Below are 144,179 nucleotides of genomic sequence, written 5' to 3' on the forward strand. Positions count from 1 at the left end.
GAACTCAAATTGCACCTGGCAGTGACCATCTCCACCCACCCAGTGCTCCAGCTATGCCAAGCGCCTCTTCAATGTCACAGAGGCTTCTATGAGTTGGTAACTTTTTCTTTGGCCCTTCAACTCTCCTTAACATGAACTAAAATCGCCATCCTTTAGCTGACAGGGGATCTCTAAAAGTAAAGAGAGACAGTGCTCTGGGATTTTCAATCTGGGGGCACAATCTCAGAGTGGTGGTGAAAAGACATTTGGGAATGTATGAGGGGTATCACCCCCCTCCTCCCTCAAGATCTCCTCCTGTCCCACTGGCTGCTAGTAGGGCCAGAGTCCACTTCCCTCCTTCCCGCGCAGGTCGGATGACCAGGAGCAGGAGGAAGAAAATGGGGAGAAGGAAGAGGAGAAGGTCAAGGAGGATCATGAGTAGAAGGAGGACCATAAGTAGGAGGAGGATCATGAGCAGGAGGAGGACTAGGAGCAGGAGGAGGCCTACAGCAGGTGGAGGAAGACCAGGAGCAGGAGGAGGATCAGGAGCAGGAGGAGGACCAACAGCAAGAGGAGGACCAGGAGCAGGGGGAGGAGGACGAGGAGCAGGATCAGGAGGAGGGGGAGGAGGATGAGGAGCAGGAGGAGGATCAGGAGGAGGGGGAGGAGGATGAGGAGCAGGAGGAGGATGAGGAGGAGAGGAGGAGGATGAGGAGCAGGAGGAGGATGAGAAGCAGGTGGAGGAGGATGAGGAGCAGGAGGAGGATCAGGAGGACCAAGATCAGGAGGAGAAGCAGGAGGACAAGGAGGAACAGGTGAAGGAGATGCAGGAGGAGGAGGAGGAAGAGTGAGAAAAGGAGTAGGTGAAGGAGAAGCAAGAGAAGGATCAAGGGGAGGAGGTGGAGAAGGAGGAGCTGGAGTAGGAAGAGGAGGAGCTGGAGCAGGAGGTGGGGCCGGAGAAGGAGGAGGAGCAGGAGGAGGAGGAAGATCAGGAGAAGGAAGTTGAGTTGCTGAGGAAGGAGAGGCCAGAGGTGGGAAAGGATCAGGAGGAGAACTAAGCGGAGCAGGGTAGGAGCTGCAAGTGGTCCACGCCTCCCGCCTGAGTACCCCTGGGCGCGGCCGACACTCGACACGCACGGAGCGGCCTCTGGACCTGGCTACCCTGCGAAGCGCAAATCGAAGACGGCGGCCCGCACCCCGCGGCGCCCGTGCGCAGTGGTCAAGGCCAGGCCCTGGGGCCCGCGAGGAGCCGAGCACGGTGAGCGTGCCTAGCGGGGCGGCGCTGAGTGAACGGCGGTCATTCCTCGGGCCGGTCCCGTCCCCCGAGCCCTATATCAGGGTGGCCCCTTTTGGGGGTTTGGGCTCCCTTCCCTGCTGCCCTCTGGAGAGGCCGCCGCGTCAGCGACCCCTAACTCTCCCCACTCGGGCCGGAGGAAGTTGGTGGCGAAAACGAAAGCGAATCCAGCGTGCGGGCGCGGGCGGGGCGCGCGTTCCCGGAAGGCGGGTGTGCGAGACGCGCCCTGGGGTCCGCGGCGGGCCAGGGCTGCGCGCCCCTTCCTCAGAGGAGGAAGTGTTGGTGTGGGCTCGAGTCCCGGATCAGGGCCGCGACCTGGTCTGGGGCGACCATCTCGATGGGACTGCGAACAGAGGCTGTGGTTGTTACTTGTGCTGTGTTGGTAGCGATGCAGGGTGTTATTGCAGAATCATTAAGAGTAGCGCGTGCTCTTGCCATAACAGGGTTCCTTAGGTGTCTTTGGCTGGGACTGCTCACCTACCCTTGGAAAGGGCCTGTCGCACAGGGAGCCTCAACAGGCTGCAAAGACGTCAGCATTTCTCTTTATCTTAGACGTGAGCTGGCAGATGGGAAAGGAGCGGTCAACAGCCACAGCAACAAGAGAGCGAGTGTGAGAACCCTAGAAGGAATCTTCTGTCGTCGTGGCTTTGGGTTTTGTGAAGTGCTCCAAAATCTCGTCAGCGTTCGGAAAAGTACACGCTGCATCATCCTCTCCTAAGCATTTGACAGAATCACAAGGCTCCGGGGTCTCTTGATTTCTTTGGCTCTTCTGTGTTCAGAGCTCTTGTTTATATTGGGCAGAGCACGGGGCTATTATAATCAAAGAACGCTGGAGCAAGCCTTGGGTCTTAAAAAAAAAAAAAAAATTTTTTTTTTTGGTCTTTAGATCACTATTAATTCTTCCTAATTTACTCCTGAAGTCACCAAGGCAAGGAGTGAACTTTGAAATACTGAGTAACTTAGTACTCAGTGGACTTTTTGTAACCAGCGTAGAGGTGCGTGAGTCGGAGAGACTTGTGGTTGGTTTAAAAATGTGGAAGACTGTGGCTCTTCTATACAAAAAAGGGAGGATTCGGCTTGCCTAGAATGAGATTTGGAGTGTATCGTCATTATTCTTCCTGAAAACAACAGCAGTAATGATTAATTTTTTTTCTTCTTCTTTCTGAAACTATGTTGAGCCCCAGGATCTGTTGTACTTCCAGGAATTTGAATGTTAATGAGTATTGAGTAAAATTGGCAAACTATCAACTTCCAAACTAGGTGAGCTACTATTTTGGGTTTATTAATCCATGACATGTTAACACTGCTGATATAATCTGGGAATTTGAAAAACAAATCTAGCTTCCCATGCTTTGGTTGGATATTTTATTCTGGCAAAAGTGATTGACTATGTATATTAACCTGAGTGGTTAATGAGCTTGGCTTCTAACCAAAAGGTTGAAGGTCCACCCCGAGTTGCCCGGAAGAAAGGTCTGATCTTCTTGTGAAAAATCAGCAATTGAAAACACGGTCCTACTCTGACATACATGGGGTCACCATGAGTCAGAGTCAGCTTCGTGGCAACTGTTATTTTAACTTGTATAATGCTGAGTTTTGAGCTATGTATTTTCATGTTTTTAGAATTTAGCCTGTGCATTCCCTGTGTTTCTGACTATAGCAGACTCATACAGGTGAGCAAGGCTGTCAGGTTGGGTCTCTGCATCTGGATTTTTCCAAAGACAAGTCACTGTTTGCGATCCAGAGAAACTAGAGAATGGATGATGGAAATTGGAGTGAAGGGACAAAGGTTTGATTCCTGATTGGCCATTCTGGGTGAATCATTTAACTTAGTTTTTTCATTTGTAAATTAAGAATGATGGTAAAGAACTTATTTCACTGGGTCATAATGGGATAATTGATATAAAGTTTTCAATCCTACTGTCTCTTACTGATCATTTGGCTCTTCCTTAGAATTCCTGTTTGTCTTGGGTTAAGCATGAGAAGATTAAAATAAAGAAACCTTAAAGAGAAGCCTTTTGGTTGTGTTGGATACCTGAGTAAAATCAGCTTCTGTTAATAAGAAGAGGGGGCGCAATGGCAGATAGGTAGGCAACCAGCATTGTCTGTCACACGCTTGTTATGTAGGGTCATAGTTGAAAAATAAAGAAAAAATAAATTAGGTGAAAAAATTGACCACTAAAAGGTAAATATGAATCTTTTGGTATTCAGACTTGCCCCTGCATTGGGAAGCAATCTGTGAAATTTCTTATTAACTTCAGTGGGAAAAAAATTTAACTGCCATTTTTGAATTAACAGTCATTTGCATAGCAGCCATTGTGCAGAAACACTAACAGATTCCATTGAAATGGACACAGTTACATCATTAGTTGAAATCGGTTATCATAACATGTTTTCACAAGCTAGTGTGCCGTCATTAACTATTCTTTATAATGCTGTTCTTTGCATGCCTACAGTTAGTGTTTATGTGTCTCTTGGGTATCCCTCATTAAACTACTCTCAAGGTCTTCCTAAGATATTCAGTGGTTACAAAATTGACTACAGGCAGCCCCTGGGTTATGAACATCAACTTATGTACAACATGTAGTTATGAATTTTATATTATATTAAGTGTATATTTAATATCATATAAAGCCATTATATTAAAAATTTGAGGTACATACAGTGGTTTGTAATAACAAACAGGCGCTACTTTGTGACCCGCATCAAAACATTATTATTACTACTGTATTATTATGTGAAGGATGTTTTAGTGTATCTGAAAGTGTTTCGTTAATGTTTTTTAAATATAGACGTCCACTACATACTGTATACTAAGACATTTGCCTAATGTTAGATACAAACTGTACCTAACTCTTCTGACTTAACGTACAAATTTGACTTAAAGACAGACTTGGGAATGGAACTCATTTGTAATCCAGGAACTGCCTGTAATTAATGGGGAGAACAGAGTACAAACAAGAGAAATAATTGGAAACCATGCAAAAAAACACGAGATTAAGATCAGACTAAACTAGCAACCAATAAGACTGTGTAAGGGGAACTGACTTGGGTCTGGAGCCCACCTCACAAAGTGAATTGGAGTGCTGGAGGCTCTCCTTCCCCTGGCTCAGCAATGTGTGCCGGGGGCACTGGAAATCCCCGCTGGTCTTGGCAGATTGGAGGAGATGCAGCCTGGGCTGAAGTTGTTGTTGTTAGGCACCATCGAGTCCCTCTGACTCATAGTGAGTCTGTATAACAGAAGAAAGCACTGCCCCATCCTGCCCCATCCTCACAGTCGTTGCTGTGTATGAGCCCATTGTTGCAGCCACTCTGTCAGTCCACCTTGTTGAGAATCTTCCTCTTTTTCGCAGACTCTATGTTACCAAGCAGGATGTCTGTCTCCAGGAACTGGTCCCTCCTGATAACATGTCCAGAGTTCTTGAGACAAAGTCTCACCATCCTTGCTTCCAAGGAGTACTCTGGCTGTATTTCTTCCAGGACAGAGTTGTTTTTTCTTCTGGCAGTCCATGGTATATTCAGTGTTCTTTACCAACACTATAATTCAGAGGCAACAATTTGGTCTTCCGTATTCATTGTCCAGCTTTTGCTTGCATATGAGGTGATAGAAAACACCATGGCTTGGGTCAGGTACACCTTAGTCCTTAAAGTGACATCTTTGCTTTTTAACACTTTAAAGGGGTCTTTTGCAGGAGATTTGCCTAATGCAATATGTTGTTCGATACCTTGACTGCTGCTTCCATGGGTGTTGACTGTGGATCTGAGTAAAATGAAATCCTCGAAAACTTGAATCTTTTCTCTGTTGATCATGATGTTGCTTATTGGTCCTGTTGTGAGGACTTTTGTTTTCTTTATGTTAGGTATAATCCATACTAAAGGCTGTAGTCTTTGATCTTCATCAGTAAATGCTTCAAGACCTCTTCACTTTGAGCAAGCAAGATTGTGTCATCTGCATATCACAGGTTGTTAAAGAGTCTTCCTGCAGCCCTGATGCCGCGTTCTTCTTCATGCAGTCCAGCTTCTTGGATTATTTGCTCAGAATAAGTGTGGTGAAAGGCTACAACCCTGATGGACACCTTTCCTGATTTTAAACCACACAGTATCCCCTTGTTCTGTTTGAACAACTGCCTCTTGGTCTCTGCATGAGCACAGTTAAGCGTTCTGGAATTCCCATTGTTTGCAGTGTTATCCATAGTTTGTTATAATCCACGTTTACATAGTCGGTAAAGCACAGGTAAACATCTTCCTGGTATTCTCTGCTTCCAGCCAGGACCTAGCTGACACCAGCGGTGATATCCCTCCTTCCATGTCCTATTCTGAATCCAGCAACTGTTTTTGAATTATCTTCACCCAAATTTTACTTGTGTGTGGTATTAATGATAATTTCTACATTCTGCTGGATTTCTTTTCTTTGGAATGGGCACAGATATGGATCTCTTGCAGTCAGTTGGCCAGGTAATTATCTTCCAAATTTCCTGTCATAGACCAGTGAGCACCTCCAGCGCTGCGTCTGTTTGTTGAAACATGTCAACTGGTATACCGTCGATCCCCGGAGCCTTGTTTTTTGCCAGCGCCTTCAGTGCAACTTGGACCTCTTCCCTCAATACCATCAATACTTCATCATATGCTGCCTCCTGAAATGGTTGAACATTGACCAGTTTTTTCTGGTACGGTGACTCCGTGTATTCCTTCCATCGTCCTTTGATGCTTCCTGTGTCATTTAATATTTAGGTCATAGAATCCTTCATATTGCAGCTCAAGGCTTGAATTTTTTTCTTCAGTTCTTTCAACTTAAGAAGTGCTGAATGTATTCTTCCATTTTGGCTTTCTAGCGCCAGGTCTTCACATATTTAATGATAATACTTTACTTTGTCTTCTCGAGCCACTCTTCGAAATCTTCTGTTCCACTTTTTCACTTCATCATGTCTTCTTTTTGCTTTAGTTACTCTGTGTTGAAGAAAACTCTCAGAGTCTCTTCCGACATCCATTTTGGTCTTTCTTTTCTTTTTAATGACCTTTTGCTTTCTTCCAGCTGCTCTTTGGAAACTCTGCAGGGCAGTTCTACTCTGTCCTGTAGCGTCACTATGAGTTGGAATCAACTTGATGGCAACAGGTTTTTTGTTGTTTTTGCTTTCTTCATGTATGGTGTCCTTGATGTCATCCCACAACTTGTCTGGTCTTTGGTCATTAGTGTTCAGTGCGTCAAATCTGTTCTTGAGATGGTCTCCAAATTCAGGTGGGATATACTCAAGGTCATATTTTGGTTCTTGTGGGCTTGTTTTAATTTTCTTCAGCTTCAACTTGAACTTGCCTGTGAACAATCAATGGTCTGTTTGGCATTCGGCCCTGGCCTAGTTCTGAGTGATGATATTGAGCTGCTCTGCCATCTCTTTCCACAGACGTAGCCAATTTGATTCCTGTGTTTTCTATCCAGTGAGGTCCACATGTATAGTAGCTGTTTGCTTTGTCAGAAAACGTATTTGCAATGAACAAGTAGCTGGTCATGGAAAATTCTAACATGCGATCTCCGGCACCAAAGCCATATTTTCCAACTAAAAATTCTTCATTTCCAACTTTCGCATTCCAGTCACCGGTAATTATCAATGCATTTTGATTGCATGTTTGATCAATTTCAGAGTGCAGAAGTTGGTAAAAACCTTCAATTTCCTCACCTTTGGCATTAGTGGTTGGTGCATAAATTTGAATAATAGTCATATTAACTGGTCTTACTTGTAGGCGTGTGGATATTGTCCTACACTGACAGCATCGTGCTTCAGGATAGATCTTGAAATGTTCTTTTTGATGGTGAATGCGACACCATTCCTCTTCAAGTTGTCATTCTTAGTATAGTAGACCATATGATTGTCTGAGTCAGAATGGGCGAATACCAATCCATTTGAGCCTACTAATGCCTAGGATAGCGCTCTTTACGTATTCCATTTTGTTTTTGATGACTTCTGATTTTCTTGGATTCATACTTCATACGTTCCATGTTTTGATTATGAATGGATGTTTGCAGCTGTTGCTTTTCCTTTTGAGTTGTGCCACATCAGCAAATGAAGGTCCCAAAAGCTTTACTCTATCCATGTCATTAAGGCCAACACTCCTTTGAAGTATACACCCCAAATGAAGCTCCTCATAAACTTGAAATCTTAACCCCAAATGAGCATGTTTCTGGGCATGACACAGTTCCTTTCTCTTTCTTTACTCTGTGAACTGAGTAGGCTGATACAACATCATTTTTTAATACCACTAGGTATGTTTCAGAGTGTGGATGGACCGTAATGTACTGCATCATCTCTCCCTGAATATGCCAACTGTCTGACATGCTTTTGCTCTTCTGTGTAATGTTACTGGGAACTTCCTTGTACCTAAGCTTTATCTGATCTGATTCCTCAGAATAAAGAACTACTGAGTCAAGGAAGTATCCTTTTAAAAAATACTTTCTAAATTATAAATGTAGTTTGTGTTTATTGTAGAAAATTTTGGAAAATGTAGTAAAAGTGTAAAGAAGAAAGTTATTGTACCACCGTACCATGCATATATAATCCTTTTTACCGTTTGGGTGTTTTTCTTTATGCTTTTTTTTCTACATATTTGTATGTATATATATATATATGTGTTTTTTTTTTTATATTTACAGACTTTTTCTTTGAAAACAATTCTGAATGGTGAAAAAAGTTCTGAATGGTGACACAGTGGTTAAAGCACTCAGCTGTTAATCGAAAGGTTGGTGGTTCAAACCCACCTGCCACTCTTCAGGAGAAAGATGTGGCTATTTGCTTCTGTAAAGATTTACAGCCTTGGAAACCCTATAGGGCAGTTCTCCTCTGTCCTGTGGGGTCACTATGAGTTGGAATCAGCTGATGGCAGTGGGTTTTTTTTTTTTTTTTTAATGTAATATTCTATCTTCCGGATGTTCTAGAATTCATTGAACTTTTTGACAATTAAATAGTGACAGTGTGCGCAAGACTGATATGTTTCATGCTGTCTGTGAGCTCATTAGAAATAACTACCAAATGACTGCTGTCTTAACTGTTTCAGGGAAGAAGTACAGGCGCTATGAAAATATCTAATGGGAGTCTCAAGGATGACTTCCTCAAGGAAATGACATTTTGCTGAGACCTGAAGGATGAGGAACATTTAGCCAGGCAAGAGAAGAATGTGGCCGAGGGTTGTGGGGCAGGGTGGGGACATATTACCTTCTTGAGGTGGGGAAGACTTGGCAGTTCTTCGTACTCCAAAGGATCTATAGTAAGTGAAAAGGAGCCCTGGTGGTGCAACAGTTAAGTGCTTGGCTGCTCACTGAAAGATTGGCAATTTGAAACTACGCAGGGCTCTGCAGAAGAAGACCTGGCGATCTGCTCCTGTAAAGGTTACAGCCAAGAAACTGTGAGGCCGCTCTACTCTGTCACGTGGGGTTGCTGTGAGTCAGAACTGACAGCACCTAACAACAACAGTGCAGTGTTCTGTCTGTCCCTCTCATTCTCACAAGAATTGATCACTAGAGAACTGCAGCGCTGAGTCTCAAGGCCCAGCTCTCAAAATCAGAGCATGGATAAATGGGGATTGGGAGGATGCAGGGCCAATCACAGACAGAGCCATGAAGCAAGCAACAAAAATGTTTTCATATTTTTTTTCCCTCATATAATCCTTACCCATAGCTCTGTGAGACAGCCCCTATTGTTTCCTTTTGTAGGTGAGGTCACAGAGCTAATAAATTACAGAGCTACAGCCCAAACTCAGAGGAGATAAGCCCGTGCATTGTCTCTCCACCTTGTTGATAAAATCCTTTGATGCGCAAAAGTTTTTAATTTTGATGAAGTCCAATTGATCTATTTTGCCTTTTGTTGATCGTGCTTTTGGTATCATATCAAAGAATACATTCCTAAAAACTAGGTCCCAAAGCTTTACCCTTATGTTTTCTTCTAAGAGTTTTATGGTTTTAGACTTACATTTAGGTCTTTAATACATTTTGAGGTAATTTTTTAATCTGGTGTTAGGTATGGGCCCAGCTTCATTCTTTTGCATGTGAAGATCCCAGCACCAGTTATCAAGTAAACTATTCTTTCCCCCTTGAATCGATTTGACACCCCTGTTGAAAATTACTTGGCCATAGGTATATGGGTTTATTTCTGGATTGTCAACTGTATCCTATTAATCCATATGTATCGTTACACCATGTGATGTGCGTCAACTTGGCTGGGCCATGATTGTCAGTGGTTCGGCAGTTATGATGTAGCTTAGCAGCTAAGTAATAATACAGTCACCTCCATGATTAGATCTGTTATGAGCAACCAATCAGGTGAAAGGGAGTTTCCTTCGGGGTGTAGCCTGCATACAATATAGGTGGACTTTCTGGCAAAAGTTGCTGGCTTTTGCTCTCTCTGGATGCTGTAGCTGACTCCCTCTGGTTCTTGGGACTTGAGGTAGCAGCTTACCAGCTGATCTTGGGATTTGTCAGCCTCCGCAGCCTGTGAGCCAGTGGTCTGAGGTTCTTACTTGCTGATCCTGGCATTTGTTGGCCTCCACAGCCAGTGAGCCAGAGCCCTGCTGTGACCTGCCAGTCAGGAGTTCACTAGCCCCTGCAGCTAGTGCAAAGACCCACGGACTTTGGACTTTCCGCCCTCTACAACCTTGGGAACCATTTCCTTGATACAAATCTCTCTCTCTCGGTATACACTTCACTGTCTTTGTTTCTCTAGAGAACTCAGCCTAAGACATACCAGTACTACACTGTTTTATCATTGTAGGTTTATAGTATGTTTTGAAATCAGGACATGTGAGTCTTCTTTGCTCTTTTTTTTTTTTAAGATTTATTAGCTATTTGCGGCACTTTACAATTCCATATTTGAGGATCAGTTTTTTCATTTCTTCAGTAAAGACTGTTGGAATTTTGATAAGGATTGTGTTGAATAAGGCTTTGAGTGGTATTGACATCTTAACAATTTTAAGTCTCCCAATTCCTAAACATAGGGTATCCTTTCATTTATTTAAGTCTTCTTTAATTTCAGCAATGTTTTATAGTTTTTAAATGTATAAGTCTTTCACCTCCCTGGTTATATTTATTCTAGGTATTTTATTTCAGATGCTTTAGTAAATGAAATTGTTTTCTGAATTTCTTTTTCGTATTGTTCATTGCTGGTATTAGAAATACAACTGATTTTTATGTGCTTAACCTGTACCCTGTGACTTTGCTAAATTTATTCATTAGCTCTTATAGATTATTTGAGATTTATTATATATAGAGTCACATTGTTTGTGAATAGATATAATTTTACTTCTTCCTTTTAAATTTTGGAACCCTGGTGGCACAATGGTTAATCAACTGCTAACCAAAAGGTTGGCAGTTTAAAACCACCAGTGGTTCCATGGGAGAAAGATGTGGCATACCTTTAATTTTTCTTTAATTTGAATTTATTTTTCTTGCCTGATTGCTCTAACTAGAACTTCCAGTGTAATGTTAAATAGCAGTACTGGAAGTATGCATCACTGTCTTGTTCCAGTTTTTAGGGCGAAAGCCTTCAGTTTTTCTCCATTGAGTGTGATGTTTGCTGTGGGACTTTCATAAGTGATTTTATTCTGTTGAGGAATTCCTTCTCTATACCTAGTTTGGTGAGTGTTTTATCATGAAAAAGTGTTGGATTTTGTCAAATGCTTTTTTTTTTTTTTTTTTTGCACAAATTGATTTGGTCATGTGGTTCTTTTCCTTTGTTCTGCCAATGTAATGTATTGATTCATTTTTTTATGTTGAACCATCCTTGAATTTCTGGGATAAATTCTACTTGGGCATGATGTATAATCCCCTTAACATGCTGTTGGATTCACTTTGCTAGTATGTTGTTGAGAAGTTTGCATTTGTGCCCATAAGGTATATTGATGTGTAGTTTTCTTCTGGTGGCTTTGGTTTTGGTGTCAGGGTAATACTCACCTCATAAAATGATCTGGGAAGTGTTCTCTCTCCTCTCTTTTTTGGAAGAGTTTGAGAAGAATTGGTGTTTTTCTTTAAATGTGTGGTAGAATTTCCCAGCGTAACCGTCTGGTCCAGAACTTCTTTGAGGGGGGTGAGTTATTGATTACTGATTCAATCTCTTCACTTGTTATGGGCCTATTGAGATTTTCCATTTCTTCTTGAGTCAATGTAGATAGTTCGTGTGTTTCAAGGTTATCTAATTTGTTGGTGTACAGTTCTTAGTGCTCTGTTATGATCCTTATATTTCTATAGGGTCAGTTGTAATGTCTCCAATTTCATTTCTTAGTTATTCGCATCTTCTCTGTTTTTCTTTGTTAGTCTAGCTAAAACAAGAAACCAAAAACGTTGCCTTCAATTTGATTCCATCTTGTGACCTCATGTATTACAGAGTGGAACTGCTCCCTAGGGTTTTGTTGGTTGTAACCCTATGGAAGAAGATCTCTAAGCCTTTCTTTTGCAGCACTGCCAGATGCGCTCAGCCACCATCCTTTAGGTTAGTAGCCAAGAGCAAACCATTTGTACTACCCAGGGAACACAGTCTAGCTAAACATATGTTGATCTTAAAAACAAAAAACAGCTTCTGGTTTTATAGATACTTTCTATTGTTTTTCTGTTCTCTATTTATGTCTGCTCTCATCTTTTTTTTTTTCTCATCTTTATTATTTCCTTCCCTCTGGTACCTTTCGGCTTAGTTTGCTCTTGTTTTTATAGTTCCTCAAGTTGTAAACTTAGGCTGTTAATTTGGTATCTTTCTTCTTTTTCAGTGTAGGTGTTTGCTGCTATAAATTTCCCTCTGAGCACTGCCTTTGTTGTATTCCATAAGTTTTGGTATGTTGTGCTTTCGTTCATCACTAAATATTTTTTAGTTTTCTTTTTGATTTCTTCCTTTACGCATTGGTTGTTCAATGGTGTGTTGTTTAATTTCCACAAATTTGTGTAATTTCTAGTTTTACTTTTGTTATGGATTTCTAGTTCCATTGTAGTCAGAGAAGATAACTTTGTATGATCTCATTCTTTTTAAATTTATGAGACTTGTGACCCAGAATATAGTCTATCCTGAAATGATCCATGTGCATTGGAGAAGAATATATGTATTGTGTTGTTTTGGGGTGGAGTGTTCTATACATGCCTGTTAGGTCTAGTTGGTTTATAGTGTTGTTCACATCCTCCATTTCTTTATTGGTCTTCTATCTAGATGTTTTATCCTTTATTGAGAGTAATTTATTGATATTTTCAACTATTGTTGTAGAACTGTCTATACCCACTCCTCACTTATCGATATAGTTAGGTTCCAAAGATGAGGTCGTTCTATGAAAATCAGCGTTGTGCAAAAATGTACAATGACTATAGCAGATTACAAAATGGAGGATGAATACATCGTTACATAACCACCAAACCACTGAGATCATTGCCCAGTCAAGTTGACACATAATCTTAACCATCATAGCCAGAGTTACTCTGTCCTTGTACCTAGGTGTTCGTTCCTGCCAGACACATGCAGAATAGTCAGATAGTAAGTTTTTTGCTACTGACGTAAATGCAAAATGGCGGATAACAAGATAGTAAGTGAGGAGTAGGTGTATCTCTCCCTTCAATTTTGCCAGTGTTTGCTTTATGTCTTTTGGGGGATGTGATGTTAGGTGCATATATATTTATGATTGTTATATCTCTTGATGGATTGACCTTTTATCTTTATATAATGCTCTTCTTTGACTTTTGTAACAAATTTTGATTTAAAGTCTATTTTTTCTGGCATTAATATAGCCACTCCAGCTCTATTTTGGTTACTTTGTGCATGGAATTTTTTTCATCCTTTCTTTCAACCTGTTTGTGTCATTGGACCTATGGTATGTCTCTTGTAGAGGCATGTAAATGAATTATGTTTTTTTTAATCATTCTGCCAACCTCTGCCTTTTGATTGAAGAGTTTAATGCATTTACATTTAAAGTAATTACTGATAAGGAAGGATTTCTGCCATTTTGCTGTTTGTTTCTTTTGAGTCTTATACCTTTTTTGGCCTTCATTTCCTTCTTTTTTGTTTAGTTGATTTTTTGTAGTGAGCCCTCTTGAGTGCCTCCTTCTTTTCCTTTTTTTTGACATTTTCTTTGTTGTTACCATGGATTTTACACTTTCCCTAAATTTATAACAATCTAGTTTAAATAGATACCAACTTAATTTCGGTAACATATAATGACTCTATTCCTATACTGCTTCCTTGTCTATGCTGTTATCAAAAATTACATCTTTATATATTATGTGCTCAATAACATAAATTTATTATTTTATGCATTTTTCATTTTAAATCATTTTTTATTCCTATACTGCTTCCTTATCTATGTTGTTATCAAAAATTACATCTTTATATATTATGTGCCCAATAACATAAATTTATTATTATTTTATGCATTTTTCATTTTAAATCATGTTGGATGTAACAGCTAGAATTACAAACCAAAAACTTGCTCTTACATTTGTCCACGAAATTGCCTTTACTGGAAATCTTTTTTTCTTTATGTGGCTGTGAGTCATTGTCTTTAATTTCATTCTGGAGGACTCCTTTTAGCATTTTTTGCAGGGCCGTTCTAGCCATAACAAGCTCCCTTGCCTTTTGTTTATCTGGGAATGTCTTTGATTTTGGCCTTGTTTTTGAAGGACATTTTTACTGGATGTAGAATTCTTGGCTGACAGTTCTTTTTTTCAGCACGTTAAGAATTTCATCCCACTGCTTCATGGTCTCAGTGGTTTCTGAGGAGAAGCCATCGTTTAATCTTATTGAGGATCCCTTGTATGTGGTAATTCACTTCCATCTTGCTGCTTTCAGGATTCTCTATCTTTGCTTTCTGAAAGTTTGATTTTAATGTTTCTCAGTCTTTGTGTCTTTGAGTTTATTCTACTTGGAGTTCCTTGAGCTTTTAGAATGTGTAGATTAATGTCCTTTATCAAATTTGGGAAGTTTTCTGCCATTGTTTCTTCAAATATCCTCTCTGTCCCTCTCTGTCTCATCTCTGTCTGGGACTCCCCTAGTGCATATGTTGGTTCGTTTGATGATGTTTCACGAGACCCTTAGGCTCTGTTCACTTTTCTTCATTCTGTTTTGCTCCTTAGACTAAATAATTTCATTTGTTCTGTCTTCTTGTTGGCTGATTCTTCTGCCACCTCAAATCTGCTGTTGAACACTTCCAGTGAATTTTTCATTTCAATTATTGTATTTTTCAGCTCCAGTAATTCCATTGGGTTCCTTTTTTTAGTGTCTTATCTCTTTATTGATATTCTTGTTTTGCTGATGTATTCCTTTCCTGATTGCCTTTGGTTCATTGCCTGTGTTTCTCTTTAGTGTTTAAGGATATTTAATGCTGATGTTTTAAAGTCTTCTAGTCTGTTCGTTATCTGGGCTTCTACAGAGATGGTTTGTCATTTCGTTTTGTTCTTTTGAACATGCTGTCCTTTCCTGATTCTTTGTATGCCTTGTGATTTTTTTGTTAAAATCAGGATATTTGAATATGTTAGTTCTGAAACTTAGATTTTCCCTTTCCCCCAGTAGTTTGGATTTTTTTTTTTTTTTAATTGATAAATGCCCTAATAGTCTGGCTGCTTAGTGACCTCCCTTAACTATTTTTGCATTCACTACCCTCCTAGACTTGTTTGAACACTGAGGACTCAAAACACCCTTGCCTGGCTGGTGTTTTGAAAGAGATTACCTTGTACTACAGGGAGGGGAGAACCCACTTCTCCCAGTCTTGCCAATTTGCTTGTGCTTGGGCTCTCCTTCAGCATTTAGACTGGCTTGCAGTGCACTTACAGATCAGCCTGGGGTGAAAGTGTAGGGTCTTCTTAGGTATTTTCTTGCATGTATTTTTCCTTGAGCATGTGTGTGACTTTGTCAATTCCACTATATACAAAACAAACAATTTTCTTTGCTAGAGGGCTACTTTACTTTTCTCTAGTCCATTCTTTAGTTTAGAAGGTAAGCACATTGAGGAGTATTATGTTAAGAAGATAAGGAGTTTAATTCCAACCCTCTTTTCTTGCATGCCCTGAATCTCAGGCTCTGTCCTTGATACGGCCTTACAATCCACTGTGTGGATGATGATATTGGCAGTGCCCTACATGGCTATCATAGGGACTTCTGCCCCACTTCCAGTGCATGCCCTCATTTGTTTATGGTTTTTGGATTTCTTTTGCTTTCCAGTGAGTTCAACTATGTATTTGAAAGAATGTTTGTAATATTTTATCCAACATAATAGGTGTTTTGTAGCAGGAAGTTTTTTTGGTTTTTTAGTCCTCCATGTTGCCAGAAACGAAAGTCATATCCTCCTTCGAAGGATAAAAATTATGATCTTTTGTAATTCTTAGGAATATGAAAAATAGCTCATCTTAGAGACTGTAGGTCTGTCTTCCAACAATAAAGGCACAACAGGCACAGGGTAGAACTTCTCAAAGAGTTTTTTGAATGATGGTATTTTGCACTGAGATATCTTCTCTGTTTTCTTTACAGGGCACTGCTCTGAGGGGGGGAAAGTGCTATAGTTTTGGGTATTCTTAGCATTCAGAAGGCAACCAGACATGTCCTTGGATGACATTAAGATGAAATCTACTGACTTCCTGCAAACGACGCACCTGGACAGTGGGGGCTTCGGAAAGGTGTCTCTATGCCATCACAGAATCCATGGACTTGTGATACTGAAAAATGTGTACACCGGGCCCAAGTGCACTGAGTGAGTTGGGAGCAAAGGTGGGGTAGAACAAACTGAGGACTTGCCCCAGAGAGTAATCATTGTGGAGGTGCAGGACAGTGTAGTGGGTAAGGGCAGTGCAGGCTTGAGAATGAGACAGATGTGGTTTAGACCTCAGTATGTGGCCTTAATGTCAGGTGGAAGAATAGCACCACAAGGTGGTTATTATTATTAACCCTGTGTCACACAGGGGGACTCTGAGGCTGGTGGCTAGTGAAAGCTCACAGCCAGTAAATAACAGAAGAAAAATGAAGGGAAAAGAAAGAAAGAGATACAGGGTGAAGAGGGAGGCAATGAAAGTAAAATAGGAGGGATCGTTGAAAATAGGCTTTATTTGCTTGTTTCACATTTTTGGTGAGGACTAACCCTAAGTATGAAAATAAAGGTGATTCTTTAGTTAGAGGTTCAAAGAACCTTTGCTTTGAAAGCAATTGGTGACATAATTTTAGTTCTCCTTCTTCTTGCCAAAGTGGTTGGGAGAGTGGCTGAATTTTTTTTTTACTATACTGTCCAGTGTAATTTTTTTTTCATGCTACATTGCTGCTACATATTTACTTTTCATTCATTTGCTCGTTGATTTAACGTTTATTGAATACTCATTGGAAACTGGGAATACAAAGATGAAAGAGAAATTGCCCCGCCTTCTAAAGCTTGTAGGCTGTGCCTGGAAGAGATTAATTCATACATAAGTAATTACAAAACATGTGAGACGTGATGGGTTGGAGGCGTATACAGAGTTTTGATGGGGGGGTGCTGAGGGAGAAGGGGCTGCCTCTGCCCATGTTTACCCAGCACCTTTCCTTCCCACAGATACAATGAGTCCCTTCTTGAGGAGGGGAAGATGATGCACAGACTGAACCATAATCGGGTGGTGAAGCTTTTGGGCGTCATCATTGAGGATGGCAACTACTCTCTCGTGATGGAGTACATGGAGAAGGGAAACCTGATGCAAGTGCTGAAAGGGGAGGTAGAGAACTCTGATGCACACTTCATAGATGCTGACGTGGTTGTTGATATGGTCATCAGTGTGGTAGTCTTTTGTAGCTTTGCATTTGTAAATTGCTAGATACTTCGGATTTTCTGAAGTCAGTCCCATGTTAAATCTTCCTTGACTTGCCCTGCCTAGAGGTGGTCTCTCCTATATCAATTCCTGCAGAAAACTGTATCACTGACTTGGAAGGTCACCTCTATGTCTTAGTGTTGGAGTTGGCTTTTTGCAATCCTTTCATCCACTCTGGGGTCCACAGTTCAGAGATAGGCCCTGTCTTCATGAAGTACATGTTCTGGTATGGTTCACAGTTACAGGTAGATTGGTTAAAGCATGCATGCTATAATTATACCACTGTAAGAGAAGAAGGAACCTTAGTGATTACATGCTGATACCATGTAAGGTACAATTTTTTCAAGTTAAATATAGAAAACTACAGGCAGCAGCACTGGATGTGATTAAACACAGGTAAATAAAATCGTTTATCAAAACCAAATAATTTTAAAACATTTTTTCAAGTTCATGCAGCCATGAAGAACAAGGCCTTGTGCTAGTTGCTCAGGAATCAGTAGCAAATACGACAGCAACAGGTAACAGGAGGCAGGCAGGTAAATAGAGATGCGGTAAGAGGGTGTTTCCGTAGATAGCTCACAGGATGCTGTGGGAGCAGGGAGGAGGGGCCTATCTAGCCTGGGGCAGATAGGAAAGGCCTCCAGGAGGAGTAAGTGTGAGGTTTGAAGGACCAGGAGAAGTCTTGAAGGAGAGAATCGAGAGATAAGTATTCCAGGCAGAAAATGGCCTATCCAAAGGAATGAGTTGCCAGATTTTGCAAACTGCAAATAACTGGGTTTGCCCAGAACGTAGATTGCCTGTGAGGAGTGGTGGGATATGACTGCTTTTATGTCAAATAGTCCCCTTTTTTTCCATCTTCTCCCCCCATCCCTTACCGCACAGTTGCCCTGTAAACCAAAAAAAAAAAAAACTGAACCCATTGCTATGGAGTAGAACTGCCCCATAGTGTTTCCAAGTTTATAAATCTTTACAGAAGCAGACTGCCACATTTTTCTCCCACAGGGTGGCTGGAGGGTTGGATCTACCCACCTTTCGGTTGGCAGCCAAGTGCTTTAACCACTGCGCCACCAGAGCTTCTACAACTGTCCGAGGCTATATCAATTCTTTTATGTCAACAGACATTTCTCAGAAATGCAAACACTCGGAGGAAGGATAAAAGATGACCACTTATACACAGCGTACTGTAATTTGATCAGATTGCCCTCCTCCCCCAGACTAGACAGGACTAGCTGCATGCAGTAAGTAGCCATCGTGATTGGAAGGGAAGTCACTTGGGACATGAAGCATCCTACAGGATTAGGCCAACCTAAGGAACTTTTTTTTTTTCTTATTTTAAGGAACACCAGTGGGGCTCAGGAAGAAAGTCAGAAGGATGAAATGAAAGAGAGAGGCAGAAAGAGGGTGGGAGGCAGACCAACTTTGCTTGCTTAGAATTTTTTCCTGAATCTAAGCGTATACCAAGGAAGAGGGAAAGGCATCTCTTCTGCCATTTTGGGTGGTGGTGATGAGGCTTTTAATACTGTAGTTCGGCTACATTAGGAGTCACATTTGGTTTGAGGGTTGACATGGCAATCTGGCTTCCATCATTTAAATTTTTCCTGTTTACAGACAACCAGCATATACATAAATTTTTAGCAAGCAGCCTGTTTATAAACTGGGGGCTATGTGTGTGTGAATGTGCATGTGTGTGTTCCAAAAAGACCAAAAACCTGTCACTATCAAGTCAATTCTGACTCATAGCAACTCTATAGGACGAAGCAGAACTTCCCCATAGGGCTTCCAGGGAGCGGCTGGTGGATTTGAACTGCCGACTTTTTGCTTAGCAGGCAAGCTCTTAACCACTGCACCACCAGGACTACATATATAACTAATGTTTTGTTGACTCACTAAAATAGAAACTAGAATTGTCTCCTAACACTGATGTTCGTATAACTGGAATACATGGTAAGTAAGGGTGACCTGAGACTATACAAAGACCTAAAGGATCTGATACCAAATTACCAAATAGATAATAAATTATCTTCAGCATAGGGTTTTTGGTTTTGTTGTTTTTGTGGGGGGGAGGGGGTAAAAATACATGCAGCAAAAGATACACCATTTCAACAATTTCTGCATGTGCAAATCAGTGACATTGATTACATTCTTTTAAGTTGTGCAACCATTCTCACTATCCTTTTCCAGATTATTCCACCACCATTAACTTAAACTTACTGCCTCCCTAACCTTCTCATCTAACCTTTTGAGTTGCTGTTCTCACTTTGTTTTCACGTAAATCTTTAAAAGAGCCCAATGCTTAAGACAAACATACTTTACTACTTAAGCTAAACCATTACTGAAGTTTTTATCAAAGATTCTATAGAAGAATCCTCATCAGAAGGGGAAAAATGTGGAACAGAATTCCAGATTCTTGATGGAATCCATATTTTCTGGAGCCACAGAGGCTGGATGAACTCCTGGATGAACTATTGCCATGAGACAGTCTTTAAACTTTAAACCAAAACTATTTGCTGAGGTCCTCGTTCAGCATAGTTTTAACATCATGTTATCTCGTAGATTAATTTTTACATGGTGTTGGAATCGACTCGATGACAAGGGTTTTTTTTTTGGTTAGATAATCAGTGTGAATACTTTCTTTCGTATTCTTTTTTTTCTTAATATTCATATACACATTTCTATGACATTGTTCTCATATTTAATATACATATAATATCACATCATTTTAATATACCATGAAGAATGTTTGTGTCTATAGTTATCCATTCATTCAACAAGCATCCATTGTTCCAGGCACCACGTGGTGTACTAAGGAAGTAGTCCTAAATAGTAATACTAATATATGGTTTTACTCCCAAGGAGCTTAATTTTATAGCATTTTTATATGTTGCCAGAATGGCACAGAATATTAATTTTTACACTGACAAGATACAGCGTAAATACCCGAGGCCCTGGAATGAAATCTGTCTTCAACAAGTGGCTTGTTCTGCACTGACAGCAGTGCAATGGTAGGAAGGCATCTGGCAGGTGTAGCCTCAGGTTCAGACCCCACTGCTCTCTAGTGGAACAGTTATTTTGGCCTGCTTGATTACTTTTCCATTTCATAGAGTTAATGTCACTTGTTTTAGGTCAGCATCCCCCTTTCTGTAAAAGGAAGGATAATTTTGGAGACCATTGAAGGAATGTGCTACTTACATGGAGAAGGTCTGATACACAAGGACCTGAAACCTGAAAATATCCTCGTTGACGACGACTTTCACATTAAGGTAAACCACAGTCTGTAAGCTTCTAGAAGATTGGGGTAATTTTAATTCTTCACTGTAAATCCATTTTGTAGATGGCAGATGATAAAGGAAGATCTGTCGCAGTTTATAACTGGTGGTGGTGATGCTGAAAGGCTCTTCTTAACAAGGCTTGGAAAGAAAGATACAGACTTGATGGAGTTGGGAAGTAACTTGTAAGGATATAATTCTTACGTCTTTTTGGGAGGAGTGGAATCGAATGTTTCCTAGATTTTTTTTTTTCTCTTCTATTAGAGACTTGGAGATAGGAGTATTCAGGGGTTGCCTTGTTCACCCTGGAATGGGTTATTTCCCTCATCATCTCCCCAGGAAATATGTGTGACTGGGAAAGTGAGGGGAGCATGAGGGCGTGTATGGAAAATCCTAAGTATTCAAAGATGGCCTGAGAGTCAGATTAGCAGCCAGCTGGCTATTTGGCATAAAAAAAAACTTCTGCTTTGAAATTTGGCTGCATTTATATTTTTTATTTGTATACTTCCATGTGTATTTTTTATCAATGTCCTTTTGAAAACTCAACTCTTCAACTCTTTCTGTTACAGTAAAGAGAACAAGGAAAGGGGATTTTTCTTTTGTTCACTCAAGGACAGGATTTAACTGGAGAGAGTATCATATTCACTTGGGTTGGCCACAGGAATCAGACTCAAGAATTTGAAAAGGGAGAGTTCCAGCCAACGTGGTGCCATAAACAGAAGCACCACACTGTCCCTCCACAGCAAAGACCCGAAAAACTAAGTAAAACTGAGAAAAATGTCATTCCGGGAACCTGAAGCATCAAATGAAGAGATAAAGAACTCTGCCAAGCCCCAAATGGAATAAGAAACTGACGGAGGACAGAGAGTGAGGAGAGATACATGCTAAAGGCCTCATTGCTAATGCAGCACAGACCCACCATCTTGGACTCCTGTTGGGGATCGGCAGACAGCACAGGAAAGCAGCTTCCTGGAACTCCCAGCAAGAGACAGAAGCACCCGGTAACCAATGATGTACGCTTTCCCACCCCCCATTCTCTCCCTGCTGCTCTACCGGTGGCTCAGCCAGTCGGGAAGTGCAGCATCCCTGCTGCCTGGATTCTCCCCACCCACGTTGAAGGTCGGCAGACAGGGAGTATGGGAAAGCAACTTCACGAAGTTCACAGGAGGAGATAGAGAACCCGGTAATGAGTGATATATGCTTTCCTAACGCCCACCAACCCCTTTCCCATCCCCCTTCAGCTTCCTCTGCTTCTTGCCAGCTGCAGTCTGTTGTCTGGGAGGCAACTGCTTTGGCCTGAGACTACTTGGATTCGCCCTGCTCACACTGGCTGGGCCCTCTGAGCTGGTGTTGGTTCTTTCTGTCTCTTTTGGTTTCTTCTGTACCTCCTGCCACCTCCCCCTCCTTTCTGTGGAACACCTGGCTCCATGTGCCATCTTTGCTTCTTCTCGAAAGGCTGTGAAGCCATGCTCATCCCGGTCCGTGACACCACACTGGTGGGATCCCTGGGGCTTTTTTCCCCTTATTTTGCTTTGTTCTGTTTTGTTTGTTTGTTTGTTTTCTTTTTCTTTTCGCAACTTGGGAGCCCCTTCTAGCCAGGCTGCATTGCACAGCTTAGGAGCTACTCACCTGATCTGCACAGTCGTGTAGGTGAGATCCCCGGGGACGTTTCCTTTCTTCTTTTTTTCTCTTTCTTTTTCCCTTTCTGTCTTCATTTCTCAGTTTTGTCTCTTTACACATACCGTCTTTTCCTGTCTTCTCAATACCTGGTGCTGTGTAACATCTGTACCCCCCTCTAGCCAGACTATACTGTGCAGCCCGGGAGCCATTTCCCCTGTCTTAACAGCCCCACCGGTGGGACTCTAGGACTCCTGGGGGCTTTTCTTTTCCAAATTTTTATCTAGTTTTTTTTTCTTTTTCCCTTTGCTTTTCTCCATTTCTCAGTTTCTTATCTATCCACTCCAATAGCAAGCTGCCTTAGCATTTTTTTTTCCTTTGCTTGTTTGTTTTTCGCTCTTGTTTCTCTTTCCTCTCTCTCCTCTTTCCCATACCCCTATTAGCTCCACTCATCACAACCTCCCCCCTCTTTCATGCCTACCTGCACCATGCTCTGAGCATCACAGCCCATAGCAGCACAGGCACGGCCTACTGGAACCTGCCCAGCACTAATTTCTGGCCCGCCATGTTGGCCCTACTATGTGCCATAAACAATCCATCGTATCCCCTTCCCTTCAGCTGGGCCTGCCCTGCTGCACCACAGCCCACTGGACAAGGAGGTGAAAATGATCGTGACTGTAGACAAGCAAATAAAAAAGAATGCACAGCCTGCCTGCTCAGTTAAACCAAATAAAACAAAAAAGCGGGATGAAACAAACAAATCTACAATCAAGAAGCGAAGAAAGTGATTATTGAATGTCCTGAAGACAGCAGACAATATCAAAACATATTAAAAAAAAAACAGGACAGTATGGTTTCAGTAGGTGTGCAAAATAAAACAGCATATGACTTTCCAGTAGAAGAAAAGACACTAGAACTACCTGACAGGGAATTCAAGTCTCTACTATTCAGAGCAATCCAAGAGTTGAAGCAAAAAGCAGACAAAAATGAGGAAAAAATAGACAAATTTATGGAAAAGGAAGACAAATTCATGGAATATACAGACAAAAAAAAATGAAACAATTCAGGAAAATAATACAGGAACAAAATGCCAAAATAAATTCACAACTAGAAACCATTCAAAAACAACAATTACAAATCCAAAAGATAAACAACAAGATTTCAGAAATGGACAGTGTCATAGAAGGGCTGAGGAGCAGGTTTGAAATGATGGAAGACAGAATCAGCCAAATTGAAGACAAACACTTGGCTACAACTCTGAGGAAAAATCAGAAAAAAGAATGAAGAAAAATCAAGAAATCCTGAGAATTATGTGGGATACAATCAAAAGCAAAAATTTGTGAGTGATTGGAATTCCAGAACAGGGAGAGAAAACGGAAAACACAGAGAGGATCATTGAAGAATTGCTGATAGAAAACATCCCTAATATCATGAATGATGAAAAGCTGACCATCCAAGAAGCTCAGTGAACGCCATATAGGATGGACCCCAAAAGAAAAACACAAAGGCATATCATAATTACACTTGCTAAAACCAAAGACAAAAATCCTGCACGCAGCTCGAGCAAAACAAAAAGTCACGTACGGGGAGAAACAATGAGATTAAGCTCTGATTACTCAGCAGAAACCATGTAGGCAAGAAGGCAATGGGATGACATGTATAAAACCTTGAAAGAAAAAAACCGCCAACCAAGAATAATATATTCTGCAAAACTTTCATTCAAATATGATGGTGAAATTAGGGTATTTCCAGATAAGCAGAAATTAAAGGAATATATGAAAACCAAACCAAACCTACAAGAATTATTAAAGGGAGTCCTTTGGTCTGAGAACAATCAACATCAGACCACAGCCTGAATCTAGGATGCAAGGTTGTACCAGCCAGATACCAACCTAGGAAATGAATTCTCAAGGACTATCCAAAACCAAAAGAATTGCAGCAGGGCACCAGAAAGGTTAATCTGTAAATTGTAACGTCAGAACAATAAAAGAGGGAATAAATGGTATAGGTATAGAACCTTCTAATGGAGAGGAAGGCAAGGTGATACCAAGTAATAATAGACTGGTTCAGACCTAGGAAGATAAGGATAAATTTCAAGGTAACCACAAAGAAAGTTAACAAATGTACTCATCAAAATAAAGAAGAAAAACATAAAGTCTCACTAAAAACAAAATCTACAAAAAGAAAAGAAAAAAATCCATAAACAAAAGGAACTCATCTGGAGGACGTCATGTTGATTGAAATAAGTCAGTCACAAAAGGACAAATATTGTATGAGACCGCGACTGTAAAAACTCATGAAAAGATTTACATACAAAAAGAAACAATTTTGATGGTTACGAGGAGGGGGTGGGGATGGAAAAAATGCTTAATAGATAAGTGGTAACTTTGGTGAAGGGTAAGACAGTACGCAGTACTGGGGAAGCCAGCACAACCTGTACAAGGCAAGGCCATGGTAGCTCCATAGACATATCCAAACTCCCTGAGGAACCGAATTTCTGGGCTGAGGGCTGTGGAGACAATGGTCTCAGGGAATACCTAGTTCATTTGGCCTAACAGAGTTTATAAAGAATATGTTTTACATTCTACTCTGGTGAGTAGCATCTGAGGTCTTAAAAGCCCTGTGAGTGGCCATCTAGGATACTCCACTGGTCTCATCCCTTTGGGAGCAAGGAAGAATGAAGAAAACCAAAGACAAAAGGGAAAGATTAGTCCCAAGGACGAATGGACCACATCTACCATGGCCTCCACCAGACTGGGTCCAGTACAACTAGAAGGTGCCCGGCTACCACCACTGACTGCTCTGACGGATCACAGTAGGGGGTCCTGGACAGAGCTGGAGAAAAATGTAGAACAAAATTCTAACTCAAGAAGAAAGACCAGACTTGCTGGCCTGACAGAGACTGGAGAAACGCTGAGAGTATGGCCCCAGGGCACACTTTTGGCTCAGTATTGAGGTCACTCCTGAGGTTCTCCCTTCAGCCAAATATTGAACAGGCCCATGGAACAAAACAAGACTAAAGGGGCGCTTCAGCCCTGGGGCAGGGACTGGAAGGCAGGAGGGAATAGGAAAGCTAGTAATAGGGAACCCAGGGTCAAGAAGGGGGAGTGTTGACTTGTGGGGTTGTTAACCAGTGTCATACAACAATGTGTGTACTAAGTGTTTGATGAGAAAGTAGTTTGTTCTGTAGACCTTCATCTAAAGTTCAGTAAAAAAAGAAGGAATCTGAATCAAGAAGGACTCAGGAGCTGTTTGCATAGGAAGGTTCTGCATCGAACTTTGTTCTAGTCTCAGGGGTTTTTATTCCTGTGTCTCTAAAGGGAGGTTCTTTGTTTACGTGAATAACTTTTATGTTCTGGGATGAATTAAGGTCAGATAGCCCCACTGGGGGTCTTAGATGATCACTTGCCACAATTCATCCCCAAATGCTTGCTTGGATCCCTAGAGGCACAGGTGGAACTGTCACCTCTGATATCTTCTTACCTGTGTTGTTCTGTCATCTTGCCCTACCACCTCTGTCTTTGTTTTGTGAATAACCTTGGTGTTTCCCCTCTGTGTTTTTATGTTTTTTCCTCCTCCCTATCCTGTCTTCTCTTAGGCTCAGGCTATCAGCTCAGAACAAATAGGACCACAGCCTTATCCTCAATGTGTCTTGGAAATCCTTGGAAACACATCCCTGGGCCTCTGGACATCATTTGGGAAAATAGAAGGTGTAGTACCCAGTCACCAACTGCAGCACAAATAGGAGTCTGCTGAGGAGAAAATGCTCATTTTTCCCTAGCCCCTGCAGTAGTCGGATAACACAGGCAGAGGACTTGGGGAATTAGAATAAATGTATTTTATTGCTGTTGTTCATATCAGAAATATCTTCTGCTTTTCTCCTCCCCTACCCCAGCAAATACCCTGCTCTTATAGCCTGAGAATTTAGATACCAGAATTTCACGTGGACATTTCAGGAGGAGGGAGGCATTTCCAGATGGCTTAGAAAACTCCAAATTTCAATGAGTCTGTGACTGGCAATCACCTTACATTTAAAACAGAAGTAGCTGTTTTAAGCCTGTCCAGTGCAGCCATTTCTGGGGAAATTCACTGTACCTTCCATCTATTGGATAAGTCCCCAATTTTAAAGCTAAATCTGATTTGGTTATAGCCTTCACAGGACAATCCCATTGGTTTGCTCTCTTTTGCAGATAGCGGATCTTGGTGTTGCTTCCTTTAAGACGTGGAGTAAGCTGACTAAAGAGGAACATAATGAGCAGAGGAAGGTGAATTGTACCTCCAAGAGAAATGGTGGCACCCTCTACTACATGGCCCCTGAGCATCTGAATGATGTCAACGCAAAGCCCACAGAAAAATCAGATGTATACAGCTTTGCCATAGTACTTTGGGCAATTTTTGCTAATAAGGAGCCATATGAAAGTAAGACATTTGTAGAGAAGCGGAATTTGGGTGCTAATCAAGATTGCTACATGAAATAATGGCCTTCAGTGAACTCAGTTAAGATTTAGAATTGTTTGTTCATTTAATGTGTGCCATACTTTTTTATACCCACTATAAGCTCCGTGAGGGCTGGGACCTGGTCTCACTTACTCACCACTGTTTCCCCGGCACCTACATACACAGTGCCTGGAGCATAGTAGGTGCTTAGTACTTTTTTGTTGAATGAATAATACGGATTTAGGAATTGGGGCTCATAGGACCAATAGGAGCCTTGATAGTATGTCTAACTTGGGGAGGCGCTGTAAAGTTCCAGGATTCTCCCCAGACAGGAAAGCTTGCTTACTCCTGCTTATATGAACTTGCCCTTCTGTGCTACAAGGCATTAACATACTTTCATTCATTCAAGTTTTTTTTTCCCATACTTGTCTGGGCACTGTGATAGGTACTAGGCCCATAAAGATGAATGAGACATGATTCATGCAGGAGAACAGATAGATAAATAACCATTCTTTAATTTTCTAAGTGCCTTAACTATTGGTACTTTAGGTACCATCAGCTACCATGGTTGAATGACCATCTCTTTGCTGATGGTTCTCAAATCTCTGTCTCTAACCCTGGCCTGGATATCCAGTTATCTCTTAGTCAGATCCATTACTTGTACTCGAAGAGCCTCCAAAGCAACATTCCTCCCAGAAACCCATCTCCTGACTGTTCTCCCGTAGCTCACCCATCTTTGCTGCTCCTCTTATGCTCAGAAAACGACATCTGCATCCACCTACCTAGGTTGCCCAACCAGAAAATTTAGGATTATCCCAGACTGAGCCTTGCCCTTCTTTTCCTGCATCCAACCAGATGTTAAAACTGTGAATTCTGTATATATGATCCAAAGTCTGTCATGAATCCACCCACTTCTGTCTGTCCCCACTGGCCTTTTTTTAGTTCAGGCCTTCCCTAGTTCTGCGGCAGACTCCTTGTCTGTCTCACTTTATCCTCATCCAGCCCACCATTTGCCCTGCAGCCAGAACTATCATCCCAAAATGACAAGCTCACTCACCTAGTTAAAATCCTTCAGAGAATCCCAGGGTCTTCAGTTTCTCAGCATCGAATACAAGGCCCTTTATGGTTTGGCCTTTTTCTTCTCTCTAGCTTTATCCCTTCCCATTCCCGCCTTTGTCAGAATGCCTAGTTTTGCTTGTATTTCAGGGACACATCATGATTTCTGTAACTTCCAATCTGTTCGTCTCCCACTTCCCTAGCCTGCAATCCTCCTCCAAGTCCTCCTTCCCCATTCTTTCCCTGGATAAATCTGACTTACTTTTCTGGACTCAACACAGCCTTTTCTGACCTTCTAGTCCTGATTGTGTTATCAGAACCCCTGGTACTTCCTTCTTTCACAGCAGTTAGCACTCAGTATTTCATGTCACTCTCATTGAGCTGAGCTCCTTAAAGGCAAGGGCTGTACTGTATTCATCTTTATATTAAAATCTGGATTATGTCCCTGGGCTTACCCACATACTCCATTTATTCTACCAGGAGGCAGCTTTGTGGCTAATTCTTTCATGTGCAGAAATAAGAATGTTGTTTGATCATCTCTGCAAAGGAATATGTGAGCTTCTTGTCCCAAGTTCATTCTGTCCCTGCTGAGTGAGGCAGCAACATTGTCCACGTTCTGTTACCTTCCTGCTGGAGAGAGGAGTAAGACCTGAAAGAGAGTCTCAGCTGAAGCTCCTCTTTGCCTTATAGATGCCATCTGTGAGCAGCAGTTGATATTATGCATTAAATCTGGGAACAGGCCAAATGTGGAAGACATCATTGAGCACTGCCCAGAGGAGATTATTAGCCTCATGAAGCACTGCTGGGAGGCAAGCCCGGAAGTTCGGCCAACATTTGCTGGTAAGAGCATCTATTATGACTGTAAGATGCCTCCTAGGTGGTGATTTCAGTAACTTGGTATGAGTCTTCGAAGAGCTGAGTCCCGCTTTACTCATGGTTTCAAATATTTTGCGCAATGAAAACATGCTGTACCTCCCCAAAGCATGAAACCTAAACAAATGGCCATTTTTCTATACATTCTTCTTGGATGGTCCCTCTTGGTTTTTACCTTCTGTTACTGCCTTTCCCTTCCTTTGTGTATTTGGCATCTTTGTAAGTGTATTTGGCCATTTAGATTGGACGCGCAGTAGAGGGAGAAAGAAAGGGACGTGATCTTTGCCAAGTCCACGCACTTCTTATCCACTGTCACATGCTACCTAGGACCCCGAGGGAGCTGCAGAGGAAAGAAGAAGAAAATCAGTTGAGGAAAAGAGAAACAGTTGGAAGGCACTACGGCACTTTGCCCCTGTAATTTCTGCTCTGACAAAATAGAATAAAAGCACCAAAGAATTCCAGGGATACTTTGATTTAGTTACCTGTTTTCTTTATGCACTTAGCCTTAATCTTCTGGTTTGTTTTTTTTTTCTCTTTTATAACGCCTTTTTCATTTTTTTAATTAAAGTTCTCTTTTGAGATAATCGTAGATTCAACATACAGTTGTAAGAAGTAATGTAGAGAGATCCCATGTACTCTTTACCCAGTATCCCCCAGTGATAACGTCTTATTAAACTGTAGTACAATATCACAACTAGGGTATTGACAAGGATACAGTCAGATACAGAGGAATCTCTCATGTAACCTTTTTGTAGCTGTACCCACCTCCTTCCCCTAACCCTCTCCTTGACTCCTGGCAGTCACCAGTCTGTTCTCCATCTCTGTAGTTTTGTCATTTCAAGAATGTTATATAAATGGATTTATCCAGTATATAACCATTTGGCGTTGGCTTTTTTTTTCACTCAATGTACTTCTCTGCAAGCTCATCTAGATTCTTGTGTGTATCCATAGTTTGTTTCTTATTATTGCTGAATAGCGTTCCATGATGTGGATGTACCACAATTTAACCATTCACCCATTGAAGGACATCTTGGTATCTAGTTTTTGGCTGTTATGAATAAAGCTACTATAAATATTCATGTACAGTTTTTTGTGGGAATGGAAGTCTTCATGTCTCTGAGATAAATGCCCAGGAGTACAGTGACTAGGTCGTATGATAGTTATGTATACAGTTTTTTTTTTTTTAAACTGCCAAACTGTTTTCCAGAGTGGCTGTACTAATTACATTCCCACCAGCAGTATGGGAGTGGTTAGTTTTCTCTGCATCCTTGCCAGCATATGGTGCTGTCACTATTTTTATTTTAGCCATTCTGATAGGTATGTAGTGATACCTCACTGTGGTTTGAATTTTTCTTTAATTGCTAATAATGTTGAATTTCTTGATATACTTATTTCACCTTCTTTGGTGAAATGCTACTTCATGTCTTTTGTCCGTTTCTAATTGGATTGAGTTTTTTTACTGTTGAGTTTTGTTTTTATTGTTATTATGCAAGTTTATTGAGCAGATTAGTTTCTCATTAAACAATTAATACACATTGTTTTGTGACATTGGTTGCTAACCACACAATGTGTCCACACTCTCTCCTTTTCGACACTGGGTTCCGTATTACCAACTTTCCTATTCCCTCCTGCTTCTAGTCCTGGGCCCTGAGCTGGTGTGCTCATTTACTCTTGTTTTTTTTTTTTTTAATGGGCCTGTCTAATCTTTGGCTGAAGGGTGAACCTCAGAAGTAACTTCAGTACTGAGTTGAAAGGGTGTCCTGGGGCCATGCTCTAGGGGTTGTTCCACTCTCTGTCAGACCAGTAAGTCTGGTCTTTTTTTTTGTGAGTTAGAATTTTGTTCTACATTTTTCTCCAGCTTAGTCCAGGGCCCTTTACTGTGATCCCTGTCAGAGCAGTCAGTGGTGGTAGCTGGGCACCATCTAGTTGTGCTGGAGTCAGTCTGGTGGAGGCTGTGGTAGTTGTGGTCCATTAGTCCTCTGAACTGACCCTTCCCCTTGTGCCTTTGGTTTTCTTCATTCTCACTTGTTCCACATCGGGTGTGTCTTGGTCGTTTAGTGCTGTTATAACAGAAATACCACAAGTGGATGGGCTTATCAAAGAGAAATTTATTTTCTCACAGTCTAGTAGGCTAGAAGTCCAAACGCAGCATGTTAGTACCAGGGGAAGGCTTTCTGTGTTGGCTCTGGAGGAAGGTCCTTCTCATCAATCTTCCCCCAGTCTAGGACTTTCTCTGCACAGAAACCTCAGGTCCAAAGGATGTGCTCTGCTTCCGGTGCTGCTTTCTTTTTTTTTAATTAATTTTTATTAAGCTTCAAGTGAACATTTACCATTCCAATCAGTCTGTCACATGTAGGTTTACATACATCATACTCCCTTCTCCCACTTGCTCTCCCCATTTTGAGTCAGCCCTTTCAGTCTCTCGTTTCGTGCCAATTTTGCCATCTTCCCTCTCTCTCTATCTTCCCATCCCCCCTCCAGTCCAGAGTTGCCAACACACTCTCCAGTGTCCACCTAATTTAATTGGCTCACTCTTCATCAGCATCTCTCTCCCCCGCGCTGACCAGTCCTTTTCATGCCTGATGAGTTGTTTTCGGGGATGGTTCCTGTCCTGTGCCATCAGAAGTTCTGGGGAGCATTATCTCTGGGATTCCTCTAGTCGCATTCATATCATTAGGTATGGTCTTCTTATGAGAATTTGGGGTCTGTATCCCATTGGCCTCCTGCTCCCTCAGGAGTTGTCTGTTGTGCTCCCTAGCAGGGCAGGCATCGATTGTGGCCGGGCACCAACTAGTTCTTCTGGTCTCAGGATAATGTAGGTCTCTGGTTCATGTGGCCCTTTCTGTCTCTTGGGTTCTTAGTTGTCGTGTGGCCTTGGTGTTCTTCCTTTGCCTTTGCTCCCGGTGGGTTGAGACCAATTGATGTATCTTAGATGGCCGCTTGTTGGCATTTAGGACCCCAGGCGCCACAATTCAAAGTGGGATGCAGAATGTTTTCATAATAGAATTATTTTGCCCGTTGACTTAGAAGTCTCCTCAAACCATGTTCCCCAGACCCCAGCCCCTGCTCCGCTGACCTTTGAAGCTTTCATTTTATCCTGGAAACCTCTTTGCTTTTAGTCTAGTCCAATTAGGCTGACCTTCCTTGTATTGTGTGTTGTCTTTCCCTTCACCCAAAGCAGTTCTTATCTACTGATTGATCAATAAAAAACCCTCTCCCTCCCTCCCTCCCTCCCGCTTTGTAACCACAAAAGTATGTGTTCTCCGTTTTTTCTGTTTCTCAAGATCTTATAATAGTGGTCTTATACAATATTTGTCCCTTTGCCTCTGACTCATTTCGCTCAGCATAATGTCTTCCAGGTTCCTCCATGTTATGAAATGTTTCAGAGATTCGTCACTGTTCTTTATCGATGCATAGTATCCCATTGTGTGAATATACCACAATTTATTTACCCATTCATCTGTTGACTTACATCTTGGTTGCTTCCAGCTTTTTCCTGTTGTAAACAGAGCTGCAATAAACATGGGTGTGCATATGTCTGTTTGTGTGAAGGCTCTTGTATCTCTAGGGTATATTCCGAGGAGTGGGATTTCTGGGTTGTATGGTAGTTCTATTTCTAACCGTTTAAGATAACGCCAGATGGATTTCCAAAGTGGTTGTACCATTTTACAATCCCACCAGCAGTGTATGAGAGTTCCAATCTCTTCGCAGCCTCTCCAACATTTATTATTTTGTGTTTTTTGGATTAATGCCAGTCTAGTTGGTGTGAGATGGAATCTCATCGTAGTTTTAATTTGCATTTCTCTAATGGCTAATGATGGGGAGCATTTTCTCATGTATCTGTTGGCTGCCTGAATATCTTCTTTAGTGAAATGTGTGTTCATATCCTTTGCCCACTTCTTGATTGGGTTGCTTCTCTTTTTGTGGTTGAGTTTTGACAGAATCGTGTAGATTTTAGAGATCAGGCGCTGGTCTGAGATGTCATAGCTGAATATTCTTTCCCAGTCTGTAGGTGGTCTTTTTACTCTTTTGGTGAAGTCTTTAGATGAGCATAGGTGTTTGATTTTTAGGAGCTCCCAGTTATTGGGTTTCTCTTTATCATTTTTGGTAATGTTTTGTATTCTGTTTATGCCCTGTATTAGGGCTCCTAGGGTTGTCCCTATTTTTTCTTCCATGATCTTTATCATTTTAGTCTTTATGTTTAGGTCTTTGATCCACTTGGAGTTAGTTTCTGTGCATGGTGTGAGATATGGGTCCTGTTTCATTCTTTCGCAAATGGATATCCAGTTATGCCAGCACCATTTGTTAAAAAGACTATCATTTCCCCAATTGACTGACACTGGTCCTTTGTCAAATATCAGCTGCTCATACATGGATGGATTTATATCTGGGTTCTCAATTCTGTTCCATTGGTCTATGTGCCTGTTGTTGTACCAGTACCAGGCTGTTTCGACTACTGTAGCTGTATAATAGGTTCTGAAATCAGGTAGAGTGAGGCCTCCCACTTTCTTCTTCTTTTTCAGTAATGCTTTGCTTATCCGGGGCTTCTTTCCCTTCCATATGAAATTAGTGATTTGTTTCTCTATCCCCTTAAAATATGACATTGGAATTTGGATTGGAAGTGCGTTATATGTATAGATGGCTTTTGGTAGAATAGACATTTTTACTATGTTAAGTCTTCCTATCCATGAGCAGGGTATGTTCTTCCACTTAAGTATGTCCTTTTGAATTTCTTGTAGCAGAGTTTTATAGTTTTCTTTGTATAGGTCTTTTACATCCTTGGTAAGATTTATTCCTAAGTATTTTATCTTCTTGGGGGCTACTGTGAATGGTATTGATTTGGTTATTTCCTCTTCGGTGTTCTTTTTGTTGATGTAGAGGAATCCAAGTGATATTTGTATGTTTATAACCTGAGACTCTTCCAAACTCTTCAGTAGTTTTCTGGAGGATTCCTTAGGGTTTTCCATGTATACGATCATGTCATCTACAAATAGTGATAGCTTTACTTCCTCCTTGCCAATCTGGATACCCTTTATTTCTTTGTCTAGACTAATTGCCCTGGCTAGGACTTCAAGTAGGATGTTGAATAAGAGTGGTGATAAAGGGCATCCTTGTCTGGTTCCTGTTCTCAGGGGAAATGCTTTCAGGTTCTCTCCATTTAGAGTGATATTGGCTGTTGGCTTTGCATAGATGCCCTTTATTATGTTGAGGAATTTTCCTTCAATTCCTATTTTGGTAAGAGTTTTTATCACAAATGGGTGTTGAGCTTTGTCAAATGCCTTTTCTGCATCAATTGATAAGATCATGTGGTTTTTGTCTTTTGTTTTATTTATGTGATGGATTACGTTAATGGTTTTTCTGATATTAAACCAGCCTTGCATACCTGGTATAAATCCCACTTGATCAGGGTGAATTATTTTTTTGATGTGTTGTTGGATTCTATTGGCTAGAATTTTGTTGAGGATTTTTGCATCTATGTTCATGAGGTATATAGGTCTAAAATTTTCTTTTTTTGTAATGTCTTTACCTGGTTTTGGTATCAGGGAGATGGTAGCTTCATGGAATGAGTTGGGTAGTATTCCGTCTTGTTCTATGCTTTGAAATACCTTCAGTAGTAGTGGTGTTAAGTCTTCTCTGAAGCTGTCTGGGCCAGGACTTTTTTTTGTTGGAAGTTTTTTGATTACCGTTTCAATCTCTTTTTTTGTTATGGGTCTATTTAGTTGTTCTACTTCTGAATGTGTTAGTTTAGGTAGGTAGTATTTTTCTAAGAATTTATCCATTTCTTCTAGGTTTTCAAATTTGTTAGAGTACAATTTTACGTAGTAATCATTTGGCTCTGTTGTGATGTGGTCCTTGTTGTTTCTCATTCGGGTTATTTGTTTCCTTTCCTGTTTTTCTTTAGTCAGTCTAGCCAATGGTTTATCAATTTTGTTAATTTTTTCAAAGAACCAGCTTTTGGCTTTGTTAATTTTTTCAATTGTTTTTCTGGTCTCTAATTCATTTAGTTCAGCTCTAATTTTTATTATTTGTTTTCTTCTGGTGCCTGCTGGGTTCTTTTGTTGCTCACTTTCTATTTGTTCAAGTTGTCGGGACAGTTCTCTGATTTTGTCTCTTTCTTCTTTTTGTACGTGTGCATTTATCGATATAAATTGGCCTCTGAGCACTGCTTTTGCTGTGTCCCAGAGGTTTTGATGGGAAGTATTTTCATTCTCGTTGCTTTCTAAGAATTTCCTTATTCCCTCCTTGATGTCTTCTATAACCCAGTCTTTTTTCAGGAGGATATTGTCCATTTTCCAAGTATTTGATTTCTTTTCCCTAGTTTTTCTGTTATTGATTTCTAGCTTCATTGCCTTGTGGTCTGAGAAGATGCTTTGTAATATTTCAATGTTTTGGATTCTACCAAGATTTGTTTTGTGACCTAATATGTGGTCTATTCTAGAGAATGTTCCATGCGCACTAGAAAAAAAAGTATATTTTGCAGCAGTTGGGTGGAGAGTTCTGTATAAGTCTATGAGGTCAAGTTGGTTGATTGTTGTAAGTAGGTCTTCCGTGTCTCTATTGAGCTTCTTACTGGATGTCCTGTCCTTCTCCGAAAGTGGTGTGTTGAAGTCCCCTACTGTAAATGTGGAGGTGTCTATCTCGCTTTTCAATTCTGTTAAAATTTGATTTATGTATCTTGCAGCCCTGTCATTGGGTGCATAAATATTTAATATGGTTATATCTTCCTGATCAATTGTCCCTTTTATCATTATATAGTGTCCTTCTTTATCCTTTGTGGTGGATTTAAGTCTAATGTCTATTTTGTCAGAAATTAATATTGCTACTCCTCTTCTTTTTTGCTTATTATTTGCTTGATATATTTTTTTCCATCCTTTGAGTTTTAGTTTGTTTGTGTCTCTAAGTCTAAGGTGTGTCTCTTGTAGGCAGCATATAGATGGATCGTGTTTCTTTATCCAGTCCGTGACTCTCTGTCTCTTTATTGGTGCATTTAGTCCATTTACATTCAGCGTAATTATAGATAAATAAGTTTTTAGTGCTGTCATTTTGATGCCTTTTCATGTGTGTTGTTGGCCTTTTCATTTTTCCACATACTTTTTTGTGCTAAGACGTTTTTCTTAGTAGATTGTGAGATCCTCATTTTCATAATGTTTAACTTTATGTTTGTTGAGTCGTTACGTTTTTCTTGAGTTATGGAATTGATATTCCTTTTTGAGGTTACCTTATTATTTACCCCTATTTTTCTAAGTAAAAACCTAACTTGTATCGTTCTATATCACCTTGTATCACTATCCATCTGGCAGTTCAATGCCTCCTATATTTAGTCCCTCTTTTTGATTATTGTGATCGTTTATCTATTGATTTCCATGATTTCCTGTTATGTGTATTATTTATTTATTTATTTTTTAGAATTAATCTTACTTTGTTTGTTTTTGTGCTTTCCCTATTTGAGTTGCGTTGACATCAGGACGTTCTGTTTTGTGACCTTGTATTGTGCTGGTACCTGATATTATTGGTCATCAGGCCAAACAATCTCCTTAAGCATTTCTTGCAGTCTTGGTTTAGTTTTTGCAAATTCTCTAAACTTGTGTTTATCTGTAAATATCTTAATTTCTCCTTCATATTTCAGAGAGAGTTTTGCTGGATATATGATCCTTGGTTGGCAGTTTTTCTCCTTCAGTGCTCTGTATACGTCGTCCCATTCCCTTCTTGATTGCATGGTTTCTGCTGAGTAGTCTGAACTTATTCTTACTGATTCTCCCTTGAAGGAAACCTTTCTTTTCTCCCTGGCTGCTTTTAAAATTTTCTGTCTGTCTTTGGTTTTGGCAGCTTTGATGATAATATGTCTTGGTGTTTTTCTTTTAGGATCAATCTTAAGTGGGGTTCGATGAGCATCTTGGATAGATATCCTTTCGTCTTTCATGATGTCAGGGAAGTTTTGTGTCAGGAGTTCTTCAACTATTTTCTCTGTGTTTTCTGTCCCCCCTCCCTGTTCTGGGACTCCAATCACTCACAAGTTATCCTTCTTGATAGAGTCCCACATGATTCTTAGGGTTTCTTCATTTTTTTTTAATTCTTTTATCTGATTTTTTTTCAGCTATGTTGGAGTTGATTCCCTGGTCCTCCAGAAGTCCCAATCTACGTTCTAATTGCTCGAGTCTGCTCCTCTGACTTCCTATTGCGTTGTCTAATTCTGTAATTTTATTGTTAATCTTTTGGATTTCTACATGCTGTCTCTCTATGGATTCTTGCAACTTATTAATTTTTCCACTATGTTCTTGAATAACCTTTTTGAGTTCTTCAACAGTTTTATCAGTGTGTTCCTTGGCTTTTTCTGCAGTTATCCTAATTTCATTTGTGATATCTTTAAGCATTCTGTAAATTAGTTTTTTATATTCTGTATCTGATAATTCCAAGATTGTATCTTCATTTGGGAAAGATTTTGATTCATTTGTTTGGGGGGTTGGAGAGGCTGTTGTGGTCTGTTTCTTTATGTGGTTTAATATGGACTGCTGTCTCCGAGCCATCACTGGGAATCTAGATTTTCCAGGTTATCAGCTAAAAAAAAATGCAGTCAGATCCCTATCCGAATTCTCTTTCTGGCTCAGGGTATTCGGATGTTAATGGAGCCGCTTGCGGAGGGTGGGGGAGGGATCAGAGAGCTAGGTGTGTAGCACCACAGAATATAGAGCTGATCCCCGCGTTCACGCTCCGCCCCCGTCCGCCAGAATCCTGGTAGGACGGCTCCCCGGCTGGGATGCTCCTCTCCCCGCTCCAAGATCAGTCACTTCCTCCCGGGGATTTCTCTATCCGGTGCGCTGCACCGCTCGCGCGAACTGAGTGGGCGTGGCCCTCATGAACAGCCGGGCCGCCCCCGGGGTCTATTCAGGGGAATGCGCTCACACCCTGCCCGCTCTCGCCAAGGTCCCAGTGGGACAGCTCCCCAGCTGGGACGCTGCTCTCCCCGCTCCAAGACCAATCACTTCCTCCTGGGGATTTCTCCCTCCGGTGTACCGCGGTGCTGCTTTCTTGACGGTATGAGGTCCCCATGTCTCTCTGCTTGCTTTTCTCTTTTATATCTCAAAAGAGATCGGCTTAAGACACTATCTTATCTTGTATATCTCATCAGTATAACTGCCACTAATCCATCTCATCACATCATAGTGATAGAATTTACAACACATAGGGAGATCACATCAGATGACAAAATGGTAGAGAATTATACAATACCCGGAATCATGGCCTAACCAAGTTGACAGATATTTTGGGGGGACACAGTTCAATCCATGACAGGTGGGACCAGTGGAATATCTTAGATGGCTGCTCACAAGCTTTTAAGACCCTAGACACCACTTACCAATGTCGGGCATAGAACATTTTCTTTTTAAACTGTGTTATGTCAGATGAGCTAGATGTCCCTCAAGGGCATGGGCCCCTAGCCCTCAGCCCAGTAGTTCAGTCCCTCAGGGAGTTTGGATGTATCTATGAAGCTTCCAAGACCTTGCCTTGATCAAGTTGTGCGAACTTTCCAAGTGTTGTGTACTGTCTTACCCTTCACGACCATTACCACTTACCTGTAGTCTGTTTAGTGTTTTTCCATCCCCCCTTCCTCTCCCTCATAACCATCAAAGATTGTTTCTTTCTGTGTGTAAACCTTTTCGTTTTTCAAGTAGTTGTCTCGTACAGTATTTGTCCTTTTGTGATTGACTTATTTCACTCACAGTAATGCCTTCTAGATTCATCCATGTTGTGAGATGTTTTGCAAATTCATCATTGTTCTTTATTGTTGTGTAGTATTCCATTGTGTGTATGTACCATAGTTTGTTTATCCATCCATCTGTTGATGGGCATCTAGGTTGTTTCCATCTTTTTGCCATTGTGAACAATGCTGCAGTGAACATGGGTGTACATGTCTGTTCGTGTGATGCCTCTTATTTCTTTAGTATATATTCCTAGGAGTGGGATTGCGGATCATATGGTATTTCTATTTCTAGCTTTTTAAGAAGGTGCCACATTGTTTTCCGCAGTGGTTATACCATTTTACATTCCCACCAACAGTGCATAAGAATTCCAGTCTCCCCGCAGCCTCTCCAACATTTGTTGTTTTCTGTGGTTTTGATTCCTGCCAGTAATGTTGGGGTGAGATGGTATCTCATTGTATTTTTGTTTTATATTTCTCTAATGGCTGTTGCCTCCACACATCTGTCAGTTTGTCACTGTAGGGGCCTGTGTGTTGGCTGTGATGCTGGAAGCTATGCCATCAGTATTCAGATACTAGCAGGGTCACCCATGGTGGACAGGTTTCAGCTGAGCTTCCAGACTAAGACAGACCAGGAAGAAGCACCTGGTGGTCTACTTCTGAAAAGAATAGCAGTGGGACATTGTCTGATATAGTGCTGGGAGATGAGCCCCTCAGGTTGGAAGGCATTCAGAATGCAACTGGGGAAGAGCTTCCACCTCAAAGTAGAGTCAACCTTAGTGATGTGGATGGAGTCAAGCTTTTGGGACCTTCATTTACTGATGTGGCACAACTCAAAATGAGAAAAAACAGCTTTAAACATCCATTAATAATTGGAACATGGAATGTATGAAGTATGAACCTAGGAAAATTGGGAATCGCCAGAATTAAATGGAATGCATAAACATTGATATTCTAGGCATTAGTGAGCTGAAATGGACTGGTACTGGCCATTTTTAATCTGACAGTTATATGGTCTACTATGCCAGGAATGACAGCTTGAAGAGGCATGGCATTGCTTTCATAGTCAAAAAGAACACTTCAAGATCTGTCCTGAAGTAGAATGCTGTCAGTGATAGGATAATATGTATACACCTACAAGGAAGACCAGTTAATACCGCTATTATTCAAATTTACGCACCAACCACTAAGGCCAAAGATGAAGAAACTGAAGATTCTACCACCTTCTGCAGTCTAAAATTGATCAAACGTGCAATCAGGATGCACTGATAATTACTGGTGATTGGAATGGGAAAGTTGGAAACAAAGAAGAAGAGGGTCGGTAGTTGGAAAATGTGGCCTTGGTGATAGAAACGATGCCAGAGATCGCATGATAGAATTTTGCAAGACCAACCATTTCTTCATTGCAAATACCTTTTTTCACCAGATAAGTGGCGACTATACACATGGACCTCACCGTATGGAATACACAGGAATCAAGTCGATTACATCTGTGGAAAGAGACAATGGAAAAGCTCAGTATCATGAGTCAGAACAAGGCCAGGGGCTGACTGTGTATCAGACCATCAGTTACTCGTATGCAAGTTCAAGTTGAAACTGAAGAAAATTAGAACAAGTTGACGAGAGCCAAAGTACAACCTTCAGTATACCTCACCTGAATTTAGAGACCATCTCAGGAATAGATTTGACATGTTGAACACTAATGACTGAAGACTAGACAAGTTGTGGAATGAAACAAGGACGTCATACACGAAGAAAGCAAGAGGTCATTAAGAAGACAAAAGAGAAAGAAAAGACCTAAACGGATGTCTGCAGAGACCCTGAAACTTGCTCTTGAGTGTTGAGTAGCTAAAACAAAAGAAAAAAATGATGAAGTAAAAGACCTAAACAGAAGATATCAAAGGGAGGCTCAAAAGGACAAGGTAAGTATTATGATGACGTGCAAAAAGCTGGAGATAGAAAACCAAAAGGGAAGGGCACGCTCAGTGTTTTTCAAGCTGAAAGAACTGAAGAAAAAACCTCAAGCCTCAAGTTGCAATAATGAAGGATTCTATGGGGAAAAAAATTAAACGACGCAGGAAGCATCAAAAGAAGATGGAGGAATACACAGAGTCACTATTCCAAAAAGAATTGGTTGATGTTCAGCCATTTCAGGAGGTAATATATGATCAGGAACCAAGGTTACTGACCCAAGAAGTCCAAGCTGCACTAAAGAATTGGCAAAAAACAAGTCTCCGGGAATTGACAGAATACCAATTGAAATGTTTCAATAATCAGATGCAGCACTGGAAGTGCTCACTCGTCTATGCCACAAAATTTGGAAGACAGCTACCTGGCCAACCAACTGGAAGAGATCCATATTTATGCCTATTCCCAAGAAAGGGGATCCAACCAAATGCAGAAATTATCAAACAATTTCATTGCTATCACATGGAAGCAAAATTTTGCTGAAGATCATTAAGTGGCTGCAGCAGTATACTGACAGGGAACTCCCAGAAATTCAAGCCGGATTTAGAAGAGAACACGGAACCAGGGATATCATTGCTGATGTCAGATGGATCCTGGCTGAAAGCAGAGAATACCGGAAGGACGTTTACCTGTATTTTATTGACTATGCGAAGGCATTCGACAGTGTAGATCATAACAAATTATGGATTACATTGCAGAGAATGAGAATTCTGAAACACTTAATTGTGCTCATGAGGAATCTGTACGTTGGTTAAGAGGCATTCATTCGAACAGAACAAGGGGATACTGCATGGTTTAAAGTCAGGAAAGGTGTGCATCAGGGTTGAATGCTTTCACCATACTTAGTCTGTATGCTGAGCAAATAATCTGAGAAGCTGGACTGTATGAAGAATGGGGCATCAGGATTGAAGGAAAACTCATTAACAACCTGCGTTATGCAGATGACGCAGCCTTACTTGCTGAAAGTGAAGAGGCCTTGAAACACTTACTGATGAAGATCAAAGACCACAGCCTTCAGTATGGATTGCACCTCAACATAAAGAAAACAAAAATCTTCACCACTGGACCAACAAGCAACATCATGATGAAAGGAGAAAAGGTTGAAGTTGTCAGGGATTTCATTTTACTTAGAAAAAAAAAACCAGTGCCATTTTACTTAGATCCATGATAAACACTCAACGGAAGCAGCAGTCAAGAAATCAAAAGACGCATCGCATTGGGCAAGTTGGCTGCAAAAGACCTCTTTAAAGTGTTGGAAAGCAAAGAGGTCACCTTGAGGACTAAGGTGCGCCTGACCCAAGCCATGGTGTTTTCAATCTCCTTATATGCATGCGAAAGGTGGACAATAAATAAGGAAGACCGAAGAAGAATTGATGCATTTGAATTGTGGTATTGGAGAAGAATATTGAATATACCATGGACTGCCAAAAGAAAAAACAAATCTGTCTTGGAGGAAGTATGACCAGTATGCTCCTTAGAAACAAGGATGGCAAGACTATGTGTCACATACTTTGGACACGTTGTCAGAAGGGATCAGCCACTGGAGAAAGACATCATGCTTGGGTCAGCGAAAAAGAGGAAGACCCTCAATGAGATGGATTGACACAGTGGCTGCAACAGTGGGCACAAGCATAGCAACAATTGTGACGATGGCGCAGGAGCAGGCAGTGTTTCATTCTGTTGTGCATAGGGTTGCTATGATTCAGAACCAACTTGATGGTACCTAACACCCACAACAATGGTTAGTGATTACTAGAATGTCCTCTTTGTGTCTGTCAGCTGCCTGAATGCCTTCTTTGGTGAAGTGTCTGTTCTTATCCTTTGCTCATTTTTTAATTGAATTATTGTCTTTTTGTTGTAGAGGTCTTGGATTTCTCTATAGATTTTAGAGATTAGACCTTTGTCTGATTTGTAATAGCCAAATTTTTTTTCCCAGTCTGTAGGTTCTCCTTTTACTCTTTTGGGGAAGTCTTTTGATGAGCGTAGTATTTAATTTTTAGAAGACCTCAATTATCTAGCTTATCTTCTGGCGTTTGTGTATCGTTATTCATGGGTTGTATCCTATTTACGCCTTGTATTAGGGCCTCTAGCGTTGACTCTGTTTTTTCTTCTATGATCTTTATAGTTATTGATTTATGTTTAGGTCACTGATCCATTTTTAGTTAGTTTTTTGTGTATGGTCTGAGGTATGGGTCTTGTTCCATTTTTTTGCAGATGGACATCCAGTTTTGCCAGCATCACTTGTTAACAAAAACAGTCTTTTCTGCATTTGATGGTCTTTGCGCCCTTGTGGAAGATCAGGTGACCATAGGTGGATGGATTTACACCTGGATTCTCAATTCTGTTCCGTCGGTCAATGTATCTGTCGTTGTACCAGTACCAGGCTGTTTTGACCACCATAGCTGTATAATAGGTTCTGAGGTCAGGTAGTGTGAGTCCTCCTACTTTATTTTTCTTCTTCAGTTGTGCTTTACTTATCCAGGACCTCTTTCCTTTGCATATAAAGTTAATGATTAATTTTTCCACCTCATTAAGGAATGCTGTTGGGCTTTGGATCGGGATTGCATTGTATTTGTAGATCGCTTTAGGGTTGATATGATTTGGAATTGACTCAACGGCAACGGGCTTGGTTTTTGGGTAGAATTGACATTTTCAGAATGAGTGATGATAAAGGGCATCCTTGTTCCTGTTCTCAGGGGAAATGTTTTCAGCTTCTCTCTATTGAGAATGATGTTGGCTGTTGGTTTTGCGTAGATGCCCTTTATTATGTTGAGGAATTTCCCTTCTACACCTATTTTATTGAGAATTCTTATTAGGAAGGGGCATTGGACTTTATCAAATGCCTTTTCTGCATTGATTGAGATGATCACGTGATTCTTTTGTTTTATTTATGCAGTGGATTACGTTGATTGATTTTCTAATGTTGAACTCTCCTTACATACCTGGTATGAGTCTCATTTGGTCAGGGTGGTATTTTTTAATCGATACTGAATTCTATTGGCTAGGATTTTGTTGAGAATTTTTACGTGTGTATTCATGAGAGATTTTGGTCTATAATTTTCTTTTTTGTGGCGTCTTTGCTTGGTTTTGGTATCAGGGTTATGCTAGTTTTGTAGAATGAATTCAGAAGTATCCTTTTCTGTGTTCTGAAATAGATTACATAATACTGGTTCAAGTTCTTCTCTGAATGTTTGGTAGAATTCTCCAGTGACGCCATCTGGGCCAGGGCTTTTTTTGGTTGGGAGTTTTTTAAATTACCTGTACAGTTTCTTCTCTTGTTATTGTTCTGTTCAGATTTTCAACCTCAGTTTGTGTTAGTTTACGTAGGTAGTGTGTTTCTATTAATTTTTCCATTTCCTCTAGGTTTTCAAATTTGTTGGAGTATAGTTTTTCATAGTACCCTGTTATGATATTCTTTTATTTCAGTTTGGTCTGTTGTAATGTTCCCCATTTCATTTCTTATTTGAGTTATTTGCATCCTCTCAGGAAGGGGCAGAGGCAGTGCAGGGCTTAGGTGGGAGGGAGAAGGGGGAAGATAAAGAAAAATAAAAAACATGGCACTGAGGAGCCAGGCTTTGGGGGCCTGGGGAGGCCATGTCCCATAGGCTCTCTAACCAAGCATTGCAGTACAGCCTTTTGAGAAGGAGGGTGCAGCTCACGGAGCTGGGTGTGTGGGAGAAAAGAAAGGAAGGAAGGGAGAGAGGGAAGAAACAGCAACAACAGAAAAAGAAAAAGAAAAAAATGGTGCTTAGGGAGCTATCCCTGACAGCGATGTAACCCTGGGGGGGCTGTGTACCAGTGACTTTCTGGCCAAGTGTTGCAGCACAGCCCTTTGAGAAGGGCAAGGGCGGTGCACTGGGCTAGGTGGGTGAGCCAAAGGAATGGAAGGAAGAGAGAGAGAGAGAAAGAAGAAACAAGAAAAAAAAAGGAACAAAGCAAATTAAAAAAATATGGTGCTGAGGGACCTGACTGGTGGGGCAAGCACAGACCCGAGGAGGTCTTGTGCTGGTGGTCCTGTAGCTGAGTGGTGCGGTAAGGCCCTTCGAGAAAGAGCAGGAACAGCAGATGGGGCGAGGTAGGCAGGAGACCAAAAAGGAAGGAAGGGAGAGAGAGAAGAAACCAAAAAATGAAATATGATGCTGAGAGAGCCAGCCAGTGGGGGCTGCTTGGACCCAGGGAGGTCATATTCCAGTGGCTTTCTAGCCAAGCAGTGCAACACAGCCCATTGAGAAGGAGCGAGGATGGCACATGGGACTAGGTGGACGGAAGAAAGGAAGGAAATAGAGAAAAAACAAACAAATATAGCACTGAAGGAGCTGGCTGGTGGGGGCGCCACGGACTCAGGAAGGGCATGTGCCATGTTCTCTCTGGCCAAGCAGTGCAACACTGCTCATCAAGAATGGGTGGGGGCATCTCACAAGGCTAGGTGGGCAGGGAGTAAAGAAAGGAAGGAAGGAAGACATTGAAAAAAAAAACAAAACATGGTGCTGAGGGAGCCTACCAGTGGTGGTAGCAACAGACCCTGGGAGGCTTGTGCCAGTTTTTCTCTAGCCAAGCGGTATGGTGCAGCTCATCAAGAAAGTGAGGGGATAGCACATGTTGCTAGCTGGGTGGGAGAAGGGAAAAGAAGGAAGACAGAGAAGAAACAAAAAAAGCCAAAAGAACAGTGACAAAACAAATGGCGCTGAAGGTGCCGGCTGTTGGTTGCGGGGCGGACCTATGCGGCAGTGAGCTGGTGTGTCTCTGGTGGAGGGACCGTGGCTTGTTGGAAAGCAGCAGAGGCCATGTAGAGGGAAGAAGGGTGAGGGGTGGGAAAGCTTGTATCCGTGGTTACTGGGTACTCTGTCTCTTGTTGGGAGCTCCGTGAAATTGCCTTCCTGTGCTCCCTGTCTGTGTTCCATGGTGGCTGTAGTCCAAGATGGCGAATCCATACTGCTTTAGCTGGTTGGGGGACTTCCATGCCGTAATTCTCCTCGTCCTCTGTTCTGTCTCTGTTTCTTATCCCATTTGGTGGTTGACTGAATTCTTTTTCCCTTCATTTGATGCTTAGGGTTCCAGGATTGATGTTTGTTATCTGTTTTGCTTAGTTTTTTGTGTCTTTGCTGCAGAGGGGCGGCATGATGCTTCTGTTTATAGTGCCATGTTCGCTCCCTACTGTTGAGTTTTGAGTGTTCTTCATATATTCTATTGTAATTTGCAAATATTTCTTCCAGTCTGTAGCTTGCTTTTTCATTCTCTTAAGAGGGTCTTTCCCAGAGTAAAAGTTTTTCATTTTGATGAATCCCAGCTTAATTTTTCCTGTGATGGATCATGCTTTTGATATCAAGTCTAAGAACACTTTGTTAGGGTTAGATCCCAGATTTTCCCCTATGTTTCCAAAAGGAGCCCCTGGTGGTGCAGTGGTTAAGAGCTTGGCTACGAACAGAAGGGTCAGCAGTTTGAATCCACCAGTGGCTCCTTGGAAACCCTATGGGACAGTTCTATTCTGTTCTATGGTGTCGCTATGAGTCGGAATCTACTCAACAGCAACAGGTTTGGTTTTTTGGTTTTGTTCTAAAATCTTAAAAATTTATGTTTAAATCCAGATCCCACCCTCCCCCCCCCCCGCCCCCCGCGTGCCACGTGAGAGTCATGGCAAATTCTTTATTGCTAACACTAACACAGAACTAAATAGTTTGTTGTGTTTCTTGCCAATGATGGATCTTTCTTGCCAACTATAGGGTCTTTATGAGTCAGAATCAACTTTTCGGCAACGGGTGTGTGTTCTTGTCTGTGATGGAATTTGTATTTTGTCATGACCCGTTCAGAGTTAGTGTATAAGGTGTGAGACTTAGGTTGAGGTTCTTTTTTTTTTTTTTTGCCTATGAACGTACGATTACTTCAGCACCATTTTGTTGAAAGGCTGTCTTTCCTCCATTGAATTACTTTTTTTTCCTTTGTCAGAAATTAATTGCGAATATTTATGTAGGGTCTATTTCTGGGTTCTCTGCTCAGTTCCATTGATATATGTATCTGTCCCTCCACCAGTACCCACAGTGATTACTGTAGAGATATAATAAATCTTAAAATTGGGTAGATGGATTCCTCCCCCTTTGTTTTTCTTTTTTAAAATTGTTTTATCTCTCTAGTTCCTTTGCCTTTCCATATAAAATTTAGAAAAATCTTTTGTCTGTGTCTACAAAAAAATCTTTCTGAGAGTTTTCTAGGAATTGCATTGAATCTATATATTAATTTGGGGAAAATTGGCATCTTTACTATGTTGAGTCTTCTATTCCATGATTGTAACATGTCTGCTTAGGTGTTCTTTAATTTTTTTTTTTTTAATCAGATTGTATAGTTTTCAGCAGACAGGTCTTGTTTTTCTCTTTTGGGCAATTGTAAGTAATATTATACTTTTAATTTTGCTGTCCAAGTATTTAGAAATAAAGTTGATTTTTGTATATTAATTTTGTATTATGCAACCTTGCTGAACTCACTAATTGTAGGAGTGTTTTTGGAGAATCTTTGACATTTTCTATATATATTTAAAAAAAAAAAGTGTCATCTGCAAATAGGGACACTTTTATTTCTTCTTTCCTGATCTGTATGCCTTTTATTTCTTTTTTTGCTTTATGGTACTGGCAGAACTTTCAGCACTATCTTGAATAAGAGTGGTGACAGTGGACATCCTTGCCTTGTTCTTGATCCTAGTGGAAAGCATTCAGACTGTAGGTACTCTGTACTCTTTATCATGTTGTGGAGGTTCCTATTTTTCTGAGAGTTTTTATCATGAATGGGTATTGAATTTTGTCAAATGGTTTTTCTGCATCAATGAATATGATGTGATTTTTCTTATTTAACCTATTGATATGATGGACTACGTTGATTAAGTTTTTAATACTGAACCAACCTTGCATCCATGGAATAAACCCTACTTGGTCATGATATATAATTCTTTTTATATATTGGTGATACCAGGATTCTTGTGTCTATAATCATAAGTGATATTGGTCTGTAGTTTTCCTTTTTTGTACTGTCTTTGTCTGGTTTTGATATAAGGGTAATACTAGCTTCATGAAATGAATTGGGAAGTGCTCCTTCTTCTGTTTTCTGGAAGATATTGCATAGAGTAGGTGTTAATTCTTTAAACATTTGTAGAATTCTGCCAAGACACCACCTGGACCTGGAGATTTCTTTTTTGGGATTTTTTAAATTATGAAGTTAATTTCCTTAACAGTTGTAGAGCTATTCAGATTATCTGTTTCATACTGGGTGACTTGTAGTAGTTTGTGTTTTTTGAGGAAGGGGTCCATTTCTTCTAAGTTGTCAAATTTATGTGTGGAGTGTTGTTTACAGCATTTCCTTATTATCTGTCTGATACCTACAAGACCTGTAGTACTATCCTGTTTCATTGCTGATACTGGTAATTTGCATCGTTTCTTTTTTTTTTTTTTCTTCTGCCAGTCTTGCTAGGGGTTTGTCAGTTTTATTGATTTTTTTAAAGAATCATGTCTTTGATCCTCTGATTTGCTCTATAACTTTTTGTTTTCTATTTCATTGAATTCTACTCTATTGTTTCCTTTGGGCCTATTTTGCATTTCTTTTTCTAGGTTCATGAGGTGGGAACTTAGATTATTATTTCGAGACCTTTGTTCTTTTCTAATGTGTGCATTTAGTGCTATAAATTTCCTTCTCAGCATTCTAGTTGTGCCTCACAAGTTTTGATATGTTTTGTTTTTATTTTCATTCACTTCAGCATATTTTTTTACTTCCCTTGGAGCTTCCTCTTTGACCTATGGATTATTTCTAAGTCCATTATTTGGTTTCCAAGGGCTTGGAGATTTTCCGGCTATCTTTCTGTTATTGATTCTGTTTGATTCCATTGTGGTCAGAGAACACATTCTGTATTGATTTCACCTATTTCAAATTTTTCAAGGTTTGTTTTATGGCGTAGAATAGGCTCTATCTTGGCATATGTTCTTTGGGCACTTAAAAAGAATGTGTATTCTGTCGTTGCTGGTTAGAATATTTTATAAATGTTGATTAGATCCTGTTGGTTCCTGGCGTTGTTGCATTCTGTATCTTTGCTGATTTTCTTTCTAGTTGTTCTTTCAGTTGTTGAGGGAGAGGTTTTCAAGTCTCTTAACTCTAATTGTGAATTTGTCCATTTCTCCTTTAACTTATATCAGTTTTTGCTTTACATATTTTGCAGCCCTCTTGTTTGGTGCATATTCTTTTAGGATGGCTTTGTCTTCTTGGTGGATTGCTCCTTTTGTTATATATAATGTCTCTTTCTGTCTCTGGTAATTTTCTTTGCTCTGAAGTCTACTTTATCACATATTTATTAATATATTTCCCATGCTTTCTTTTGGTTAATGTTTGCATTATCTTTTTCTATCATTTTACTTTAAACTATCTAAATTGTTATATTTAGGATGAACTTCTTGTAGACAGCATATAGTTGGATCACATATTTTTTATCTACTCTGCCAGTCTCTGTCTTGTAATTGGTGTATTTAGACCATTTACATTGAATGTAATTACTGATGTTAGGACTCAAGTCTGTCGTATTTTTTTGATTTCTGTTTATTTTCTCTGTTTTTCATTGCCCTGTTTTCTTTTTGGTTCTTAAACATACTTTTTATAATGTTTAGTTCTTTATATAGCTTTTTTAGTGGATGCTCCAGATATATTACATTGTCTACACATGATTTATCACAGTGTACTGATATCATTTCACCAGTTCAAGTGAAGTATAGAAACCTTACGTCCCTTTGCTTTTCTTTACGTTCTCCTATATGTAATTGTCTTAGATATTTCCTTGACATACCTCCTGAACACATCAGACAGTGTTAAACAGTTTTTGCTTCAGCCATCAAACACAGTTGAGAAAACTCAAGAGGAGAAGGAAAGCTTACTGTATTTACCCATGTTTTTGCTTATTGTGTTCTTCCATCTGGGTTGTTCAAGGTGTATCCTTTGTTTCTTTTCTTTATTTTTAGAGAATGTTCTTTAGCCATTCTTTTAAGGTGAGTCTGCTGATGACCAGTTTTCTTAGTTTTCCGTCATCTGAGAATGTCTTGATTTCCCCATCATTCCTGAAGAATATTTTTGTTGTATGTGGGATCCTAGGCTCACAGCCTTTCCTGTCAGCAGTTGAAAAATATTGTGCCACTGCCTTCTGGCTTCCATTACTTTTTCTGAGAAATCCACTGTCATCATTTTTTGTCTGGCTACTTTCAAGACTTTGTCTTTATTTTTCAGAGGTTTAATTATGATGTGTCTTGGTACGAAATTTCTTTATGTTTATTCTGTCTGGGTTTTGCTTCTTGAATCTGTAGGTTTAGATATTTTGCCACATACGGGGCGTTTTCAGCCATTTATTTATATGTGTGGAAACCCTGGTGGTGTAGTGGTTAAAAGCTACATCTGCTAACCAAAAGGTCGGCTGTTCAAATCCACCGGGCACTCCTTGGAAACTCTATGGGGCAGTTCTACTCTGTCCTGTATGGTCACTGTTGGAATCGACTTGATGGCAATGGGTTTTTTATGTATTTGAATACTGTTTCAGCCCCGCTTTCTGTTTCTCCTCCCTTTGGGATACTGATGACATAAATGCTAAATCTGTTGCTATAGTCCCAACATAATATTTTGTGCCATTGGTTGCCAATCCTACGATATGTCAACACTCTCCCCTTCTAGACCTTGGGTTCCCTATTAACCCGCTTTACTATCCCCTCCTGCCCTCTCGTCCTTGCCCCTGGACTGGTGTGCGCATTTCATCTAGTTTTGTTTCTCTATACTGTCCGGGTTTTTCCAGTCTCTGTCATACCAGTAAGTCTCATCTTCTTTTGTGAGTTAGAATTTTGTTCTACATTTTTCTCCAGCTCTGTCCAGGACCCTGTATTGTGATCCCTGTGAGAGCAGTCAGTGGTGGTAGTCTGGCACCATCTCGTTGTGCTGGACTCAGTCTGGTGAAGGCTGTCATCTTCTGAATCTTTTATTTTGGTTATTGTATTTTTCAGTTTTAAGGTTTCCATTCAGTTTTCTTTATGTCTTCTCTTTCTTTGTTGGGACTTTCTATTTCTCTTCTGAAGCTTTCTATTTTTTCATTTGTTTCAAACACATTTATAATTGCTCACTGAAACGTTTTTATCATGATTGCTTTAAAATCTTTTACAGATAATCTAACATCTCTGTCATCTTAGTGTTGGCACTTATCCATTGTGTTTTTTCATTCAATTTGAGATCTTACTGGTTCTTGGTATAATGTGAGGTCGTCTATAAAAACTAGTGCATTTTCTTATTATGTTATGAGACTGGATCTTATGGAAACCTTTTATTTTAGCTGGTGTTTTCTGACACTGTGCCAGCAGAGGAAAAAATCCAGGTTCCCCACTTGACTCCTTTAACACCTGCGATGGAGGGCTCCTCTTTACTGCTGGCTGCGGGTGGGCATTCCAGTGGAGCTCCACTGATACTGATGGGAGTGGCCTCATTACCACTGGATGATCGTGAAAGTACTAACTATCCATTAGGCCTCCACTGACAACTTCCCAGTGAGGAAGGGAAGGGATACCTCATTACTACCAGGTGAGGGGGTACAAAGTCCAGGCTACCCTTAATGATGGTCACTGCTGACCCTGCAGGAGTGAAGAGGCTCATTATCAGCTAGCAGAGATGAAAGTCCTGGCTTCCTATTTGGCCTTCTTTGACATCACCCCAGTGGGGGTTTTGGGGTACCTCATTACTATTTATGCAGCCTTTGCTGGTGTGGGTAGGGTGGAGTCAGTTTCTTCTGTGGTTTGGCTGGAGTAGAGTAATTAATGTCTGAAGGTTTTCTGTCTTTATAGGCTGCTACTGGCTTAGTCCCTTGGCTAGAGAGAGCAGGCTTTTGTTGGGGCTTTTTCTTTTTCTCTCGTTTCTTTTTTTATCTCTGCCTATTGGTGTTCCTGGAGCCCTGATGGCACAGTGGTTCAGAGCGTGGCTGCTAACCAAAAGATCCATAGTTCAAACCCACCAGCCACTTCTTGGAAACCCTGCAGAGCAGTTCTGTGGTTTGGTATGGTCAGAATCGACTAGATAGCAATGAGTTTTTTTTTTTTTTTATTGGTGTTTCTGTGTTGCCCGTTTCTTCAGCTTCAAGTCTAGGATATATGAAGCAAAAAGAAAACCCGAGAGAACATGCTGCTATGTTTTTCCCCAGGTCCTTGAGTCCCTGGCCAATCTACCTTCTTCTCTCCATCTTTTAGAGTTTTCTTACGTTTGTTTAATATATGATATCTAGGGTTTTGTTGTAATTTGTGGGAATAATAAGAAAAAGTAGATCTGTTCCATCTTATTGGAAGTAGAAGTTGCTTTTTCCTTTTAATGCCAATAACTCTAACCCTTTACACTGGGTCCTTATTCTGAGTAACCATTCTATCATAAATTGAATCTACCCATCCTTGTTCACTTAGAGATTAACTCGTATCAGATAGTCCTGAACCAGCCAGAGGAACTGTGCTATTTGGGAGGAGTTGCTGGTTTCCAGCATTATCTATCCCTTGTTCTATCTAGTTATTAGATTTGTTAGTTTCTTTATCACAGTCAGTGATTTGGAGTTGAAATTTTTGTTTTACTGCTTTACCCAGATAAGGTAAGAAATTCATGAACAATAGTTTACTAATATTTTAATTTTATTTTAGGAAATACTTAAAAAACTCAAAGTACTATTTTTTTTTTAATACAGGCATTGAAGAAAATTATAAGCCATTTTATTTAAAACAATTAGAAAAAAATGTGGAAGAGGATGTGAAAAGTTTAAAGGTAGGTAATATAGCAGATGCTGAAAATATTAACGTGTCAAAACATATATTATCAATCATGAAAACCAAAGGAACATAATTTGTTACTGAGTTTTGAGGCGAGCTAACCTGGTAAACAAATAAAACAAAATTAGCATTTTTGTGAAAATATCAAGTTGGCATGCTGGACCCTTTCCTCCATCAAAACTTATGAAATGAAAGAAAACACATAAAGCAATGTGAAAGTAAAGGAACAATATCACAGGAAAAGAATGGAGAGTACCACAGGTGGATCAGCCATTTTGGGAAAATTCTTGAAAGACAGAAAGCCAACAGAATTATATCTGCTAAGACATATAACAGAAAGAAAAAAAAAAAAATTAACCCAAAACATAATGCTAAGGAAAAAATAACCAGGAGAGCAAGTCTTGGGTCAGTGTATTCTTGTGTGAAAGAAACAGCATAGTCACCTGGAACACGGACAGGGAGAGGCATGTGGGAGCCACATTTATGCCAGCTAGAAAGGTTGGCTTCTGCCTCTAGTGCCCTGTCCTGAGCAACACATGGCAGCAACATCTGTCTCGGACTGCAGCAGCAAGCTTGGTATCTGGTGTCAGATAGGTATGTCAAATCCTGGGTACCACCTAACCCCTGGAGGAACAGACTTCCCCATATCCACACTCAGGAAGTAAGGTACTGCCCATAACTCTTCTGCCAACACAGTCACGAAAGGGAAACTAAGGTAAATAAAACAGGCAGGCACACAGAGCTTTTAAAATACAAAAACAAAACAACTAAAATCAGACTTTCAAGGAAATCCTATACTATAAAAGAGAGGTGCCCAGTGCAAAGCAAGGAAACAATCAAAGGGACATGAGGCAAGACAGACATCAGGGAAAAAGCATTACTACAATCAGGATTACTCTATAATGATAAAACATGTCAGTTCACAGAAGGTAGTAACAACTTTGAGTATATATATGCACTTGATAACATGGTCTTAAAATATACAAAGCAAAAATTGACAGAACTTGGTTACGTTGAAGGGGTATAGACTTTCTGGCTGGGATAATGTAAAACTTTAAAAAATAGATAATAGTGATGATAGTATAACATGGTTATTGTAATTAATATCACTTAATTATACACTTAAAAAAGGTTAAAACTTTTTGTTACATATATATTTTACCATGCTAATTTCTTTTTTAATTAAAAAAAAAATTTTTTTTTAAAGGAGAAAAAGACAAATCCACAACAAGAGGTGGAGATTTTAATGCAGGTTTCTCTTAAGTTGATAGAACAGGCAAAAAATCAGTAAGGATATAGAAAATTTGAAGAACATGATTAACACATTGAAACTAATGAAAATATATAAAACACTGCACCTAATAACTACAGAATACCTACCTGTAAATGTTCTTTAAGAACACACAGATTATTTTAAAAAATAGACCATGTACTAAGAAATAAAATGTCCCAACCAGTTTAAAAGGATTGTAATCATAAATGTTCTCTGTAATGAGAGAATGATCTCTGACTGTATTTCAAATATGCTAGAAAAGAATAACAAAAAGATAACCAGAAAATCCCCATATGATTAGATGTTAAGAAATTACTTTTAAAAACCCCTTGAATCAAAAAGTAAACATGATGGAATTTAGAATATATTTTTAATTGAATGCTAACAAAAATACTGCATATTAAAACTTCTAGAATACACTTTGCAAAGGAGTACTTAGTAGTGTAGTCTTAAATGTATACATTAGAAAAGAAGAAAGGCTGAAAACAATTAACAAGGTGTTCATCTTAAGAAAATAGCAAAATAAACCTAGAGAAAATATAAAGAAGTGAATAGTAAGGAAAAGAGCATAAATTAGTGACATAGAGAAAACTAATTCCGGATCAAAAAAGCCAAATGTTGGTTCTTTGAAAAGGCTAATAAGATTCACTAATTAAGACTGATAAGAAAAAGAGAGAGGAAGCATTACTACAGCTCCTGCAGACATCAAAATGGTATTAAGAGGATATTATGAACAATTTTTTGCTAATTAATTTTTAAAATGAGATAAAATAGACCAATTTCTAGAAAAAAGTAAAATTTACGAAAATGGACTCAAATAGAAAACCTGAATATTCCTGTAACTATTAGAGATTGAATCAGTGATCAAAAATCCCAGAGCCAGATGGCTTCATCAGTGATTTATACCAAATAGCCAATGAATAAATCATCTCAATCTTAGACAGTTTTTTCAGAGAACAGAGAAGTAGGAACTCTCCCAGCTCATTTTATAATACTAACATTACCTTGATTCTCAAACCTAAAAAAGAAGGTACAAGAAGGAAAATTATAGGCCAATCTCAATAATACAGCTGGAAAATCCCAAATAATATAAAAACAAACTGAATTCATCAGTGAACAAAAAGGTTAACACATCATGACCCTGCTGAGTTTATTCCAAGAATTCAAGGGTACTTAAATCTTAGGAAAACCTGTCACCATAATTCACTACATTATCCTAAAAAAGGGGAAAAAATCCTATAATCTTCAATAGACGCAGAAAAGCAGCTGATAAAATGTCACACTTATTCACGATAAAAATACTGGCAAACTAGGAATAGAGGGAACTTCCTTAACTGATTAAAAGGTCTCTTAAAATAACCGCAACAGATACCATACTTAGTGATGAAATGTTAACAGCTTCTCTTTGAGATAAGGTACAAGACAAGGATGCTCACCATCACTCTTTCTGGTCAGCATGGTACCGGAAGCCCTAGCTATTGCAGTGGAGCAAGAGAAAGAAGGAAATACAGGATTGGAAAGGAAGAAACAGAACCGTCATTCATAAATGATAAGATATGTATGTAGAAAATTCAAAAGAGTATTTTAAATCAATAATAGAGTTTAAGTGGTTATAAAATCAATATACAAAAAATTATATCTCTATGCATCTGCCAGAGAGTTAGAAAATAAGTTTTCTAAAAAGATACCATTTACAATAACATAAAAAAAAATGAATTACTAGGAATAAATCTAACAAAAGATGTATAGTAACTGTGAGAAAAGAATAAAACTTTATTGATAGACATAAAACAAGACTTAAATGAACAAACCATACGAAATAAATGGTTTGGTAGTCACTATTTTGTAAAGAAAAAATTTACAAAATTTTGTAAAGACTCCCATGTGTCTGTCACTTTGTTGTACTGTGGGGGCTCGGGTGTTGCTGTGATGCAGAAAGCTATGCCACCGGTATTCAGATACCAGCAGGGTCACCCATGGAGGACAGGTTTCAGCTGAGCTTCCAGACTAAGACAGACTAGGAGGAAGGTCCTGACAGTCTACTTTTGAAAAGTATTAGCCAGTGAAAACCTTATGAATAGCAGCAGAACATTGTCTGATACAGTGCTGGAAGATGAGCCCACCAGGTTGGAAGGCATTCAAAAGGTGACTAGGGAAGAGCTGCCTCCTCAAAGTAGAGTCGACCTTAATGATGTGGGTGGAGTAAAGCTGTCGGGACCTTCATTCGCTGATATGGCACAACTCAAAATGAGAAGAAACAGCTGCAAACATCCATTAATAATTGGAGCCTGGAATGTATGAAGTATGAATCTAGGAAAACTGGAAATCGTCAAAAATGAAATGGAATGCATACACATCGATATCCTAGGAATTAGTGAGCTGAAATGGACTGGTATATAGTCTACTATGCTGGGAATGACAACTTGAGGAGGAATGGTGCCGTATTCATCATCAAAAAGAACATTTCAAGATCTATCCTGAAGTAAAATGCTGTCAGTGATAGGATAATATCCATACTCCTACAAGGAAGACCAGTTCATACGACTATTATTCATATTTACCCACCAACCACTAAGGCCAAAGATGAAGAAATAAAAGATTTTTATCAGCTGCTGCAGTCTGAAATTGATCGAACATGCAGTCAAGATGCAGTGATAATTACTGGTGATTGGAATGTGAAAGGTGGAAACAAAGAAGAAGGATCAGTAGTTGGAAAATATGGCCTTGGTGACAGATATAATGCTGGAGACCAAATGATAGAATTTTGGAAGACCAACGACTTCTTCATTGCAAATACCTTCTTTAATCAACATAAACGGCGACTATACACATGGACCTCACCAGATGAAACACGCAGAAATCAAATTGACTACATCTGTGGAAAGAGACTATGGAAAAGCTCAATATCATCAGTCAGAACAAGGCCAGGGGCTGACTGTGGAACAGACTAACAATCGCTTATATGCAAGTTCACGCTGAAACTGGAGAAAATCAGAGCAAGTCCACGAGAGCCAAAATATGACCTTGAGTATATCCCACCTGAATTTAGAGACCATCTGAAGAATGTATTTGACACATTGAACACTAGTGACTGAAGACCAGACGAGTTGTGGAATGACATTAAGGACATCAACCGTGAAGAAAGCAAGAGGTCATTGAAAAGACAGGAAAGAAAGAAAAGACCAAGATGGATGTCAGAGGAGACTCAGAAACTTGCTCTAGAATGTCAAGCAGCTAAAGCAAAAGGAAGAATTAATGAAGTTAAAGAACTGAATAGAAGATTTCAAAGGGTGGCTCGAGAAGACAAAGTAAAGTATTATAATGACATGTGCAAAGAGCTGGAGATGGAAAACCAAAAGAGAAGAAGACGCTCGGCATTTCTCAAGCTGAAAGAAATGAAGGAAAAATTCAAGCCTCGAGTTGCAGTAGTGAAAGATTCTACGGGGAAAATATTAAACAACGCAGGAAGCATCAAAAGGAGATGGAAGGAATACACAGAGTCATTATACCAAAAAGAATTAGTCGATGTTCAGCCATTTGAAGAGGTGGCATATGATCAGGAACCGATAGTACTGAAGGAAGAAGTCCAAGCTGCTCTGAAGGCATTGGCGAAAAACAAGGCTCCAGGAATTGATGGAATATCAATTGAGATGTTTCAACAAACAGATGCAGTGCTGGAGGTGCTCACTCGTCTATGCCAAGACACCTTCCTGGCCAACTGACTGGGAGAGATCCATACTTATGCCTATTCCCAAGTTAGGTGATCCAACCGGATGTGGAAATTATCGAACAATATCATTAATATCACACGCAAGCAAAATTTTGCTGAAGATCATTCAAAAATGGCTGCAGCAGTATATCGACAGGGAACTGCCAGAAATTCAGGCCGGTTTCAGAAGAGGACATGGAACCAGGGATTGCTGATGTCAGATGGATCCTGGCTGAAAGCAGAGAATACCAGAAGGATGTTTACTTGTGCTTATCGAGTATGCAAAGGCATTCTACTGTATGGATCATAACAAATTATGGATAAGATTTCGAAGAATGGGAATTCCAGAACACAATTAAGTGCTCAGGAAGAACCTTTACATAGATCAAGAGGCAGTTGTTCAGACAGAACAAGGGGATACAGATTGGTTTAATGTCAGGAAAGGTGTGTGTCAGGGTTGTATTCTTTCACCATGCCTATTCAATCTATATGCTGAGCAAATAATCCGAGAAGCTGACTATATGAAGAACAGGGCATCAAGATTGGAGGAAGACTCATTAAGAACCTGCTTTATGCAGGTGACACAACCTTGCTTGCTGAAAGTGAAAAGGACTTGAAGCACTTAGTAATGAAGGTGAAAGACCAGAGCCTTCAGTATGGATTGCACCTCAACGTAAAACAAAAGTCCTCACAACTGGACCAGTGAACAACAACATGATAAACGGAGAAAAGATTGAAGTTTTCAAGGATTTCATTTTACTTGGATCCACAATCAACAGCCATGGAGGCAGCAGTCAAGAAATCAGGAGACGCATTGCATTGGGTAAATCTGCTGCAAAAGGCCTCTTTAAAGTATTGAAGAGCAAAGATGTCACCTTGAAGAGTAAGGTGCTCTTGACCCAGGCTATGGTATTTTCAGTCGCATCATATGCATGTGAAAGCTGGACAGTGAATAAGGAAGACCTACGAAGAATTGATGCCTTTGAATTGTGGTGTTGTCGAAGAATATTGAATATACCATGGACTGCCAAAAGAACGAAAAAATCTGTCTTAGAAGAAGTACAACCAGAATATTCCTTACAAGGAAGGATGGCGACACTGTGTCTTACATATATGTACGTACAGTCCCTGGAGAAGGACATCATACTTGGCAAAGTACAGGGTCAGTGGAAAAGAGAAAGACCCTCAACGAGGTGGATTGACAGTGGCTGCAGCAATGAGCTCAAGCATAACAACAATTTTAAGGATGGCGCAGGACCGGGCAGTGTTTTGTTCTGCTGTGCATAGGGTCGCTATGAGTCGGAATCGACTCAACATCACCTAACAACATTTTGTAAAGATGTCAGTCATTCCCAAATTGATACACAGAATCTGTGGAATCACAACCGAAATCATAACTGTTAATTATTTTTTGTGGCAAGTGGGTGGAGGACTGGAACTTGACAAACTCATTCTGAAATTCATATGGAAAGATAAAGAAGAAAACGAGATACTCTGGAACAAAACTAGTGGCGAGGAAGGGCTTATTATAAAGCTGAATGAAGTAGGACAGAGAGGTGTTGGTGTAGGGCAGACAGAGACCACTGGGTTGGAACTGAGAGTCCTGAGCAGACCCACACTTATATAGAAACTTGATTTTGGCAGAGGTGGTAATGCAGAGCAGTGAATAAATGATTGTCTTTTCAATTAATGCTGCTAAGACAAGTGGGTATCCATATGGGGAAAAAAAGAAAACTCCAGGTTGATCACTGACATAAATGTGAAAGACCAAAGTATAAAGCAATTGGAAGATACCTCAGGGTGGGGAATGGTTTCTCAAACAAGACATAGAAGTATTAATTGTAATGGTAAAAATTGACAGGTTTGATTAATCAAAGAACTTTTGTTCATCAAAAGTAATCATTTAGAGAATAAAAAGATAAACCACAGAATGGAGACCATAATTGTCACACGTGTAGCTGATAGAGGGCTTGAGTGCATACCTTCTAGAGAAATCTTACAAATCAAAAAGAAAAAGACAGTCCAGTTAAAAATGAGTGAAATATTTGAATGGGCACTCATAAAAGAGAGTATTCAAATGGCCAGTAAACAAACAAAAAGGTACAGAACTTATTAGTAACTAGGAAAATGCAAATGAAGACCACAGTCAGATACTAGCTATCTTCTGGATGGGCAAACATGGTGAATATATACTGAAGGACAGAAAAGAATTCTAAATAAATGGTGAAACATGTTTGCGGATGGAAAGACTTGATATCACAAAGCTGCCGGTTCTCCCCAATATAATTTACAGATGGAATGCAATCAAAATTAAAATCCCAACCCAATTCTTTATGGAACTCACCAAGCTGATTTCTAAGTTTATGTGAAAGAAAGAATATACATAGTAGTTGTAAAAATGGTGTGGAGACAGTGTCTGACCTCCTCTAACTTCACGAGGGAAAGAGAATCACCATCGACAGGAACAGCCCAAGGCTGATTCCTTTGAGGTTGAGATCAGACACGCTTCCACCCTCCAAACCTTTTACCAATTCTGACACCACCCGTCCCTCCCGTGGCACTGTTTCCTTTTCTGCTGGGTTCGACAGCTCTTTGCACAGACCACAGAGAACTCACAGACCATACTCTAAATTACCGGATTTATTAGGGAAGTGATAGGTTACAATTCAGGCTCAGGAACACTCAGGATACAGTTCTTTGATCAGGACAACTTCTTCCCAGCTGTGCTACACCAGGCCTCTTCCTGGCTCTTGGCTTCTCAGCACTTTGGCCTGGCCTCTGTCCTACTCAGGCAAGTGTTACAAAGCTCTTTTAGCTCTGCCAGTAAGTGCCTGGAGGCATCCCACTCCACTCCACCAGCAAGCGTTGGCCCCAAGGCACTCAGCTGTCTTGCTCCATCAGCTGTCACCATTTCTCTGCTACCATGCCTTGCAATCTCGTGTTATACCTCTCCCTCTCTGCCCTGGTTCTGCCACCTCTGCTGCGCCTGTCTTCTGTGTTACAGCTCTGTCTCTTTCTCTCTCTGTCTCATGGGTCTAGGAGGTCTTGGTGCAGGGATCCTTGGTCCAGTGGACGTGCTCCACTCCTAGCTCTTGGTGGTAGTAGGTTCCCCTCTGCTCTGGGATTGTCTGCTGTTTTAAGCCTAGTGGGATGGCAATTCTGACCAGTCCTCTTATTAGGTAGGGTTCCATACACATTATTTGCATGGTCCCACCTGCACAGGGGCACTGTGTACCTTATTTACATTATTAGCAGCTGTCCAGTCCCCTTGGTGGGCCACAAGCACCTCATTTGCATAGTCCTAACCAGTCATTTGGTGGGAGCTAAAAAGATAATGGCTAGAAGGGCCATATTAAGTAATTCACTGTGCTGCCGTAGTCAATAATACTTTGAAGAAGGAGATGAAAGTCATGTAGCATTAGAGCAAGGGTAATCAAATGAACGGATAGAAAAGTGCAGTCTTCCACAGGCTGGCCTCTCCAGAAGAAGAAACCAAGGTTGAGATTGAGGTACAAGGAACCAGGACTGAGCAGAGAGGAAGTCAAACTGCAGTCACGCCTGACAAAGAGCTTTGGCAACCCAGTAGGAGGGGAGCTCAGAGCAAATGCTGCCCATCAGGGTCATCCCATGTCAGGCCAAATTTAAAAAACCAGTTGCCATCGAGCCAAAAAACCCATTGAGTCGATTCCAACTCATGGTGACCCCGTGTGTGTCAGAGTAAAAGTGTGCTCCATAGGGTTTTCAGTGGCTGATTTTTTTAAAGTAAATCAGCAAGCCTTTCTTCTGAGGCACCTGTGGGTAGACCTGGACCACCAATCTTTGGGTTAGCAGCCAAGTGTGTTAACCATTTGCACCACCCAGGGACTACTATAGAGCCATTTAAAAGAAAGAGGTAGACTAATATGAAATGATGTAGAAAGATCTTCAAGACTAGTTAGTGAAAACAGAAGTCACCAAACAATATTTGGAGTGTGATCCTTTTCATGTTAAAAAGCATGTATTTGTATATTCCCAGAATTATGTATGTAATGCCTAGAGAAAGAATAAAAATGATGCACAGTATGTTCTGGGAAATGGAGGAGCATGGGGTTGGAAGGAACAGTCGAGTGTTGCTCTGTATATTTCTGCATTTTTTAAAAATCTTTTAAAAGGAATTTGTATTTACTTATGTTGTGTAATAAAACAGAAAACAGTTGCTTTTATAAAATTAACGAAAATACCATGTTTAGTATAGAGAATGCTGCAGAGTATGACCGTAATTAATATCCTGTCATTCTCCCCAGTCATTACTGTATTCAGCAGATGTTTTTGACCACTTACCTATGTAGCAGGCACTCTGTGAAGAACAAAATACATTTAACTAGGAGAAAGAAAAACAGAAATGTTAACATTTTATCTTTGGGTGAAGGCACTATGGGTAGAGTTTTTAAAAGTTATTCGCTATATTTTCCATAATGAGTAATATTTTATAAGAAAAAGCAAAATATTAATTTTTAAAAAATATTTACTATTTGTAAGATTTATGTAGGAGCCCTGGTGATGCAATGGTTAAGCACTTGGCTGCCAACTGAAAGGTTGGTGGTTTGAACCCACCCAGCGGCTCCATGGGAAAAAGACCTGGCAATCTGCCCCTGTAAAGATTAGAGCCTAGAAGACCCTATGGGACAGTTCTACTCTGTTACATGACTCTACAGCACCCAACAACATCTGTGTTAAAATTCTACCTTCTGAAAGGATTCATTCCTCTCATAACATTTTCTGAAAATATTTTCTGCTGTTTATTAAAGTGTGTATTTGTGCTCTTAATTATAGGATGAGTATCTGGACCAAAATGTAATCATCAAGAAGATGCAGTCTCTCCAAACGGATTGTGTAGCAGTACCTCCAAGCAGGTCAAACTCGGGTAACTTACACTGTGATCTAAGATATGTGTATTCATCTATTCATTTGCTCATTCATTTACTCTCTAAAATACTATTCAAGACCATATTGGAAGGAAAAAACTATAAAACTTAACAGGGTTTCCAAACACCTGTCTTAGAGGATTTTATACTAAGTCACACTGTGCTCACTAAAATCCAGAGTGTCCTGGACATAAGGGGCCTGAAGTATCTGGTGGGGAGAAAGTGGTAGAAAGTCTGGTGGGGAAGAAGGGGACATATGTGGGAGCAAAGACCTTGAGGAGGTCAGGGGTGACGGGTTCCAGGGTACAAGTAGAGAGGGATATTGAGGCCACCGTTTGACCCAGGGCAAACTACTTGACCTCTTATTAACCTCATCCATCAATTAGTGATAATAACTGGAACCCACTCATAGGGTTGTTTTTTTTTTAATAAATTTTATTGTGGTAAAATATATATAACAAAAAGTTTGCCACTTTAACCATTTTTAAGTGTACAATTCAGTGACATGAATTATATTCACTACGTTGTACAGCCATCACTACTGTTCATTTCCATAAGTTTGTCCTTAACCCAACCAGAAACTCAATACCCCTTAAGCAGTAATTCCCCGTTTTCCCCTCTTGCAGCCCCTGTGACCACTAATAAACTTTGGTCTCTATGAATCTGCCTATTCTAGACCTTTCATATAAGTGGGATCACACAGTATTTCCTTTTGTGTCTGACTTAGCTCACTCAGCATAATGTTTTAAGATTCATGCATGTTGTGGCATATATCAGGACTTCATTTCTCTTTATGGCTGAATAATATCCCAATGTATGTATGTAGCACGTTTTGTTTTTTATCCATTCATCTGTTAGTGGACACTTGGGTTGTTTCCACCTTTTGGGTATCGTGGGTAATGCTGCAGTGAACATTGGTGTACAAGTCTCTGTTTGAGTCCCTACTTTCAATTCTTTTGGAGTGGAATTGGCTGAGTCATAATCGTAATTTTATATTTAACTTTTTGAGAAACTACCAAAATGTTTTCTACACGGCCACACTGTTTTACGTTCTCATTATGGGGTTTTTAAAGAATAAAGAACCCATGGAAAGTGCTGTTTATTTTTTCTAACCCAAATCATACCAAGGAGGTAAGCACCTTCTCTGATCCAACATAAATGCCTTTCTTCCTTGGTCACCCCTACAGCATCGGCTTTTCTGTTGCTTGTTGTAATTTCCCCAGTGCTCGCTCACTGCCAGGTGGGGGCTCTTACTGATCACCTGTATAACCCATAGGAAGAAGACCATCTAGTAAACACTTTTTTTTGTTCTCAAGGTTATCAGTATATTGCTCTGAGGTACAGATTCCTGATGTTCAGATTTTATTTTACATTTTAATGTTTCATGAAGCTCATTCCAGTGTTGACCGTTTTTTCCCAGCCACAGAGCAGCCCAGTTCATTGCACAGTTCACAGGGGCTCAGAATGGGTCCTGTAGAAGAGTCCTGGTTTGGTCCCTCCTCAGAGCACCAGCAAGAGGAGAATCAGCCAAGCCTGCAGAGTAAGCTCCAGGACGAAGCCAACTACCATCTTTTTGGCAGCCGTATGGACAGGAAGGAAAAATGGCAACCCAGACAGAATGTGGCTTATAACAGAGAGGAGGAAAGGAAACGAAGGGTCTCCCATGACCCCTTTGCACAGCAGAGACCTTATGAGAATACTCAGAACCCAGGAGTAAAAGGCATTGCTTATCCCAGTGCAACCAGTCACGTTGATGTATTTCAACAACTACCAGGGCTAACCAGCCAACCCCAACTACCATACTGGAACAGTGGGTTATATAGCAGCAGTCCACATGGTTCGGGAGCAAGAACCCTGGATCCAGGAATAGCAGGTCCAAGACCTTGGTATGGGCCAAATCCTAGTCATATGCCTAACCTGCATAAAACTCCGGTGCCTGAGACCAACCTACTGGGAAACACACCAACCATTCCATTCAGCTTCCCATCAATAGGTAAACAGGCCTTTAACAGTCACAATCATACTTTTTTTTTATTTTCTGAAGACAGAGCAGCCATTAGCTGATATGATGGGGACAAATGGCAAGTTTTTCAGAGTCTTCAGCTGCCAGATGCAGCTTACTGCCATGGAATGGTTTGTTCCCATGGAATGCTTTTCATCAGACCACCCGGCCTGGGCATATTTCAGTTTGGGTCTAGGATTCATCATAATTGCTGGCAAGTATTGGGTTATATATCCTTTAATTGGTAGGTGTCTTCCACTATAACCAGAATAACACAGTAGTTCCATCAGGGCCCAGTCTCTGATGAATGGGAAGATATTTGCTTATACTCTTTTGTCTTGCTTGCTGTGTTCTGAAAGTAGAAAAATAAGTCTTGGATATTATTTCTTATATAGGCCAAAGACTACCGCTTGTGATGAAAATTTTTCTTACAATTCCCTTATCTCTAGGATAAAAGTAAATGTTAGTTGATAGTAGTTACTGACGACAGTGGAAGTGATGTTAATACCCAGTATTGTTATTAAATAATACCTCCCAATACCACCTGACTACAAGAATGACATCTGCCAGGGAGACCTTACTGTGTGCTGGCAATTCAGAAAACAGCTTAGTTAGAGATAAAAGCACAGAGCTGAGTCACATTTCTTTTAAAAGGCCAATTTCCCCCAAAACTTTCTATGGAAGCATTCTGGAATATTTTTCCACAGATTTTACTGTAAGATCTATTGAATGCAAAATATTAAATTAGGCATCAAACAGAATCTGAGTCATACATAATCATAGGAGTGAAATGTCCTATTTATGATGTATCTGGGAATAAAACTTTTCATTAATGTTACCATATTTTATTCATTCATGATTAATTCAATAAAAATGTTTAAAGCACTTGCTCTGTATGCCAGGCAGTTTTCTAGGCACTGGCGATACAACAATGAACAAACAGCCCAAGTCCATCCCCGCATGGAACTTAAATCCTTATACTTGTGTGTGTGCACATGTGTATTTCTCACATTTTTTGGTAAAGAGGGTCCAGAGTTACCATAGCCTCATTAGAAAAAAATGCAATGAAGTGTGCATACTGTCAGATCCAACTGGACTTCCTATTTTAAGGACAAGCCGTGAGTTGGAATTGACTCAATAGCAACAGTTTAGGCGCTGACTGAGAAGCCTAGAGCTAAATTTCATTTACCACTCTCCTCAGACCTGGGTTCTACCTTCTCTAATACAAAGACCTGCTAAATGTTCTTAATAAGAGTAAACTTGGACAACTTCAATTTAGCATGCATATCATTGAACACGTGCCATATACCAAGTCCTATGCTGTAGAAGACCGTCAGGAGTACACACATGAATGAACATGGTGTCTGTCCTTTGAGAACTCATATGCAGGTAGAGAAGTAAACTGTACAAACTGATCCAGGGCAGCATGTGGCAGAGTGCTAGATCTCCGATTACAGCGGAGGCTGCTCGAAGAGGGCAGAATTTGAGCTAGGTAGGTATAGGGAGAAAGGCAGCCCAGGCGGAGGGAACAGCTTGAGCAAAGACAGGATCATTGTATTAATGAGTCAGTGGGACTAATGAGTCAATGGGAAGCCTGGTGTGATGGAACTGCCTAGATTGGAGAAAGTAAGCAGATAGTGAAAGAAAGGTCAAAGAGAGATTTGGGTAAAACTGGCCAGCTTTGAGTAGTGAAGTGAGAGCTTGGATTTACTGTGTGAAGGAGGACACTAACCACACATTTGAGTAGGGGATCCTGATGGGAAGCGTGGCTGAGCCTAGTTGTCTTCTTCATCAATGACTTGGCAGCAGCCGTATTTTAAAGAACATTTCAAGGGGTAGTACAGGATAAATCATTTAACTTCAGCATCTACCTTAAGCCCTTTACTGTGGTATTTTCTCTTGTTTTCAATCTAGATGTGCTCACTTGTGTTTCTCTCTACTTAGATGAGTCTTTCAGATACAGCATTTACAATAGCACTGGCATTCAGATTGGAAACTACAATTACATGGAGGTTGGCAGGATGAGTGTACCACCACTGGACAGCACAAACACGAACCTCAAAGAAGAGCCAGCGTGGAAGTACCAAGAGATCTTTGGTAAGATGCCCTTTAAAGACCCATGGTGTAGCAACCCTCAACTGTCTTACTTATTAGTGGGGTTATCATGGAATTGTCAGATTTCTCTGGTTATTCCCAAACATAGTTGTCCCATGTTTCTTCTGTAAAAATGTCTGTAATTTCCTTATTTACCATGAGGATGATAGCAGTATCTGATTCATACATTTGTTGTGAAAATTAAGTGAGTCAATATGTACAGAGTGCTTAGAACACTGCCTGGTACATAGTAAGTTCTATAAAATATTAAACTATTATCATCATCAATATTACTACTCAGATCTGGGAGAAGTAGCTTCCTTACATCCCCATCACAGGGGATTCTGTAGTAGAAGACTATCCCTTCAACAGCACCTCTGTAATAAAAACAAGAGGGCTGTCTCCCATAGGGTCCCACTATACAAGCCAACAGCATTCACACCAAAGCACAACCTACAAAAAGCAATCATGAGTCCAAAAACAGTATGATTCAAGAACCCGGCTGTTTTTTAATAATTTTTTGTTGTTGAGAATATACACAGGAGAACATACCTCAATTCAGCTGTTTCTACATCTACAATTCAGTGACACTGATTACATACTTAGAGTTGTGCAACCATTCTCACCCTCCTTTGCTGAGTTGTTCCTCCTCCATTAACATAAACTCGCTGTCCCCTAAGGCTCCTATCTTTTAATTTGCTGTCAGCTTGATCCCATTTAGTTTGATCTTGAAAGAGCACAGTGCTCAAGGTAGACATTCTTTACTAGTTAAGCTAAACTATTGTTTGGGTTTTTTTTAAGAAGACTTCAGGGGATATTTTTGGCTTAAGATTTAAAGATTAACTCAGGGCAGTAGTTTCAGGGGTTCATCCAGCCTCCAAGGCACTAGAAAGTGTGGAGTACATGAGAGTTTGAAATTCTAAGAACCCAGGTTTCTGATTAACCCAGGGATTGGCAAAATTTTCTGTAAAGGGCCAGATAGTAAATATTTTAGGCTTTGGGAGCCCTAAGGTTTCTGTCACAACTACTCAAAAGTAGTATATAAATGAATAGGCATGGTTGTATTTCAGTAAAGCTTTATTTACAAAAACAGGCAGATTTGGCCACAGCCATAGTTTGCTGAACCCTATTCTAACACATTTTATGGGTAGCATTTAAAATACCTAGTGCAGAGGTTCCTAACTTTGCAGGAGACAAGGGCACCTTTGAGAATCTGATGAAACACAGGGTCCCTTTCTTAGAGAGGTATTGACAAAATTTGGCAAATATTCCAACAGGTTCTTTAAACACTGACATCCAATGGTGGGGACAGAAAATGAAAGGATGGGAGTTGCAAAAAAAAAAAAAAGTCTTTTTTTTATATTCAGCTTACTGAGGTAGGATCAGGATCAAAGACTATGGTTTATTTGTGGCGGTTGTTTTTATACTTTTATTTGTTTCTTTTTATTAGTTATGTTTATGAAAGGCTAAGGGGAAGAGACCAGTAGAAAAAGAGGTTACGATTATAGGCGAAAGAAGGGACAGCAGTTGTGGGAAGTGGAGGGTGTCCCAAAACAGACCTTGAAGAGTACAGAGAAAGACAAGAGAAGGGCACTATAATTGACAGAATAAAACATTTAATTTTCATGTTGGCACTACAGTATATAAAACAGCTGTTATAAATGCACATAGTATACTCTGTAGCTGCCATGTTTACCTTTTTTTATAGGAATCTGTAAGTTACACTGTCATTAAGACTTCACCCTTGAAAAAGCCACATTCTATGATGTATGGTCAGATTTAACAGCCCCAATTGTTAAAACACTTGGATTAAGTCATAACCAGTTTTCTTGCAAGAGAACCTTGTATACCTTTATTTATCAATTCTAGTACCTTAATAGCTACCCAGCGAGTCATTAACATAAGGAAACACGCATCGTGATGCTCTGAATTTCCTTGACTAAATCATAGGAAAGTAAAGGGATCAGGACTTGGGTGGCTTTGACTCTGGTCAGATGTAAGTGGAAAATGCCCAAAAGGAACAAAAACAGTACATTTCTCCTTTACATCCAGGGAAGTCTAACATAAACAGGGAACAGGGCTGCTGGTTCAAGTTGTGTAGAACACCCAAACTAGTAGCCGAGTAGGGGCTTTGTTCACAGTGCCATCAGCAGTGGCTTAGGGCTGCATCTGCTGGGAGGAAGGAACACTCTGTTCTAGTTCACACAAAGGGTCTGTGTGGGCTAGCAGGCATGTGAAGTAACAAATCCAGTGAATAAACAAACAACTGTATAGCTAAGAAGTTATCTTTTTCACTGTCTGCTACTCTTCACTGTGCTTAGTTTTTTCACCAGTTCCAGAAGCTAGAATTTTCAGATGGGTTATAGTTTGACGCCTTCTCTTTTCCATTTGGCAGATAATATCACCAGTCTGACTGATAAACACCTGGACCCAGTAAGGGAAAATCTGGGAAGGCACTGGAAAAAATGTGCACGTAAGCTGGGCTTCACTGAACCCCAGATTGATGAAATTGACCATGACTATGAACGAGATGGACTAAAAGAGAAGGTTTACCAGATGCTCCAAAAGTGGCTGATGAGGGAAGGCAGTAAAGGGGCCACAGTGGGAAAGCTGGCATATGCACTCTACCAGTGTTCACGAACAGATCTTCTGAACTATTTGATACGTGTCAGCCAGAACTAACCCTAAGGGGGTTTGACAGCATAAAGTCAAGCTCCTCACTTGGTGTGATGGTTAAGGTTATGTGTCAACCTGGCTAAGCCACGATTCTCTGTGGTTTGGCAGATACTATGTAATCATTCTCCATTTTGTGACCTGATGTGAGCAGCCCATCAGTTGTAATGGGAGTTTCTTGGGCGTGTGGCCTGCATCCAATTTGTCATCCTCTGACCTCCAGTTCTTGGGAAGTGAGCAAGCAGCCTGCTGCCTGACCTTCAGATTTTAGGATTCACCAGCTCCCCGAGCCCCACGAGTCAGAAGAAGCCTCCAGCCTGATGCCTGACCCACGAATTTGGGACTTGCCAGCCTCCATAACTGTGTGAGCCATTTCCTCGAAATACATATATGCTATATGTATATATATGCTTCACTTGATTTTGCTCCTTTAGAATACCCAACCTAAGACACTTGGTGAATAACCCAGTGGAAAGTATGCTGCCTCAGAGAGTTCTGAATTCCTTCCTCACTGACATGGGTTCTAGGTCTGTAAAAATTCATTTCCTGCATTTCATACCTGGAGAATTGGAAAAGAAATCTGTAGCAAACAACCTACCTTCAGGAAAATGTAAGCGGGAAGACCAATTAATGCTGTAAGACCAATCACAAAAGGAGCCTTATTGGAATTTGAAATGGAGAGAACAGATAATTGAGGAAGATCATTTTCCTTTAGTTTATGCCATAACCTTCAATTATGTGATTCATTCCATTCCCTGGAGTTTGGTTTGAGCAAGAAAAAAATTCAGAGAATATAAAATAAATCAACTTTCTTATTTTCTGTTCTCCACGTAGGCTCTTGCCATAACCAAAGTACAGTGAAATTCTATGTTCTCTCCAAGTAGGTTTTTTGTATCAGAACCAGTTTATCTTAAAAACATAGTTAACTTCAGTATCAAGTAAATCCAGTATCTGTGACTACAAGCTTCAAGAATTATATGCAAATCACTCCTTAAATTAAGGGGATTTTAAGGAGTAGGAAGGAGGAAAAAAAAGGGGGGCAAAAGAAAAAAAAAAAAGGCATCAGAATGTCCGCAGATAATTGTGAGGAACCACTACTCACTGTAACTACTACAAAAACTCTTGATTCGTTTTTTAAGTTCTTCCCTAGCATTCTGGTACTTTGTGCAGCTTCCCAGCCTGTGTGCCCTGAAGAGGGGACAGGTGTGCAGGGAATACTGGCCTCTTAGCTCCAGGGTAGGACTAGAGCCTCATGCTGGTCACTGTGGAGCAGCCTCCTCAGTTGACCCCAGTGTACTGGAGAAAGATTTTCACTTTCCCTGTGTGCCCTGACGTAAAAGAGGACAGTTTCAGAGCCTGGAAATTGTGCTTCTGGCACGCAGCCTTTCAAAACCCACATGAAGTCTTGGAGGGAATGGAGGCACTAGAACACAGAATCCGACCGGCCTTCCGGCCTCACTGCTGGCACTTGGTTAAACAAGAGTGGTGTGCAGTCATGCTAAGCCCTGCCGTCTGTCAGAAAGGATCCGGTGTGCCATGGGTTGATAACAGTGTTGTTAGTGCTTCTGATTCTGCAGCCCCTCCAGCTCAGCAGACAAGTGCACACACACCTCTTCGGTGTGGCTGTAGAGCAGGGCTGCTGAGCCTCAGCACTACTGACATTTGGGGCTAGATGATTCTGAGGGGGGAGGGGGGAGGGGGAAGTCCTGTGCACTGTAGGACTTTTAGAAGCATTCCTGGTCTCTACCCACCAGGTGCCAGTAGGCCTCCCATCCCCCTTCCCCCTTGGGATAAAAATGTCTCAAAAAAAAAAACATACCTGATGCCATCGAGTCGACTCTGACACATAGTGACTGCAACCTTATAGGACAGAGTAGAACTGCCCCATAGGGTTTCCAAGGAGTGGCTGGTGGATTCGAACTGCCAACCTTTTGATTAGCAGCCGAGCACTTAACCACTGTACCACCAGGGCTCCAAAAATGTTTCTGCAAATATGCAGAATGTTCCCTGGGAGGGCACAGTCGCTCAGGTTGAGAACACTGCTGTGAAGCCTTGTTTCTCTTGTCCACACAAGACCTTGGGGGAAGGTGCAGTGATTAAGAGCTGAGCTGCTACCTGAACCCACCAGCCACTCTGTGGAGAAAAGACCTGGTGATCTGCCCCTATGAAGATTTCAGCCTCGAAAACCCTGCGGGGCAGTTCTGTTCTGTTCTATATGTGGCTTTAAGTCGGAATCGACTCAACACACAAAACCCAGTCTCACTTCTTAGCAGCCATACATTATTAGATCATGTTTGCCAAAAGGAAAACTGAAGGGGGAAGGGTCTCAGGCTTTGCTGCAAGGGCCTGGATTGTTTCCCTAAATGTATCCTTGGTACCTCCATCCTACTGGTTTTCTAAATTCTCTAAATTCCAAAGAGGTTGAAAGATGAATGTTAAGTAGCAAAAATGAAAGGATTTTTAATGGACTTTTTAAAATAAAATGTTATTCCTCAAACATGCTGTTAGGTGCTGTCAGGTTGGTTCCGACTCATAGTGGCCCTGTGTACAACAGAGTGAAACACTGCCCAGTCCTGCACTGTCCTCAAAATCATGGCTATGTTTGAGCCCACTGTTACAGCCACTATGTCAGTTCATCTTGTTGGGGGTCACTGAAACGTGTATGTTTGTATAAATGAAATAGTTTGGGATTCTCCTCCGGTGACTCTACTGCTTACGCTGGCATTTCCTGTACAAAATCCCCTTTCACCCCACTGCTACTGTGAGAAGAGTGGAAGCTGACGGAGAAGAGAGAAGCTCCCAGACAGGCGCATTTTGGCCCTCAGGATGACCACTTGCTGCCCAAGAGGCTCTAGCACTGCTGTTCTTCAGACATGGCTCAGATATCTTTCCTCCCCCTACTCTCTGAACACTGGCTAAAGAAAGCCAGATCTGTCTCCAAGGACTTTGAATATGTGGCCCAAGCACCACAAAAAAAAAAAACTATTTTTGGGCAGAAACCAATGCAGCAAGAAGGCATAGGCTAGAAAGTAAGGAAGAAGGCTATCCATATTTGGTTCCAAATAAAGATATTCAAACAATGAGGTTATTACTGATAAAGCCTCACTTCCAGCTCTCAGTTGCTGTTCAGTTTTCCACTTGTCATGATTGATCATCTTTGTTGTGTCCGTAATGTGAAGTTAAGACTTCAGGAATAAGAAAGGTTCTTCCTTACAAAATGATTTATATGATGTTTCAATGTACATTTTAAAGTGTTATTTATAAAGAAACACTTTTTTAATAGTGTAAATAAAAAAATAAGAGCTTAAATGTTTAAGATTTTAGAAGCATCTCATTACAAAGAAATCATCGAAAGGCTGATGCTGCTTCAATGAATAATATGTAATAACCCAAGTACAGGGTTCTAAAGTAAGCAGGTTTTAGCTCCCCTTGTCCACTCTAGCCTGTCCACTCTAGCTGTGTGACCTAGATGTATTTCCTAACCTTAGCCTGGGTGCTCACCTGCAAGTGGGGAAAACAGCACTACCTAAGGTTGATGCCAGGGTTAAAATAATGCATTCTGAGGTGCTTGACCCAAAAATGGTAACTATTTTTCAAATTGCACAATAAATCGTGTTTTATGTATCAGGGACTAGTTCTCAAGTATGTCCTTAAAAATAACAGTAACCTAAAAACTCACAGTGCTGACGTTTTTGTTGAGCAGTAAGGTGTTGAAACTGTACCAGCTATTTTTAACCATTTGTCAGGAAAATCCCAATCAACATTTCTGGAAAAATAAGGAGATGCTGACTCTACCAACATTTGTGAAAATCAAACGCGATGAAAACCAGCTGAGATGTACACATTTCTGTGTCCTTCTATGTGACAACCTGATGTGATAAATTTATGTAAAATGTAAACATTTTTGTGCCATAAACATTACGTAGGCCAAACCTACCTTCCCTACTCAAACTCCCATGGGCCAGTGGGGACTGTCCACTTAAAGGGATGTTTCTGCGGCCGTGTCCCTTGGAAGCCCTGTGAGAACAGGACGGTAACACTGGAAGGTCTCTTGGGGGAGATAGGATGCAAGATGCAAGGAAGCCATCACCTCCAGTCAAGACTACCACAGTAGCGACGAATCTGCCAGTTACTTCCAGTGAGGTGGGGCGGAATGGTAGAAATAAACGGAGAGTTGTTTTTTTCTGCACTTAACCTTGAATTGTAGATAATGGCTATAAGGCTTAAATTTATAGTCTGGACAATTAAAACATCCCTTCATCCCTAAAAGCAAACACGCTTCTCTCCGGCGTCATTAACCAGCCCTGAGAACTCGGGTCTCGTGGTGCAGCCTTCCGGACCGCGTGGCTGCCAGGGGAGGGGGCGGTGGCCGATACCCAGAGCACGTGGCGGTCGGTGTGCCGTGTTCAAGTGGGTAACTCGGCCGGCGGGACTACGGTGGCCCGGAGGGCTTGAGAGGGCGCGCATGCGCGCTCTCTGAGTCGGTGAGAGAATGGCGGCAGGGCCAGGTGCCCGGGCGATGGTGCCCCTGCGGTTCCTCCTCTCGGCGCTGAAGCCCCGGATTCCTGGGCCTCAAGCCGTGCCCGCTGCCGCGTACGGGTAATGCGGCCGCCTCGCGGCTCCGGGCAGTCCCTGTCTGTGCGCTTTCGGGCGGGCGAGCGGGCGGGCGGCCGGGAGCGGTGCGCGCGGGCTCCGAGGGGGCGATTCCGGCGGCGAGGACTTGGGTTAGTCCGCCCCCGGCCCTGCCGACCTGGGGTGAGCGGGCCTTCGGTCATGCGTGAGCTGCGGTTCTGACTCTAGAGCCCTAATGTTAGCGATCGTGGATCCTAACCCCTTCCCTGTGCAGAGGAAAGAGCCCTAGGGAGGTGTTATCCCATTAGGATCCCGTGCCCTGGATCAGTCCAGCCAATGAAACATACTCCAAGTCAGAAAGAGTGAGAAAATTTGTGAAGGAGATGCATACATCCCCGGGACCCGGCAGCAACACAGGCTGTGTCTATGGAGCCCCAAAGAGCAGTTTTCCATTAGAGTGTATATAGAATCTTATAAGGGTTACAGGTGTCTTTGTCGTCCCCTGCCAGACATTTCTTTATTAGGCTAAAGATACACATATCTGATACCTGGGCTCCAAATTTCCTGTGAGGGTTGTATGCCACAGGTAGTCCGGACAGAACAAAAGGTTATCTGCATCAGTTATAAAACAAAGAACAAACTCATTAACATTTGGTCAAAACAAAGTCATTAACAGAGGTGTGTGAAGGAGGCAGGCAGACGAAGGACAACTTACAGATTTATCATGGCCTAGTCGGAATCGACTCCACGGCTATGAGTATAGGGTCGCTATGAGTCGGAATCGACTTCACGGCACTGGGTTTGGTTTGTTTTTGTTATGTTAAGCTCTCAGTTGCCCATTTTGAAATAAGAAAAACATGCTGGGGAGTATTCGGGGTCACAGAGGTACTTTTTCACGCACCACACTCATGACAGAACAAAGATTAGAATCCCAAGTCTCATTATTTATTGCTCTGTCTAGTCTCTCCACACCGTACGGGTAAAATGTCAATAATTACTCTTGTATCTTTTGTCAAAAATCAGCCTGAAAATGCTTGTGACTTAATAGCTCTTAGTACTGATGAAGATTAGATCACAGGACCCAAGTCCCCGGAGTTCTCTGTTTGCTGATCTCAAACTTCTAATGTGCAAAAGAATCACCTGGGGCACCTGTGAAAATTCAAACTCCCGGGCCTCATTCCCAGAGGTTTTGATATTGTGTAGGAAACCCTGGTGACGTAGTGGTTAAGTGCTATGGCAGCTAACCAGAAGGTCGGCAGTTCTGATCTGCCAGGTGCTCCTAGGAAACTCTATGGGGCAGTTATATTCTGTCCTATAGGGTCGCTATGAGCCGGAATGGACTCGACGGCTTGGGGTTTGGTTTTTTTTTTTTTTTTTTAGGTCTGCTGAGATGCCAAGACCCTGCCTTTTTTTCTTCTGACTTCCCTCCGCCCACTTTGAGATTAAAAACAACAAACTGGATCAGTCTCTGACCCGCTGTCTTAAACATGGGTGCTCTTGGCCCCAAGAGATACTGGGCAGGAAATGTGGATCAAGCAGCTTAAAGCTCTCTTTGTTCCCTACGAATGTACCTACACATGTACGTGCACACGCACCTACACATGTACGTGCACACGCACATACACACTTGCATGCATGCAATTAACTGCTGGTGGGTCGGTTCCAGTACTGATTAGGAAAAAAAGTCAAATGCTAGATAGATACCTGGCATTTAGAAACGTTACTTGATTTAATGTGGAAACTTACACAATTTGAAAACCTCTCATTTGGAATAAAGAAAAGAGAAAGCTCAGTCCAGCTTTTTAATTTTATGTTGTGATTGACTCACTGTTGGGTTTTGTTACTTGATTTACCAAAACCAAACTCATTGCCATTTCAACTCATTGTCAGGTAGCATCAGAGTATGTGACACCTGAGCTTCAGCCCATGAACAGTTTGCCTGCAGATAACAATGGGAGCTACTAAGACACACTTTTCTTTGAAATTTCTACTTATTACCTTAAAGTAACAACTATTAGCTACAATAAAGTATTATCTACCCACCAAAAAAAAATAAAATAAAATAATCTGTTGCCATGGAGTCGATTCTGACTCATAGCAACCCTATAGGACAGAGCAGAACTGCCCCATAGGGCTTCCAAGGAGTGGCTGGTGATTCAAACTGCCGACCTTTTGGTTAGCAGCCACATGCTTAACTACTGTGCCATCAGGGCTCCCATAATTGATGTAGGTTCTTTTTTTTTTTTTAACTTTAGAATTTTCAGGACTATTTTGATAGAGATGGAATGTCAGTGGCTCCAATATATATATATCAATAGTGAAAAAATGGATATTTTATCCAGTTTCCTCTTTGCAGAAAGGGATTGAAATACACTTACTGTGATTGCACTAATATTGAAGTTATGATAGGTTATTTAATGGTTAAAGGAAGGCCCCATTCACTTAGCTGCCTTACGAATCATTCTTTTTAAACTATCTGAAAAACAGGTTTCTCTGGATTTTGATCTGCCATTTTATAAATGCAGCTACAAATTGATATGGGGTGTATCTGGGAAGCAGTCACTGTATTGGTTAATCCTGTCACAAGGCTGCAGCCCAGCGTACATAGGCAAAAGCATTCCTGTAAAACCCAGTGTGCAAACTGCAGATACGTTGTATTCCAAGACCTTGTTTGTAAGTCAGTCGTTTAAAACTGTGATCTGTTTTCTTATTTCATAATTTGTAGTTTGTTCCTAGGTCAGACCATAAAAGTCTTTTCTACCTGAAATTGTACTTTATGTACAAAGTTAATTATAAAATGTAGTGCCCATGAATAACAGTCTGCCAGGAGGGAGAATATTTTCAGAATTCCACCTTGGGATGCCATTCCTGAAGACCATTTGCCACCTCCCCCCGCCCCAGCACCTACCACAGCCCCCTGTTGGGCAGTCAGTGATGTGCCCCCCAGTGCCTGAGCCCTGTGAGGGGCTCTGTTAGCCCAGGACACCATGAGGTTACAGAAAAAGCATGGCCTTTGGGCTTCAGGTGGCTTTGTGAATGTGGTCAGGTTACTAAACCTCTCTGTGCCTTGTGCCTTGCAGAGCTGTGGTGAGGTTTTGAGACAATGATTGTAAAAGCGTGGAGTTTAATAAATACTAAATGCTTACTAGGTATAATTAGAGGAGCCCTGGTGGTGCAGTGATTAAGCGCTCGGCTGCTAACCAAAAGGCCAACGGATCGAACCCAGCAGCTGCCCTGCTGAAGTTGTGGCAGTCTGGTTCCATAAAGATTTTAGCCTTGGAAACCCTATGGGGCAGTTCTTTCCTGTGCTATGAGTTGAAATGGATTGGACAGCAGTGGGTTTGGTGGTGCAATTAGTAATGATACAAATATGAATATTTAAGTAATAATATAGTGTACTTTTCCAGTTACCTTCCAGTCAACACATGACCACCCCATATGTTTCAGAGTAGAACTGAGCTCCATAGGGTTTTCAATGGCTGATTTTTTACAAGTAGATCTCCAGGCCTTTCTTTCAAGGAACCTCTGGGTAGACTTAAAACTGCAAACTTTCAGTAAGCTGTGGGTAGATAGGGGCCTTGGTGTCTCAGTGGTTAAGCATTTGGCTGCTAACCAAAAGGTCAGCAGTTCAAATCTACCAGCTGCTCCTTGAAAATCCTGTGGGAAAGTTCTGCTCTGTCCTGTAGGGTCACTATGGTCACCATGAGTCAGAATCGATTCGATGGCAATGGATTTGTTTTTTTGGTGGGTAGATAATACTTTATTGTAGCTAATCGTTGTAACTTCAAGGTAATAAGTAGAACTTTCAAAGTAAAGTGTGCTTTACTCAGTAGCTCCCATTGTTATCTGTAAACAAACTGTTTACAGGCTGAAGCTCAAATGTCACATACTCCGATGCTACCTGTGGCTTTTAGCAGTGTGGTGGGCAGGTGGCCTATAATTCTCAAATTCTTTAATTGTGAAATTAGGGTTAGTGTGTGGTGCAGTGATTAAGCACTTGGCTGCTAACCGGTAGGTCGGTGGTTCAAACCCACCAGCAGCTCTGCAGGAGAAAGATGTGGCAGTCACTTCTGTAAAGATTACAGCCTTGGAAATCCTATGGGGCAGTTCTGCTCTGTCCTGTAGGATCGCTATGAGTCCATATCAGCTTGACAGCAACGGTTTTTTGTTTTTGTTATTTTTGTTTTGGTAGTATGCATCTCACAGAGCCAAAGACACAGAGTAACAGGTGTTAGTTTTAATTTGCTGCTTGCTCTGGCTGTTACACTCCTATTGCTAACCAAAAGGTCAGCAGTTTGAATACACCAGCAGCTTCTTGGAAACTGTATGGGGCAGTTCTACTCTGTCCTATAGGGTCGCTGTGAGTCGGCCTTGACTCGTCCGCAGTGGGTTTGGTTTTTTTGGTTACACTCCTGACTGGCTTCTGGGAGCCTCCTCCCTGTCTGGCAGGAGCAGCTCATCCGCAGGTCAAGCTGATTGCCACTGTGTTGTAGTCTTCCTCCTTCCCTTCCACTAGACTGCCTGTCCAGCCCCCAGAGAAGGGAGTCGGGGACAGATATGCAGTGAGACAGGCTCTTTTCTCTGAGCCTGCCTACTTGCAGGCTGTTTTTAAAAAGGAGACAAAAGTTTTTTTTCCCTCTTCAAAATTAACTCAGTACAATCATTCTCAACCTTGGTTATCTATTGGAATCTCCTGGGGAATTTAAAAACGAGTCTGGATCCCACCCTAGAGATTCTGATTTTGTATATCCTGGGCAGCTGGCGATTTCAAGTTTTGCCAGATGACTCAGGTCTAAGCTTGAGTTCCACTGAGTGAGGGGAGGGCAGGAAGCGCTCTAGGAATCAAGGATTGAGTGGCTGACTTGTAGGTGGTGGGCAGGCACAGGAAACTTGCTGACTTCCCTTACACCCCTGGGGTCTCTGTACCCCCACTTCTCTTTCATAGTACTTCTCACACTGCATAGTAGCTGCTGGCTGCAGGTTTGATTACGCGTCTCCTGCTAGATTCTGAGTCCAAGCTACGGAAGGACATAGCCTTATTGCCCAACACAGAGTAGGTGGTCAGAAAGTGAATGAATGAATGAACAGTGCAGTAGGTTGTATTGTTTCTGGGCGTGCTGAAGCAGATTCCAAGCCTCTACCCCAGAATTACTGAATTACAGGCTCCAGGGCTTGTCCTGGAAACCCTGGTGGTGTAGTGGTTAAGTGCTACGGCTGCCAACCAAAAGGTCGGCAGTTCGAATCCGCCAGGCGCTCCTTGAAAACTCTGGGGCAGTTCTACTCTGTCCTATAGGGTCTCTATGAGTCGGAATCGACTCGACGGCACTGGGTTTGGTTTTTGGTTTTTTGGGAGGTTGTCCTAGGCATGTATAGTTTTAAATCTCTGCGGGTGATTCTAATGAACACGCCTCTTAAGAACACCTGGATTAGAAAGATTATTAGGAGGAGAGAAAGTGGCAGAAAAGACAAATTGACACCCCAAGGGAAAGGGATTTGTTTTGGTTCTTTAAAATATCTGAAGTTCTCTATCCTTTTTTCTACCTGAGTTTGGGAAATTTAGTATCTTGAATGTGGCCCAAGTAGTAAGCAGATGTTAGGGCCATAGAAGGCTGGTCTTTACAGCATGGTTTTCATTCAGTCAGCGTACACATAATGTCTGTCCAAGGCCTGACCACCACTCACGGGGCACTATGAAAAGCTGGAGAAACAGTGCTGTGCTTATCTCTTGTCATCTTGTGTCTATGTGAAAATAAATCAGGAGTCAGCGACTCTTATCCTTGAAAATAAAACTTTTTCTTACATTTGAAATTGGTTGATTTGCTTTCGTTGACTGACAGTTCTCTGTCCTGTTTCCCCAACTTGGAGACCCATGAAAAGTGTTTGGCAGCCTCCCTGGGCCAGCGGGGGCGGGGGAGGGGAGCGGGGCTGATAATGGCACACACCTCTGCTGCGATCATCGATCGTCGTAGGAGTGGATGAGGAGACCTAGCATGTTTTCTTTTCCCCCACCACGATGAAGAGCACCCCTCAATCTCCCCACACCCTTAGGCTTCTTAACTTCCTCTTTGTCCCAGGCTCCTGCCAGGCTGAACCACTGGCTTGTCCGCATATTCCGCCCTTGCTCCTGGGCCTTTTATCGTGCTGTTTCTGATTCCAGAAATGCCCTCCCCACCACACTCCGTTTTCAGAGCTTTCCCCATCTCAGATGCTACATTTCCCTTCCCCAGATACCTCTGCCCAGCCCATCAGATCTCTGTGTCTCCTGCAAAGTAGTCTGCCTTTGTTTCCTTTTCTCACAGGGATTCCAGTATGTAAGGTTCTAAACTACCTGGTTTTATTTCTGTATTCTGATTAAAAAAGTCTAATTAGGCAACCCCAGAAATATTGGATGGTGATAATGAGAAAAAGAGATTTGAAATAGGGAACCAAAACATAGATACAGCAAAGTACAGAGGGAATTTAGAGGGGGTTTTTTGCAAAGCAGACTCAGGAATGATAAGGAGTGGAAGGAAAGGAAGCTTGGGCCTTAGAAGAGCGGTGAAAGTGTAGGGTGAAGGGTTTGCCCTTTGTCCCCCGTTCCTAGAAGGTAACCTCTAGACCCTTCGAATTACCTGAGTGATGGGGTGTCTGTTATTCATGAGGACTCCAGACCACACCTGAGAGTTTATGCTGAGGGTGGGGACTGGCCACTGCAGAAGGACCCACAAAGACCCATCATGTGATGCCAGCTTCCTGGTCAGGGTGGGAGGCTGGAGATTGGGTTCAACCACGTGGGTGATCATTCATGCCCACATAACAAAACCCCAATAAAAACTGGGTGCTGAAGCTTGGGTGAGCTTACCTGAATAAAAGCACATCTGTGTGCCAGGAGGGTGACACAGAAGCTCCATGTTTGGGGCCCTCCCAGACCTCTCCTTACAGGACTCTCGCTTTGCACCCTTTACGCTGTAAAACTAAGATAGTGCTTTCCTAAGGTCTGTGAGTTGTTGCAGTGAGTTATCCCGCCTGAGGGCTAGTGAGGATTTGTAGCCACTTGGTGGTCAGAAGTGCGGGTGTTCTGCGGACCCCTGAGCTTGTGGCTGATACCCTGAGGGCAGTGAGAACCCTTTGAGTTTGCAGCCTGCTGGTCAGAAGTGCAGGTGACCCAGGGAGTCCCTGAACTGGCAGCCAGTGTCTGAAGTGCAGGCAATCAGTGGAGGACTGTGCCCTTTACCTGTGAAGATGGTCCTAGCTCCGGGTAGGTGGTATCTGCGGTAAGCTGGTGTGCGGGCCGCTCTTTGGGCCCCTGTTGGAGATGCACGCAGCAGAGTCAGCACCACCAGGCAGGCTCAGGACACTTAGCAAAGTGGTGGTGGGGTTTCCTCCCATTGTGTGTGTCATCCTCACAGGGCACACATACAAGCATTTCTTTGGCGCTGCAAAGAGGGCAGCCCTAAAATTCTTTAGGGCACCAGGAGTAATAAAGCAAGTAGTGGCGCTGTGTATGCTCGCTCTACGTGAGAGATGTACGTGCCAGTCTTCCCTGTTTTGAGAGTTGCCTCATTTTATTTGGCAAATACAGAAAATACAAATAAGAACTACAGCTCCAGCCGTGTGTCTCAAGCTCCTTTCTCTTCCTCAGTCATTGATCCTTCTCTGAGGCTTACAGAGCGAATCCTGTGTCTTCTCTCTTACCAGACTGTGACCAAAGCAGGTGTGCCGATAAATAAACGTTTTCTGAAAGAGACTGTCTTAGCAGAGTATATTTCGTTGTTGTTGTCTTGATTAACAATGCACGTGAACTCCCAGAGAAGAAGGGCATTTTCGGTGAGAAAGCTGGTGGGTAGTACTGCTTGATCACTGCTTCCTCTCCTCGGTGTTCCTGTAGACAGTGGGCTTACAGGTACGTCAGGTCTCACCACCACCCAGCTCTATCTTATGTTTTTCCAGAAATTGTTGTTTAAGACTTAATATACCTGTGTTGGAAGCCCTGGTGGTGTAGTGGTTACGAGCTACATCTGCTAACCAAAAAGTCGGCAGTTGGAATCCACCAGGCACCCTTTGGAAGCCCTATGGGGCAGTTGTACTCTGCTCTATAGGGTGTCTATGAGTCAGAATCAACTCAACGGCAACAGGTTTTATACCTGTATTGAACACACTTGTTTCTGTGGCTTTCCTTGATTGAAATTGGCGAGGGAGGTGGAACCTGAAGAGGAGACAGGACTTCAGCTTTTCAGAAGTGTTGTTTCGAAAGTCGTTTTGACTAAGGGCAGAGGCAGGGGTCGGGAGTGAGACAACGGTTGATTTTAATTCATCAAGGGCCAACCGGAAGTAGAGGAGCACCTCCTTTGGTATCTGCCCGAGCATGCCACAGGGTCCCCTGCGCCCTCCACGTAGCCATCAGCCCTGGCACACTGTCGGGGCCTTGGAGCCTGACGCAGGCGCTGTATGCACTCTGTTGCACGTCCCTAGACAGTGATTTCGTAGCTTCTGGAAAAGCAGCTGAGGAGAGGTCGGTGGGAATGCCTGGTGTGGCCCACATCACTCAGAAGAGAATGCCCGGGCCCTCTCCTGTGCCAAGTGTGGCCCAGCTACACTGCTAGATCATGGAAGGTCCTGGGTCAAGGAGGGTCAGTGGCAGAGGGAGGGCTCTTAAGATGGGGGCTTAGGGCCATGGCTATTTAACAGTCATCACAGAAATAATAGCTCAAGAGCCAGTGTGGCCACATCAAGGCATGGTGACATTCCCGATCAGAGCCCCCTGCAGCTGGCCAGAAAGCACAAGCCCTATACCTAGAGGATTCCGTTGGGGCCAGGGTCATCCTGTTAGATTGTTGGGACCAACCTTGTCCTTGGAGTCACCACCAAGATGGCTGGAGGCTGGGTAGCTTCTCTAGACCTGCTGAGGGTCAGAGTGGTGGGTCCAGGGTCTGTGCTTATGAGGCCCATGCTTGCGTTGATCATGTGGGGCCTTCAGGGTGGCCTGCCTACCGTGCTGTAGGTCCCCTGCTAGGAGGGATGTGCCCATGGGCCTGTGTGGCTGTGGTCTCAACAGGCATCTTGGCGCCATTCTAGGTGAGCCCTGGGCTGGGTGCTGGCAGGGCTTTCAGGTATGAAGACACGTTCCAGGTTTAGTTTGCTGTCCAGCGAAGAAGATGCAGCTCAGGTCACTTTCTAGGATGGAAAACCGAGGCACAGAGTCACACTCACCCAAGGCGCCTGAGGAGGAAGGGTGCTGGAGCTGACCCGTGGTATAATAGGGCAGCCACGTCAAATTGGTACTGCAGCTAAGTAATTTTACTTTGGGGCGGGTGTTTTCTTCCAGCACCTCAGTGACCTCTGCGAAGGTGGCCGTGAATGGTGTTCACCTGCACTATCGGCGGACTGGAGAGGGAGACCACGCAGTCCTGCTGTTGCCCGGGATGCTAGGTCGGGCGCTGCTGAGGGAGTGCACTCACCCTGCTCAAGGCCAGATTCTGAGGAGCGGTTCCAGTGTCTTGATGAAATGCTTTAAATAATATTTACTGCAACCAAATTTAAGTGATTTAACAAAATAGATAACTTTCTACAACATGCATTTTTTTTCCCTTTAAGCATCCAGTTTTCCTCAAGTAATGCACTAAGCTGCAATTGCCCACAATTGGGGGTGGTGGTGGAAGGGGCCAGGGAAAGGGGTGCAGGAAGGAGGGGATGGATAGGTGGGGGGATGGGGTTCCCAGGATATGGGACTTCTGGTGCCAAAACCGGGATGAATGGATTACCTACTTGTGGTTGATTGTATGTTTAAGTAAAATGGGAGCTAAGAATAAAAGCTTAAACCCCTTTTGAAAATCAAAATTAGACTAGCATGTTATTCTGGCTTGGTGTATGGGCGGTCCCCGGCGCTGGTGTTGGCGTTTCCTTATCAGGAGTCCTAAACTGGTTACTAGCTACATACAGTCCCTCAGCATGTCTTTAGCTTTTGGTATTCCTGACGCCAGTACCCTGGTCTTCAGGTGTACATATGTGTGCCCGGAAGCAATGACCTCCCTATGTCTGATGTTGGGCTTGAGTTGGACTGTCTCCTTTTCCCACCTCTCACCACCGCCCCTCATCCAGGGTGTCCAGACCCAAGGGCCGGACGGGTTAAGAGCTGCTGCGGCGGTCCCTCCGGCTCAGGGACCGCGGAGAAGCCGTGTGGGCCAGAGCGCTACACATGGGCTTGAAATCTGCTTGTTTGATTTTGGGTTCGCCTTTCTGAATTAGTTACCTGACCTTGAGAAGGGTGTATCTTGCTAGGAAGAATGGTGAACCTTAATAATGTTAAATGATCCTATACCATCTTGAAAGACCTTTGCCAATATAGTTAGTTTATCAGGCAAGGTGTGGCCCGAGCTACAAGTTCCCAGAAATTGAGCACACGTTAAAATGCAGCGCTTACTTGCCCCTAGATCTGGGTTCTCCACGATCTGGCTGCCCCCACCGAGTGCAGAGGTGTGAGTACCACCGAAGCCTGAGAAGCCTGGGCTGCACCAATGGCTGTGACTGCCTGGGTGGCCAGGGAAGTCCGCCACAGGCTCAAGAATATAGGCCCACTTGTGGGTGTCCACTATTTTGTCCTGTTTTCATGAAACAAGCTAATCTGACATCTTCCCTCCCCCCATATTGGTGTTTTAGCTTAGTTTTCTGGTTGCTGATTATAGCCAGAAAATAAACTTCGGGTGTGTTCATATTGTAACCCACATCCGGAATTTTAGAATGGTTTTTTTACTTTGCATACATGACTGGATCAAGTCTCGTAAATTTGTCTACAGGTATTAATTACTGAACTATCATTCGTAACAGTTGCTTAAAAAGAAAGATAATGTAGAAGTATATCGTATCTGTAAGTCTGTTCCTGTACAGTTTTGTTCCTTCTTAAAAACAAAACAAAGTACAGATTAAGAAGAGGAGGTATTGAACCAGGACTCTGTCCTCAAAATGGCCACTAGGTGGCGACAGGAGGCCAGGGAAGGAAGAAGCCGGCCTCCCAGCCATGAGTCCCATCTTGGTCTGGCTGCTCTCCTGGTGATATTCCCAGGGCTGCCTTAGAGTACAAACCAGTTAGTTCGTTTTAAGAATGTTGCGGTTTCAGTTTTTACTGGATTGTATTAGAAACAATGAAAATGTTCATGGGCTATTTTAGGAAGTGGAGAGACTGATTTTGGACCACAGGTTAGGAACCTGAATAAGAAACGCTTCACGGTGGTCGCATGGGATCCTAGAGGATATGGACATTCCAGACCCCCAAATCGAGATTTTCCGATGGACTTTTTTGAAAGGGATGCAAAGGATGCTGTTGATTTGATGAAGGTACGTCTTAGGAAAGGGGCTAGGGGCCGGAGGCTGACTGGGCCTGTCTTCATTTATTTTGTTTAACTTTTACTGTTTTTAGTTTTTACAAAGATAACACCATGTGCTTCCTATAGAAAATTCAAGGAGTTCAAATAGATATAAAGAAGAAACTAGAAATTTCAGCCCTACAGTCTAGAGACACTGCTATCAAGACTCCGAGGGTCCGCCTTCCATGCCAGTCTCACCCATACATAAATACACAGTTTTGTATAGGTGTCATCACACTATGCATAATGGTTTTTCAACCTGCTATTTTCATTGAACAATTTTTCAGGGAGATATTTCCAGGTCAGTAAATGTAAATTTACATAAGTCTAATAATGGGTGCCTAGTATTATTCAACTGGAATCGACTCAACAGCACTGAGTTTTTTAGTATTCAATTGCATGGATGTCCTAGTGTCATTTCACCTAGCTTCTGAGGGTAGACTGTTAACTTTATTTTTAAGAGCTGTTTTGTTTCGTTGCGATTATTAACAGTGCAGTGAACATGTCCGTAGACATTTTAGCTGTTCTGTTTTCTTGCTGTTACGAACACTGCTGTGTGGACATCTTGGACGTATCTCCTAGGGTACATGTGCAGGGGTTTCATAGGATTTAGCAGATGACTTGATAGGTTTAAAAACCTGTTGCTGTCGAGTCAGCTCGACTTAAAGTGACCCTATAGGACAGAGTAGAACTGCCCCATAGAGTTTCCAAGGAGCACCTGGTGGATTTGAACTGCTGACCTTTTGGTTAGCAACTGTAGCACTGAACCACTAGGCCACCAGGGTTTCCTTGCTAGGTTTAGGAGATGCAAATGTTCATGTTTACAAGATCATGCCAAATTGTTATTCATGGTATCTTGGATCGGTATTTGTTAATTTCTTACCATTAATTTTCACATTATTTCTGTTTTTACTTCTAGGCAGCGTCTCTCAGATTTAATCTTTGTTCGTTTTCCCTGCCAGTCACATTTTTCCAGACCCTGATTGATCACCCTAGAACTAACATGAGCTCCTTATGGTACTGTTCTTTTCCAGCCTATCTCTAGCCAGTGCCTCCTACAGTTGCCATCAGTGGGGATTACCAGGTGCAGTTACTTTAGTTCTTCCAGCAAATCGAAAGTTCCCCTCTCTGATCTACATACTAACATGCTTGCATCCTGCAGACTGTCCTTGCACAAGTATGCACACACGTGTACACATTGTATTTGTCTTAGCCAAGTACACCTGGTCTCAATTGTTTCTAGTTCCTGGAGGTTTTCTCCAACCAGAGATGTAGCTCTTTCATAGTTCAAAGCAACACTATGTACTCAGGGTTTTATGACACTTAAATTTACACCAAAACTAATGGTGAGGAAATATTATGTCATCAAATGGCAGACTCTAGGATTGTTCATTGTGCACTCTGTTGAATTTGTCACAGACACTGAAGTTTTCAAAGGTCTCTCTGCTGGGATGGAGCGATGGTGGGATAACAGCACTCATTGTGGCTGCAAAATACCCATCTTACATCAACAAGATGGTGATCTGGGGGGCCAATGCCTACGTCACTGGTGAGGACGAAGTCATCTACCAGGGTAGGTCCAGGAACTGGCCATGGCACGGCCACCAGGACCCTTCCCTGTCCTTTCGCTTCGCATCTGCTAATTAAGCTATGACAGACAAGTCACAACTCTGCTTTCAGTTCTCGGTTCTGCCAGGAGAAGAATGACAGATTCTCAGAAAAGTAGTGCAATTTGACCAGCCCATGTTTTAAGGCTATTTTTAGAAGTGAAACTTTTATGACTCTGGAAAAGGCTAAGTAAAATCACTATTTACATTCCTACTGATAGTGAACCTCAAGGAAGAGGGGGGCCCAGGCAGTGTTGCTAAAAACCTCATCTAAGGTAACGTGACAGCGTAACAGGGAGTATTGTATTCCAGTATGAAACCTTACATTTTTATTCAAAGAACTTCTGTTCCACTTGCAGTTTTTAAGGTTGTCCTTCAAGCTTGCCTTGGAGGTTTGTTTGTTGGTGGTGGTGTTTTAGGTGAAAGTTTACAATGCAAAGTAGTTCCTCATTCAGAAATTTACACACAAATGGTTTTGTGATATTGGCTGCAGTCCTTGCAATGTGCCAGCACTTTCCCCCTTTCCATCCCAGGTTCTCCGGGTCCATTCATCCAGTTTTCCTGCCCCTCCCTGCCTTCTCATCTTTGCTTTTGGGCGGGTGTTGCCGATTTTGTCTCATATACTTGATTGAACTAAGAAACACGTTGCTCACATGTGTTACTGTTTGTTTTATAGGCCTGTCTAATATTTAGCCAAAAGGTGGATTTTCGGAATGGCTTCAGTTCTGAGTTAGAAGGTGTCTGGGGACCGTAGTCCTGGGGGTTCCTCCAGTCTCTGTCAGTCTTTTTTTTTTTTTTTTTTTTTTTTGTGAGTCTGAATTTTGTTCTACACTTTTCTCCATCTCTGTCTAGAACCCTCTATTATGATCCCTGTCAGAGTGGTTGTTGGTGGTAGCCAGGCATCATCTAATTCAGGGCTCAGGCTGGTGGAGGCTGTGGTAATTGTGGTCTGTTAGTCTTTTAGACTAATATCTTCCTTGTGTCTTTTGTTTTCTTCATTCTCCTTTGCTCCAGACAGTGTGGGACCAACAGATGTTTCTTAGATGGCTGCTCCCAAACTTTTAAGACCCCAGATGCTACTTAACTGGAGTAGGTTGTAGAACATATTCTATATGAACTATTTTATACCAGTTGATATATATGTCCCATGAGACCAGTAACTCAGTCCCTAAGGGATTGGATGTGTGTCTAGGAAGCTTCTTTGGTTTTGCCTTAGTCAAGTTGTGCTGACTTTCCCTATATTGTGTGTTGTCTTTCCTTTCACCAAAGTTAAAACTTGCCTATTATCTAGTTACTGATTTCCCCTCCCCAGCCCTCGCTGGTAACCATCAAAGATTGTTTTTCTGTGTATAAACTTTTTCTTGGGTTTTTATAATAGTGATTTCTTATAATATTTGTCATTTTGTGATTGACTTATTTCACTCAGCATAATGCCCTCCAGATGCATCCATGTTGTGAGATGTTTTGAAGATTTATCATTGTTCTTTATTGTTGTGTAGTATACCATTCTGTGTATCTTAGTTATCTAGTGCCACTATAGTAGAAATACTACAAATGGATGGCTTCAACAAAGAGAGATTTGCTCTTTCACAGTCTAATGGGCTAGAAGTCCAAATTCAGGGCATCAACTCCAGGGGAGGGTTTCTCTTACTGTTGGCTCTGGAGGGAGGTCCTTGTCATCAGTCTTCCCCTGGACTAGCAGCTTCTCAGCACAGGGACCCTGGCTGTTGTTTCCTGGTGGTATGAGGTCCTCCTGTATCTGCTCACTTCTCTCTTATATCTCAAGAGATGGACTAAAGATACAACCTAATCTTGTAGATTGAGTCCTGCCTCATTAACATAACTGCCTCTAATCCCACCGCATTAACATCATAGAGGTAGGATTTACAACACTTAGGAAAATCACATTAGATGACAAAATGGTGGATAATCACACAGTACTGGAAATCATGGCCTAACCAAGTTGATGCACATTTCTGGGGGGACACAGTTCCGTCCACAAGGGGCATTTAGGTTATTTCTGTCTTTTTGCTATTGTGAGTAATGCTACAGTGAACGTGGGCGTGCGGATGTCTATTCATGTAAAAAAAAAAAAAAGTACTGACTGTTATTTCTCTAGGATATATTCCTAGGAGTGGGATGGCTGGATTATACGGTATTTCTGTTTCTAGCTTTTTAAGGTAGCCCCGTATTGTTTTCCATAGTGGTCGTACCATTTTACATTCTCCCTGCAACCTCTCCAACATTTGTTATTTTCTGTTTTTTTTTTTTTTTTAGTGCTAGTAATGCTGGGGTAAGATGGTATCTCATTGTAGTTTTGATTTGCATTTCTCTAATGGCAAGTGGGGAAACCCTGGTGGCGTAGTGGTTAAGTGCCATGGGTGCTAACCAAAGTGTTGGCAGTTCAAATCCACCAGGTGCTCCTTGGAAACTCTATGGGACAGTTCTACTCTGTCCTATAGGGTTGCTATGAGTCGAAATTCACTCGACGGCACTGGGTTTGGTTTTGGTTTGGTTTAATGGCTAGTAATCACGAGAATTTCCTCATTGTGTCCGTTAGCCACCTAAATGTCTTTGGTGAAACATCTCTCATATCATTTGCCTGTTTTTTAATTGGATTATTTTGTCTTTTTGTTGTTGATGTTTTCTGTAGATTTTAGAGATTAACCTTTGTCAGCTATGTGGTAGCCAAAATTTTTTTCCCAGTCTGTAGATTCTCTTTTTACTCTTTTGGTGAAGTCTTTTGATGAGCATTAAAGTGTTTAATTTTTAGGAGCTCCCAGTTACCTCGCTTATCTTCTGGTGTTTGCGCATTGTTAGTTATGGTTTGTATTATATTTATGCCATGTATTAGGGCCCCTAGTATTTTCCCTGTTTTTTCTTCCATGTTCTTTATTGTTTTAGGTTTTATATTTAGGTCTTTGATTCATTTTGAGTTAGTTTTTGTGTATGGTATGAGGTATGCTTGTGTTTCATTTTTTTTACAGATGGACATACAGTTTTGCCAGCACCATTTGTTAAAAAGACTGTCTTTTCCTCATTTAATGGATTTGCTTCTTTGTCAAAAATCAGCTGACCATAGATGGATGGATTTACGTCTGGTTCTCGATTCTGTTCCATTGGTCTGTGTTTGTAACAGTACGAGACTCTTTTGACAACTGTGGCTGTATTTTAGGTTCTGAGACCAGGTAGGTAAGGTCTCTTACTGTTCTTTTTCTTCAGTAATGCTTTGTTTACCTGAGGTTTCTTACTTTTCCGTATAAAGTTAGTGATTAGTTTTTCCATCTCGTTAAAGAATGCTGTTGATATTTGGATCAGCAATGCATTGTATCTGTAGATTGCTTTGGGTAGAATTGACATTTTCACAGTGTTGAGTCTTCCTATCTATGGTATGTTTTTCCGTTTATGTAGGTCTCTTGGTTTTTTCCAATAGTGTTTTATAGTTTTCCTTGTATAGGTCTTTTACATCCCTGGTTAGATTTATCCCTAAGTATTTTATCTTTTAGGGACTATTATAAATAGTATTCCTGATTTCCTTTTCAAAGTCTTGTTGTTCACATATAGGAATCCAACTAATTTCTGTATGCTGACCTTATATCCTGCTACTCTGCTGAATCTTTTCTTGTGGAAGCTTTGGGGTTCTCTATGTATTGTATCATATCATTTGCAAATAGGGATAATTTTACTTCTTCCTTTCCAATTTGGATGCCCTTTATTTCTTTTTCTTGTCTTATTGCTCTAGCTAGGACTTCCAGCACAATGTTAAGTAGGAGTGGTGGTAAAGGGCATCCTTGTCTTGCTTCTGCTCTCAGGGAAATGCTTTCAGCCTCTTTCTGTTGAGAATGATGCTGGCTGTTGGTTTTGTATAGATGCCCTTTATTATGTTTAGGAATTTCCCTTCTATTCCTATTTTATTGACAGTTTTTATCAGGAATGGGTGTTGAACTTTATCAAATGCCTTTTCTGCCTTGATTGAGATGATCGTGTGTCCTGATCATCTAGTGCTGCTATAACAGAAATACCACAAGTGAATGGCTTTAACAAAGAGAAGTTTATTCTCTCAAAGTCCGGTAGGCTAGAAGTCCAGATTCAGGGTTCCAGCTCCAGGGGAAGGCTTTCTCTCTGTTTTGGCTCTGGAGGAAGGTCCTTGTGATGAACTAGTCTTCTCTTGGTCTGGGAGCATCTCAGCACAGGAACCTCAGGTCCAAAGGACATGCTCTACTCCCAGCACTGCTTTCCTGGTGGTATGAGGTCCCCTTGTCTCTCTGCTTGCTTTTCTCTTTTATATCTCAAAAGAGACTGGCTTAAGACACTATCTAATCTTGTAGATCTCATCAATATAACTGCCACTAATCCATCTCATTACATCATAGTGACAGGATTTATAACACATGGGGAAATCACATCAGATGATAAAATAGTAGACAATCATACAATACTGGGAATAATGACCTAGCCAAGTTGACAGATATTTGGGGGGACACAATTCAGTCCCTGACATCATGTGATTCTTTTATTTTGTTCTGTTTATGTGGTGGATTACATTGACTGATTTTCTTATGTTAAACTATCCTTGCATACCTGGTATGAGTCCCACTTGGTCAGGGTGTATTATTTTTTATCTTTGAAGTTTTTTCGAGGCACTAGAAAAGGAGTCAGCAAACTACAGCCCATGTGCCAAATCCAGCCTGCCACCTGTTTTTGTTAAGGCACTGATTTAACGAGCTAGTGCTGTGAGCCACTGAGTGCAAGCTGGGGTGCCCTCTTTGCCTGTTTCCCCCTCTACTTCCAGTGCTGATGCCTGGTGGCTGGCTGTCTTGCTGTTGGCCAGGGCCTGCGCTGGTGGCCACTGCGAAGCACTGAGTCATGAATTTCAGTTTGGGGGTTGGAAACCCATTGAGTCCCCTTACCTCCAGCCAGCTGCTCAGATTGTATTCGGGCTCTCTGGGAACAGAGAAGGGTGTGCCAGGATCTGGGTGTCACTGAGGTAGACAGTGAAACTGACAGTGGTAGGCACACATCCCCAACTTGCCCCAGCCCACCAGGTGCCTTCCCTTCAGCCAGTGGCTTTTTGTCCTGAGTATGTTTCTATTAAACGGCAGCCTCAGATGACCCACACTAGACAATTAGAGCTAGGCAGGGCAGGAGTTTCCCTCGCTGTATTTTGCCTCTTGCCCTGCAGAGCTTAAAATATTTTCTGTCTGTCCCTTTACAGAAAAAGCTTGTGGACACCTGCACTAAAATATCACAAGTCTAGTCTTTTTCAGCTATTTTGTAGTTCACAAGACTTGATTAAGCTACTTAATGGTAATGTTCTATTGTAGAATCTTAGCTCTTTACCAGTCTTTCTGTTTGGTCAAGAACTATTAGACTCTTGTGTGATAAACCTGATATAGTTGCAATCCTAATCTATCCTCCTGATTGTCTTTATTATTTTCCTACTGGTTCAGAGGAAAAGTATCTCTCCTGAGCAAAGGAAGCCATTCGACTTTGTTGCTGTGAGGGCCATATGTGCAGAGACCATGACCTAGTTGAGTTTACATGTGCTGTGACTAGCACAGCAGGCTCAGATCACGTTCACTGGATTAGTTCGTTAATCAATCATGAGTGAATGCATTTTCTTCATTATGATTCCCGTGATTAGCAAATTATGTGCTCAAAAATAAATATATCAGTTTCTCTTGAGATACAAATTTTTTTTTTTTTTCCCAGCATTCGCAAACAATTTGATTCAAATGTTTATTTGGGAATTCAACTTTTAACACAATTCCTACATTTTTGTTTTAGTGAGAATTATATTTCGGGGTAAAATGGCTTCCTCTTGAAATACTTAATAGAAGTAAACATATACAACATTTATGAGTGCTTGTTATATGCCACACAGTTGTTAGCACATTTCATGCATTCACTTATTTATTCTTTACCCCAGAATATTATTATAATTCTCATTTTCAGATAAGGAAGCCAGCACAGAGACATTAAGTAATTTGTTCAGTGTCCCAGACCCAGAGCCAGTAAGTTCAGGAGCTGGGATTGAAACCCAGGCAGTCTGAACTCCATGCCTGTGTTGTTAACCACAGTGTGAACATCTGGCTTATCCCAGCTGTAGCTGGATTTCTCTCCTTGAGATTTAGGTAATAGTTCCTGTAGAAGTCTAGGGCCTTGCCTGTGATTTTACATTCCCGTAGATAGCTCTTTTTCTCAAAATGCCAGCTTTTACTGAATTAGTTTGTTTTAAGGATTTCTTGCTGTTCCAAGAGGAGGATTTTGCATCTTAGCAAGGAAGACATCTTCACATTGAACATTAGCCAACTTGGTTCTTAAAACATCTTGGCCTTCACATTACAGGGCACTTTTTTTGTAATGCAGTTTTTAAATTAACTGATTAATTTATTTAATAATAAATATTAAATAAATTTAGTATTTATTAATTTTATTGTGTAATATTTGATACATATAACATGTATAGATTGTGACACCTACCAGCCCACTACAGAACCAAGAATTACCAACCAAAACCAAATCTTTTGCCAGCGAGTCAATTCTAACACATGGCCACTCCATGTGCTATGGAGTAGAACTGTTTCATAGGATTTTCTTGGCTGTGATCTTTATGGAAGTAGATCGTCAGTTGTTTCTTCTGCAGTGCTTCTCAGTGGATTCAAACCACCAACTTAGTAGCCGAGAGCAAACCATTTATGCTACCCTGGGACCTGCTCAAGGGCGTTAGAATCTTTAAATTATCACAATGTGTTTATAGAAAAATGGGAAAGGTTGGGCTACAGAATTTATTTATTTTAAAGGTGGTTTTTACCTCACAGGATTTGGCTCCTAGGTTTGGAGGTTTAGGGTCATGGTTTCATGGGACACCCCAGTTAATTGGCCTAGTAACATGTTTAGTGTTTCTGAAACTCTGGTGGCGTAGTGGCTAAAAACTGTGGCTGCTAACCAAAAGGTATGCAGTTCAAATCCACCAGGTGCTCCTTGGAAACCATATGGGGCAGTTCCACTCTGTTCTCTAGGGTCTCTATGAGTCAGAATCGACTCAACGGCAATGGGTTTTGGTTTTTGGTTCTACCTCCTAGTTCATTGTATGGTGCCTGAAGTCTTAAAAACTTGCAAGCGGCCACCCAAGGCACAGCAATTGATCTCTATTCACCTGAGCAACAGAGGAAAAAGGAGAATCAGGAATAGGAGGAGGATATGGAATGTGTGGTTAATTGCCTCCCTGAACAACAACTGCCTTCTTTGCTGTGAGACCGGAAGAACTGGATGGTGCCCGGCTACCATTATGAACATTTTGATCAAAGATTCTATAAAAGAGTTCTGATTAAAAGGGGGGAAATGCAGAATAGAATTTCATTCTTATGGACTGCAGACTTTCTGGAGCTGTGGAGGATGGATGAACCCCTGAAATTATTACTGTTAGATAATACCTAACCTTAAACCAAAAATATCCCCTGAGGTCTTCTTAAAACCAAACAGTAGTTTAGCTTAACTAGTAAAAAATATCTGCCTTGAGCATTGTGTTCTTTTAAGTACTATCTACACGGTATCAAAGTTACAACAGCAACTTCGAAGATTAGATAGAAACCTTAGGGGCAGTGGGTTTATATTAATGGAGGAGGAAGAACACGGAAAAGGTGAGAATGGTTTCACAACTCGAAGAATGTAATCAATAGCGCTGAATTTATATGTAGAAACTGTTGAATTGATGTGTGTTTTCTCAACAAAATAAAAAAAATAAAAGTGGTTTTTAGCTTTTTTTTTTAAACAGTGAATCAGCTGCAATATAGTTTGAAATTAGTGGTTTTGGCTGCTTTTCTCAATGTACGTAAATCTATCTGGGAGGAAGAAACTTCATATATATATTTTTATATATATAAAAGATATATAAACATTATATGTATCTTTTTTATATATATATGTAGAGAGAGAGAGTCGTTCATACTCAGGTGAACCTAGTCAGAGGACTGTTTCTATACCTTTAGTAGAAAGTGTTCAATGCAGATCACATGTCATTCCCTTCATCCATGTTTATTCTGTGCCTCTTTTGTGCCAGGCATTGGTCTAGGCTCTGGGGCTGGACAAAGCAGAGCCCCTACCTTTGTGGAGCTGATGACGTAGGGGTGACAGAACATGACTTGGGTACCGTACCCGGAGCACAATGAGGGAGAGCTGAGCATGAAGCAGAGTGGGTGGGTAGAGGGTGGTATATTTTAGGGATGCTCTTGTAGGGAGGGTGGCCAGGGAAGGCTCTGTGGTGTCTGAGCAGAAATCTGGGTGTAGTAAGGAATAAGCCATGTGGGCATCTGGGCAGTGTTCCAGCAGACACAGCCCGAATACAATGGCTCTGAGGGGGATGGGATTGGAGTGTTTAAAGACAACACTTAGCACTGTCCACTCTTCTGTTCTCCAGCGATCCGAGATGTTTCTAAGTGGAGCGAGAGAACAAGAAAGCCTCTAGAAGCCCTATATGGGTACGACTACTTTGCTCAAACATGTGAAAAGTGGGTGGACGGCATTCTGCAGTTCAAACATCTGCCAGACGGTGGGTTGCATAAAATTTCTGTTCCTCGGCCGATTAGAGAGTGTGAGGACTCCTGAGTTTCTCTCCTGATACTTTGGAATCTTCTACGAATTCACAGATTATCATGACACACTGCTGTGTGAAAAGAGAGTATTAGTATTGTATACAGTGCAGCTTATTGTATAATAAATCTGCCTTAAACTAGAGACAGAACTGGATATATAAAGGTTCATGTTCTCTTTTCCTTCCAGTTTTCTGTGTGCACGTGGTGACAAAATAATGCTCTAGAAGCCTCCCATAGTTTCTGTTTTCTATTTCTGGGATGGATAATTAAAAAGCAAACAAGCCTCAGTATATACCATGTTTTTTCCTTGTTGCACTTCCTCCTGTTAACTAGGACAAAAAGGAGGGACTTTCAGTCATGACCTTCAGCTCCAGCAGAATTACATGAGGTTAAGAGTTCCAAGTTTTTTCCATCTTCAGAACTAAGTTATACAGCCTTAGCCATGAACATATGTCTCTTTTCTTTATCTGAAAAATTAAAAAGTTTTCCATTTATAATAAGAATTGACATCTCCAAGAGAAATTCTGAATTACAGTTTTTTTAATGTAACTATTTACATTTGTAATCTTTCGTTTTTCTTTTTTTAATTGCTGAAAGAATAGAGAAACTAAAATCTAATCCTGGAACTCATTCAATTTAAAAATGGCTGTCATTGAAGTACCAATTTGATCTATTAGATAATGATTTTCAGAATGTCATTAGTCACAACTTTCACAATGCAAAGGGCATTTGGATGTGTTACTCTTTCTTGTTTTCACTTCAGAACAGCAAATATGTGCTTTATAATGACCCTGTTCAAATGTAGTGTCCACCCATAGAAACAGATCCTGGAAATATGCTTCCCTCAGCTCTTAAACAAAAAGTTCCATAAGGCAGTGTCTAAGAGAGCATTCCATTAAAGAAGGCAGATTTGTTAACTGTAAGCTTTTATGCTTCATTGAAGGGAGCAGTGAAAATGTAGGAAGATTCAAAGGTAAAGCAGAACAAGTAAAAAAATATGTCATGATTTCGAGGCTCTAAATCCACCCCCCTCTCCCTGTCCATTGCCATCAAGTTGATTCCAACTCATAGCCACCCTATAGGACAAAGTAGAGCTGCCCCATAGGGTTTCCAAGGCTGTAATCTTCACAGAAGCAGACTGCCACATGGTTCTTGCATGGAGGAGCAGCTGGTGGATTGCTGACTTGCCTTCTGTACTAGCTGATGTCACAGGAGTATTGTTGTCATCGGTGTGCCCTCAGTTCATGGATGATCATACAGGACAGGGATTGACCGCACAGCTTTGGACTCATACAAACCTGGGTCTGGACTCTGGCCTTGCCACTTGTTTTGCTGTTAGAGTAGGTTTGGGTAGATTACTTAGCTTCACAAAGCTTCATTTCCTTGTCAGTAAACTTGAGATGAAAAATAGCTACCTCATAAAGTCATTGTGAGAATTAAATGAAACCATATGTGTCAAGCTTTGGCACAGTACTAAGTACAGAGTAAGTGTTTAATAAAAGATTATTATTACTATTAGCATGAAAGTAATTTAGAAATAACCATACATACTAAATTAGCGAGAATGTGTAACTACTTTAGATGTTTAGCAGGTATTACGTTGTTTGACTTGTGCCTGACACACGGTGAATGCTCAGCAACCCTGACTTTTATCATCATCGCACAGTGAACAGTGCATGTCACCCCAGGGGCAGGAAAGGGGAGTTTCAGAGACCCAGAGAAGTCTTTCCCCTGTCGAGACGCTACTGTCTTATTTAGCAAGCAGTAACCCCCACCCCAGCTGCGAAGGGGAGAGGCCTGGTGCCTGGACAGTGCCTCTGTAGCCTGGCTCCCAGCTTCCTCAGAGCTGCAGTGCTTTCTCCTTGATACAGGCTGAGGAGGAAGGATGGAAGGAGCAAGGAACTACCTTGTAGACTACCTGCTGGATGCCAGGAGTCTTAGATACAGCATCTCCTTTCAACCTCAAGACAACCCCAGGGAACAACATTTAATCCTGTTTGACCAAGGAGGCGGCCAAGGGTTAATGAGCCAACAAGAAATGGCAGTGCAGGAACCAGAGCCCAGGTTGCACACCTTCAAAGCCCAGATTCTTTGTACGCTACCATATTTGCCTTGGAAATGTTGTAAGTGGCGGCTAAGTCCTTGTAATTGCTCAAAAGTATATTCATCAGGGATATAATGGGCGCAGGATGGGTCCTTATTTACAGTGTGTAAATTGTAACTTCATTGGGAGGTATATAACCTTTGGAGGGCTGGCCAGGACCCCAGTTACCATTTAAGAGGCGACTGTAAAAAAAAAAAGATTTTCAAGCACCAACCACCTACCATCGTTCTCCAAACTGGGAACTTCCCCTGTGTAACATAAAGAGTTGTGGGTTTCTTTGTTTTCCCTACTGTTTTTACAAGAATTATGCATTTAAACCAGGTAAAACTGCTTGCTTACTAGTAAAACTTAAAACAAGAGCAGAGAAACTGAAGAGAAACCCACAGAATGTTAGAGCTGTAAGGAACCTTAAAACCAACATCCAGTTGTGGAGTTGACTCCAGCTCATGGCGACCCCATGTGTGAGAGGAGAACTATGCTCGTAGAGTTTTCAGTGGCTGATTTTCTAGAAGCAGATCTCCAGTTCTTTCTTCTGAGGTGCTTCTAGGTGCACTTGAACGTCTAACCTTTTGGTGAATAGCTGAGTACATTAGCCATTTGCACCACCCAGGGACTCCCAGAAGGACCTTAGGTGCCATGTAATCCAGTTGGGTGACTTTACAGACACCAACACAGGGGTTCAGAGGGTTACAGATGTGCCTGAGCTCCATTCCTTCTTTTTACCATGTAAAATGGTCACATTAAAGTAATCTCTTCGTGCTGTTTTTCAGGTAATATCTGTCGACACTTGCTGCCCCTGGTTCAGTGCCCCACTTTGATTGTGCATGGGGAGAAGGACCCATTGGTCCCACGTTTCCATGCTGACTTTATCCATAAACATGTGAAAGGGTCACGGTAAGTCCAGACCCCAGTGCAGCCCTCTGTGCCACAGAGGCTTAGGAAATAAATGGAGCAAACTATGGTGAAGAGAAGAAAGGTGAGATGCTGAGGGTTTTAAGGTATGTGCCCTCACCCCCATTTTGCCAGTATTGCTGTATTTCAGGTACCATGAAAATACAGGGAACAAGAAGCCCTGTTTCGTGGATAAACAATAAGTGGAAGGAAAAGATTCTCAGATCCATATCTCTTATTGTTCTGGATGGCAGATGTGCTAATAGTATTCTAACATAGATTATAATTTAGATTTATGTCAATCATTGTTAATTAAAATAATATGATGTAATTGTGAATTTTCAGATTAGTTTTTCATCACTTAAAAGAACTATCTACTTAGTAAAAAAAAAAATTTATAAAATCAAAAGAAAAAAAATTCACCCATTCCTTATCACTCATTTAAATACTATTGTTATTAATATTTGTGTTTTTTCTTTCTAGTATTTTTTTACATAGATGTTAAAAAAAAAAAAAAAAAACCCGTTGCTGTAGAGTCAGTTCTGAATCATAGCGACCCTGTAGGACAGATTAGAACTGCCCCGTAGGGTTTCCAAGGCTATAATCTTTAGAGATGCAGACTGCCACCTTGTTCTCCTATGGAGCAACTGGTGGCTTCAAACCTTTCAGTTAGCAACCGAGCATTTAACCACTGCACCACCAGGAGTCATTACATATATATATATAATAAATCATATTCTATATTCAACTGTAGGTCCTGCTTTTTTTTTACTTAACATTATGTTGTAAGCTTTTCGTGTAACTTCAGCCTTAAGTAAGTACATAACCATAATTAGAAACCTGTTACTCAGAGTCATGAAATACCAATACACACCAAGACTTGTAGTTAAATAGCAGGTATACGCATTTGTTCTTTTTGCCTTTATTTCTGCCAACCAAGCTCTCAGGCTTTTGAGAACTTTATAAAATAGGTCAGCAGACATTCTGTCATTCAATCTCACAAATTTTTTGTGTGAAACAGTAATTTATATTTTAAATACTTTGACCGATAGTGGAGCCAGCCTTTGCTGTTACTTACGTCAAGATGAAAAGTCAAAGCTGACTAAGTTCTGTGTTTCCTTTATGTGCGATGGATGCACACACCAGAGGGGGAAATGAGATCTGACTGGGAGATGGGGGGCCTGGGTTTTTACAAGCTCTAGAAAATAAACCCCCCAATGTGTCTGTCAGTTTGTCATACTGTGGGTTCCTGTGATGCTGGAATGTATGCCAGCAGTATTCAGATACCAGCAGGGTCACCCATAGAGGACAGGTTTTACCTGAGCTTCCAGACTAAGACAGACTAGGAAGAAGGACCCGGCAGTCTACTTCGGAAAATAATTAGCCAGTGAAAACCTTATGAATAGCAGTGGAACACTGTCTGATATAGTGCCAGAAGATGAGCCCCCAGACTCGAAGGCATTCAAAAGATGACTGGGGAAGAGCTGCCTCCTCAAAGAAGAGTCATCCTTAATGACGTGGATGAAGTGAAGCTATCAGGACCTCCAGTTGCTGATGTGCCATGACGCAAAATTAGAAGAAACAGCCACAAACATCCATTGGATAATTGGAACCTGGAATGTATGAAGTATGAATCTAGGAAAATTGGAAGTTGTCAAAAATGAAATGGAATGCACAAACATCAATATCCTAGTCATTAGTGAGCTGAAATGGACTGGTATTGGCCATTTTTAATCAGACAATTATGTAGTCTACTATGCCAGGAATGACAACTTGAATGGTGTTGTATTCATCATCAAAAAGAACATTTCAATATCTGTCCTGAAGTACAACTCTGTCAGTGATAGGATAATATCCATATGCTTACAAGGAAGACCAGTTAATATAACTATTATTCAAATTTACGCACCAACCACTAAGGCCAAAGAAAGAAAAGACCAAGATGGATGTCAGAGGAGACTCTCAAACTTGCTCTCGAGCATTAAACAGCTAAAGCAAAAGGAAGAAATGATGAAGAAAAAGAACTGAACAGAAGATTTCAAAGGGTGGTTCTAGAAGACAAAGTATTACCATGACATGTGCAGAGAGCTGGAGATAGAAAACCAAAAGGGAAGAACACGCTCAGCGTTTCTCAAGCCAAAAGAACTGAAGAAAAAATTCAAGCCTCGAGTTACAATAGTGAAGGATTCTATGGGGAAAATATTAAATGATGCAGGAAGCATCAAAAGAAGATGGAAGGAATACACAGAGTCATTATACCAAAAAAGAATTAGTCAACGTTTAACCATTTCAAGAGGTAGCATATGATCAGGAGCCAATGGTACTGAAGGAAGAAGTCCAACTGCACTGAAGGCATTGGCGAAAAACAAGGCTCCGGGAATTGATGGAATATCAATTGAGATGTTTCAACAAACAGATGCAGTGCTGGAAGTGCTCACTCGTCTATGCCAAGAAATTTGGAAGACAGCTACCTGACCAGCCAACCGGAAGAGATCTGCATTTATGCCTACCCCCAAGAAAGGTGATCCAACCGAATGCAGAAGTTATCGAACAATATCATTAATATCACATGCAAGCAAAATTTTGCTGAAGATCACTCAAAAGCAGCTGCAGCAGTATATCGACAGGGAACTGCCAGAAATTCAGGCAGGTTTCAGAATAGGACATGGAACCAGGGAGATTGTTGCTGAGGTCAGGTGGATCCTAGCTGAAAGCAGAGAATATGGATGTTTACCTGTGTTTTATTGACTGTGCAAAGGCATTCGACTGTGTGGGTCATAACAAACTATGGATAACATTGTGAAGAATGGGAATTCCAGAACACTTAATTTTGCTCATGAGGAACCTGTACGTAGATCAAGAGGCAGTTGTTTGGACAGAACAAGGGAATACTGAGTGGTTTAAAGTCAAGAAAGGTGTGCGTCAGGGTTGTATCCTTTCACAATACCTGTTCAATCTGTATGCTGAGCAAATAACCTGAGAAGCTGGACTATATGAAGAAGAACAGGGCATCAGAATTGGAGGAAAACTTATTAACAACCTGTGTTATGCAGATGACACAACCTTGCTTGCTGAAAGTGAAGAGGACTTGAAGCACTTACTAATGAGGAACAAAGACCTTCAGTATGGATTACACCTCAACATAAAGAAAACAAAAATCCTCACAACTGGACCAATGAGCAACATCATGATAAACGGAGAAAACATGGAAGTTGTCCAGGATTTCATTTTACTGGGATCCACAATCTACAGCCATGGAAGCAGCAGTCAAGAAATCAAAAGACACATTGCATTGGGCAAATCTGCTGCAACTGACCTCTTTAAAGTGTTGAAAAGCAAAGATGTCACTTTGAGGACTAAGGTGCGCCTAACCCAAGCCATGGTATTTTCAGTCGCATCATATGCATTTGAAAGCTGGGCAATGAATAAGGAAGACCGCAGAAGAATCGACACCTTCGAATTGTAGTATTGGTGAAGAATATTGAATATACCATGGACTGCCAAAAGAACAAACAGATCTATCTTGGAAGAAGTAGAACCAGAATGCTCCTTAGAAGCAAAGATGGCAAGACTGCGTCTTATATACTTTGGACATGTTGTCAGGAGGGATCAGTCCCTGGAGAAGGACATCATGTTTGGTAAAGTACAGGGTCAGCGGAAAAGAGGAAGATCCACAACGAGATGGATTGATACAGTGGCTGCAACAATGGGCTCAAGCTTAACAACGATTGTAAGGATGGCACAGGACTGGTCAGTGTTTCGTTCTCTGGTACATAGGATCGCTGTGAGTCAGAACTGACTCGATGACACCTAACAGAAAATAAGCATAAAAGTGAGCATTGAGCCTTCAGAGACTATGTGTTCATTCTAGAGATGCAGCCATTACTTAGGACGTCTTTGGAATTTGACCGAATTCTTTTGAAACTGGCTTTACCGGCACCTGAGAAAATGTGTCTGCCCGCCCTCCCTTCCTGTCTCCCTCTACTAACCAGTGCCTCCGAAGTGCCAGCATTGCTTCACATGACTTGTGATGGTCCTTCTTCAAAGCTCCCCCCGCCATCCCGCAGAGAATGTAGGCACAGAAACAGTCCCACTACTTCCTACTTATACTGTTCTATGACGTATTTTAACAACAAACTTTCTGAGAATTTTTAATGTGAGAAAAACGCTTCTTATTTTACAATCAAATACTACTATCATAAACCGATGGTACTGAAGGGACAAGTCCAAGCTGCACTGAAGGCATTGGCGAAAAGATGCCAGCAGTTGACAGAATATCAATTGAGATGTTTCAACAAATGGATGCAATGCTGAAAGCGCTCACTTGTCTATGCCAAGAAGTTTGGAAGACAGCTCCCTGTCCAGCTAACTGGAAGAGATCTATACACATGCTCATTCCAAAGAAAGGTGATCCAACAGAATGTGGAAGTTATTGATCAATATCATTAATATCATACTCAAGTAAAATTATACTGAAGATAATTCAAAAATGGTTGCAGCAGTACATTGACAAGGAATTGCCAGAAATTCAAGCTGGACTCAGAAGAGGACGTGAAACAAGGGATATCATTGTTGGTGCCAGCTGGATCTTGGCTGAAAGCAAAGAATACCAGAAAGATGTTTACCTGTGTTTTATTGACTATGCAAAGGCATTCAACTGTGTGGATCATACCAAATTATGGATAACATTACAAAGAATGGAAATTCCAGAACACTTAATTGTGTTCATGCAGAACCTGCACATAGACCAAGAAGCAGTCGTTTGAACAGAACAAGGGAATATTGCATGGTTTAAAATCAGAAAAGGTGTGCATCAGGGTTGTATCCTTTCACCATATTTATTCAATCTGAACGCTGAGCAAATAATCCAAGAAGCTGGACTTTGTGAAGAAGAACATTGCATTAAGTTTGGAGGAAGATTCATTAACAACCTGAGATATTTGGATGACACAATCTTGTTTGCTGAAGGTGAAGAGGACTTGAAGCACTTACTGATGAAGATCAAAGATGACAGCCTTCAGTATGGATTATACCTCAACAACTGAACCAATAAGCCACATCATGGTAAATGGAGAAAATAATGAAGTTGTCAAGGATTTCATTTTACTTGGATCTACAATCAATGCCAATAGAAATAGCAGTCAAGAAATCAAAGGATGTATTACATTGGGCAAATCTGCTGCAAAAGACCTCTTTAAAATGTTAAAAAGCAAAGATGTCACTTTGAGGACTAAGGCACACCTGACCCAAGACATGATATTTTCAATCACCTTATATGCATGTGGAAGCTACACAATGAATAAGGAAGACCAAGAAGAATTGATGCATTTGAATTATGGTGTTGGTGAAGAATATCAAATACAATGGACTGCCAGAAGAACAGACAAGTCTGTCTTGGAAGAAGTACAGCCAGAATACCCCTTAGAAGTGAGGAAGGAATGGTGAGGCTTTGTCTAACATACTTTGGGTATTTGATCAGGAGAGGCCAGTCCCTGGAGAAAGACATCATGTTTGGTAAAGTAGAGAGTCAACGAAAAAGAGGAAGACCCTCAATGAGATGGACCGGACACAGTGGCTGCAACAATGGGCTCAAACATGGCAATGATTACGAGTATGGTGCAGGACCGGGCAGTGTCTCTTTCTGTTGTACATGGAGTCGCTATGAGTCAGAACCAACCTGACAGCACTTTACAGCAACAACACCATAAAAAACCCCACTGCCGTCGAGTCAATTCTAACTCATAGCAACCCTATAGGACAGAGTAGAACTGCCCCATAGAGTTTCCAAGGAGCGCCTGGCAGATTTGAACTGCCGACCTCTTAGTTAGCAGATGTAGCACTTAACCACTACGCCACCAGGGTTTCCAACACCATACACCTTTATAATTCCTATATCCATATAGCATTTTTACACACATTTTACACACAATGTCTAATTACCCCTAAAACAAATTTATGAATATACATCATTATCCCGTTTTACAGATGAGTCAAGACTGAGAGATGTTAAGTAACCTTCCAAGGTTGCATAACTAGTAAATGACAGATCCTAGATTCTTTCTTTAGATATAGTACAATTCCCCTACAGCACAGCTGCCTCTCATAAACATACTCTTATTTTAATATGATGGTAAGATGCCTGGGTTAATTTACTTGATGATCTTATTGTCTTCTAGCTTCAGAAACACCAGGTTTTTGCACTCTGACACTTGTAGTAAATGTAATGTGTTCCGTTAAAGAACTAGATTCAATGAAGTCGGGCTGTGAAGAGCTTAATTTAGATATTCTGAAACCCTGGTGGTATAATGGTTAAGAGCTACGACTGCTAACCAAACGGTCAGCAGTTCAAATCCACCAGGCACTCCTTGGAAACCCTATGGGGCAGTTCTCCTCTATCTTATAGGGTCGCTATGAGTCGGAATCGACTCGATGGCAACAGGTTTGTTTTTTTTGTTCCAGATCCATCTCCTAGCCACAGAATGCATCAGTATGGGAGAAAAACACACCCTTTTTTTTTTTTTTACCCCTTACCGTTCAGATGTTAATTATTCTGGTAGACTATTTTATGGAAGATAAGTTTCTTATAGCAATATTCTTTGAAACAGTGGGCTGAGGGCATAGTGTTGTTAGCGCTGATTTTCTAAGAATGGTTGCATTTCCCACCTACCACCTCCCTCAGCTAGAACAGCCCTTCATGTTGGGCATGTGCCTGCCTAGAACATTGTTGGCTTATTTGGAACCCACAAAAGGAAGATGGATTCCTTGAGCACCAGAATCCTAATGCGATTCTGCGTACCAAGCCATCCAACAATATGGAAGCAACTCAACCATGGAGCAAGCTTCCAAGGAACTTGATATTTGTTGTCAAGGACATTTATAATTAAACCTATAATTTATAATTAAACTTAAAGACAGTCTACCCCTTCAAAGAATTTGCTAACAAATGGATACCATGTATGAAACAATACCAAACTGTCTTCTCACTCAGAATAAGGCCAGATAAAGGACAGAATTGTTCAGCAGACCTAAAAAAAAAAAAAAAACACTCCTGTGTAAACCCCAAAAAACAAACTCATTGCCATTGAGTGAATTCCAACTTACAGTGGCTATGTAGGACACAGTTGAACTGCCCCATAGGATTTCAAAGGCTGTGATCTTTATGGGAGCAGATCACTTGTTCTTTTCTCCCACAGAGCAGCCGGTGGGTTCAAACTCCCAACCTTATTGGTTAGCAGCTGAGCGCTTAACCACTGTGCCACCAGGGCTCCTTAACTCCTATGCAGAAGTCCAAAACATAAAACAAAGCCCCTATACTTCCTGGAGGATGTGATTGTTTGAAAACCACTCTCCAGGAGCATATGATGAGATCCTTCTGTTATTTGGGTGAGAATCTCAGTCACCAACAGAGTAGTTACGTTGCCTTCACGGCTAGGTATTTATGCCTGCCTATGGTGATTTTTTTTTTTTTATGGTGATTACTGTTGCCAACAAGGAATGCACATCAGACCTAAAGGAGGGAGGTGTACTTAGGACCTTGAGATGACCAGCATGGGACCAAGGAGAAGAGTAAATTTCATACCGTCATCTGTACATCTGTCTGTCCTAGTCCAGTGCAGTTCTGAAGGATGCCTCAGAAAGGGGTGTCCCACATCTGTAATGAAGGGGAGCTCATTTTCATTTTCCTGGGGTCTTGAGATTATGATAGGAAGAGTGCTATGGGCAGCCAAGGAAGGGGCCCCCAGCTGGTGGCTCCTCTTCTGTACTGGACACCCCCACAGGACTTAAAGCTTGGCAGGTCGGGGCTCCTGCCTTGGAATCCAACTTAGTGCAAACTAGGGGATGCAACTGAGCCTAGGCATGCCCCTCTGTGACCTTTCAGCATCTTTGGCTGTTGATTCTTTTCTGACTCCTAAAAACGGAGGCTTTGAGCTTCCTTGCAAGGTCTGTCCTTGTGTAGAGCAACCAGGGTCCTAACTTTGGTGTTGGTGCCACTCATCCTTCTTTCTGAACAGCATTAATATTGAATTTAGAATCTTCTGTTTATTACTAATGGTACCCCAACGGTCTCTGAAAGATGCCAGCAATATATCCTCCTCCTCTCCCCATTGGCTGAGTTGGAAGAAGCCTGCATATTCCCAGGAAGCCTCTTTCCCTGCGAGTCCTCCAGAGGCTCGTGGAGGCTCTGGAGCTCTCAGCTCCAGTCTTTAAGAGATCAGAGAGTGAGGAAATACAGTAACTGGCATTTTAATGTCCAGTTGTATTGTGGACAAAATAGCTTGAACTTATACTTTTATCCTAGAAGCTTTGTTTTAAACTTTTATTATTGCTGAGCTTTTATAGCTAATAAAATGTAGAACTGAAAGAAAATGCAGACCAGTCGAATTTGACCAAAATCCTATTGGAAGGAAGAAGCCTTATGATGACAGTGAGGTTGGCAACAAAAGACACACTAGCCACACAAGTGACCAAAGGGCCCACAGCTCAAGGACACATGTCTGCAGCCTGTCCAGTGTTCCACACTGAAAATGCTACTTTGCAGAAATAAGCTGGTTTGGAACCTCAAACAGCAAGTCAGTGGTGGTTGTGACTCTGGTTTGGGTTTCCCCACTAGATATTCCAAGAAACTCACCAACCCCAATCCAGTGGATTCTGCACATTACTTTTTTTAATCATCTTCCCAACCTTCTTTCTTAAAATCAGTTTTGCTAAAATTGGATTTTTCGTAAAGTAACCACAAAATCACATGCTTTTCAACCATGATGCAGCTCCAAATACAGTGTGTGTGTTGTGTTATTATTGAGTGAAAGGTCTTACATCCAACCTACTGGTTGTTCATAAGACCCAGAGGCTTTCATTGGGGGCTTCCCTAAGGCTGTATTCATGTCAGGTTTATACAACTTAAGTATTCTCCCCAATACTAGTCGTGAAAAAGAGGGGGTGGGGAACAGCTCTTCACTTTAGATTTTCATGAAATGGGGAGGGTAAGAGGTTTTTAAATGATGTGTCATTGATCAAAAGCTCTGTTTTGCTATTAGGTTGCATCTAATGCCTGAAGGAAAGCACAACCTGCATTTACGTTTTGCAAATGAATTCAACAACTTAGTGGAAGACTTCCTACAGTGAAATACCCTTGAGAAGTTTTGAGACCTGGTGATTGCTTGGCATGGAGCCTTGATCATGTCATTGCCTGTGATCTTTGCCTTTAAAATCCCACCCGAGTCCCACCTGAGTTCACCCACCTCAGACTACTACTGATCAAATGTGGATCGCTGTAAAAGCAAGAAAGAATAAGGACATATTGAGAACATTCTCTAGTTTTAATAGCTACAAAAATTAAGTCTGATTTTTAACACCAAGTTGTAAATTTCTATCATTGTCTTAAAAAATGTATTCCTACCATGATTTGTTTTACTTTCAAATAAATTCTTTTCAGTAGAGCATATGCAATGTTCCTAACTGCTCTTTTAGGACACCTTGAACTTACACTGTACCTTTTATCTGAGAAATATAAGCATTCACCTTTTTATTATATTTATAACCTCAAGGACAAAAACAGTAGAAGAAAATCCTTAAATAAGTTCCTCACTCTATAAACCAATAGTGTACCTGGAGCTACAGCAAATAAGGGAGTGAGTTTGCTTTATCCCCAAATCAGTCTTCACACCTCGTTCACTTTTTTTATTTTTTTAAATTTTGTTTTTTAGAGGCAGGGCCAAGATGGCAGAGTAGTCAGACACTTCTGGTGAACCAGCTTACAACAAAGACCCCCAAAAAACAAGTGAAACGATTACATTTATGACAAGCTAGGAGACCTGAACACCAAAGGCGAAGTTAGAAAACAGAGTGGCGGAGGTGGGAGGAAAGATGGTTCAGAAGTAGAGAGGAGTTGCCGGACCTGAATCGCTGGGATCCCTCAGGCACCATTCCCAGGAGCACTGATGGCGGGCTGGCGGTACCATCCTCAGTGAGAAACAGCCAGCCACACAACCTACTCACACCTCCAGTCCAGAGAAGAACAGTGTTCTCGGTAAAAGCTAAGTACTTCCATGTATTTTACGGCGCCCCCCAGCCCTGAAACCCTGGTGGCATAGTGGTTAAGTGCTACGGCTGCTAACCAAAGGGTCGGCAGTTCGAATCCGCCAGGCGCTCCTTGGAAACTCTCTGGAGCAGTTCCACTCTGTCCTATAGGGTTGCTGTGAGTCGGAATTGACTTGACAGCACTGAGTTTGGTTTTGTTTTTTTTCCAGCCCCGAAGCTGGCTTCAGTGACTGTCGATTTCCCTGGGCCTGAGATAGGTCCTGTTACGTGTCCTGAGCCATTCTCCCAGTCTTGGAATAAATTCACAACTGGGGAAAAGATAATCTGCCAGCTCCACTAACCTGGGAAGCTCAGGGCAGAAGTGGCTCCAGTCCAGGCATAAAAGGTCCATGGACTTAGAATAGCTTTTGCCTCTGCATGGGCCTCTGTGGGCCTCTTTCAGGAGAATAGGCCCTTGTTGGCAGACCACAATGGTTTCAGCGTTTGGTGGAGAGGTGGGTGTTTGATGTTTGACACCACTTTGCCTATTAAACAGGGTTCTTATCCTCACCTACCCACATCAGGGGCCTAAGGACTGGTGGCTCCACTCAGGTCATCCAGCTGCCCATGACGGGTACAAAGATAAATGGTACCTCCCAGTCCTTACAACCAAAAGCATTGGGTGCCCAAGGTCTGTCTGCAGAACCCACCCACCTGTGCACTCTAGGGAACAGGGACACACTTTCCTCACAGACACTCGGGGGACAGTTGTCAGCCCCCTGCCTTGTTCAAAGCATGACCTCCTGCTGCAAGCAGATACTGGTACCTACACCAATCCCCCTTGCCCCTCTAAGACTGTAGCACAGAGCCCCTACCACACACTTGATGACCAACTACCTGGACACCTGAGCTGAATCCATACAAGAAAATTGAATGGACTCCTAGGCTGATATACTTGATAACAGCTCTAGCCATCTGGTGACAGGACATCAGAGCTTCAAAGGTGAAAATAAGCTAGCTCACTCAAGCAACCTATTTGGATTTCAAAACAAAACAAAGCAAGAAGCTAGGATATAGTAAGCAAACTAATACAATAACTTATAGTTGGCATGGAGACAACAGTATCAAATCACATAAATTGAGATCAACAAGCTCTGAAAACAGAATCAAGGGATCTCCTGGATGAAGGTGCCTTCCTGGAATTACCGGATGCAGAATACAAAAGATTAATATACAGCACCCTTCAAGACATCAGGAAGGATATCAGGCAAAACACAGAACAAGCCAAGGAACACACAGATAAAGCAGTTGAAGAAATTAAAAATGTTACTCAAGAACATGAAAAATTTAATAAGCTGCAAGAATCCGTAGAGAGACAGCAATCAGAAATTCAGAAGATTAACAATACAATTAAAGAATTAGACAACACGATAGAAAGTCAGAGGAGCAGAATTAAGCAAGTGGTCTTAGGGAGACTGAAGATAAGGCACTTGGCACCAATATATTTGAAGAAAAATCAGATAAAAGAATTAAAAAAAAATGAAGAAACCCTAAGAATCATGTGGACTCTATCAGGAGAAATAACTTAGGAGTGATTGGAGTACCAGAACAGGGATAACAGAAACTACAGAGAGACTTGTTGAAGATTTGTTGGCAGAAAACTTCCCTGATGTCATGAAAGATGAGAAGATATCTATCCAAGATACTCGTCGAAACTCCACATAAGGTAGATCTCAAAAGAAAGTCACCAAGACATAATCAAACTTGCCAAAACCAAAGATAAAGAAGAATTTTAAGAGCAGCTAGGAATAAACGAAAAGTCACCTACACATGAGAGTCAATAAGAATAAGATCAAGACTACTCAGCAGAAACCATGCAGGCAAGAAGGCAGTGGGATGACTTACATAAAGCATTGAAGGAAAAAAATTGCCAGCCGAGAATCATATATCCAGCAAAACTGTCTCTCATATCTGAAGGAGAAATTAGGACATTTCCAGATAAACAGAAGTTTAGGGAACTCGTAAAAACCAAACCAAAACTACAAGAAATACTAAAGGGAGTTCTCTGGTTGGAAAATCAATACTATCAGATATCAACCCAAGACTTGAACACTGGACAGAGCAATCAGATGTCAACCCAGATAGGGAAATCACAAAAATAAATCAAGGTAAAAAACTCTCAAAACAGGGAAAGTGATGTCATTATGTAAAAGAAGACAACATTAAAACGAAGAGAGACGTAGAAATGTAATCACAGATCTTTGGTATGGATAGGAAGACAAGGCAATATAAAGAAATAAAAGTTAGGTTTAAACTTAGAAAAATAGGGGTAAATATTAAGGTAACCACAAAGGAGACTAACAATGCTACTCATCAAAATACAAGAAAAAAAATAGGGACTCAGCAGAAACAAAATCAACTTCAACGAATGAGAAAAAGACAATATATAAACTACTCAGCACAAAAAATTAAGTGGGAAAAAGAAACTGTCAACAACACATAAAAAAAGACATCAAAATCACAGCACTAAACTCTTACCTATCCATAATTATGCTGAATGTAAATGGACTAAATCCACCAATAAAGAGATAGAGAGTGGCAGTATGGATTTAAAAAAAAATCCATCTATATGCTGCCGACAAGAGACACATCTTAGAGACAGAAACAAAAACTCAAAGGATGGAAAAAAATATATCAAGCAAAGAAAAATCAAAAAAGAGCAGAAGTGGCACTATTAATTTCTGACAAAATAGACTTTAAAGGTAAATCCATCAGAAAGGATAAGGGAGGACACTATATAATGATTAAAGGGACAATATACCAGAAGGACATAACTATATTAAATATGTATGCACCCAATGACAGGGCTGCAAGATACATAAAACAAACTCTAACAGCATTGAAAAGTGAGAAAGGCAGCTCCACAAATATATTAAAAAATATATATATATATTAGGAGAGTTCAAAACACCACTTTTGGTGAAGGACAGAACATCCAGAAAGAAGCTCAGTAAACACGTGGAAGATCTAAAAGCCACAATCAACCAACTTGACCTCATAGACACAAACAGAACACTCCACCCAACAGCAGCCAAGTATACTTTCTTTTCCGGTGCACATGGAACATTCTCTAGAATAGACGACATATTAGGCCATAAAGCAAACCTTAGCAGGATCCAAAACATCAAAATACTACAAAGCATCTTCTCTGACCATAAGGCCATAAAAGTAGAATCATGAACTTAAATGCAAAAATCCTCAACAAAATTTTAACCAATAGAATCCAACAACATATCAAAAAAATAATTCACCATGACCAGGTGGGATTCATATCAGGTATGCAAGGATGGTTCAACATTGAAAAACAATGTAATCCATCATGTAAATAAAACAAAATACAAGAACCACATGATCTTATCAATTGATGCAGAAAAGGCATTTGACAAAGTTCAATACCCATTCATGATAAAAACTCTCACCAAAATAGGAATAGAAGGAAAATTCCTCAACATAATAAAGGGCATTTATACAAAGCCAGTAGCCAACATCATCCTAAATGGAGAGAGTCTAAAATCATTCCCCTTGAGATCGGGAACCAGACAAGGATGCCCTTTATCTTATTGGACATTGTGCTGGAGGTCCTAGCCAGAGCAGTTAGGCTAGATAAAGAAATAACGGGCATCCAGACTGGTAAGGAAGAAGTGAAAGTATCTCCTTTTGCAGGTGACATGATCTTACACACAGAAACCCTAAAGAATCCTCAAGAAAACTACTGAATCTAATAGGAGAGTTCAGCAGAGTATCAAGATACAAGATAAACATACAAAAATCAGTTGGATTCCTCTACACCAATAAAAGGAACAAGAGGAAATTACCAAATCCATACCATTTCCAGTAGCCCCCAAGAAGATAAAATACTTAGGAATAAATCTTACCAGAGACATAAAAGACCTATACAAAGAAAACTACAAGACACTACTGCAAGAAACTAAAAGAGAGCTACATAAGTGGAAAAATATACCTCGCTCATGGATAGATGTAACATTGTAAAAATGTCTATTCTACCAAAAGGCATCTATAGGCACAACACAATTCCAATCCAAACTCCAATGCCATTATTTAAAAATAATTTTTATTGTGCCTTAAGCGAAAGTCTACAAATCAAGTCAGTCTCTCACATAAGAACTTACATACACACTCCCATTCACTCACCCCCCAATGAGCCAGCCCACTCGCTCCCTCCAGTCTTTCCTTTTGTGACTGTTTTGCCAGTTTCTAACCCTCTCTACCCTCCCATCTCCCCTTTAGACAGGGGACGCCAACACAGTCTCAAGTGTCCACCTGATACAAGCAGCCCACTCCTCATCAGCTTTTCTCTCCAACCCATTGCCCAGTCCAATCCATGTCTGATGAGTTGTCTTCGGGAATGGATCCTGTCCTGGGCCAACAGAAGGTTTGGGGACCATGACGGCCAGGATTCTTCTAGTCTCAGTCAGACCATTAAGTCCGGTCTTTTTATGAGAATTTGGGGTCTGCATCCCACTGATCTCCTGCTCCCTCAGGGGGTCTTTGTTGTGCTCCCTGTCAGGGCAGTCATCGGTTGTGGCCGGCCACCATCTAGTTCTTCTGGTCTCAGGATGATGTAAGTCTCTGGTTCATGTGGCCCTTTCTGTCTCTTGGGCTCATAATTACCTTGTGACCTTGGTGTTCTTCATTCTCCTTTGATCCCGGTGGGTGGAGACCAATTGATGCATCTTACATGGCCGCTTGATAGCATTTAAGATCCCAGACGCCACACTTCAAAGTGGGATGCAGAATGTTTTCTTAATAGAATTTATTTTGCCAATTGACTTAGATGTCCCCTGAAGCCACAGTCCCCAAACCCCCATCCTTGCTCCGCTGACCTTTGAAGCATTCAGTTTATTCACGAAACTTCTTTGCTTTTAGTCCAGTCCGGTTGAGCTGACCTTCCCTGTATTGAGTGTTGTCCTTTCCTTCACCTAAAGTAGTTCTTATCTACTATCTAATCCGTAAATAACCCTCTCCCTCCCTCCCCCCTCTTGTAACCACAAAAGAAATGTGTTCTCAGTTTAAACTATTTTTCAAGATCTTATAATAGTGGTCTTATACAATATTTGTCCTTTTGCATCTGACTGATTTAACTCAGCATAATGCCTTCCAGGTTCCTCCATGTTATGAAATGTTTCACAGATTCATCACTGTTCTTTATCGATGCGTAGTATTCCGTTGTGTGAATATACTGTAATTTATTTATCCATTCATCTGTCGATGGACACCTTAGTTGCTTCCATCTTTTTGCTATTGTAAACAGAGCTGCAGTAAACATGGGTGTGCATATATCTGTTCTTTTAAAGGCTCTTATTTCTCTAGGATATATTCCAAGGAGTGGGATTTCTGGGTTGTACGGTAGTTCTATTTCTAACTTTTTAAGGAAACGCCAGATAGATTTCCAAAGTGTTGTACCATTTTACATTCCCACCTGCAGTGTATAAGAATTCCAATCTCTCCGCAGCCTCTCCAACATTTATTATTTTGTGTTTTTTGGATTAATGCCAGCCTTGTTGGAGTGCGATGGAATCTCATCGTAGTTTTAATTTGCATTTCTCTAATGGCTAATGATCGAGAGCATTTTCTCATGTATCTGTTAGCCGCCTGAATATCTTCTTTAGTGAAGTGCGTGTTCATATCCTTTGCCCAACTTTTAATTGGGTTGTTTGTCTTCTTGTGGTTGAGTTTTAACAGAATCATATAGATTTTAGAGATCAGGCGCTGGTCAGAGATGTCATAGCTGAAAATTTTTTCCCAATCTGTAGGTGGTCTTTTTACTCTTTGGGTGAAGTCTTTAGATGAGCATAGGTGTTTGATTTTCAGGAGCTCCCAGTTATCTGGCTTCTCTTCATCATTTTTAGAAATGTTTTGTATTCTGTTTATGCCTTGTATTAGGGCTCCTAACGTCCCTATTTTTTCTTCCATGATCTTTATCACTTTAGTCTTTGATCCACCCAATGCCATTTTTTAATGAGATGAGAAATCACCAACTTCATATGGGAGGGAAAGAGGCCCTGGATATGTAAAGCATTACTGAAAAGGAAGAACAAAGTGGGAGGCCTCACTGCACCTGATTTTAGAACCTATTTTACCACCACAGTAGTCAAAACAGCCGGGTACTGGTACAACAACAGATACATATACCAATGGAACAGAACTGAGAATCGAGACATAAATCTGTCCACATATGAGCAGCTGATATTTGACAAAGGCCCAAAGTCAGTTAAATGGGGAAAAGACAGTCTCTTTAACAGATGGTGCTGGCATAACTGGATATCCATCTGCAGAAAAAAGAATCAAGACCTATACCTCACACCATGCCCAAAAACTAATTCAAAATGGATCAAAGACCTAAATATAAAATCTAAAATGACAAAGATCTGGAAGAAAAAATAGGGACATGCTAGGAGCCCTAATACATGGCATAAACAGTATATAAAATATTACTTACAATGCAGAAGAGAAACTAGATAACTGGGAGCTCCTAAAAATCAAGCACCTGTGCTCATCCAAAGACTTCACCAAAAGAGTAAAAAGATTACCTTCAGACTGGGAAAGTTTTTAGCTATGACATTTCTGATCAGCGTCTGATCTCTAAAATATACATGATGCTGCAAAAATTCAACTACAAAAAGACAAATAACCAAATTAAAAAATGGGCAAAGGATATGAACAGGCACTTCACTAAAGAAGAAATTCAGGTAGCTAACAGATACATGAGGAAATGTTCGCGATCATTAGCCATTGGAGAAATGCAAATGAAAACTGCAATGAGATTCCATTTCACTCCAACAAGGCTGGCATTAATTCAAAAAACACAAAATAATAAATGTTGGAGAGGTTGTGGAGAAACTGGAACACTTATACACTGCTGGTGGGAGTGTAATATGGTATAACCACTTTGGAAATCGATTTGGCACTTCCTTAAAAAGTTAGAAAAAGAACTACCATATGATCCAGCAATCCCACTCCTTGGAATATATTCTAGAGATATAAGAGCCTTTACACAAACAGATATATGCATACCTGTGCTCACTGAAGCATTGTGAAGCAAAAAGATGGAAGCAAACTAAGTGCCCATCAGTGGATGAATGGATAAATTATGGTATATTCACACAATGGAATACTATGCATTGATAAAGAACAATGATGAATCCGTGAAACATTTCATATCTTGGAGGAATCTGGAAGGCATTATGCTAGGTGAAATTCATCAGTTGCAAAAGGACAAATATCATATGAGATCACTGCTATAAGAACTCGAAAAATAGTTTAAACAGAGAAGAACATATTCTTTAATGGTTATGAGAGCTGGGAGGGAGGAAAGGAGAGAGGTTTTCACTAATTAGATAGTAGATAAGAACTATTTTAGGTAAAGGGAAAGGCAACACACAATACAGGAGAGGTCAGCATAACTGGACTAAACCAAAAGCAGTTTCCTGAATAAACTGAACGCTTTGAAGGCCAGTGTATCAGGGGCAGGGGTTTGGGGACCATGGTTTCAGGGGACAGCTAAGTCAACTGGCATAATAAAATGTATTAAAACATTCTGCATCCCACTTTGGAGAGTGACGTCCGGGGCCTTAAACACTCGCACGGGGCCATCTATGATGCATCAGTTTGGTCTCAACCCACCTGGAGCAAAGGAGAATGAAGAACACCAAAGACACAAATTATGAGCCCAAGAAGAAAGAAAAGGCCACATAAACAATAGATTCCATCAGCCTGAGACCAGAAAAACTAGATGGTGCCTGGCTACAACCAAAGACTGCCCTGACAGGGAACACAACAGAGAACCCCTGAAGGAGCAGGAGACCAGTGGGACGCTGACCTCAAATTCTCGTAAAAAGGCCAGATTTAATGGTCTGACTGAGAATAGAAGGACCCCAGAAATCACGGACCCCAGACTTTGTTGCCCCAAGACAGTAACCACTCCCAAAGCCAGCTCTTCATCCAGGGATTGGACTGGGCTATGGGATAGAAAATGATACTGGTGAGGAATGATCTTCTTGGATCAAGTAGACACATGAGACTATGTGGGCTGCTCCTGCCTGGAGGGGAGATGACAGGGCAGAGGGGGAGAGAAGCTGGCCAAATGGACATGAAAACAGGGTGCGGAGGGAAGGAGTGTGCTGTTTCATTAGTGGGAGAGCAACTAGGAGTATACAGCAAGGTGTATGTAAGTTTTTGTATGAGAGACTGTCTTGGTTTTTAAACTTTCACTTCAAGCACACACACAAAATTTTTTTTTTATGTTCCTGATGCACTTCTTAAAAGATCCCCTTTAGGCCAGTGGATAGTATAGATTCTGTATTTTTATCTATCTTTAGCAAAAGAGCAAACCCCTTGCCATCAAATTGATTCCAACTCATAACAACCCTGTAGGCAGGAAGGCAATTAAAAGCACTCAAGTAGAAATCCTAAGCTATTCCTAAAATTGTTAAACCCTGGAACTTTATACTTCAAAAAATAGTAAAAAATTTATTCCAAGTTAGAATACAGAGACCACGATGTATTGGACACATGCTCCCCCTTCCCCCTCCCCCTTCTCCTCCTCCTGGGCCGTGGCGTCCTGGTACTGCTGGTACTCGGACACCAGGTCGTTCATGTTGCTCTCGGCCTCGGTGAACTCCATCTCATCCATGCCCTCGCCCGTGTACCAGTGCAGGAAGGCCTTGCGCCGGAACATGGCGGTGAACTGCTCGGAGATGCGCTTGAACAGCTCCTGGATGGCCGTGCTGTTGCCGATGAAGGTGGCGGACATCTTGAGGCCGCGGGGTGGGATGTCGCACACGGCCGTCTTCACGTTGTTGGGGATCCACTCCACGAAGTAGCTGCTGTTCTTGTTCTGCACGTTGAGCATCTGCTCGTCCACCTCCTTCATGGACATGCGACCCCGGAAGATGGCGGCCACCGTCAGGTAGCGGCCATGGCGGGGGTCGCAGGCAGCCATCATGTTCTTGGAGTCGAACATCTGCTGGGTGAGCTCAGGAACGGTCAGGGCCCGGTACTGCTGGCTGCCCCGGCTGGTCAGGGGGGCAAAGCCGGGCATGAAGAAGTGCAGCCGGGGGAAGGGCACCATATTCACGGCCAGTTTGCGGAGGTCTGCATTCAGCTGGCCTGGGAAACGCAGGCAGGTGGTGACCCCGCTCATGGTGGCCGACACCAGGTGGTTGAGGTCCCCATATGTGGGGGTGGTCAGTTTCAGGGTGCGGAAACATATATCATACAGGGCCTCATTGTCAATGCAGTAGGTTTCATCGGTGTTCTCCACCAGCTGGTGGACAGAGAGGGTGGCATTGTAGGGTTCCACCACGGTGTCTGACACCTTGGGAGAAGGCATAACGCTGAAGGTGTTCATGATGCGGTCGGGGTACTCCTCCCTGATCTTGCTGATGAGCAGCGTGCCCATCCCGGACCCCGTGCCACCCCCCAGCGAGTGGGTCAGCTGGAAGCCCTGGAGACAGTCACAGCTCTCAGACTCCTTCCTCACCACATCCAGCACGGAGTCCACCAGCTCTGCTCCCTCTGTGTAGTGGCCCTTTGCCCAGTTATTGCCGGCACCACTCTGGCCTGCCAGAGGGAAAGCAGAAGATTAGACACTAAAATGTAAGGAGCTCTGAATTCTGTCATTTGACTTTGGAAGAGAAAGTGAGACTATTCTTTGAGTGGCAGGTGCTTTTTGATGCCCCCTTTTTACCTAGAGAAATAGTTTTTGATGCTCTCACTCACCCTCAGAAACACCAGGGATCATAATAAAGTAAAAAGCAAGTTTCATATACGTGAGGCTATTAGTTGAAAAAACAGAGATGTTTAATGAACCCAGCTGCCTTTAATTTTAAGAAGAGAGGACAAAGACCTCATGTAAATATTGAGTTATATAGAATTAAATAGGCAGGGGCGAAGGCACAAGATGATCAGACAGCAGAGAGTGTTTCTATGCAGTTGTCTCAACTTCTGGTCCTAACCTTTTCTTTTTTTTTTTTTTTTTTGGCTTTGGTCTCTTTAGATGGTTACCTGTTGTCATTGGTCCTCTGAAATCACCACTAGCCTATGAAATATTATTGTCTGAAACTTTTGCATTGTTCTTTATTCTTAAACCTTCAGAGGTTTAATGGGAAGACTATGGCAGCTCACCACAAGCTAAATCTTTCTTTGAGCTATAGAGAGTGGCCAGAGAGCAGTCACTTTGAACTGGACAGATGAGCCCAAGACTCAGGATGTCTGTGGACACACAATCCACCTGAGCACATACCACTCAGCATTGTGGTGTTCATGGTTTTGAGAAGAAGGTAAATCATTTAGTCAGTTCCAACTGATCACGGCTACGCACCAAAGACGAAGTTGTCTGGCCTGAAGATCTGGCCAGATGGCCCAGACCTGACTGAGTCCATGGTGCCAGGCTCCAGATCCACCAGGATGGCCCGAGGTACGTATTTGTTACCTGCACAGGACAAAAGCTGGAATTAGAGCTGTGGCTAGCAAAGGGATCACAAAAGGCTGTGGCCCACCCATCTGCCTTTCCCATCAGGGTTCATCAGGGAAAATTCCAGCAGCTGAGCTAAAAGTAGGAGAATAGAGTTTTTCTGCTTTCAAAGAGGATATGCTTAGCATGTCCAGCCATGTCAAATATGCAGGAGTCTTAAGGAATGATAAAGTGTATTTCTTAGCAGCTGGCATTAAAATGAATGCAAGAGTGTGTTCCAAATATGTTTCCACAGTATGGAAAGCAAGGTTGATTAGACAAAAAACATTCAAATAATTACCAGCAGCTTCATTGTAGTAGACATTGATTCTCTCCAGCTGCAAGTCACTGTCACCATGGTAACTGTCAGTGGGGTGGATACCATGCTCATCACTGATGACCTCCCAAAACTGAAAAAAAGAAGGAAAAGGAATGACATGATAGTGTGACCTCCCGACATTGCTTAGGGCCCACCTTGCCACCAATCTGGCTGCCTCGCTGGCCTTTCTGGATGTGCATGATCTCATGCATGGTGCCTCTGCGGAGCAAGCTGCTGGCCCTTGGGAGCAAAGGATGCACTGTGGACTGGAGGGAAGAGAGAGACCAAGCTGCCCCGCATCTCCAGTTCCACCTGGGTTAGCTCCGGAGGGGCTGAAGACCGGGACCCGGGGCCCAGGGTTGTGTTTTTCAGTGGGGCCTACACTTGCTCTCGAAGGGGCCCTGCATCCTGGTGGGGATCTGGACTCCGTGCCTGGTTTCCCTTCCATTCTGATGGGGCTGGAGAGCTGGCAGGTCCCTGGAGCGGGGAACCTAGGCTGCAGGATGGGCAGCTTTTAAAGCTTTCATGCAAAAGGAGCATGGTGGGCTTGGGAGGCCTCAAGGACACGGGGTTGTCAGATGTTGGCTTCAGACTCTTGGATCCTCGTAAAAGCAACTTAAATGTGGAAAATTCTGTGTGTCTGTGGCAGGGGCAGGGGTGTAATAGCCACGTGTGTGTCAACGCATGTAACTGTGCCTCACACATGATGTCACCTCATGCTCACAGAAACCTGGCATGCATGCTGTCCAACAGGGCAGCCACTGGCCATCCAGGGCTAGTGAGTGCTTGAGAGGTGGCCAGTCCGAACTGAGGTGTGCTGTCAGAGGGAATCGACTCCATGGCATTGGTGTTTTTTTTTTGTTGTTTTATTTTTGGTCAGTGCAAAATACTACCTGGTTTCATGGACAGCGGACGGTAAGTTGTAAGAATGTAAAAGATTCCATTACTAATTATTTTAATTAGATATCAAAATGATAATATTTGGGATGGATTTATTAAATAAAATACATTTCTGATATTAATTTCACTTGTTTCTTTTAAGTTTTTAAAATGTAGCAACTAGGAAATTTTAAATTACCTCTGTGGCTGACATTCTCAGCTTGAGCTATATTTCTACTGAACAGTGCCATTGTTGTTGTTAGGTGTCCTCAAGTTGTTTCCGACCCATACCGACCCTATAGGATAGAGTAGAACTGCCCCATAGGGTTGCCAAGAAGTGGCTGGTGGATTTGAACTGCCGACCTTTTGGTTTGCAGCCAAGCTCTTAACCACTGCACCACAAAAAAAAAAAAAAAAAAAAAGCCAAAGCCAAACCCGTTGCTATCTAGTCAATTCTGACTCATAGCGACCCTATAGGACAGGGTAGAACTCGAACTGCCTATCTTTTGGTTAGCAGCCGTAGCTCTTAGCCACTATGCAACCAGGGTTTCTACTGCACCACCAGGGCTCCATTATTAGCCCCCCAATTTCACAGCTCAAAAAACCCAAGCTTGAGGGGTTGACTAGCCACAAAGCCAGGAAGTGAAGGAATCTAGGTTTTCTTTCTACACGGAGAAAGCCCAGGTGAGTTTGAAAGGCTTGGACAGGGAGAGGCAAAAGCTGACCTTAATTATCCTCAAAGGTAATTGTGAGCAGTGGGCTGGCTGAGCAGGGGCCTGGGGACTGCTTTGGATTCACAGAGCTCCATCTTCTCCTCTCTGGGGCCAGTGTCTCCAACTGTAAAATGAAGATAATTATAGGTGCCCCAAAGCAGGCTTTGTGAGCAGGAAATCAAAAGCTACATACAAAAGCAGTCTGTGTTTATGGAGGAAAAAAGCCCCATGAAACCCAAGGTGAAGCTGTAATTATAAATCATATTAATCCTATTTTCCTCATTAATGTTTGGCATATATCAGAGTTATAAACTTGGGCAAAGTCAGGACCTCATCACGCCAGCTTCTGGAAGCCAGTCCTTCAGGACCCTTGCAGCTCAGCTGGCTGGTGGGCACCCTGGAGCTTCCTGTCAGGGTGGGGATGGTTTCCCTGGGCTTTCTCTTCTGCTCCTTCCAGGTTTTGTCCTCCCCTGCTGGTCCTCCCTGGACAGCTGGTACCACTGGCAGTGTCCCAGTTACTTCTGACATGGCCTCTCCTCACCCCAATTCCCATATCTCTGGCTCTTCAGGATCAGCTTCTCCATAGAATGACCTGCTCCCAGGCAGCTTCACTGGTGACAGGGCCCAACAAAGAGTTTTTGGAGACATTTGTCTCTTGGCCTGTGTTGTATAATCCAAGGTAGAAATTTGGGGCCACATAAGAGCAGAGGATGAGACCTAGAAGGGACGATACTGTGGAAATGGGAGCCCCTAACATATGGGCGGGGTCCCTGGATGATGCAAACAGTTAATGCACTTGCTGCTAACTGGAAGGTTGGAGGTTGGAGACCACCCAGAGGCGCCCCAGAAAAAGGCCTGGTGATCTACTTCCAAAAAATCAGCCATTGAAACCCTGCGGAGCACAGTTCTACTCTGACACACACGGAGTCATCATGAGTTGACAGCAATGATTTAACAGGTGGGCACTTTCCCTACATGGGTAACAGGACACCACCCTCCTGGAGTGTGCTCACTCTATTTCCTAGCTCCTACCTCTCAGAGTCTCTCTTACAGCATCTGAAGAATGGAAGCTCCTACCTCTCAAAGTCTCTGTTACTGCAGCTGAAGTATGAAAATCTGTTTTGTTGTGTTTTGAAGGTGAGAGGCAGCGTCTGGAGCTGGGCACCTGGTGGACCCACAGCAAATCAATAAATGACAGTGTTATTGGGGTGACCTCGCACCTGAGGCTCCCCTGCTTTAAGGATTGCTGGCAGCAAGCATTCCTCCCATTTGGTTCCTCCTGCCACCCAGCTTCCATCCCAACCTGTTCACTCTTCCACCCCCACCCCCCCCCCGGCCCCCAGTGCCCACCCCAACTCAGTGATTGTGTTATCAGAGGGACACACGTGCACATTTAAAATCATGCCTGCCTAGTCAGAGGGTGAGTCATCCAACGGTGGGCCCTGCTGCTCTCCCAGGAGGGCAGACAGCACACCACCACCAGGCTGACACAGCAGATAATAACAGGAGGAAATGCAGCCAGCTGTTCTGCCCTCCCCTAGTGCAGGCTTCTGAAGAGCTCTGGGGGACAAATCCTGCCACAAGCTGTTTCCCCGCACTCCCACCTTTGGTCTATTTTTTGTCTGTTTGTTTCTAGAGAAGAGCAGCTCTCTGGCTGCTGGACAGAGCGATAAAGATGGCAAGTGGCCAGGAGAACCTCCTCCTGCCACGTGTCATTTCTGGCCTTGGATCTGATGTCACCGACAGCATTTGAGCTCACTGCCCTGATTCTGCAGGCATTTGGGTGATGATGACAGAATTCAAACTAGAAAGGGAACGAGTGAATTCCTGGTCAGCCAAGGCTCAGCCCTGTCTGCCTTTCACAAAAGTTTTAGAATGTCACCCTCTTCTCAGCAAGCCTCTCCTCCTCCAGTAGGAATGGTTCTGGGCAGAGAGGTCCAGTGGTAAGTGCCCTGTGAGTACACAGGGTCATGATGGTGGCTGCTACTGTTAACTGAGCCCATGTCTAAAGGTGCCAGAAATGATCTCTTTGACACATATTTAGATGGTCCAAGTAATGGGATCCTGAAATTTTGCAAACATCTGTTTCATCTGCAAGATAACAAAACCCCAAGAACCCTCCCAGCAATAAAATTGCCTCACTTGCTATGGGTTTGTGACCTCAGACAAGGTCCAGGGAACTAAGCACCCTCAACTTCTTTTCACTGTGAAACTCACATAAACAGCCCCGCCTGGCTTCGGACTGGGAGCAAGCACCGTCAGGCTTCTAATAAATAAAAGCATCTCTTTATGAAGATGGAAGAATTTTGTTTGAAGTGTTTAAGGTGCTTCCTTTTTAAAAGACTACCTAAAGTATAAATAGTCTGAATCCCAATTTAATTTAATTTTAGAATGTTCAACCCACTGAAGATTACAAATTTTTGCATAAGGTGAAAGTAGTAATTTAGAGTAAATGTAGAATAATGTTTTCAGCTGCCTTCTGGGATGTGTCATGTCTCAGAATGTGTCATCTTTATTACTCTCATCTCTCTGGACCTTTCAAAACTGAAGGCAATTCTTAGTCAGATGCCAAGTGCCTATTAAAGCTATACCTCAATTTGTTGTTGTCGTTAGGTGCCATCGAATCATCTCCGACTCATAGCAACCCTATGTACAACAGAACAAAACACTGCCCGGTCCTGCACTGTCCTCACAATCATTGCTGTGTTTGAGCCCATCGTTGCAGCCACTGTGTTAATCCATCTCTTTGAGGGTCTTCCTCTCTTTACTGACCCTCTACTTTACCAAGCATGATGTCCTTCTCCAGGGACTGGTCCCTCCTGATAACATGTCCAAAGTATGTGAGTCTCACCATCCTTGCTTCTAAGGAGCCTTCTGGTTGTACTTTTTCCAAGACAGACTTATTAGTTCTTTTGGCAGTCCATGTATATTCAGTATTCTTCGCCAAAACCAAACCAAACCAATTGCCGTCTGGTCGATTCCGACTCACAGCGACCCTGTAGGACAGAGTAGAACTGCCCCATAAATTTTCCAAGGAGCAGCTGGTAGATTTAAACTGCTGACCTTTTCATTAGTAGCCCTAGCACTTAGCCACTATGCCATCAGGGTTTCCATATTCTTTGCCAACACCATAATTCAAAGGCATCAGTTCTTCTCACATCTTTCCTTATTCATTGTCCAGCTTTCACATGCATATGAGGTGATTAAAAATACCATAGCTTGGATCAGGTGTAACTTAATCCTCAAAGTGACATCTTTGTTTCTTAATACTTTTAAGCAGTCTTTTGGAGCAGATTTGCCCAATGCAATACGTAGTTTGATATCTTGACTGCTGCTTCCACGGGCATTGATTGTGAATCCAAGTAAAATTAAGTTCTTGACAACTTCAATATTTTCTTTGTTTATCATAATGTTGGATCATTGGTCCAGTTGTGAGGTTTTTTTTTTTTTTTATGTTGATGTGTAATCCACACTGAAGGCTGTAGTCATTGATCTTCATCAGTAAGTGCTTTAAGTCTTCTTCACCTTGAGCAAGCAAGGCTGTGTCATCTGCAAACTACAGGTTGTTAATGAGTTGGATGCAGGATCCAGAATGAGCAAAAACCAGTAAGCTTTGCCAGAACATCCATTTGTATTGGATACAGGCCACACCCATGAGGAAACTCCCCTTACAACTGATTGGCTGATAGTATCAGATTACATCATGGAAGTGATTACATTATATCACAAATGGAGGATAACTACATCATTACACAACTACCAAATTACATCATTACATATTTGCCAGACCACTGAGATTCATGGCCCAGCCAAGGTGACACACAACCTTAACCATCACAATGAGTGAGCACTTCCAGCATCGCATCCATTTATTGAAATGTCTCAGTTGGTATTCCGTCAGTTCCTGGAGTCTTCTTTTTCACCAATGCCTTCAGTGCACCTTGAACTTCTTCTTTCAATACTGGAGGTTCTTGATCATGTACTGTTTCCTAAAATGGTTAAACATTGACCAATTCTTTTTGGTACAGTGACTCTGCCGTATTCCTTCCATCTTCTTTTGATGCTTCCTTCATCATTCAATATCCCAATAAAAAGTAAATACATATGTGTGACAAAAGACCTCTTTAAAATTTTAAAAAGCAAAAACATCACTTTGATGAGTAAGGTGCACCTAACCCAAGCCATAGTATTTTCAGTTGCCTCATGTGCACGGAAAACTGGACAATGAAAAAGGAAGACAAGAAGAACTGATACTTTTGAATTATGGTGTTGGCAAAGAATATTCAATATACCACAGACCATCAGAAAAATGGACAAATCAGTCTTGGAGGAAGTACAGCCAGAACGATTGGTAGAGGCAAGGATGCCAAGACTTCGTTTCACGTACTTTGGACATGTTATCAGGAGGGACCAATCCTTGATAAAAGATATGATGCTTGGTAAAGTAGAGGGTCAGCAAAAAAGTGCAAGACCCTCAATGAGATGGATTGACACAGTGACTGCAACAATTGACTCAAACGTAGCAGTGATTGTAAGGATGGCGCAGGACTTGATGGCATTTTGTTATTTTGTATATATGGTCACTGTGAGTCAGAGCCAACTTGACATCATCAAACAACAAATATGCATGTAATAAACACGTACATTATGTATACATTCTGATCAGAAAATACTAAAGAACACAAGTATTTCGTACACGTATTTTTTCACTGTTAATGTTTCGAAGTATTATTATCTTCATCTTTTTTCTAATCATTGGTTGTTTAGATGTTTTTGTTTGTTCCTTTTTAACATAATTTTGATTATTTTTGCCTTTGATGTTAAGAATAAAGTAACAAAACTAATTCTTCAGTCTTGAATCAGTTATTGTTTATGCATAATTGTCATGTCATACAAATTAGCAAAAGGCATCATCTTAAATAAGCGGTGAATTAATTTTGTTAAATTGATTATTTGATTACAACAAATTTCGTTGAACATGTATTAGTTTGATGCTCGTGGAACATACCAAAACCAAAAAACCAAACCCGTTGGTGTCGAGTCAATTCCGACCCATTCCCAATATTCTTTCTTTTTTCTTAATTAGAAGGAACATCTGTTACTTCTACTCTTTCAAGCTTACAACCAAAAACCAAACCGATTGCTGTCAAGTCAATTCCGACTCATAGCGACCCTATAGGGCAGAGTAGAACTGCCCCATAAGGTTTCTGAGGAGTGGCCGGTGAATCTGAAATGCCAACCTTTTGGTTAGCAGCCAAGCTCTTAACTACTATATCACCAGGGCTCCATTAATCTTGCCAGCAAGGCCTATTTTACCGTTAGACACTACAAGCATAGTGCTTACTGATTTTCAAGGCCTGAAGAAGATGTGTGAGATCTGGAGGAAAAAGTGATGACTTCAAAATATGAAAGGAAAAAAAAGCTAAACTAAAACTGCAAAAGTAAAATTAATAAATGCTTAATTAAATGTTTACAGAACAGATATCAACTAGCCAAATGCAACTCAAATTTGGTATCATTACATAATTAAAACAAAGAGTTTACAAATAAAATTTACATATTTTTGGTATGATGTGGGCTGGTACCTCCAAAGGTAAGAATACCCAGGGCATATAAAACTCTTACAAGGGCTCCATTTATCACTCACCACTAGGTTCATTTTCTGGTTCACAAAGAAATGATTAGAATTATCTCTAATAACTGGAAGACAGAAGGAGATTAAAAAAGATAGCGGCAAATATGTGGGAAATGCCTCACCTGAACATTGAAACTCGTGTGGTGTAGTGGTTAAGAGCTACGGCAGCTAACCAAAAGGTTGGCAGTTCGAATCCACCAGGTACTCCATGAAAACTCTATGGGGCAGTTCTACACTGTCCTATAAGGTCTTTAGGAGTTGGAACCACCTGGACAGCAACCTTTGTTTTTTTTTTTTTAATGAATCATAAATGTCCTTAATGGCATCTAGAATGGCGAGTTCTTTCCAGAAAATTTTCACTTTACTTTGCCCAAATCCATCAGAGCAATCACTATCTATGGCAGCTATAGCCTTAAGAAATGTATTTCTTAAATAATAAGTCTTGAAAGTTGAAATTACTCCTTGATCCATGAGCTGCAGAATGGATGTGGTGTTAGCAGGCATGGAAACAACATTAATCTCCTTCTACAGCTCAGTCAGAGCTCTTGGGTGGCCAGAAGGAATATTTTAAAAGGATTTTTTTTTTTTTTCCCTGAGCAGTACGTCTCAGCAGGAGCCCTGGGGGTGCAGTGATTAAGAGCTACAGGTGCTAACCAAAAGGCTGGCAGTTTGAATCCACCAGCCACTCCTTGGAAACCCTATGGAGCAGTTCTACTCTGTCGTATAGGGTCGATATGATTCAGAATCGACTCAAAGGCGACGGGTTTGTTTCTGTTTGTTTGTTTGTTTAGTTTTAGGTCTCAACAGTGAGCTTAAAATACTCAGTAACCGTGTTGTAAACAGATGTGCTGTCATCCAGGCTTTGTTGTTCCATTTATAGAGCAAAGGCAGAGTAGATTTAGCATAATTCTTAAGGGTCCTAGGATTTTTAGAATGGTAAGTGAGCATTGGCTTCAACTTAAAGTCACCAGCTGCATTAGCCCCTAACAAAAGTGTTAGCCTGTTCTTTGAACTTTCAAAGCCAGGCATTGACTTCTCCTCTCCAGCTATGAACGTCCTAGATGGCATCTTCTTCCAGTATAAGGTTGTTTCCAGTCTGATTGAAAATCTGTCATTTAGTATAGTCACCTTCATCACTTATCTTAGCTAGGTCTTCTAGATAACTTGCGGAAGCTTCTACATTCAGCATTTGCTGCTTCATCTTGCACTTTTATGTTATAGAGACGGCTTCTTTCCTTAAACCTCATGAACCAACTTCCGCTACCTTAAACCTTTTCTTCTGTAGCTTCCTCACTTCCCTCAGCTAGGGCCTTGCTCTGAATTAGGCTTTGGCTGAAGGAAACATTCTGGCTAGTTTGATCTTCTATCCAGACCACTAAAACTTTCTCCATTCAGCAATAAGGCTGTTGCACTTTCTTATCATTCGTGTATTCACTGGAGTAGCACTTTTAAGTTTCTTCAAGAACTTTTCCTTTGCATTCACAACTTGGCTAACTGTTTGGTGCAAGAGGTCCAGCTTTCGACCTATTTAGGCTTTTGACGTGCCTCCCTCACTAAGCTTAATCATCTCTAGCTTTTGATTTAAAGTGAGAGATGTGCGACTCTTCCTCTCACTTGAACACTTAGAGGCCATTGTAGGGTTATTAGTTGGCCTAATTTCAATACTGTTGTGTTTCGGGGAAAGGGAGGCCCAAAGATAGGGAGAGAGATGGGGGAATGGCTGATCCGTGGAGCAGTCAGAACACATACAACATTTATCGATTAAGTTCCCCGTCTTATATGGGTACAGTTTGTGGAGCCCCAAGATAATTACAGTAGTAACATCAGAGATCACTCATTATAGATCACCATAACAGATATAATAATAATGAGAAAGTTTGAAATATTGTGAAAATTACCAAAACTTTGCACAGAGGCAAAAAGTAACCATAGGCTGTTGAAAAAATGGCACCAGTAGACATGCTTGACAACAGGGTTACCCCAAACCTTCAATTTGTGAAAAATGCAAAATTCCACAAAGCACGATAAAATGCGGTATGCCTGTAGTTAGGGTCGCTATGAGTCAGAACCTACTCAAAGGCACCTAGCCACAACAGTAGGCATGAAGTGGTGTCCCATTTGGTTTTTATTCATATTTTTTTAGTGACTAATGATGTTGAGCATCTTTTTATGTGTTTATTTGCTATTCGTATATATTCTTTGGAGAAATATCTATTCAAGACCTTTGCCCATTTTTTGATTGGGCATTTTTATCTTTTGATCGTTGAGTTGAAGGAGTTCTTTGTATATTCTAGATAGTAAACCTTTATGAGATACATGATTTCCAAATATTTTCTCCCGTTCTATAGCTTGCCTTTTCACTTTCTTGATAATGTCTTTTGAGCCACAAAACTTATTATTTTGATAAAGTCTAATTTATCTATCCTGTTGCTGTTGTTGTTTCTTGTGCCACAGATGACTTTTAAGGTTGGAGAGTTTTGTAATTCACGAAGCATTGTGGGTTCCATGGAGCCCTGGTGGTGTAGTGGTTAAAGCACTCAGAAGCTAACTGAAAGGTCAGTGGTTCAAACCCACAAGCTGCTCCACAGGAGAAAGATGTGGCAGTCTGCCCCTGCAAAGATTTCTGTCTTGGAAGCCCTACGGGTGTCTATGATTTAGAATCCACTCAACAGTAGCAGGTTTGGTTTTTGGATGAGCCCCATTGAGATGCCAGCTCTGACTTGGGAAAAACTGAGCTGAAAACAGAGCACAGGCTGAGGCCACCCATGGTGGGGAGAACATAGGCTGAGTATGGCAAAAGCAAGAAAGGACAGAGACCAAGAAAGATCAGGAGCTAAGGCAACAAATAAGCTGTCAAGTCTGATGAGAGATTAATGCAAGAACCAGAATCTACTTGGATCTGGGCTGAAAGGGATCGACAGAAAAGCAAGAGGGGAAAAGAGAAAATGCACATCAGAGGTAAGTTAGAATGGGACCTCTGCCCTGTAAGGGTGCCTTCAAGGATCTTAGGTTGCTACTTCAAGCCCAGCCTAAAATAGGCATTTCCATTGTAGTTGCAGTTTTTACTTGCTGAGCTAGTCCCACATGAAATTGTAAGGGTGGTTAAATTTCCTTTTGACTCTTTTCCCACCTCTTGGCTACTCCTCCCGCAATCCAAGCACAAAGGCTCCACTCCATTATCAAAATCTATACCAAGGAAATGATTTAATATCACTCAGTTAAGGCCTTAGTAAGTATACTGAGGAAGTATATTGACTCTTCCAAGAATGTTTTCATATAGTCATAGTCATTCATGATTAAAAGGGACTTTAAAATCATACATTCTAAAATTAGAAGATATTCTAAGATTAATCTATCTTGGTTCCCCTTTGCAGAATCCTTTCCAAGGAATCAGATCACCTATTCTTAAATATTCCCGTCTTAGTTTCTCAGTAGCGCTACAATAGAAATACAAGCGGGTGGCTTTAACGAACAGAAATTTATTTTCTTACATTTTAGGAGGTTGGAATTCTGAATTAGGGTACCAGTCCAGGAGAAAACTTTATCTGTCAGCTCTGGGGGAAGGTTCTTTTCTCTTTTCAGCTTCTGTTCCTTGGTTCTTTGGCAATCTTTATGTGGTATGGCACAGATCTAGAAAATAGATCTGTGCTTCCTTCTTCTGTGCCTAATTAGTCTTTTTATATCTCAAAAGCCATGGATTTAATACACACCTTACATGGATATGGTGTCATTAGCATAACAAAGAAACCCTATTCCAAAATGGGGTTACATCCACAAGTATAGGGGTTAGGATTTACAACGCATATTTTTGAGGGACACAGTTCAATCCATAACATTCTACCCTTGGGCCCCCAAAATTTCATGTCCTTCCCACATACAAAACTCATTCACATCATCCCAAATCCTTATCCTATTCCAGCATCAACTCTAAATCCAAAACGTCATCTTCTGGGTCATCTAAATCAAGTATGGGTGAGACTCTGGGCATATTCCATCCTGGGGCAAGATTCTCTTCCGTCAGTGAACCTGTAAAATCTAGAACACAAGTTGTGCGCTTCCCAAGTAGAATGATGGAACAAACACAGGGTAGACATTTCCACTACAAATGGGAGAAATTGGAGGGAAAGAAGGGATAACAGGCACCAAGCAATTCCAAAATTTAGCAAAAGAAATTACATTATCTCTCAAGGCTTGAAAATAATCTCTTTTCTCCAGGACCATCTGAGCAAGGACCTGCCCTCCAGACTCCAGGTGTTTGCCACACTTCCAGATTCTAGGTGGCGGTTCCTTAGCCTTGAGCATCAGCCATGCCTCCAGGCCCACTGGGATTGCAACTCTGCTCCCTAGGCTTTGGGCAGCCCCATCTTCCTACTCCATCTAAGTAGCAACCCCACCCCCTTAGCTCCCCAGTAGGCTCCATTCACCTGAACCCTGGGCATGACAATCCCACCCCTTCAGCTTTGGATGAAGGTCTCAACTTTCTGGCCCACCTCAACAGTAGCCTCCATCCTCCAGAACTGAGTTGGTAGAGATCTGACTCTTTGAAACCTAGGAGGTGGTTCTTCCACCTTTGAAATGGAGGCCATGGTTCTGTACTTCGAAATGGAGAGAACTCTGCGTGCCATAGTCCCTCCAACAATTCTGCCGATCTCCAAACTCTTCCCAGGATGGTGCCTTCCGTTTCTTGGAGAACAACAGATGTTTGCAACCAAATCACTCCATTGGCCTGTTTCCTGCCTACAGAATTCCAGAAAGCAGGCAGCTTTCTTTCATTTTGTCTTGTCTGTCCCTTTCAGTCTAAACTGATAGGTTTTCTGCTGCAGAAATTGTTGATAAGATCCATCAGTCACAGGCTTAATCCCCTGAACAAAAGATTAAATAGCCATGTCCTTGGTGAAAGCTTTCCTCAGAATTTTCGAGATCTTTAAGTTCTGGGTTTCATTTTGCACAGTTCATTTCTTTCCTCTTGCATTTTTCCATAAGCAGCAAAGAGAAACTACACGGCCCCTTTAAGGTCTTCCTTAGAAATCTCCTTGGCCAAATATCCAAGTTCTACTTTCCACCAAACGTTAAAACATAATTCAATAAGTTCTTTGCCACAGCATAAAAAGCACTGTTCTTCCTTCAGTGTCGAATCACATGCTCATCGTTTTCTTTTAAAGCCTAACCAGTAGGACATTTAACGCCAACATTTCTAGCGACATTCTGTTCATGATGATAGAAGCCCTCGTCACAGCTCTCGATTCTTTCTGAGCCCTCATCACAATCGTCCTCAACGTCCATAATTCTACCAAGAGTCTGTTTAAGGCAAACTAAGGCCTTACTATGAAGCACATGGCAAGGCTATGGGGGAAAGTCCTTGTCTCTTTTCAGCTTCTGTTCCTCAGTTCCTTGAAGAACTCCACATGGCATATATTTTCCCCCCACCTGTGCTTCCTCACTTTTGTGCTTAATCTGCTCTTCTGTGCCTAACATTTCAAAAGTGATTGGTTTAAGACACGCCCTGTTTGTTAGAGAAGCATCCCACTCTCCAATATTAAATTCTGTCTTTGTTTCTTAATGCTGCTATAACAGAAATACCACAAGTAGGTGGCTTTAACAAACAGAAATTTATTTTCTCACACTTTAGGAGGCTAGAAGTCTGAGTTTAGGGCACTGGTTCTCTCTTCTTGGCTCTGAGTTTAGGGCATTCTGTCTTGTTGGCTCTGGGGAAAGGTCCTCCTGTCTTTTCAACTTCTGCTCCTCATTCCTGGGAGATCCTCATGTGGAATTTCTCTTTCCCCATCTGTGCTTCTTTGCTTCTGTGCCTAATCTGCTCTTTTAATATCGCAGTGATTGGTTTAAGACACACCCTACGCTCTTCCCTATTCCCAAATGAGATTACACCTATAGGTATACAGATTAGGATTTATGACACGTATCTTGGGGGGACACAGTTCAGTCCATAACAACCAGCGTGCTCACCACAGAACCAACTACTTCACGTATGTTCTCACAATAAATCTCTGAAGTGGTACTATTATCACCATTTTCTGTATTAAGCAGCTCGGGCTCACGACTCATAGCCACCCTATAGGACAGAGTAGAACTGCCCCATGGTGTTTCCAAGGAGCGCCTGGCAGATTTGAACTGCCGACCCTTTGGTTAGCAGCTGTAGCACTTAACCTCTACACCACCAGGGTTTCCTTAAAGCAGTTACCCAAGGCTACGTAATTAGTAAATCGGGAAATCAGGATATGAACACAAGTTCATCTGGTTCCAAAGACCATGTGTTTCCGCTTTCCAGACAGTCCCTTTGTGGTGGGCAGAATTCTAAAATGGCCACAAGATTCAGCGGACTCCCTGGTGACACCCACCTTCCCCCGGTTATTCAATCAAAGACTAATCTAGATTCTGTTCTGAAGAGTTTTGCAGATGTAATTAACAAACAGACCCATTGCTGTCAAGTCAATTCTGACTCATATCGACCCTATAGAACAGAGTAGAACTGCCGTATAGAATTCCCAAGAAGCATTCAAACTGCTGACCTCTTGGTTAGCAGTTGTAGCACTTAACCACTACGCCTCCAGGGTTTCTGATGCAACTAAGGTCCCAATAAATTGACCCTTAAATAGGGAGAGTATCTGGGTGGGCCTGGCATAACCCCATGAGCCTTTTCAAAGCAGGGAATTTCCTGCAGCTGGTGGCAGAAGAGGAAGTCAGAAGTTCCTACCAGCAGAGACATTCTCCTGCTGACTTTGAAGGAGCAAGTTGCCATCCCGTGGAGAGGACAGGTGGCAGAAAAGGAGGATGGCTCTAGGAGCTGAGAACAACCTCTAGTCAACAGCCAGCAAGAAAACGGGGCCTGAGACCAACAGATGCAAGGAACTGAATTCTGCTAACAACCTGAATGAGTGTGGGAGAGCACCCTGGCTTCAGAGGAAAAAGCAGTGGGGGGCCCTGGGCAGAGGACACACATATTGTGCCAAAACCCTGGACCATGGAAACTGCAAGATGATGAGTGTGAGTTTTAAGCAACAGGAAGGTAATACACAATCTCCTCTGCGATAAGTGTCTTAGGTAGGGTTCCCCTGAAGCAGAGCCTGAGACAAGGATTGCGCGGAAGTGGTTCATAGGGAGTTGATCCCAGGAAGCACCAGTAGGCAACTAGGAAACACAGATGAGAACGGGAAGGATATGAGGTCCCCATACATTAGGGTGGTCAGTATCAGGGTACAGAAGCAAATGTGTAGAGGACCTCGTTGTCAGTAGAATAGGTTTCATCAGTGTTCTCCACCAGCTGGTGGACAGAGGGTTCCATTGTAGGGTTCCTGTTCCTCTCGACCTGGTTTCCGCAAGAACAAAGGACCTCCCTTTATCTTTTACTCTGAAGCTCTGACGTCTGGTGTTTGTTTATGGTGAAGGGTTCTGCTCCAAGATCTGTGAAACCTGGTAGATCAGGTTTGCTTAATACCCACTCTACCCAGATTGAGTTAAAAAGCCAGATGCCCGGACCTATGCAACACAGCAGGCTCATGAGTGGAATAATTCCACTTGATTGAGACTTGGTATAGTCTGTGGTGAGGGATGAAATCCCAAGAACCATGAGACTTGGTGTCTGCAGTAAGGGGGAATTAGCTCCAGATCTGTAAGACCTGTTACTGAAATTATTAGCTCTCCATCCCTTTCCGTTTATTTATTCTGACTTACCAGTTGCGAGCGCCACCTGGTGCATAAAAAAAAAAAATTTTTTGTGTGTATAGGCCTGGCATTTTGCCCACCTAGTGCCTTTCTAACTCTATTTTTCCTCCCTGTGTCCCCGCTTATCGGGGCCTTGAGTTTGTGAGTCTTTTTGTAGGGTTTCAGTTCTTAATTGCCAACCAGTTCAGTCTCATTGGTGCATTTGCAGAAATCATAGATTTAGCACTTGGTATCTAAATTTGATTTTTTTTTCCCCACCCTAAGCTGCAAATTTTTTTTTAATTGTGCTTTAGGTGAAAGTTTACAGCTCAAGTTAGTTTTTCATTCAAAAATTTATACACATACTGTTTTGTGACACCGGTTGCAATCCCTGCAACGTGACAGCACTCTCCCCCTTTCCGCCCCAGGATCCCCGTGTCCATTTGTCCAGTTTTCTTGTCCCTTCCTGTCCTTTCATCTTGCTTTTGGGCAGGAGTTGTCCATGTGGTCTCGCATATTGGATTGAACTAAGAAGCGTGTTTCTCACATACGTTATTGTTTGTTTTATAGCCTGTCTACTCCATGTCTGAAAGGTGGGCTTTGGGAGTGGCTTCAGTTCTGAGTTAGCAGGGGTCCAGGGGCCACAGTCTCAAGGATTCCTCCTGTCTCTGTCAGACCAGTAAGTCTGGTCTTTTTTTCGTTTTTCTTTTTCTTAATTGTGCTTTAAGTGAAAGTTTACAAACCAAGTCAGTCTCTCATACAAAAACTTATATACACCTTGCTATATACTCCTAGTTGTTCTCCCTTTAATGAGACAGCATACTCATTCCCTCTAGTCTGTTTTCGTGTCCATTTCGGCCAGCTTCTGACCCCCTCTACCCTCTCATCTCCCCTCCAGACAGGAGCTGCCCACAGAGTCTCATGTGGCTACTTGATCCAAGATGCTCACTCATCACCAGTATCATTTTCTATCCCATAGTCCAGTCCAATCCCTGCCTGAAGAGTTGGCTTTGGGAATGGTTCCTGTCTTGGGCTAGCAGATCTGGGGACTATGACTACCGGGGCCCTTCTAGTCTTGCTCAGACCATTAAGTCTGGTGTTTTTACAAGAATTTGGGGTCTGCATCCCACTGCTCTCCTGCTCCCTCAGGGGTTCTCTGTTGTATTCTCTGTCAGGGCAGTCATCGGTTGTAGCCAGGCACCATCTATTTCTCTGGTCTCAGGCTGATGTAGTCTCTGGTTTATGTGGCCTTTTCTGTCTCTTGGACTCATAATTACCTCGTGTCTTTGGTGTTCTTCATTCTCCTTTGATCCAGGTGGGTTGAGACCAATTGTTGCATCTTAGATGGCCACTTGCTACAGTTTAAGACCCCAGACGCCAGCCTCCAAAGTGGGACGCAGAATGTTTTCTTAATACATTTTATTATACTAATTGACTTATATGTTCCCTGAAACCATAGTACCAAACCCCCGCCCCTGCTACTCTGGCCCTCAAAAGCATTCAGTTTGTTCAGGAAACTTCTTTGCTTTTGGTTTAATCCAGTTGTGCTGACCTCTCCTGTATGTGTGTTGTCTTTCTCTTCACCTAAAATAATTCTTATGTACCATCGAATTAGTGAAAACCCCTTTCTCTCCCTCCCTACCTGCTCTGGTAACGATCAAGGAATATTTTCTTCTCTGTTTAAACTATTTTTTGAGTTCTTATAATAATGGTCTCATACAATATTTGTCCTTTTGGAACTGAGTAATTTCACTGAGCATAATGCCTTCCAGATTCCTCCATGTTATGAAATGTTTCACAGATTCATCATTGTTCTTAACTGATGCATAGTATTCCATTGTGTGAATATACCATAATCATCCATTTATCCATTGATGGACACCTTGGTTGCTTCCATCTTTTTGCTGTTGTAAACAGTGCTGCAGTGAGCATGGGTGTGCATACATCTGTTCTTGTAAAGGCTCTTATTTCTCTAGGATATATTCGAAGGAGTGGGATTGCTGGGTCCTATGGTAGTTCTATTTCTGGCTTTTTAAGGAAGAGCCAAATCGATTTCCAAAGTGGTTGTGCCATTTTACTTTCCGATCAGCGGTGTATAAATGTTCCAGTTTCTCCACAACCTCTCCAACATTTATTTTGTGCTTTTCGGACTAATGCTAGCCTCTTGGAGTGAGAAAGAATCTCACTGTAGTTTTGATTTGCATTTCTCTTTTTTTTAATGGCTAATGGGAAACCCTGTTGGCATAGTGGTTAAGTGCTACAGCTGCTAACCAAAAGCTCAGCCGTTCAAATTCACCTGGCGCTCCTTGGAAACTCTATGGAGCAGTTCTATTCTGTCCTATAGGGTCGCTATGAGTTGGAATCCACTTGACGGCAGTGGGTTTTTTGTAATGGCTAACGATCATGAGCATTTCCTCATGTATGTGTTAGCTACCTGAATGTCTTTAGTGAAGTGCCCATTCATATCCTTTGCCCATTTTTAATTGGGTTGTTTGTCTTTTTGTAGTTGAGCTTTTGCAGTATCATGTAGCTTTTAGAGGTCAGACGCTGATCAGAAATGTCATAGGTAAAAACTTTTCCCCAGTCTGTACGTAATCTTGTGGTGAAGTCTTTGGATGAGCATAGGTGTTTGATTTTTAGGAGCTCGCAATTATCTAGTTTCTCTTCTGCATTGTTAGTAATATTTTGTATATTGTTTATGCCATGTATTAGGGCTCCTAGCATGTCCCTATTTTTTCTTCCATGATCTTTATCGTTCGAGATTTTATATTTAGGTACTTGATCCATTTTGAGTTAGTTTTTGTGCATGGTGTGAGGTATGGGTTTTGATTAATTTTTTTTGCAGATGGATATCCAGTTATGCCAGCACCATTTATTAAAAAGGCTGTCATTTCCTCATTTAACTATGGGTCTTTGTCAAATATCAGCTGCTCATATGTGGATGGATTTATGTCTAGATTCTCAGCTCTGTTCCATTGGTCTATGTACCTGTTGTTGTACCAGTACCAGGCTGTTTTGACTACTGTGGCGGTATAATAAAACCTACTGCCGTCGAGTCGATTCTGGCTCATAGCAACCATATAGGACAGAGTAGAACTGCCCCATAGAGCTTCCAAGGAGCACTGGGCGTATTTGAACTGCTGACTTCTTGGTTAACAGCCATAGCACTTAATCACTACACCACCAGGGTTTCTGGCGCTATAACAGGTTTTAAAATCAGGTAGAGTGAGGCCTCCCGCTTTGTTCTTCCTTTTCAGTAATGCTTTACTTATCTGGGGCCGCTTTCCTTTCCATATGAAGTTGGTGATTTGTTTCTCCATCTCATTAAAAAATGGTGTTGGAATTTGGATCAGAATTGCATTGTATCTATAGATTGCTTTTGGTAGAATAGACATTTTTACAATGTTACATCCTCCTCTCCATGAGTGAGGTATATTTTCCCACTTATGTAGGTCTTTTGGTTTCTTACAGTAGTGTCTTGTAGTTGTCTTTGTACAGGTCTTTTACGTCTCTGGTAAGGTTTATTCCTAAGTCCTTTATCCTCTTGGGGGCTACTGTAAATGGTATTGATTTGGTGATTTCCTCTTCAATGTTCTTTTTGTTGGTGCAGAGGAATCCAACTGATTTTTGTATATTTATCTTGTATCCCAATACTCTGCTGAACTCTTCTATTAGTTTCAGTAGTTTTCTTAAGGATTCTTCAGGGTTTTCTGTGTATAAGATCATGTCATCTGCAAAAAGACATGCTTTTACTTCTTCCTTACCAATCTCGATGCCCTTTATTTCTTTATCTAGCCTAATTGCTCTAGCTAAGACCTCCAGCACAATGTTGAATAAAAGTTGTGATAAAGGGTATCCTCGTCTGGTTCCGGCTCTCAAGGGGAATGATTTTAGACTCTCTCCATTTAGGATGATGTTGGCTGTTGCCTTTGTATAAATGCCCTTTATTACGTTGAGGAATTTTCCTTCTAATCCTATTTTGCTGAGAGTTTTTATCATAAGTGGGTGTTGAACTTTGTCATATGCCTTTTTTGCATCAACTGGTAAGATCTTGTGGTTCTTGTCTTTTGTTTTATTTATATGATGAATTACATTAATTGTTTTTCTAATGTTGAACCATCTCCCCATACCTGGTATGAATCTCACTTGGTCATTGTGAATTTTTTGTTGTTGTTGTTGTTGTATTGTTGAATTCTATTGGCTGGAATTTTGTTGAGGATTTTTGCATCTAAGTTCATGATGGATAATGTCTGTAATTTTCTTTTTTTATGGTGTCTTTACCTGGTTTTGGTATCAGGGATATGCTGGCTTCATGGAATGAGTTTGGGAGTAGTCCACCCTTTTCTATGCTCTGAAATACCTTTAGTAGTAGTGGTGTTAACTCTTCTCTGAAAGTTTGGTAGAACTCTGCAGTGAAACCATCTGTGCCAGGGCTTTTTTTTTTTGTTGTTGTTGTTGTTAGGAGTTTTTAAAATACCTTTTCAATCTCTTCTCTTGTTATGCATTTATTTAGTTGTTCTACCTCTGTTTGTGTTAGTTTAGGTAGGTAGTGTGTTTCTAGAAATTCACGCATTTCTTCTAGGTTTTCAAATTTGTTACAGTACATTTTTGTAGTAACCTGATATAATTCTTTTAATTTCTTTTGGGTTTGTTGTAATATCTCCCATGTCACTTTTTATTCGGGTTATTTGCTTCCTTTCCCGTTTTTCTTTTGTCAATGTGGCTGATGGTTTATCAATTTTGTTCATTTTTTAAAAGAGCCCGCTTTTGGTCTTGTTAACTTTTTCAATTGTTTTCTGTTCTCTATTTCATTTAATTCTGCTCTAATTTTTATTATTTGCTTTCTTCTGGTGTCTGAGAGTTTCTTTTGTTGCTCTCTTTCTATTTGTTCAAGTTGTTGGGATAATCCTTTGATTTTGGCCCTTCTTTTTGTATGTGTTCATTTATTGATATAAATTGACTTCTGAGCACTGCTTTTGCTGTGTCCCAAAGGTTCTGATAGGAACTGTTTTCATTCTCATTGGATTTGAGGAATTTCTTTATTCCATGCTTTACATCTTCTATAACAGTCATTTTTGAGCAGGGTATTGTTCAGTTTCCAAGTCTTTGGTTTCTTTTCCCTGCTTTTTCTGTTATAGATTTCTACTTTTAAAGCCTTACGGTCAGAGAAGATGCTTTGTAATATTTCGATGTTTTGGATCCTGCTAAGGCTTGCTTTATGACCTAAAATGTGGTGTATTCTAGAGAATGTTTCATGCACGTTGGAAAAAAAAGCATACTTGGCTGCTGTTGGGTGGATTGTTTTGTATATGTCTATGAGGTCAAGTTTTTTTTTATGAGGTCAGGTTGGTTGGTGATGGCATTTAGATGGTCCGTGTCTTTATTGAGCTTCTTTTTGGATGTTCTGTCCATCACCGAAAGTGGTGTGTTGAAGTCTCTTACTATAATTGTGGAGCTCTCTATCTCACTTTTCAAAGCTGTTAGAGTTTATGTGTCTTGCAGCCCTGTCATTGGGTACATAAATATTTAATATGGTTATATCATCCTGGTATATTGACCCCTTAATCATCATATAGTGTCCTCTCCTGTCCTTTGTGGTGGATTTAACTTTAAAATCTATTTTGTCAGAAATTAATGTTGCCAGTCCTGCCCTTTTTTGATTGTTTGCTTGATATATACATTTTCCATCCTTCAAGTTTTAGTTTGTGTCTCTAAGTCTAAGGTGTGTCTCTTGTAGGCAGCATATAGACAGGTCACGTTTTTCTAATCCATTCTGCCACTCTGTCTCTTTTTTAGTGCATTTAGTCCATTAACATTCAGCATAATTATTTTTTTTTTTTTTATGAGTTTAGTGCTGTGATTTTGATGTCTTTTTTCGTGTGTTGTTGACAGTTTCTTTTTCCCACTTAATTTTTTGTGCTGAGTAATGTCTTTATACATTGCCTTTTCCTCTTTTTGGTTGTGGTTGATTTCTGCTGAGTCTCTATTTTTTTTCTTGTATTTTATTTTGATGAGTAGGATTCTCTGTCTCCTTTGTGGTTATCTTAATACCCCTATTTTTCTAAGTTTAAACCTAACTTTTATTTCTTTATATTGCCTTGTCTTCCTCTCCATATGGAAGATCTATGACTACATTTCTAAGACCCTCTTTATTGTCTTAATGTTGTCTTCTTTTATAGAATGACATCGCTGTTTCCCTGTTTTGAGCATTTTTTTCTCTTGAGTTATTTTTGTGATTTCCCTATCTGGGTTGACACCTAATTGCTCTGTCCAGTGTTCTAGTCTTTGGTTGATATCTGATAATATTGATTTTCTAGCCAGAGAACTCCCTTTAGTATTTCTTGTAGTTTTGGTTTGGTTTTATGAATTCCCTAAACTTCTGTGTATCTGAAAATGTCCTAATTCCTCCTTCATATTTGAGAGACAGTTTTGCTGGATATATGACTCTTGGCTGGCAATTTTTTTCCTTTATGTAAGTCATCCCACTGCCTTCTTGCCTGTATAGTTTCTGCTGAGTAATCTTGAGCTTATTCTTATTGGCCCTCATTTGTAGGTGACTTTTCATTTATCTGTAGCTGCTCTTAAAATTCTTCTTTATCTTTGGTTTTGGCAAGTTCAATTATAACATGTCCTGGTGGCTTTCTTTTAAGATCTACCTTATGTCGAGTTTAATAAGAATGTTGAATAGATATCTTCTCATCTTTCATGATATCAGGGAAGTTTTCTGCCAACAAATCTTCAACAATTCTCTCTGTATTTTCTGTTATCCCTCCCTGTTCTGGTACTCCAATCACTCGTAGGTTATTTCACTTGATAAAGTCCCACATGATTCTTAGAGTTTCTTCATTTTAAAAAATTATTTACTTTTTCTTCAAATATATTGGTGCCAAGCACTTTATCTTCAGTCTCCCCAATTCTGCCTTCCTCTTGCTGAGTTCTGCTCCTCTGACTTTCTCTTGAGTTATCTAATTCTGTAATTTTCTCTTATGTTCTTGAATAACCTTTTCAATTTCTTCATCTGCTTTATCTGTGTATTCCTTGGCTTGTTCTGCATATTGACTGATCTCCTTCTGGATGTCTTGAAGAGTTCTGAATATTAATTTTTTGTATTCTGTATCCAGTAATTCCAGGAAGGCACCCTTCATCCAGAAGATCCCTTGATCCTTTGTTTTGAGAGCTTGCTGAAGTGAGCATGGTCTGCTTCTTTACTGATTTGATATTGACTGTTGTCTCCGTGCCATCTATGTTATTGTATTAGTTAATTTATTTTTGCTTACTATATCCTAGATTCTTGATTTGTTTTGTTTTGATACTTCCAATATGTTGCTTGAGTGAGCTAGCTTGGTTATTTTTGCCTTTGAAGCTCTAACACCCTGTTACCAAATGGCTAGAGCTATAACCATGTATGAGCCTAGGAGTCCATTCACTTTTCTTATTTGAATTCAGCTCAAGTGTCCAGGTAGTTGGTCATCAAGTGTATGGTACAGGATCTGTCCTACAGTCTTAGAGGGGCAGGGGGATTGGTGTAGGTACTGGTATCTGGTTTCACCAGGCGGTCATGCTCTGAATGAGGCAGGGGCCTGAAGACTACCCCCTGAGTGTCTGTGAGGAAAGTGTGTCCTGTTCTCTAGGGTGCACAGGTGGGTGGGTTCTGCAGACAGACCTTGGGCATCCAATGCTTTTGGTTGTAAGGACTGAGAGGTACCAGTTATTCTTATACCCTTGTCGTGGGTGGCTGGGTGACCTGACTGGAGCCACCAGTACGTAGGCCCCTGATATGGGTAGGTGAGGATCCTGTTTAATACACAAAGGAGTGTCAAAGATCAAACACCCAACTCTCCACCGCACAGCTGAAACAGTTGCAGTCTGTCAACTCAGAGCTATTCTTCTGAAATAGACCCACACAGGTCCATGCAGGGGGAAAGGTATTCAAAATCTATGGACCGTTTATGCCTGGACAGGAGCCGCTTCTGTCCTGAGCTCCCCAGGTTAGTGCAGCTGGCAGATTATCTTTTCCCCAGTTGTGAATTTCTTCCTTCTCCAAGGCTGGGAGAATGGCTCAGGACATGCAACAGTAGTTTTGTGAGGCACAGGGAAATCAACAGCCACCGAAGCCAGCTTTGGGGCTGGGGGCACGGTAATGTATGCGCAAGTATTTAGCTTTCACAGGAGTGCAGTTCTTCTCTGATTCCACAGGTGTGAGTAGTCTGTGCAGCTGCCTATTTCTGCCTGAGGAAACTGCAGCCAAATGCTACCACCAGCCCACCGCAGTGGCTCCAGGGAATGGTGCCTGAGGGATCCCAGTCATTCAGATCTGGCAACTTCTTCTCTGCTCCTGAACCTTCTCTCCTTCTCCCTGCCTCTCAGTCTATTTTCTAACTTTGCCTTTGATGTTCAGGGCTTCTAACTTATCATAAATGTAATCATTTCTCTTTTTTTTTTTTTTTTAAGGTCTTTGTAAGAGGGTTCACCAGAAGTGACTGACTGCTCCACCATCTTGGCCCCACCTCCTGATTGATTATTATTCAGAATTTTTTCCCTTATTTTGTTGCCTGGTCCAACACTTTTGTCATTGTCACTCTATCTCCCAACAAGGAGGCATTATTATTAGTTGGACCTGGACCTGGTGCAAGTTAAGTTTGGTGTTAAACGCTGGTAACCAGCAACAGCTGACCTTTAGAAGAGAACCTCTCAAGCTTAGCAATCTTGCCGGTTACTACCTGTTAAAGAACTTATATTATCGGGGCCTCTGTGATAACATCATGTCTAGAATATATCAGGATGTCTGCTCCCACGGAGTTCATCCAACACCAGGACATTTGATATTTCATCAAAAAAGTACCAACATGGGAGTAGGACCTAAAGATTCTCCTTGAGGCTGCTTATTGAAAAATTTGTCACCTTTCACATTGGACAGCCTTAAGAAAAATAAATTAATATTTTTGTGTAATACTGCCTGGCCTGGGTATGTCTTAGGAGACCAGGAACATTGGCCCAGAAATGGAAGCTTATCCTTTGGTACCATTCTTCAATTAGATCTCTTTTGCAAAAGACAGGAAAAGTGGGAAGAAATTCCTTATGTACAAGCCTTTATGGCCCTTTACCAGATCCCTGACCTGAGGATGGCCTGTAAGTTCAGGGAATCAAAAGCAAAGTCCTCCAAAGCCTTTGTTTTAAGACCAGAGGAAAAGGACATTCTCATTGACCCCCTATTCCAGGCCTCCTCTAGACCAACTGCACCCCCTCTGGCCCAGCCAGAGAGCCCCTTAAGTAATCTCTTCTTCAGGCTCCCCCAGGACCGAACAACAAAAGCCCCCTCCATATGCCCCATCTGAGCCCAGCTCAACTAGTCATGGCACAAGTCCTGAACAAACGCCCCACAAGGGAATACATGAGTGTTGCCCGTCGACCACAGGAAGCCCCTCATCCTCCATACCTACCTCTCCTTCAACTGGTCCCAATCCCTCGGCCTGTCCACCCCCTTATCTGATGTGGTTAAGGTCAGGAAACAAGCTATACCCTGCTCTGCCCTCAGCCCAGACAACCAGAGTGTACCCCCTTAAGAAAGTAGCTAACAGGACTGGGGGTACAACCCGGGTTCATGTGCCATTTTTAGTCTCAGACTTAAGCCAGCGCAAAGAAAAGTTAGGAAGTTTGTAAGAGGACCCTGAGAGGTTTAAGGATGAGTTCATGAAACTCGGCCTAAATTTTAATTTCAGCTAGGGAGATGTGACGGTGATTTTAACTTACTGTTGTTGTACGGATAAGAAGACTAGGATCTTGACTAAGCCTAGAGAACAGGCAGATGATGCTAACCACTCACAACCAACTCACGGTATTTTCAGGCGGGGAGGGAATCAGTCCCTGACACAGAGCCACGTTGGGATTACAACGGGAGTGGCAGGGAAAGAGCCAGACATCTGGTTATATGTGTAATAGGCAAGATTCAGAAGTGTGTAATTGTGATAAGGTGAAAGAAATTACCCAGACAGCAGAGGAGAACCCAACAGTTTTCCTCACCAGGCTGACTGAGGCTTCTAGGAGATATGCTAACACTGACCCTGAGATCCCGGAAGGAAAGGCTTTGCTAGCTATGCATTTTATTACCCAGTCTGCAGCAGACGTTAGAAAGAAGCTGCAAAAGATAGAGGCAGGACCCCAGACTCTACTCTTATGACTGGTTGAGGAAGCCTTTAAGGTCTTTAACAACAGGGACCTGGCAGCATAGGAAAGAATGAAGAAAAAGGCTCAATTGTTGGCAGTAGCACTTAAGGGCCCACCTCGAAGTAACCCTATGGGGGTCCCGGAGGCCAAGACCTCCATGAGAATTCCCTCATTGGCTGGTGAGCATTGAGCCAGACCAATGTGGGTATTGTAAAAAAAGAAACCATTGGAAGGCAAAGTGTATACTGAGCATCCTAAGATAGGGCACCCAGTTGACTTCCCCCAAAAGCCAGCCCAGGCAGACCCACTGCACCTGATGCCCCTCTCCTGGGAGAAGGAAGGGCAGCCCTATTGACGATGCCCAGATGTCCACTCAGCTCCTGCCCAGAAGACCGTCACTATTTCCTCAGCGAAGCCTCGGGTTACTCTTGATGCAGGAGGTAAAGAGACTGAACTTTGCTAGACACGGGAGCTGCCTTCTCTATTTTGGCTCAAGATCCAGGCCCACTCTCCGGTCATGACTATACAGTCATTGGGGTTGATGGAAAACCTAAAGTAAGAAGCTTTACTTTTCCCCTTTCCTGGGAAGTGGACCAGAGTTTTATCTCACTCTTTCTTGTGTGTCCCTGAATGTCCTGTTCCCTTGTTAGGAAGGGATTTGTTAACTAAGCTAGGAGCAACAGTATATTAAGAAAAAGGGGAACTTTCTGTATGTAGACAAAAGCCAGAACTTAGGGCTACTCCTCATGCTGACT

General features: G+C 41.6%; 3 protein-coding genes across 14 annotated transcripts; 2 read left to right on the forward strand and 1 right to left on the reverse strand.

Annotated features, from left to right (window-relative positions):
• Nucleotides 1-979: 979 nt before the first annotated feature.
• RIPK1 (receptor interacting serine/threonine kinase 1) lies at nucleotides 980-71,400 on the forward strand. 9 transcript variants are annotated; one of them, XM_064279887.1, is made up of 14 exons: nucleotides 1,244-2,533; nucleotides 3,224-3,357; nucleotides 7,914-7,999; nucleotides 8,315-8,421; nucleotides 15,739-15,958; nucleotides 16,787-16,943; nucleotides 20,159-20,296; nucleotides 26,110-26,338; nucleotides 28,103-28,252; nucleotides 51,661-51,737; nucleotides 61,537-61,627; nucleotides 63,049-63,621; nucleotides 65,575-65,727; nucleotides 68,120-71,400. In XM_064279887.1, the coding sequence occupies exons 5-14, from the start codon at nucleotides 15,807-15,809 to the stop codon at nucleotides 68,404-68,406; spliced, it is 2,007 nt and encodes a 668-aa protein (XP_064135957.1). In that variant the 5' UTR covers nucleotides 1,244-2,533; nucleotides 3,224-3,357; nucleotides 7,914-7,999; nucleotides 8,315-8,421; nucleotides 15,739-15,806; the 3' UTR covers nucleotides 68,407-71,400. The 9 variants fall into 9 exon arrangements, with proteins under 9 accessions (XP_023413410.1, XP_064135952.1, XP_010595849.1 ...); XM_064279872.1 differs by having other exon boundaries at nucleotides 1,244-3,357; XM_064279882.1 differs by lacking the exons at nucleotides 1,244-2,533; nucleotides 3,224-3,357; nucleotides 7,914-7,999 and adding an exon at nucleotides 981-1,237.
• A 122-nt stretch (nucleotides 71,401-71,522) lies between these two features.
• Nucleotides 71,523-106,963, forward strand: BPHL (biphenyl hydrolase like). Of its 4 annotated transcripts, none has more exons than XR_002787624.2 (7): nucleotides 71,523-72,996; nucleotides 82,274-82,377; nucleotides 84,113-84,279; nucleotides 85,728-85,881; nucleotides 94,335-94,466; nucleotides 97,384-97,611; nucleotides 106,540-106,963. XR_002787624.2 is itself a non-coding variant. In XM_003417850.4 (7 exons), the coding sequence occupies exons 1-7, from the start codon at nucleotides 72,890-72,892 to the stop codon at nucleotides 106,625-106,627; spliced, it is 876 nt and encodes a 291-aa protein (XP_003417898.2). In that variant the 5' UTR covers nucleotides 71,523-72,889; the 3' UTR covers nucleotides 106,628-106,962. The 4 variants fall into 4 exon arrangements, 2 of the variants coding, with proteins under 2 accessions (XP_003417898.2, XP_023413411.2); XR_010321117.1 differs by having other exon boundaries at nucleotides 97,384-97,589; XM_003417850.4 differs by having other exon boundaries at nucleotides 97,384-97,507; nucleotides 106,540-106,962.
• Nucleotides 106,964-116,066: 9,103 nt separating this feature from the next.
• Nucleotides 116,067-118,463, reverse strand: LOC100666773 (tubulin beta chain). The gene is made up of 3 exons (XM_010597579.3): nucleotides 118,357-118,463; nucleotides 117,924-118,034; nucleotides 116,067-117,163 (listed from the first exon to the last, which is right to left on the reverse strand). Exons 2-3 carry the CDS (start codon nucleotides 117,982-117,984, stop codon nucleotides 116,082-116,084), a joined length of 1,143 nt encoding a protein of 380 aa, XP_010595881.3. The 5' UTR covers nucleotides 117,985-118,034; nucleotides 118,357-118,463; the 3' UTR covers nucleotides 116,067-116,081.
• Between the last annotated feature and the right edge of the window lie 25,716 nt (nucleotides 118,464-144,179).

Source organism: Loxodonta africana, chromosome 1, assembly GCF_030014295.1.
Source record: "Loxodonta africana isolate mLoxAfr1 chromosome 1, mLoxAfr1.hap2, whole genome shotgun sequence".
Classification (NCBI taxonomy): domain Eukaryota; kingdom Metazoa; phylum Chordata; class Mammalia; order Proboscidea; family Elephantidae; genus Loxodonta; species Loxodonta africana.

Coding starts and splice junctions, on each gene's coding strand:
- BPHL (XM_003417850.4), top strand. CDS start 72,890: ATGGCGGCAGGGCCAGGTGCCCGGGCGATGGTGCCCCTGCGGTTCCTC. Junction 72,997..82,273: donor GTGCCCGCTGCCGCGTACGG/GTAATGCGGCCG, acceptor GTTTTCTTCCAG/CACCTCAGTGACCTCTGCGA. Junction 85,882..94,334: donor GGACGAAGTCATCTACCAGG/GTAGGTCCAGGA, acceptor TCTGTTCTCCAG/CGATCCGAGATGTTTCTAAG.
- RIPK1 (XM_064279882.1), top strand. CDS start 15,807: ATGTCCTTGGATGACATTAAGATGAAATCTACTGACTTCCTGCAAACG. Junction 20,297..26,109: donor ACGACGACTTTCACATTAAG/GTAAACCACAGT, acceptor TCTCTTTTGCAG/ATAGCGGATCTTGGTGTTGC. Junction 51,738..61,536: donor AGGATGTGAAAAGTTTAAAG/GTAGGTAATATA, acceptor TCTTAATTATAG/GATGAGTATCTGGACCAAAA.
- LOC100666773 (XM_010597579.3), bottom strand. CDS start 117,984: ATGGACTCAGTCAGGTCTGGGCCATCTGGCCAGATCTTCAGGCCAGAC. Junction 117,164..117,923: donor GCCAGACAACTTCGTCTTTG/GTGCGTAGCCGT, acceptor TCCCTCTGGCAG/GCCAGAGTGGTGCCGGCAAT.